Source organism: Lepisosteus platostomus, chromosome 12 (assembly GCF_059453375.1).
Source record: "Lepisosteus platostomus isolate fLepPlt1 chromosome 12, fLepPlt1.hap1, whole genome shotgun sequence".
In the NCBI taxonomy this organism is placed as follows: Eukaryota; Metazoa; Chordata; class Actinopteri; order Semionotiformes; family Lepisosteidae; genus Lepisosteus; species Lepisosteus platostomus.
The window spans coordinates 8,267,680-8,386,772 of NC_142622.1; the positions used below are offsets into that span (position 1 = coordinate 8,267,680).

Consider the following 119,093-nt stretch of genomic DNA (forward strand, 5'->3'; position numbering starts at 1 on the left):
AGATGAGATGGGTGTGAGGAGTCAGGAGTCCAAGCACACACCCTGGGGATGAGCGAGAGTGGGGCGTTCCACGAGGAAACTGAGCCTGCCAGCAATGATAGATAAGAGAGCAATCCAGGGAGAGACATCTAGTCTGGGCCTGGACTAGAGCAAGGTGGAAACTGGCCAACAGCAGGCACCAGCGCTGGAGGAGAGAGGCAGTGCACCTTCGCAACAGCTCGTGATGAAGAGAAGCTGCAGGCAGACAGACAGAGGGAGGGAGGTACTTTGAGAGGGAAAGCGAGAGAGAGAGACAGCTGGGCGTCAGTGTCTGGCTCAGCGTGAGGTATTCCAGGGAAAAGCCAAAGGTGTAAAACCGATTGAGAGTGTGAGGAGTTTTGCTTGGTGCGAGAGGAAGAAAATGGCTGAGAGGTGTAAAAGGATGGCTCTACGCCTGAAAGTGGAACCAACTGTTCCGATCTTGGAAGGGAACACGGGGCTTAGAGAAAGCAGCAGCTCTGGGAAAACAGTAAGTGAAAATAAAAGCTGCAGTCCAGCACCAGGACACTAAAAAAAGTCAAAAAGTCATGTGACAAGGGTAGCGTGTGTCATGGAATGTGTGGTTACAATAGGCCGAGGGATAGCACTGTCACATGTGCTATCACATTTAAGTTTTAAATTTACAGGCAGGACAGCACTACCTCGGCTTTGGAGACCTGGATTTGATTCCTGGGGGTGCTATCTGTGTGGAGTTTGTAGGTTTTCTCCATGTTCGTGTGAGTTTCCTCGGGGGTGCTCTGCCAAACACATTTAATCACGACCCAATATCTGTATGGTTTCTAAAAAAACATACACCCTAACAGGGCGAAGATTCTTTTGACGCTCAATATATAAGATTTGTTTTCTGGCTTTTTTCGTGCTATCAGAACACCTCAAGACAAGGGCTGCAAGGGCTTATTTTATTCATCTTTCCCTGGATTTCTGTTTCAGAACACAGACTGCTGGTGATGTTTTGACAAACAGAGCATTCGCGTCTCACGATATCAGTGTACTGGTGCATCAGGAGAAGGGCACTGAGAGATTAAAAGCAGGCCCAATGACACTTAAGGGATGATCCCTCTGATTACAGAGAACTCCTGGAACCGCTGCTTTCGTTTGTGAAGATGAACGTGCATCATATCCCTGACGGTTTTGTGGGGAGCAGCTCGCAAGCCTGTCTTGTGAGGAAAAGCAGTCTTGCAAATTTGAAACACTACTGAATGCGTTTAAAGAGATTCGGACGAGCCAAAAAACAACACAAATAGCTATGGTTATTGCCTTCAGTTCTGGAAAGGCGAACTCCAGACACGATTTCCTGTTGGAACGGACGGCGTAGCCAAGCCCCCAGAAGCCAAGCTGTGACCTGCTGCAGTTTCATGAGTGCTGTCTGCCACGCAAACTGCAGCTTCGCACATACAGAAGAGGGCTGACTGGATTCACTGCCTGCCTCCAGCTCCAGTCTGTCACAGGGATAATACGTGGCTGTTTTTTAACCGGAGCCTCTGGGCTCAGCAGGCCTTCCCTGTCAGCTGATATGCTTAGTGGAATTGGACTACACAGGGACATGCGGTATGTGACTGCATTTTTGACCTTTGCTTTCTGTGTCAAGGGGCGTCTCTGGCTGATTGTTCTGCCCGGTGAAAAGGGATGCAGTCATTCACAATGATGTCACCAGGCAGGTGTTGCGAACTTGTTCAGGAAAGCTGTGAAGAACACTTATCTGCACAATTCACTGACCCCACTAGGGACACAGAGAAGACCACAGGACAGAAAAGAACTTTCACCCAGTTTTGTTTCAAGCTGGGGACAAATGTTGAATGCATACAGGTGGTATGGTTGTCTTTGCCATGAAAATGGCTAATAAAAATATGATTTGTTTAATGCTGTGGATTGCAGTTGGCAGATATTTCCTGTTGTGAAAGATTGCTGAAATGCAGAGATTAAAGAACAATAACAGAAAGTCATGTACTCTAAAATGTCCACGTTCCATAGACTTTACAATAACAGGTTTTCTGGAAAGTCACAGAGACATATGTACAGTGGGGAAACAGCTGAACAGGATATGAAAGTGAGACATAGAACAATTTTGATTTTTGAACTTGGAAACTGGCCTGAAACATCTTGAGTAGAAGTAAATGCATTTAATGCTTGATCAAAAGATTCTTTTCACCAAAAGGAACACTGACGCAATCATACTTGTGATGTCTTGTTTTAAAATGACTCAGAACAAGAAGAATTCAATACGACAGCAGTAACCAGTACTACATTTGGCCATAACTAAATTCATGAACATGCTTTGGTTGTTGAGAATCGCCTCAGTCGAACTTCAGTCTCATCCCTGAGTGGGATTCTTTTCCTCGAAAGTGGGATGGATTATCGATTATAATTTTAACACAGTTGGAGAAACTCCTAAGTGTTGTACAATATCACTCACAACAGAAGCAAAAAGGAATTCAATTCAATGAATGAAAAATTGACTTTGTAAGACCATTACACATTTAAAGCTTTAGATGTCTAACCAGATAGTTAAACAAGACTTTACTATTCCAGACTATCTACTAGGTTCTTACTTACAGAAAGTTTCGCATGGAACAGCGCCAACACACAAGACCAAGGTGACAAAGTGAAACGGCAGTGGCGTAGAGCCATTAAGTATTGGTCACTGGAGGTGCCGAACCCTGCTATGACCCATTCTGGAGGAGTCTCGTACCCTCAGGCCACTTCATGCTGGGAACGCTGGGATGAGCTCTCACCCGACGAGCCATCAGACTGCAGTGTGGGCTTGCACACTTCCCCTGCACACAGAACAAGGAGGGCTGTCTCCCCCTGACTGGCCACAGGAAGAGCTCTGACGCCGGGCCATCCAGGCCATTGAAATGTGAAATGATAAAAGGATCCCAATAACGACTCTCACAACAGGTGGCTCAGTGACGCTGTGGTTAGCATTGCTGCCTTGTAGTGTTGGGGCACTGGATTCAAGTCTGGTCCTGGAGTGCTCTCTGTGTGGAGTTTGTGCATTCTTCCTGTGTTCATGTGGGATACATGAAGCAGAAAGCAGATGTATGGACTTTCAGAACATGAATAAATATAATGATTGCGGACCCATTCAATGAAAGCGTCAGGAGACTAGAGATGAAAAAGCAACTGATATGAGCTTTAGTTGTCCACATGTAATCCATACTGACTGTCCAGTCTTCTTGCTCTTAGACGTAACTTCTCAAAATAAAAAAAACAAGTCAGAGCAGGAACCTTCTCAAGAACGGTGCCTGTCGGGATTCATCCCCAATTTGGTCATTTTAATGGACTTAGCGGTGCTATTCCCGAGTGGTTTTAAATTTGGCAATGCAATTCACCCGACAGCCGTCTGTAGGCACATGGGGCTTAAATTTGAAATAAAAATATAATTTGAAAATAAGATAGATAAAAACACAGAAATAGATTTCAGCAATGATAGTGTTCACTGTGAATTTCAGCCTTCAGTGCAGCTGTACAGCTTGTGTATTCGTCCTTGAACAGTGTAATCCAAAAGCAACCGTTCGGAATGCCGTGCCAATCAGCTTTAACACTACGAGAGTGGGTGCTGACAAGGAAACATCCTGCAACTTTTTCAAGGCAGTGACTTTGTGCAGAGCATGCATAGTAGACATCTCAATAATGCCTAGCCCGGTTATTTGAATTCAGACTTTTTTTTTTAACAGGTTCTTTAGAGTGCACATTTCTGCTTCCTTTTTAACCAAGTATACATCTTTAGAGAAGCCCAGTGCCACCATCTAGAGTTGCTGTAAGGATAACAGATTTGCAAAGCTACTTAAGAGACTGTCACGGTGTTCAACGCAAGATCCACTTGCTCAGTATAAGTAACACAATCCCAGCGTGGACTGAAACCACTTCCAAGAAAACATATCAAGAATTAACCAAACCTAATCATGTTGTATGTATATCAGTTGATATTAGCATTTGGGTAAAGTCAGTGGTTATCAAAAACATGTAGTGTTTGGCCCCTGTATTTTCTGGTTTCCAGACGAGCCCTTAATTACAGGGGCTTACTGATCTCTTTCACTGAGCTTGTTGTTTGTTCTTAATGAGACAGAAGCTCATTTTAAACTCATTCTGAACTCAGTCTTTGGTTTCAGAAGATCTCTGTGCAGGTGCATGGTTGCAAAGAAATTACGCAGAAACACAACTCTGTCCATTCTGCCTTGCACGCACTTAGGAGGCAGTTGTGGACTTATTTTGGTCTGAGTAATATGGTGGCCAGTTACTGACGTCCAGACACAGGTGGGCATGAGTCCCCCATCAGCCAGTCCCACCACTCTCCCTCTGTGGGACCCTCTTGGTCTTGTGTGTTGGCGCTGTTCCATGCGAAACTCGGCCTGCTCGCTGCCTCGTGGATTCGACTACTGAAGTCTTCTGACACATGACCGCGCTGTACTGGCTGGTCTGGCTCCTGTTTGACTTCGTGACTTGTTGATCTTGGCTCTCACTCCACTTACCTTTCCCCAGGGTGTTCCACAGGGCTACGTGCTTGAAAGCTTTTACTTTTTGTGCCTTTATGTAAGAACCTAGTAGTCAGTAGGGTTCTGGATGAGTTAAGTCTTGTTTAATTTGATAGACATTTAAAGCTTATATTATGCAACTGTCTCAATCTCTGTTTTACTAAATCAATTTTTCTGCAATTATTTCAACAATGCTAACCACTGCACCACCATGCTGCCCTAATTAGAACCCATCAGATACAAATACAGACTGCAAACAATGTAATCATTCACTTATTTGTTGAGTGACTACTGAGGCTAATTTTTTCATTCCTATCATCGTTTCAAATTAAATCTTGTGACATTCCCTATCAATTCAAAAGAAACCAAATTTCTGTTAATTATAAAATGCCTTTATTAATTTTGTAAACAATATGTGAAAAGACAAACATTGTGCAAAATGCGTAGGAGTAAAAAAAAATAATTGCCAAATACAGTATATCTCTCGTCTTCAAGGTGAAACACTGTTGGCTTTCTTAGGCACTCCTTTGGTCACACCACAACGATTAACATAACAAAAATGTTGTGCTCAATCCTCTCATGTGTTTGTATCCAAAAGAAATTTCAAAAGCTACTCCACTGAGAATATGAAACCACAGAATATCTCTTACATTTCCAACACATTTCTTTAGGATAAGCAACAACACAAAAAAAGAATAGTGCAGACCCAGTAGGGAACCTTATCTAGACTATCTACTGTTTACTTTGAATGGTTACAGCAACGCCAGACAAGGCTGAAAGGACTGACAATAAATACAGCTTAAATAAAAATGGTCGCAAAATTGCAAATACTCTCTTTTCCTTTGAACAGACTTCCACTACAACTCATCTTACAAAGATACCGGACGAAAATAAATAACAAGACAGAAAGGAAGGTGCAAAAAATCATTCTGAATTGAGGAAAAACGCTATACAGTATACTCCCGTCTCTAGAAGAGTGTAAAATCCTCTTCAAATAGCCCCTATCTTCACTGTGCATATAGGGCACGTTCTGGTCTCATCTGGACCTGTTTCCACTCCTCAGCAGGCTCATACTCGGACACCCAGGCCAGTGAATGCTGGGTGGTTTGGCGTTCTGCCTCTGTCCATCTCTCTCTCTGCAGGTGGGAGGCAGGGCAATCCGGAAGAACACAGGGCACGGGGCTGCCCTCTCTTCCAGACCTTCACCGCAGCAGCTCTGGGCACTGGCCTCCCCGCGGAGGAAGTTTACAGGAGTCACAGACAAGGCAGGTCACCGTCACACCCCGGGCGTCTGGTGCAGTACAGCTGCTTGCATCGCCGAGGTGCAAGAGCCCACCTCTCCCTGCTCACCTTTGAACGGGCAAGATCCAGTCGGTGCTCCGACCAGCCGAGACACGCCATAGGGCGGCCCGGATTCGTGTTTCTACCTTGATGGCTAGCCTGCTTTTATCAACAGACCTGTTAAATGCACAGTTTAACAAAAAAACACACAACTGAGCCCAGTGCAAAGAGGCCCAGCAGTAAAGAGCTATAATCTCCGTGTTCTCCAAGCACAGCAGACCCCGGCCCCTAGTATGTCTGGAAACAGCGCAGCAGGCGCTCCTGTTCTGAGGAAATCCCCCACCGCGGTGCCTCAGGGGGTGGACCGGGGGACCGGAGCTGCGGCGAAGTCCTTCAGCTGGCCAACCTCAACCTGCCAGCCGGGCAGCTTCCGGCTGGCCAGGTGGCGGCGGGCGTGCTTGGTGAGGTGGTCGCTCCGCATGAAGCGGCTGTCGCACAGGGGGCAGGCGAAGCGCTTCTCGCCCGTGTGGGTGCGGCGGTGGCGCGAGAGCTCGTCTGAGCGCGCGAACCTCCTCTCGCAGCCCTCCCAGCTGCAGCAGAACGGCTTCTCACCTGCGCCGGGGGGAGGGGGGGGGGGGAGAGCGGTGAGCGGCAATTCCCACAATCCCGTGCACCAGCCAAGCGTCACATGTTAGAACCGGCGTGCCGACTGCATAATCACATTAGGACTGACGTGCCGATTATCTTATCTCGCACGAGCTCTGAGGATGCTGTTCAGCGACATAAACCCACAGATGCAAAGCCCCCCCCCTCCCTGTCACACACCAGGGTTCAGCCGGTTCATGTGTGTGCTGTCAAGTGGACTTTGGCTGACAAGATGCACCTGTACCGCGTGGTCAAGATAACGGCAGATTGGAGGAAGTGCCGTTACCCTTCCCTGTGGCTGTGAACCGCGAGTGACGGTGCCCATGCCCGGTTAACCCCCCCCGCGGACCCCCCCCGGAGCGCGGCCCTACCTGTGTGGGTCCTCATGTGGGCCTTCAGGTGCGAGCTCTTGAAGTAGGTCTTCCCACAGCCGGGGTGGCAGCAGCTGTGGCTGCGCACCCGGGGCGCGTCTGCCTGCGGGGCGGCCCGGTGCACCGCGGGGGCGAAGCCCGGGGCCGGGGCGATGGGGGCCAGCCTGGCGCCGCCGGGGGAGCCTCTCGCGGGCGGCCTGGCGGGGGCGGCGGGGCGCGGGACCAGGAGCATCACCGGGCCCTTGGGCGCCTGGGTTCCCATGAAGACCAGGGGCTGGCACACCGCTGTGGGCCGCGCCACCGGAGAGGAGGCGGCGGCGGCGGCGGGCACGATAGTGGCGACCAGGGGGCTAGCCGGGGAGGGGACGGGGAGCACCTGGCAGACGACGGGCACTGGCGAGACGCCAACAGCCGCCACGGCGGGGGCAGCCCCCAGCCCAGAACCCTGCGGCGGGCCGGCGGGGGCCGCGTTCTCCGACAGCAGGGGCGTAGCCGGGGAGGGGGGGGCGCGAGGCTGGACGTCCGCGGTGTGGCGGATCACGCTGGTGGCCCGAGACCTCGGCTGCCCCGCGGGGACGACGCCGGCGCGCGGCTCTTCCGCCGGGCTCTTGCCGGGCTCCGGCACGGGCGACGCACGGGCAGGCGGCGGGGCCACGTCGAAGGTGGGGGGGCTGTAAGGGGGCGTCATGCACTGGAGGACAAGAGGAGAAAGAGGGTCACACCCCGGGCGAGGGCCTTTCAACCCCCGAGGCGGGAAGCGTCAAGGACGGGGAAGGAGCTACTTACAAACGGCGAGGTCTGGCTGTCGTCCACCGGGCTGGCCAGCAGGGGGTCTTCGGCTTCCTCCCACACGTCCGAGGAGGGCGTGAGGGGCCTGACGTCCGCGCACCTCCTCCCGGCGGCCTTCCACCGGCAGCTCATGGACATGAGGGCCTCCGCCGCGTCCATGTCGCCCCTCTCCGCCGCCGAGAGGCCCCGCCAGCATCTCCCCGCCGCGACCTGTGGGGTTTCCCGGAGAGCACTGGGTCACAACTACCCCTGCGGGCTTCCGGCTTCCTGCCTCCCCCTCACGGCCCCCGAGCCAGGCTCCCACCACGGTTCTGAGACGCCCGCCCACCCCCCTGGTCTGCTGGAGGCACAGTGACAGGGGTAACTTTCCACTTGTGAAGCTGCCCTATTTTTACCCCGGCCTGCCTCCATCCCCCTGCCAGACGAAGCCTCGGTGTGGATTTCAACGAGGGCAGCGCCACCGCCTCAGGGCGGGCGCCTTGCCTGCTGGGCTGCGGAGGGCAAGATTTGGTGAGATGGCATAAAGGCATCAGAAAAACCTGATTGCGTGTGAGCGAGGGCTATCGCACTGAGCGGCTATGCGCCTAAAATTAGACCCAGGGCCACATGCATGGTCGTGTCGCGTCGAGAAGGACCCCACCCCACATCCAGAGACAGAAATAACCGGGGCGAGAGGGTGTCCCTGCTCTGTCTTGGCCGCAGAGCACTCTCTCCGGCACATTCCGACCTGCACGCACGCAGCGGCCCCGCCCCTCGCAGTCCCCGGGCCCCGGCGCCGTCTGATTGGCCCGCGGCTCCCCGCTGCGCGCCTGCCATTGGCCCGTCGGCCAGGAGGGTGGGCATGTGAACAGTGCGTGATCGGCCGCTGTTCTTCAGCACTGGGAGAACGTGAACCCGGGGGAACTGCAGTATCGTAACCTTTCCCCTACTTCTCGGCTACTGCCGGTCCAGCGCTGGAGACTGGCAAGGGTTTCTCTCATGCCGAGAAAACAACAACCCAGACATGGAGCTGCTACTGTTTCAAATACGAGCGACACGGCTTTCTGCAACACAAAGCCGGACAGTATCCTCATCAGCCTCTTTAGACCACTTCATCACCTCTCTTTTAGTTTTCGGCATTTTACACTCCAAAAAACAAAAACAAATAACCCAGGAAAACAAAACAGATCCACATTTTTGCAACGAAGAATCGTTTTATGCCCGTGGTTTCATGTTTTTATCAGCTGTAGCCCTTCATACTGGTAATATTTACGATGACTGCTCAATTACTTTAGCTATAGATATTAGCGCTGTCATTTTTATCACGCCTCGCTATATTTGTTTTCTCTCTCAAATACCTTTACATAAGGTGACGGGTGAATTCACAACAGTGAAGCGAGCTTTAAATGCACCGTTTAAAAAAAAAAAGACTACATTAAGCAAACGTTACTTACATCATTCTGCGGCTGGGGACGCAGGGTCTGACAGTTCAGCATCCTCTCTGGCTTTCAGCTAGAAATGCGTCGCCTATCAGTCCGTTAGCGATCCTTTGTTGCCGACAGCGGAAAGAAACCGCCTCTGCTGCTTTCTCAGGCTGAAATACAGCTCGTCATGTTTCTCCCGCAGCTCCATTCAGCCGACGCTTCGACTGCGGAGCGCCCACGGGGGCGGGCACCACCCGGCAGCCAATCAGAGGCAAAGGTGTGTGGGGCGCCGGCCAATCAGGGGGGGGGAGACGCGTGATCAGGGGCTGATGCGCGGCATGGAAGGCCTCGGTAGTGGCGTGGCCCGCGAGCGGCGGCCGGCATGTGCGCGCGGTGACGAGTGCGGGAAGTCCTCCCCGCCTCAGTCAGTGTCACGTAGTCTCCTCTCGCCGGCATGAGTAATCGTGTCGAAGAAGAGGTGGAAGAGGCGGGCGTCTGTCTGGGGGCGAGGAAGTACGAAGACGTGTGTCGCTCTTGATACTGGCAGGGGGGGAAGAGTGTGCGTCACCGTCGTGTTTTTGAACACTGGGGAGCTCCTGTCTGAAACGGCGCAGCGCACCGCCTGGAGATCTAAAGGATTCGGTGCTGAAGACTGCAGGAACGCAAAACGGGAGAAAAATAAACAGTTTAAAAGCGTCAGTTGATTATACAAGGGAAATAAAGCAGTGCAACAATTCCTACAGTTGATGATGATAATAATCATTTGAATAAGGCGTCGATTTGAGTTGTTCTGTATGTTAAGCTAGTGTCTGAAGACGTCGTGCACCAAACCACGACTTGATGAAGGGCTTCGCAGAAACTAAAGTAACAGTGATATGAAAATCATTATATGAAATTGCTGATTATTTTCTCAACGTCGTTTTGGACAAGTTCTCAGTCTGATCATACCTGAATGAGAATGGAGTGCATGTTCAGCAATAGGCTGATCCAACCACGGTGCGACAGGGAGCGCTACAGGGGGTTATTCTTGCTTTCTGCCATAAGACTGTCCAGCCCATCTACTGTGTGTCTGGGCAGAGGCAACATTGACATTGATCTGTTTTTGGACTAAACATTAAACTCCCTGCTTACATCTGTTTTTCCCTGTTTACAACTGTTTTTCGTGCAATATATGCTAGGGACTAGTGCATTATATTTTTATATTTATAATGTGAAATACAACTTTTTGTGTACTGTTCTGTTTTTTTGTATATTCTGTACTGTGAGCAACATTTTTTAGCGTACTTCTCACTGGCTGTGCTGACTGTATTGCCTTGTTGTATTATTTTGTTACACTGTGCTGTGTTGACTGTGCTAAGCTGCTGTTGCACTGCAATTTCCCTCACGGGATCAATAAAGTATCTTTTCTTAATGTTTTAACAATAAAGTTTTAAAACGACGATAGGCCATTGGGCTACGGCTCATCTGGTAGTTAGTAGCTGTTTGATTTGGATCTCTCATTCTTGGAAGAAACTGTTCATGTTTCAACAAGGCTTGCTAGCATGTCCCAGTCTCTCAAAACCTACCGTGTGAACAGGTGACCCTTCCCTTCAGGTTTAAACGAATTTCTGCGCAATTTCCCCTTGTCTCCTCTGCTTGGTGTTACACCGTCGACGCCGAAAAAGTCCACTGGGTTGACTGCGTTAATGCCTTTGAGGAATTGAGCGTACTTGTTTCAGGTCCTCTTGTACATGAGCAGATCACTGCTGAAACTCAGCTACGAAACAGGTAAAAATGCCTGTTTCAGCAAGTAGGCCAATAAAAGGGATCATTTAGGCTCGGAACAAAAGCCAGTAGACACAGGGGGCCGCCAGGGGCAGGGTGGAGATCAACTGCTGTGGAGCACTTTTGTGATTCCAGGTATTCAAGTCTTGACACTTGACAGCGCATTTAAAAAGCCTGTTTTGCCTAACTACTTTGGTGTCTCTTGCCTGTCTCCTGAATGTCTTGAGATTTTTTTCAGATGTGGTCTAAAAACCCCAATACACATCACTGTGACACAAAACACATCAATGAGGCCACGTCCTGTCATCTACAAAGGCCGGTGGCTTCGTCTCTTATTGTTCTGTCCAGACCACGGGCAGAAATTTGGCTGGAGGCCCAAAACGAAGGTGGTGTAATGAGCTTAATGCTTATAACCTGCCAGGAACACACGGTGACAGACATCTAACCGTGAGCAATCTGATGGGGAGTTCATTAGTTTATTTTATTTTTTCGTGGAGGAGTCCCACAGCTCTTACAGTCTGAAGCGGCTACATTTTTCCCCCCCGGGCATCTATTTTGTGCTGGAGACAGAGACGGGCCCAGTTACCGCTCTTGAGCTGCTGCCCAGCCGAGAGCTTTTGGGATTTGTCTGCAGACTGGAGGGGGAAAAAAAAATGCAGGAACCTTGCGGCTTGTCATGTCCGCTGGGTAGGCCAGTGTCAGCCTTCAATTATACGGATTAGATAAGTGGCAGCTGTCTGGGCGCTCATAGGCCTGCCCAGAATATCTGAACAAGGGGCCTCTGTAAACCGAGGCACTGACAGAATGTGCATGCCAGCAGCTTCGTATCCTTCTCATTAGAGCAGGCCTCCGCCATCGCTGTCACATACAGTAAATCAAGAGATTTATAGAGGCCGTAAATACATAGTCATCAACAGATATTATTTACTCAGTTCAAAAAATATAACGCTCATCCATTAAGCCATTAACAGATGTGATGATTTAGGGGGGAAAAAGTAATGAAATATTGGTGATACACTTTCCCAATGTATTATAATACTGCTGGTGATCATTTACTATTTACTGCCATGAGCTGGTCCTAGGTAGTGCTGACATGGCTTCTGTGAAATCGCCGTTCAGTAGCGTGTTCATATGTGGTTGCTCCGATTCTGTGTGACACAAACTGTCTCCTCTTTTTATACACCTCTTCTTGAATACCTTTGCCTTTTGTTGTGGCACCCTGATGGCTCAGTTTCGGTGATGCAGTGTCTTTGTTGAATAGTTTGTCTTAAAGTCCTGATTTTGTTTCATGCCAGTCAATCTCCCTTACTGCAGTGTGGGATATTTTGAATAGGTCTTACCTTTAGGGAAAATGGGTCCCTGCTAGTTTTAAGGAAAATTTTTAAATAAGAACCATTTGTTTTGGGAGAGTGAGGTTCTAGAAAGAAAAGTCACCTGTCGGAAAGAAAATTACTGAAGCCCGAAGGAGCTTTTGAAGTGCTGAAGTCAAACTGAGTATCCAAGCATAGAATTTCGTGGAACATTTATTGGACACATCTGACTCCTCAACACCTTATGTGCGAGCCCGTTCAGACAGGTGGGCAGTTCGTGGAAGCAGTCTGGGCGAAGTGCCTTGCTCAAGGGTCTCACAGCAGCCACCTCCAGAGGTTAAACTCTCCATGCACAAGTCTTCCCACTGTTCTCAGTGCAGGAACGCAGATTTCAAAAGCAAAGTTAGCGAGTGCAGGTTGGATAAAGTCTATCCAGACAAAAATCAATTTAGTCTCATATCTCAAAGAAAGTCCCACCCAATATTTTGGACTTTTTTTCTATAAATGGTTACAAACATTTTCTTTATTATTATCTGGGACCAAGAGAATATTACCACCTTTACACTCTTTTTGTTTTGTCTCAGCTTCCTATGGCCAGGAGCTGTGGGAGCTCAGACAGCGAGGGCGTCTAGCTCCTGACTGGAAGGTCCCGGGTTCAATCCCAGGCAGGGGCAAACGACAGAGCTCTAATTCCTTCCAGATGGCTCCCACGTCCACTCAACCTGCTTTCCAAATGAGCACTGGGGGTTAATCCTTCCGGGGAGGGGTAAAAGGCATGCCGGAGCATGGTGCTGACCACATCACCTCCACCTCCAGTGTCGGATGGTCAAGAAAAATGCAGCCCCTTGCCCCCACCCCCATTCCCCATGGGCCTTTGTGGCCTGAAAGGGAGACCTAACATACCTACCTTAATATGGCCAGTTCATACTGAGTCTTACCCCAGTGTCTGAGTCATGGCCAGAGGGATGAGCGCAGTCTGCAGGAGTCTCAGAGGAATTGTGGTTCTCGCTGGTGGGGTGGGGAGGAGGAGCTGAGGTGGCAGAGCGACGCCACTCATTCCTGGCTGAGTTCGCTGTCTTAAATTCCAGGGGTGAGACATCAGTGTCAACCCTCTGAATGTCCCTCTCTGGCAGAATATATTGTTCTAGGATGGTATGGTACTGATTCGAGGACTTCAGCTCACTTTTGATGTGGCTCAAATGCACATTAAAGCCACTTAAAATTGATTTAACATGCCAACATCGCTTGGCGGGTGATCTGTTTTTGACCAGTTTTTATCCAGCCGCTGTATCGCCCTGCAACTCACAGCTGGCAGCCCCACTGAAGCTCAGCAGGCGTGAATCTGTGCAGCACCTGGATAGGAGACCTGCTGCAAAGGCTACATTTGTTCCTAGAAGCAGTGCTAGCGGGGGCAGTAGGGGACCACTTGTGCTTACCCTGCATAAGTGGTCTTTATGCTCCAGTATAGTGACGGAGACACTATACTGTAAAAAAGGCGCTATCCTTTGGATGAGACGTAAAACGGAGGTCCTGTCTCTCCGCTGCCTTAAAAATCCCAGGGCATTTCTCGAAAAGAGTAGGGGTGTTACACCGGTCTCCTGGCCAAATTTCCCCCTGGCCTTTACAAATCATGGCCTCCTAATAACCCCATCTGTGAACTGGCTTCATCACTCTGCATCACAAGAGGCAGGCCTAGAAAGAGATGGATAGATTGTGTGAGAAAAGATATGGAGGTATGTGAAGTGAGTGAGGAAGATGTGCTCGACAGAGACAAATGGAGAAGAGCAACCAAAGCAGCTGACCCCAGGACAGTCTGGGACTAAGGCTGTGAAAAAGAAGAAGAAGAAGAAGAAGTGTAAAGGTTTAGTGGAGAAAGCATGTCTCTGAAGGAATAAACAAAAGCTAATGAATGACCAGTACTGGCACGTGTCTGTCTTTTGGTTTCACACAGAACTTAGCAAAAACCATTTCCGCAACGAATTAGGTGAAAGGTAATCAGAACATAATATTTGGCAAAGGAAGGAGCCCTTGTGACATTTTTGTTCTATGTAATCTTGATTAAGCTTTGGCTTTTCAAAGTAGAACTACTGGAAGACTTTAAGGTCTGAAACCTGTCAGTACAGATTATGGTGAGTTGGTCTCCAGATATCTACTGGACCAAGGTCTCAGGTACGTGTAATCAGTAGGGCTCTCATACTGTACATCTGTAAATGTCATTGGTAAATATTATTTAAAACATGTTAATGCGTATATTTAATAATACCCGTTTTTGATAATTATACATAATTAATGTATTTACATTTAGAAATATAGTTAAGAAAGATGCTGAGGTATACTGTATGTTAATGCTGGTCTATAAAACGGAACTTTAATGGAACTAAATATATCTTAAATATACATATATCACGTACTGGCTATTTTTCCAGTATTCCGCAATGTATTTAATTTCCTTACGGGATTTTTTCGCGTTATCTCCAACCTTTTTAACGTTTTAGACGGTTATTTGTTTACATCAGCCTGTGATGAGTTTATTACATTAGTTTCTAAAGCCAGTCGAAGCTCTGGTTAAAAATTAACGATCAAGGCTTTGCCGGAGACTGCGATCAAAAGTAAAGTGTTAACGGTACTGGATCGGAGAAAATGTTCCACTCGGAGAGGCTGTAGTGCTGATCAGGTTCAGTGCTAGCAAAAATGCAACCGACGTGCTTCTAAGCTGTAGTGTCGCCAATTGGTTTGGCTGGCAACAACATAAAACCCATAGAAAACACAGATGAGGACCATAAACTGTATAATTAAATTTTGAAAATGATTTTAAAACGGTAGTACTTTTTTCCCTCGAAGAAACCAGTTTTACATCCTCCGGAAGTTAAAAAACAACTGAATTTCCAGTGTTTCTAGTCTTCTGTTTGCGTGTTGTACGTGGTTACGAGAAAACCCCAACCAGGTCCCAACCTGCGCACCGTAAATGCACCGTGACAAGCGCTCCACATTCCCAGCCCGCTTAGCGCGCTTCGGTTTGGGGTTCGGGCTGTGGCTGGCGTCGTCTTCCTCGTAACCCCGCCTGCATTGTTTTCGTCAGTGTGGAGAGCAGGAAAGTCCCTCCTCGCCGTGGTGTGTCCGTCATCCGCGGGCAGGACTGGGGCAGGAGCTCCGCAGTCCTGGGGTGAAGTCCAATCCCGTCTCTCTGAGGTGTGTGTGCATGATAAAGCAGCTACTAAAAATGGAGGGACGGAGTCTGTCTTGCTTTGCTTTTGTCACAGACCAGAAGCAGTCTCTGTCTTCTGCACTAAATGTGCTTGCAAAGCCCTTCGGGCGACTCAGAATGGCTCTATATAGGGTGAGGTGTGAATGCATCCCTGCTGATTGTGAACATCTGAGCAGGAATGGAGTGTGAATGGACGTTAGGAGCTCAAGGTTTGGAACAGTACTGCATGACCGAAACAAAAAATGTATTTTGTACACGTTTATACTGAGGATTTGAAGAACCTTATCTCTAATAAATAAAAAATACTATCAAACTAAAGATTTGTAGAAGCTTGCGCAGACGTTTTATTGAACAGGCATGACAGTTAAAATAATTATGCTGTTTAGTGTTTGTCATCAACAGGGATGGTCCACAGGGGTCTACTGTGAACTTCACAGGCTGGCTTCTGTTGGAAGCAGGACAAGCTACTTATCAGACTCGCATGGTCTGTGTCTGAGTGCTGATGCTGTCTGGTGCGGTCCTGTCTTATTCTCCCGAGCCTGATCGCCGGTCTCTGACCCCAGGATGCCAGACATCACCGCCAGCTCATTCCTCAGATATTTCAAGAGCTCGATGCTGGGGAGCAGGACATAACTGTCACATTCTCATGTAATATTTCAAGATACACTCCTCACAGCCACCTGTAGAAGGCTCCACAGTGAAAACACTACTTTTTCTCTTTACTTCTCAGTGTGGAGTTAACCTCTACATGCTCTTTTGACACAAAATATCCTTTTTTTTTTAAAGGACAGCAGTGGACCAAAATACTGATGTTTTTAAGCTTTTGAGAAATACAGTATTATTGTATGATGGAACAAGTAATAGGTTTATTCCCCGCTGAAAAGAGAAGAAAAGAAACACAATGTTTCGTCTGTGGAGCCTTCTTCGGGTGTCACACCACCTTCACACTTGAAAAAGGCTCCACAGCCGAAACGTTGTGTTTCTTTTCTTCTCTTTTCAGCAGGGAATAAACCTTTACTTGTTCCTTTGCAGCCTACGCATGCTGACACAGCTAGCCTATTCAAACTATTTTTGCATGATGCCTAACATTAACTATACTATAGCTAATTCTTCTATATACTATGGTCGATGTTACTATAGCATTGACTATAGTAGCCCTTTAGTAGTGTAAGAGTGTTATGGTAATTGATATAATGAATGTATTGTGCTCTAACTAGACAATAGAAATGCTTTTTTTACACTGGTAATTGGTAATTGAGAAATCAAGCCTTTATTATGTCTGCTTGCTGCTAAATGTACTGCCCTTTTGGTAACACCTAGTACGTACTGCCTGTGGGAGCCCTGCACCATCTGAGCCAGGAAGTGACACACAGGCTGTTTCCTGAGATTACAGGCCTCTCTCCTGCTTAACGTCATAGTCTTGAAAGTTAGAGGAGCCCCAGGACACCTCACGGCCTTCCAGTGAATTCCATGGAATGCAGATATTTTATCCAGCCTCTTCTCTGACACTATTTCCAGAGATCCTTTCTCCAGGAAGGAGGAGTGGAATCGGGGGGCTTGCTGTGTGGAAGCACGTGATCAGTGCAAGTCTTGCCTATCTGCCAGTGACAGGGGAGGTGATTTTAGGAGACGGCTGATCTATTACTAATCATGTTACTGGGTCAAACCTTATTGTGAAATGTTTTCCCACCTGATTAGAAGAGACTTTAATCTCGTTACGGCTGGGCTAGTGCTGTTCCAAGCAGTCATTGAGCTAGAACATTTTAGGTTTAGTTTTGCATGGGGTTGGCAAAAATCTGGGGGTGTTTTGCCCTCTCCCTGTCATGTGCCACCACTGTAAAAATATCTCTAGGCCGACTCTTCCATTTTTAGAAAATATTGATAAAAATGATCATGGTTATGATTGGATTTGTAACTTGGAAATGCTGAACAGTTACTTGCAGATTGAATTCAATTGAAGTAGTTACCTGAAGAAGCAAGCTGGCTAGGCTATATATCCTATATGCTGTATTAGAGGAACAACACTAGGAAGGGGAAGTAACTCACTTTGTGACAGCTTGAACCTGATACCCCTTTATAGTATGGACTGTTAGCCCTTCATTTGCTCATCTATGGACAGCATGTTGCTCCATTATACTTTTGGACAATCAATCTGTATAAACCTATACACATTTTGCACATATTCTATTGTTTTTACAGTGACTATGATCATCATATTTTGCACACACCTATGTATTTATTTTTATTTATTTATTTTGTATAATTTTTCATCTATTCTGATGTCTGTTTTTGCTTGTCTTGGGCTGGCCTGCTGTAACACATCAATTTCCCTACAGGATCAATAAAGTCTTATCTATCTATCTTTATCTCTTGCTTGTTCTACCAACAGAAAGTAATGTACTGTTTGTGAATTTAGTCACTCTGTAACACAACATAGGAGCTGAGTGGTGCAGTGTTTAGGGTTATAGACTCAAAGCTGTACACTTGTGGGTTTGAATCCCAGGTGAGATATTGCTATATTGTACCCTTATGCATGGAACTTCTGCTGACTTGTTCCAGTAAAATACCCAGTTGTATAAATAGGTGCAAATGTTAATAGCTTTGGATAAAGGTGTCAGACAAATAGCTGGGTGCTTCTCCAGAGTCTGTCTGGTCTGCCTGAGCTTTTGTGAGCATGGCACGGGAATCGAAACAACAGCAGAAAACCCGGCAGCACGATCCCTTTAGCAAAATTTGGATTTAAGTTTTTAGATTAATGGGTAGAATTACAAACCTATGCAGGAATGGACTACATATACAGTAGTTCAGGTGGGTAGCTGTGTCAGCATGCGTAGGCTGCAAAGGAACAAGTAATAGGTTTATTCCATGCTGAAAAAAACTAATTCTGTTACTGTACATATACAGTAACAGAATTCGCAAACACATAGCTCTAGAGCAACATGAAAGCCTGTTTCTACCCTGCTGTTCTGGGTTTCCATATCAAAGCCAGGACCTCTGTGTCCAGCTGTCCCTGAATGTGATTTGTTCTTGCTCACGCTAACCTCTGTTGAAAAAAAAAACCTCCCTCTGAAAAATCAGCAAACGAAGATTCACAATTTACATCTAAAACCATAGCGGGAGCCTCCGATGTTGATTGAAGACGAAATGAAAGGCTCATTGGTTATGGTTATGTGTGGCTGGTTATATGTCCTGGGTCTGTGATCTTATCCACCCCTTTCTCCACTGGCCCTTGCTGACCAGTCTGTGGCCAGCTAACAGCCCGATGCTTGTGAAACGCCATATCCTGATTTCCCACTGGGGATAAGGCTATATCAGGTTTTCCTGCTGAGGATAGATGAGGAAACAGTAGTTAAGTATTCCTTTACTTTGTATCAAACAGAGCTGCTGGTGGACAAGACCCTTACAATAGTTGTTCCAAAACTGAAATAATCAAAAGGCCCTGAAAAAAGACCCTGAAATAATCAAAGTGTACCATATAGCCGTTCAAGTAGGGAGCTGCGTCAGCATGCGCAGGCTGCAAAGGAACAGGTAAAGGTTTATTCCGTGCTAAAAAGAGAGGAAAAGAAACACAATGTTTCGGCTGTGGTGCCTTCTTTGGGTCACCTCCTTCACCCAAAGAAGGCTCCACAGACGAAACATTGTGTTTCTTTTCTTCTCTTTTCAAAGTGTACCATACTTTAGTTGCAGTGAAAAGCTTGCCTTTATGTTTTAAAGAATTAATGCAGGAACGGTAAATCTGCTTTGAACTACAAATGATCCCATCCTTCTTAAATAAACTTACAGAGGGTTTGATACTTATTTCTACAAAATGTGTAAGAAAATATTTCTGTACAGAGGGTGGCACAGTGTATACATAGCTTTGCTGCCTTGTAGCAGTGGGCTCTGGGTTCAATTCCTGCGGTGTTATCTATGTGAAGCTTGTATGCTCTCACTGGGTTTGTGTGGGTTTCTTCAAGGTGCTCTGTTTTCCTACCAAAGTCCAAAGACAAGTGTGAGTGTAGTAGTTCAGGTGGGTAGCTGCGTCAGCATGCGTAGGCTGCAAAGGAACAAGTAATAGGTTTATTCCATGCTGAAAAAAAGAAGAAAGAGAACACAACGTTTCGGCCGTGGAGCCTTCTTCAGGTGTGACACCTGAAGAAGGCTCCACGGCCGAAACGTTGTGTTCTCTTTCTTCTTTTTTTCAGCATGGAATAAACCTATTAAGTGTGAGTGTATATCTGCGTGTGCCCTGTGATGGACTTGCAACCCGTCCGGGGTGTATCCTATCTTGTCATATCACCCTGCAGCTCACAGCTGGCAGCCCCACTGCAGCTCAGCAGGTGTGAGCCTGGCCAGTACCTGGATGGGAGACTCCTGGGAAAAACTAAGGTTGCTTGTGGAAGAGATATTAGTGGGGCCAGTAGGGGGCGCTCCCCCTGTGGTCTGTGTGGGTCCTTATGCCCCACTATACTGACGGGGATACTGTAAAAGACCGCCGTCCTTTGGATGAGACATAAAACCGAGGTCCTGACTCTCTGTGGTCAATAAAAATCCCAGGGCATATCCAAAAAGAGTAGGGGTGTTACACTGGTGTCCTGGCCTAATTTCCCCCTGGCCTTCACCAATCATGGCCTCCTAATAATTCCCATCTATGAATTGTCTTTATCACTCTGTTCTCCTCCCCACTGAGAGCTGGTGTGTGAGGAGCGTACTGGTGCATCACGTAGCTGGGGGCTGCACACTGGTGATGGTGGAGGGGTCCCCATTACCTGTAAAGCGCATTGAGTGGAGTGTCCAGAAAAGCACGACATACAGTAAGTGTAAGGAATCATTATTATTGTGCCTTTTACTTGCTGGGTTAGCTCCCCTACAACACTGTACTTGATACGGCAGTCCAGAAAATGGGTGAATGGATGCATATTGCTGCAGATTTCATTTTCTGCATGGCCATTATTAATTGTGTTGACCTGTATTCAATTAATACAACAAGCATACTGCATAACAGCTCAGAAAGTAGTGTTAATATGCGTTGCATAGTATCCTAATTCTTATGTAGAGATGACTCAGGTTGTACAGGAACTAAAATCAATGTGCAGCTCTTATTTCTCAACCCTGCTGGGAAACGAGGTCCAATGGGGTGCCAGCTTGTGGACATCAAAACAAGAACCCGGCCAAGGTCACCACTGGAAGCTGTGTATAAGTCTGCCACCTGCTGGTGACGTCGTGAAACAACACTTCTTTCCTTCAAGGATATGGATTGAATTTCAGACCATGACTTTGTAAAGGATGCACACACGTTTGTTAATGCTTCGTTTTGCATTAGTTATAAACACAGCTACATTTTAACCTGTATGGAAAATCTGTAATAATTAAAGTCAACATAATTCCTTAATGTTCTCAAAACTTTTCACTGTGAAAACTGAAAAAAAAAACTTTAAAGGATTTTGAAGGAGGATAATAATAATAATAATAATAATTGCTTACACTTATATAAAGCTTTTCTGGACACTCCACTCAAAGCGCTTTACAGGTAATGGGGACTCCCCTCCACCACCACCACCACCAATGTGCAGCCTCACCTGGATGATGCGACGGCAGCCATAGTGCGCCAGAACGCTCACCACACATCAGCTATCAGGGAGGAGAGCAGAGTAATGAAGCCAATTCATAGAGGGGGATTATTAGGAGGCCATGATTGGTAAGGGCCAACGGGAAATTTGGCCAGGACGCCGGGGTTACACCCCTACTCTTTTCGAGAAACGCCCTGGGATTTTTAATGACCACAGAGAGTCAGGACCTCGGTTTTACATCTCATCCGAAGGACGGCGCCTGTTTACAGTATAGTGTCCCCGTCACTACACTGGGGCATTAGGACCCACATGGACTGCAGGGTGAGCGCCCCCTACTGGCCCCACTAACACCTCTTCCAGCAGCAACCTTAGTTTTTCCCAGGAGGTCTCCCATCCAGGTACTGACCAGGCTGCTATATGACCAGGATGCTATATGGCCAATGTTGTGTAATCATTCATAGCTCACATTCTGCACTTGATAACCAGCTATAATAGTGTTCTTTCTGCCATTTCTTTATCTGTCTTCCTATGCTTTCATAATTCACAATGTACTTAAATGTTGTGTTATACAGGCATTTAAATGCATAAGAGACACACAAGTAATGCTAAAAATGCTCTTTGTGAGGAACCGTTGAGGCATTTATGAATGACGTCCCAAAATGACATCACTGAGTGACACAATCATGGCACCTCAGCTACAAAGGTCATGTCAGGCTGTGTAGCAGAACGATATCTTCGCACGCGTGTGGCAGACAAGGGACAACAGGGTAAGGCTTCCTGGGCAATAGAAAATAATGTATGAATCTACTAAGCCCAGAATCCACATCGCTGGCAGTGTCTCCAGGCATTGACTACAATACCAGTCTAGGCAAGCACTGGGAATTGGACCAGTGTGCACTAAGATGAGCTTGGCGCCACAGAAGAAACCTACTGTTCAACAGGGGCATGTAGGAAACTGTGGTAGCAGCAACGGGCTGAAATATCTAATCAGCAGGCCGGCTCCCTTTTCAACTACCTCTTGGAAAAGCGTGTCAGGGGCATTGATCGGTAAATTAACGAGCTGTACTGTGAATGTGTTTTGGGGGAAAAAGATGTAGTCTGGGTCTTAACTGGAGTAATGCTCAGGTATGTCACAGGGTGCACAGAAGAGGCAGTAGCATAGCTCTTAGCACCAGGCCTGCTCTGGAAGGGCTGCACTGCAACTTCTATTACTGCAGAGTGGATTCTAAGTTTATTATTAAATTAGAGCCCAGCCTGATATATTTAGTTTAACACCCACATACTGCAGTGATACTAATAAATGTAGCCAAGAAAAGATGACTTCTGTACACATTCCAGTCATATTTGGAGAATTCATTCCATTTTACGAGATGAAATGGCTTGGCCTTGTTCTCTCCTGACACAGACGAGGGACGAGTCGATAATCTCTTCCTGGGATTAAAGAGGGAGCACAGGAGGGAGATGCCTGGATGGCCTTGACCCTCCAGACTTCCATGTTGGCACTTTCCTGATGTTCGATAGCTGGAGACGGTAAGAAATGAAGGTTATGACAGGGAGATTGCTGAATTGCAAGCCTTCAACAAACTTCAAAGCAATTTACACCCTTAAAGAAATCCTAACAGTTCACGTTTGAAGCAATAAAGCCATAATTATAATGAAACATAGTTAAAACGTTTTGAAAAATGTGACACCATTGTTTGCAACTGTCTGCCAAAGAGTAATTTAATTATGGGTAACTGATCATCAGGCCCTCTCCTATAATTTACTAAGACAAGATGAAATTACCCAGAGGGTTAGCGCCATGCCTGTTAGCACAATGGATCAAAATTGATTTTCAATTAGGCGGCAAAATGCTTCATGCATATTAAATGACTGAAACACGTTGCAAAATATCGGCTAGAAAAACCATTATGCCCCTTCATGTAAAATTGCAAAGTGTTTGTTTCTAATAATGTTGTGGCAAAGAGCGATTAAGGGATGAGGTGATGATTTTGATGTGCAAAAATGTAATGTCTCTCTGTGTGATCAAAGTAAAACTTCCCACTTAATGAATTATAATGGTATTTGATTCATATTTAAAATGCATATAAACACAGTCAGTGTTTTTTTAGTGTTAACCTTTCAGAATGCGGTTTGATAAAAATGGATTATTTTTATGATGACATCTACGAAACAAGAGTATTGCATTTGTCGTGTTGACCTAGATTTCCTGCTGTTGAGACTGCAACTGCACTCCTTGACTCTTAAATCCTCACTGAGCCCCGAGCGTGTAAAAGATTATCTCACACCTCCTAGGATTTGTTTCAAAAATCTCTCCTCGTGTTTGTGGCTTGGGGCAGGTTACATTGAAAAAAGCCACCAAAATGATGTCTGACCCCACTCACCACAGTCATGACTTGTTTGTCCCCCTGCCATCTGGTAGAAGGTTCCGGACCGCTCCAGTCGCACACAACAAGACTCCGAAATAGCTTCTTCCCCAGAGCCGTCAAGCTGGTGATGCCCCCACTCCCTCCCATCATACTCTGATCTCTCCTCACTTCTTCCTGTACCCACAATGACTGTACTCCAACACCACTACATACACGAGAACTGAATGTAAGCCGAAATCGTACTTAAAACTGTACTAGTTGTTCTATTTATTAATCGCCATATTATTTTTGCACTGTTTGCGGAATTACTTTTGCACTGTTTTTGTCCTGTTTGTATACTTTTCTCTGTTTGCGTATTTGCACAGTTTTTGACAATTTTGCACTGGCACCATACTGTTGTCTACACTCTTATTGTTATTTTATTACTGTCTATTGTCTTGTCTCTTGTTCTAATTATGTACTGCACCCGAGAGACTAATGAGAAACACTTTTCACTATACTCTGCACCCGTGTAAGTATAATGACAAATAAAGTTGAATTTGAATTTGAATCATTCTGTTCTGAGAACCAACCTTTCAACAGCAGCAATGGCAATGGTTCCTTGATTCCTGGGCTCAGCTTTGGGCTGGGGGTAACGTCTGTGTGGAGTTTGCATGTTCTCCTCTGTTCCAAGTGTTGTTGTTTTTTTTTGTCCTGGTGCTCCTGTTTCCTCCCAGCTTACAAAAACATGCTGGTCAGGTTACTTGGTGCCTCTTAATGTGTGAAGGACTGGGGATCACATGCAGGATGTAGTCCCTCTCACTGTGCTCACTTATGTTTCTGCCATAAACTCCAGGGTGCTGTGACCCTCACCAGCAGGAATATCTGGATTTCTGATGACGGATGGATGAATGCAGCCACCTGCATGGGTTTTGTGTCTTTAACACTACAGATGGGATCCTGCATGCAGGACTGTTGTCTGTAATATATTTTGTTATCTATACGGTAAATTAGACAATTGAGTTGTTTGCGAATTCAGTAATAATAGAAGATAAAGCATCACAAAAAAGATGAAGCAAAAGTATTACTCTCAAATATGACCATACCTATAGGTGATAATGAAGAGTGAGAAGTACAATCGTTTTTGGAGGTGGGTAGCAGTTATATTTGGTGATCGTATATGATCTGGGACCAGGAGGGAGCACTTACCTTGCGGTCTGAGTAGGTCCCAATGCCCCAGTATATTGATGGGGACAGACACTATACTGTCAGGAAAGACATAAAACCGAGGTCCTGACTCTCCGTGGTCATTAAAAATCCCAGGGTTTTTCTCAAAAAGGGTAGGGGTGTAACACTGGTGTCCTGGCCACATTTCCCCCTGACGTTTACCAGTAATGGCCTCCTAATAATCCCCATCTCTGAGTTGGCTTCATCAGTCTGTTCTCCTCCCCACTAAGAGCTTAGTATAGTGGCGCACAATGGCTGCCGTCGCATTATCCAGGTGGGGGCTGCACATTGATAGCGGTGGAGGAGAGTCCCCATTGCCTAGTGTCCAGAAAAGCGTTATATAATTGAAAGGAATTATTGTTGCATATTTCTATTGAGACATGTTCAATAACATTTACAAAAGTGATATATATATATCGGAGCCAGACATACATAGAGGAAGAAGACATAATGCAAAGAACATCTCTTTATATGGGAACTATACGCAGTAATTCGCCATCTTTGTGTAAATCACGTGAGGGCGAGGTCCGCTGTCTGCCGGGCGGCGCTATATTACGCGTTGAAGGAGGGCGGCTGTGAACAGGGTCGTTAAAAAGGGATTTTGCACGAATTGATTATTTCATATCCGGTGCAAGAGAAGGTCGTGGCAGGACTGTGATGCTCAGGGAGTTTTGTGTTGCTAGGAAATGAGGCACAGTCGGCAATAAACAGCACCTTATTTGGATCGCAGAGGGCAGGCGTGGAGAGTCTCGAGCCTCACTGCCTCACTGGGAAACTGCGGTTAACTGAGCCGAAGCTGCAATTTCTCCCCAGTTAACTAAACGTGACAGCAAGAGCGAGCAATTACAATGATACTCGTGTCTGTGGGAGATGGTTATTAGTTATTTCCTACAGTATCAGTAACCGTCGACAATACACGCAAATTCCTGTTTTTCACCTCAAGTTACAGCCAGAGTGAAAGAGAACAGCCGAGCGTTTCCCTGTGCTGGCGGACTAATTGAGCTGTAAAGTTTTCGGTGGCGGCAATATCTGCTTGTTATTTGGGTGTTTTTTTTGTATCGTTTTGGTTATTAGTTTAGTTTCATTCTGGTACTTTGTTGAGAATGACAATATGTCTAAAGATCGTGACTGTTCTTTTCTTATCCTCTTGGTCTCTATGATATATTTTTAAATTATTTTTTAAGGATTTACAAACTGCTTCTGAAATAAATACCATAATTATCTGATTCAGGAGCAGCATACTTAGGTATAGTACGTACTAGTATGAACAACTAATGTCTAAAGGAATCTGCAGTTTGACGTATTATGATTTTTAAAAATACGTTGAATTAAATCAATTCGTTTAAAAGAACATGAGAAACCTAAAGATGGTTACGAACGATAGGGGGCCATTCTGTCCATCTTGCCTCTTTGATAGAAGCTAATTGATTCCAGGTTGTACCGCAGTATTTTCTTAGAAGAACCCGGGGTGTCATCTTAAAATGCATGTCTGGGAAACTTGTTCCAGACTCCCGCAACTATCTGGGTAAAGAAAAGCCTCTTGCTGTCGGTTTCGCCCCTGCCTGTGGTTGGTGTGTTGCCACAGTGGCCTTGCTGGCCCTCAGCCCTGAGGCTCTGGGTTCAGCTGTGGAGCCAGGGTGCAGCCCGATTGGAGTTTGCATGCTCTCCCTGTGTTCACCTGGGTCTCCTCCCACTGCCCAAACACAGGGTGGGCAGGTTAATCGGTCTGTGGGGAAATCGGCCCTGGCGTGAGTGGGTGTGTGTCCTGTGGCGGGCTGGCACCCTCCCTCTGGGGTGTACCCTGCCCCGCGCCCTTCGCTTGCCAGCACCCCCCCAAAACCCCCAAACCCTGAATTGGATGAGGCGGTAAAAAGAAGACAAAAAAAAAAGAAGGATTGACCTTGCCTGTTTAGGGCCTGCTCACGAAAACATAAGCACTTCAGACTGCTTTGAAAGACAAGAAAGGTCAGCGCCGTGTAGTAAATGTATTCATGAACTTGGTTACAAACAGACTTTCAGTTCTTTTGCTGTATATCTTACAACAACAGTGTTACCAGGACACGCAGCAGCAGTTTATTCAAAATTACATTCGACACCAAAGAAATTGTTATGAGCCAGGGGGTGGCAGTTTGCAGTGTACATCTTGACGGCACTACCCAAGGCCGTCCTCAGAAGGCCTAAATCAATGGGCATAAGATCAGATCACTTTATTGGCCACATACAATTTCTTGCATTAGGAATTAATCTTTTCACAGACCCCAGCTTGCTCTCCATGAGACACACAGACAGGGAGAGAAGCTTGGGGTCAGAGCACAGTGTCAGCCATTTTACAGTGCCCCTGGAGCAGCTGGGGTTAAGGGCCTTGCTCAGGGGCCCAACAGAGTAGGATTCCTTTGCTGGCTGCAGGATTTGAACTGGCAACCTTCTGGCCACAGGCACAGATCCTTAGCCACAGAGCCACCACTCTGCACATCATGTAAGGTGTTTGGAACAAGTAATAGGTTTATTCCATGCTGAAAAAAAGAAGAAAGAGAACACAACGTTTCGGCCGTGGAGCCTTCTTCAGGTGTCGACACCTGAAGAAGGCTCCACGGCCGAAACGTTGTGTTCTCTTTCTTCCTTTTTTCAGCATGGAATAAACCTATTACTTGTTCCTTTGCAGCCTACGCATGCTGACGCAGCTACCCACCTGAACATGTAAGGTGTTTGCCTATCGACAGGTGAGCTAAGAGGCAGGTGCACACAGGAGGTTTCTGGTGGTTTATTCTGGTTAATTAACTTTGTGGTTAATCAACAGAATCATAATACAGGATAAAACATTCAACAGCAGCGGAGCACGCCGTTAATACAGAGGCAAGGAAAAAAGGATGACAGGGGGAGAGAGAGAGAAACAGTGGAGAAGACACAGGCAGAACAACAAACATCACCATCACCTGTTCTATTCCGTTTTTTGGAGAACAAAACTGAACGGACTACAAAATGTTCAGATTACTCAGTCAGCGTAAACTGAACATTTTTACAGTTTGTTGTCTTATGTATTTTAGGGCATTCAGATTTCCTGTATTGGCTAATGCTCAGACTATAAACAGCCTCTTCTAATTGGTGATGCATTTTTAGAATAGGAGATTTCACTCCAAGTATTATCCCTTTAACTCAAGGAAGGGTTTTCCTGTTTTAAGCCTGTTGAGGTGTTGTGTAGTGCTCTGATGACAGGGATAGAATTCTGTCTTTCTGGAACTGTAGGATGCAAGCATCTGGAATATGCAGACCTGTGTGTTTGCTTTAAGGCATTTTATATTATATTATATATTGCAACATAATATGGAATAATGATTATTTTGTTAGTAATCACATATTCGTAAAACCAAAATATTAAAATACAATTGTTTCATTTATTTTCCTCTTGCTCTGTACTACCCTCTGGCTTTTTTTTTTCACTGGCCTTTTTGTTTGGATCCCTTTTCTCTCGCAGGTGAATTTCATTTAACATTGTGTGTGGAATAATTGTATTTCTGTATTGTCAATAAATATTTGCTTATCCAGGTTTGACTCTTCATTAATTGCTCTTCATTAATCACCAGAGACTATAAAGAGGTCGTGGCCCATTTCTCACATGCCTCCTATTTACAGTACCTTATTTTGGGGTTTTTGTCCTGACCCCACTAGTTTGTGAAAATACTATTTAATCATATATATGTAAAATTCTGTTTTTATCCATAGAAGCAAACCGCCAACTGCGTAATCACAATTCACATATGTAAAATATGTATGAATTTCTGTATCTTTGCACTCCCTTTTATTCATCATATCTTTAAGTCACCCACAGATATTTACGTGTTTTATACAGGACTATGGAAATAGTATTAGAATTTAAACTGTTACCTTTATCGAATCAATCAGGTCTACAAACCCTCAAAAACTGGCTACCCTTTGGCTCCAGTTCATTTCTGCACTGGAGCTTACGTTTAACTGTAAAAAAACACAGCTCAGACGCTAAGATGCATCACTAAATATCAGCGGACTTCAACACGATCACATTGCATTTTCACAACGACTGAAATCTGATCCGGTCCCTACGGATTAGCCCTAAAAGGTTTCAAAAATATGAGACTCTTTGTTCGCGTGAGATGTGTGCTGTTTTTTACCCCTCCCCCCCGGCTTCCAGCCTGACGTTGTACAACATGTCGTTTCCAATAACTTGCCTCGTCCCCCCCATGCTGGAGTCCTGCCTGTAGGAACAATCAGCCTTCTATGGCTCAACACACAGGCATGCAGCATCTACATGAACCATCTAGACTACGAACCAGGCTACTCCAGATCGCATCATGTATAATCAATCAAAACGGCAGGAAGTGAAGCATGAGTATTAACTAGTAGAGTGTGGTGGAGAAGGTTTTAGGAGCTGCATTTTCAAATAACAGGAGACCTCTGCCTCAGCTTGTTGGGCGGACAGACTACTGGGAGTTTATGTTGCACGTGCACAGGAAGTCTTGTGCATCTGACCAATCAGCTCACTGATCACCTGATCCCACGGTCATGTTCATCAGACAAGTTCTTGGTATAAATCCAAACGTCTTGCTGCTGTTATTGTGATATTTGTTTTGAGGTTTTGCTAAGGTGTATCGACTCTTCTCTTCTGTTCCTTGTTGAGACTTGAGAACTTCTCCCTAGTGCAGTCTTGAAAATGTTTTCTTCAGTTTGATTCCTTCAGTGCTTCGACACTAGGGACACTTCTCAGTCTCAGTGGAACCACTAGCAATTAAAAACTTTTGGCAATAGAACCGATGGCATTTCCAGGAAATTGATTCAAAGCATCCGATTCTGAAAAATAAGATGTTGGTAAGGACGAGTCCACGCACTGCTCACTTGATAATGAGACAAATGCAAATGCCATCGGTTCGATTGCCAAAGGTTTTTAATTGCTAGTGGTTCCACTGAGACTGAGAAGTCATTTAACTTTGGAGCTGCCATCTCCAAAGACAATAAATCTATAGTGTTTTGGGATTCCACAAACAATGCGATCTGAATCTAGAGCTGTAGCATGTGCAGAAATTAAGTTAGGATTTAGGTTCCCTGCTCATTTGAGAGGAAGAGTTCTAAGGTGCTCACTGATTCCAGAAAGTAATCCATGAAGGCAGTCAATGTTTTCATTCTTGATGGCAAATCTTACTCCTTGTGTCCAACATTCTTCCTTGACTTTTCTGTCAGGAAGAAGGTGCTGTATTTCCTGTGATGGCCTTGTGCCTGCTGCTTGCCAGGGTAGGCTCTGGCTCCCCTATGACCCTGAATTGGATGGAGACGTTAGAAGAAGCCTGAAGAAGAAGGCTCCACGGCTGAAACATTGTGTTTTCTCTCTTCTTTTTTTCAGCTTAGATAAAACCTATTACTTGATCTCATTTTAAGGCAGCTTGTGCCCAAGATTGCTTTACAAAACTGGATTTTTTTTTTCCATTTTTACTGTGGAGAGGAAGTTCACTACAAGAACCGGAGTTCAAATGTCAAACAATCTTGCCCATCGTGTTACAGAGTCATTTTTAAACTGTATCCCTAATAGTTTCTCCCACATCCAGAACAGTTAACAGCTGTTTTCCTGGGACAGCAACAATAATAGTGACTTAAAGCTTGCTCAAGATATTGGCACATGTAAGCTCACTTACAGTGCCTTGCAAAAGAACTCACCCCCTTCCAACGATGTTGTAATATCTGTGTGCGTCAGCAGTGAAACTGCATGCTGATTGGTGGAGGGCTGAGTGGGAATAACGGTTGTTTAGGGTCACAGGTCATAGGAATGTAGGAGCTAACGGGTTCAGAGTTACAGGTTAAATAATAAAGAGTTTGTTCGAGTGTCACATCGTCGTCCTGGGTTGTTAATTTCTACACTTTATGTGTACGAGAAACGAGACATGGTGTCAGCAGTGGGATTTAGATGCATAACTAATGGGCTTGCCTTCTTGTAGCAGAACAGCACCCAAGCCATGCTGTGATGCTGTGATGCGTCAACTTGAAGTTGGAGATCTTTGCTGGGGTCAAAGTATGCCAGAACTGGACCTGGTTCCCTTGTGGTAAGGTCCTTCATCTTCTGGAAAGCCTTTTCCTGCTGCGCATCCCAAACAAACTCACTGGATTCTTTTAGGAGGTGATGCAGTGGGACGTTAATGTCAGACAGGCTAGGGGCAAATTTTGCTAGTAGTTGTAGTTTGCCATGCCTAGTATTGTTTCAAGCTCTCCTTTGTCTTTGGGAGGTTGAATTCAATCTGTCTCTATAAAGGCCCCTGAATCCGGTAGTGAACTTCAAGCAAAAACCTCATCATGAAGCCCAAGGGCCTCCAAAATCAGTTTTAAAAATACTGCATAGATTGATTTTTTAAAAGTAGACTTAAATCCACACTTTTTTGTCTTGTAAAATAATTGTTGCGCTCTCATAAAGACTTGATCAAATGACTGAGTCAAAAATAAATATTTTGATGTTGCTGTGTTATCAAGTACACCTGACCAAAGTTCCATATATCCCAGGTCGTTTCTCAAAAAGAGTAGGGGTGTAACCCCGGCTTCCTGGGCAAATTCCCCATTGGCCCTTACCAATCATGGCCTCCTTATAATCCCCCTCTATGAATTGGCTTCATTACTCTGCTCTCCTCCCCACTGACGGCTGATGTGTGGTGAGCGTTCGGGCGCACTATGGCTGCCGTCGCATCATCCAGGTGGGGCTGCACATTGGTGGTGGTGGAGGGGAGTCCCCATTACCTGTAAAGCGCTTTGAGTGGAGTGTCCAGAAAAGCGCTATATAAGTGTAAGCAATTATTATTATTATTATTATTATATAGCCTACAGAATGTTGAGCATGAGCTCTTATCAATCTTACATTAAAGCAAAATATACAGGTACCTAATAAACGTGGTTATGTTTGCAAATCATTGCATTTCATGAAGTTCTTGTGTTTTACTAACCTCTGTCATTATCTGTTTTAATCTGTGTTTAAAAATATTTGAATCATAACAAGGTACAACCAGTGTTGAGTGTGTAAGTGGTCCTTACTGCACCAACTCAAGGCTTAATATCTCCTGCTCAAGGTTTACTTATTCCCTAAGACTTTTGATATGTTACACAGCAGATTGGACAAAAAGCACAGACATGCTGATGCCGGAAGGCCTTCATCAGTGTTGATCACAACTTGTCTCAGTTTCTCAACCTAATGGACAAAACAGGCAGCACTAGCAAACTTGAGTTGACAGCACATGGCTGCGCCTTCTCACATGATAAACTCCACCCCTCCCAGTCCCCGTGACTGTCTTTATTCTCGACGGCCAATCCGGTCCGCGCTTACATTGTGTCAGGTGACCTGCCGTGGTCCAATCAGCGTCGCGCTTGTATTTCTGCTGATCATCACAGAGCGAAGGAGCTGGTAGAGTTAAGATGGCGGAGTGTGGATGAGGGGGTAGCAAATCAAGGCTCTGCTTTTCTTTCGTTATAATTCCGAGTTGTATGAACGCCCGACATTACAGCTAACGCGGAAACACTATTTCCCTACCATATCTTTTGCATTTATTCGTCTTATGTTGGATTGAAGTCATGACGTCTATACACTTCGTGGTTCACCCGTTGCCTGGGACCGAAGACCAGCTCAATGACAGGTATTTCTTGCGCGCCGGGGTGGTGGTGCTGTATGTGAGGGGGGGAGCAAGGGTTTCAAATCAATATTAATGTGCAGGGTGTGGTGCAAGACCCCGCGTTTCGTGTTATTGCGGTGTAGGTGATGCCGTTTCGTCGATCTCGGGCGAGTAAGTGTAGCATTTGCGGGGAAGTACTTCGAGGCCCGGCAGATCGCCCAGTCTTTTCGGCGCAGGGTGATTGGCGGAGGTTTCCGTATTAGTCAAAGTTGAACTGAGACGGACAATGCGGGCTGGGGGGATGGGAAAAGAGCGAAAAAAAAAAAGAGAGGGAACATCAAAGGGAATAATATTATTTGTTTTGTGCCATCGGAGAAGCCTTTGTGTGTTATGCGGCACTTGTTGGGGGGTGCTCGATCCGATGTAGTCCCGTGCATTTATTTCAAGGCCGGGCTTTAGGGATCCAAAATAAATCGCTTGGAAGAGCCACGCTGCCAAAGCGTCGATTTCCGTGACCGATTAGCAGCCCAAAACACAACTCGGAACATTTCCCCCACCCCCGTTGTCATTTCTGATGAAAATGTTAAACGCGTGAACGCGGCTTTTCGAGATGTGATGCGTTTTTAATCTGGGCTCCGAGATTCAAGGCAAGCTCCGTGTGCTTTGGATATATTTTTTTTTTCATGGGGGTAGCGGGCGTTGTGTGAACAACACATCAGCGCTTTATTTAAACACTCGTTTGGGAGCCCGCAGCGTAACGTTTTATCTTCGTTGAGCCTGGTCGGTTTCATTTCTGTGCGTGCGATTGTGTTTTTTTTCCCGATTAGGCCTCTGGAGTTCACTGACTGTACGCGTTACACACGGAAACCCTGCAAACTGTAGCTTTATGTCGACCTAAAGGAAAAGCTTTGCAAAAATGGATTGGGATTTTATCAAGTAACTTTGAGATAAACCCGCCGAGCGACCGCGACATTAATTCAGAAGTGTAACGTGACCCCATTTTAATGGCTTCGATCACTAGCAGGAAAAAAGTTTATCTAAATGTAAACGACTTTTTCAGAAAAATTTTACGCGAGTGCAGTGTGTAATATTGTTCCAAGCATTGTGCGTGTCTAGCTGTTTGTTTAGCATTCGCTTAAAAATTAGCTTCGTAATGGTCGTATTTCCAGTTGGATTCTGTTGCTTAACGGACACCTTAATTAAATCGGTAATGTAATGGACATTTTAAGTTTTCTTTTTCCAAAACTTTGATTTTCAGGTTACTCACACGTTCACCGGTAGATTCGCTGAATGCCTTGATGAACTGTCAAAAATGTTTTTCATGAGCTAATTGGTAAATTCTTAAGGCCGAGATTCAATTAAACATCCCGATGACTGAGATGGGGAGTCGTGGACTTTTGAGTATTGAGTATTATTAATATTAATAAATACTTTGAGGCCTTCATGAGGAAAGGAAAGCAAAACCGCGTTCCATCCCACGGAGGGAGATTAATTGCCAGCAAAGTATCTAGAAATGATATGCCAGGAAAAAGAGAGAGACAGAGCTGTAAAGATACAGACAGGAAACGTCTTTCTGCTCTTAAGAGACATAATTCAGAATGAATGTTAGCAAGCAGCCATCACATCTGTGTAAATAGAGATTTCTTAGCCCTGGCAGTTGTGCCCTGTATTTTAAAGTTACAAGTGCTTTATGGCAACACTATTTATATCATTGCTTTTGCCGCAGTCCTTCTATGCCTTGATTAATGGGTCATAATTCTACCCTTGAATTCCTGCCTATAAAGAGGTGAAGTTAAAAATGCTTGGAGCTGCTGTTTCTGGGGGAAAAAAACTATCTTCAGAACTCGGATTATTTTCGTTTGGAGTTTTTTTTTAGCAGAGAACCTTACTATGAGATTCTCATTTTGTGTATTTTTTCTCAGGGTTGGTTTTCCAGTACTTTGGGGATTTCAGAAATGTGTGAAAGGCACATTTGATGAAAACAGCCAACAGCAAGGTCCAAGTAAACGTTCTTATGCCATTCAGGAAACATCTCATCTTGGTTTATCAGCACATGCTTTTAACAGATATGACTCTCTTTCAGGATGTGTTATGTCTCTCATGGGTCATAAACTGGCAGTTCACAGATATGGGAGTCCTTGCCTCCTGATTTAACCAACAAATACTACTGGAGTGAGCACCTTGAAACCTTTACCCATGCTTGACTGATAATTGTATGATTTAAATCTATCATTAATTTTGTGTTTAGCAGTTCCAAAATATTAAATACCAAGTCAGCCATGAACATAACTAAATGTTTCATTACTTCTTCAATCTTTTTGTTAGCACATGCTTAATCATTTAAGCAACTGATTTAACTTGGCCTCTAGAGGTGCTGGGGAAAAGAGATTTTGTATTCTGAATTGTTTTAGTCTGTGTACCTAGCAGGCCAGACTGTTTTCTACATTTTAATTACGTTCAGCAGGTTTCACTTCAGGGTGTGCCTAGACATTTGGCACGGTCCCTTATTGAGCCCAGTTCATGGTTTTAAAGTTCTTTCTCGTATATTGGAATTTTACGGTGCTCACATGAGAACCTCATATGTTGTGGAAGATTAAGGGGTGGCCTTCTTGATTTTGGTAGGCTGCTGTGGCGGAACGTATTGAAATGAAAAATGCAGATGCACTCATGTAGGCAAAACAAAATCTAAAATCTTATTCCCACCTGTCATGGTCAATGAATCAATGCATAGCTGAAAATTCTCTTATCTGAAGTTAAAAAAATGTATCGTGATTTGACCATTACTCTCCATGCATTTGGAAATTAAGTTCATTTTTGTTGTAAGCACAGAAATCGGCACAAAGATGAAGCTAACACAGAAGCAGTGCAATTGTAGTTTTGACATTTTGATGTAGTGTAAAGCATTATAGATGTTGGTAAGCCTGTGATAAGGTGCCAGTTGAATGAAAATGCTTGGATTGGTTGTTTTCCCAGGTCTGGAAATGAGAAGCAGTGATGGTACTGCTCTAAATCCTAGCGATTTGGTTGACCAATCTTAGGTTGCACTGGGTCCTGCAAGGAGCTGAAACATAACTGACCAATATGAGGCATGCTTACTGATCTCTGGAGTCTACATTCACATAAAATAAGGTCCACTAACCATGGGCCGGGAGAGCCCCAACTCAATCTGCCAGATAGGTCTCTTGATTCGAAAGTGTAGTTAACACCTCTGTTATTAATTAAATAAATTGAGTTTTAAGATTTTGGTCATAGGTGATCTCTAAATTGGTGTGGCACAGCAGCATATAGGTCAGCATTCCTTCCGTGCAGGGTTGGTATCCTGGATTCAGTTCAGTGGGTGCTGTCTGTGTGGAGCTTGTATGTCCTCTCTGTTCGAATGGTGGGTTAACTGGCCATGGTTTGGTTTGAATGTTGTGTGAACTTGGCTTCTGTTGCTTGCTGGGATAGGCTGTGGCACCCCCATGACCCTGTTTTGAATAAAGAGGTAAGGAGATGATCTCTAAATCATGACAATTGTTTCATATCTTCAGAAGTTGATAATTTAATGGAGACTTAAAATGTTCTACATTGAGGCTCTTTTAGCATCATTGTAGGAGATGCCCTGACACAAAGGAAAGAGCGAGTTGGATTTTTTTCTTGTAGCAATGACTGCTTGCACCCAGTGATGCTTATTGTGCACTCTGCTGAGATAGATTCCACTCAGCGTATTCTGCCAAGGGGGTAAGAAGGAAATAAGATGTAATTGGTTGCTGGCATTTATAGGTTCTGTGTCATAAAGACAGAGTGCTGCCTGTATTGTTAAAAATGGTAACTTTGGCATTTTATACATTTAAAAAAAATTCTCAAATGTACAGATCAAAGGTACTCGGATAGTTGTGATTCTAGAGGATATCTACAGTACTTACATGTGCTTTGTTAGAGATGTATTTGGAAACTGGATGTTAGCCTCGCAGTGGGGGAAAAAAAGCAGTTCCCTTCTTGTGCACTGTATACTTTTACCTTATACAACATCCTTTATGTACTCTTCTTTTGTTATTCCCTGTGACATGCATTCTGAGGGGCAAAAACAAAATTGATTTTGTAAGTTATGAAATTGCTTAAATAGTTCTGTGAATTTTAATCATCCTAAGGGATGAAAGCTCTGGTTGGCAGCATGTAATTAGTGCAGTGCCCTTTAGGATCACTAATTCACTAGATTCTGGTAAAGTCAAGTTTGCATTATACAACAGTAAGAGGATTAGCAAGCAGTGTATAAGTTGCAAATTAAATCTAAAAAGATTTAGAACCCAGGACTGGACAGTTACCTGGAAAATGTTTAATTTCCACAAGTGGAGATTGAATTCCAGGATTAAAATCCTCTAGGGCATTTATCGAGTTAACTTGGCTGATTCTGAAGAAGTCGGTAATGAAACTTGAGATAGAGAACACAAATGAAAACTAAGTAGAAGTGCATTAATAAGTGAAAACGGGAACCTTTAACACATAGGTTTGTGAGTATGAAACAACTATTCCCTGCCATCTTGTTGAAGCCAACACGATCTTTCAAGAAATGGCTGGATGAGATCCTTGTAGCAGCTAGTTGCTGTCATTGCCAAAGATGGGCCTCTCGTCAGCCCTGAATTGATTTTAATTTCTTAATTATAACTAGCATGCCAATTCAGATCTCAGCTCAAAATACACTGTACCTATCCTAAGGTCCTTTCATTAAGATTTCATGCTTATGAATAATAATTAGCTTTTAAATACACAAATTGCCTTTTTTAAGCAATTAATTACTTTTTAAGGAAGTAATTGCTTTCTCTTAATTGTAGTATCAAGCAGGGGCCGTATTCTTGAAACAGTCATGCTGATGAGAGGATTTACATAACGCAATAAACTAGCCTGTATTTGTGATGTAAGTTTCTCCTGAGGCCATTGATTCTGGAACATATGGTGGAGTTGAGACGCATTTTTGTTGATTCATTTTTCTTATTTTGTATATTGTTAGTTTTCTTCTTTCATAACTTAAAATCTTCACAGCTTGGGCTGCATAAGTACATATAGAAATGTGTGACATCCCTCTCCATCATACAGAAAATATACTGCTTGCTTCTACAAGAGATTTCAGTTTTTCCATAATCCCTAGTGTCATCAATAGATCAGACTTTTTTTTGCTGCAACTTTTTTTTGGGACAACATTACATTATTTTTAATGTTAGTAACAATCTGTTCAGTTAAAGACGACAATGTGACTTGAACAGAAATAAGAACTATTAATTTCTGCAGTGTTTATTTAATAGGCCTCTGTGACCTGTAGTGAAAAGATCACTTCTTATGTGCTTTTCTCAGTTTAGGCTTAATGTTTTGTGGTCTTTTCACTCTGCTATTTTTTACACTTCTCAGCAGAGTTTTTAATGCAGGTCTTTATGCGAATGTTTTGGTTAAAGGCATAAGCTGAAATATTTTAAATAATGCTAGTGGTAGCTCAGTGTGGAAAGTTCTCTAAATTAAGTTTAACCTCTACTTTAAAAGGTTATCTAAGGAGAGAGAGTTATATTAAGCATCTTATTTGCACTTTAATAAAACAGTACCCCATGTTTATGTTAAGCTGTGATACTCTTTTTTTTAAATGTCTTTTAAAAACATGGAAACATTACTTTTCAGTAACGTTTATGACAAAAACTTGATGGCACAGCAAAAAAATGAATTTAACTGTGTTATGTAATCTTCATTTTTAATATTTTCAGCTGCAACAAGAGGAAGTCTTGGGGCACAGGACTGACTTCTGTTTATTAACCTAATCTCATTGCAAATAGCATTTGGTTTTCTTACTGGTATACTATTTACTTGACACCATAGTCATGGCGATACAGGACGGGGTTGCTTGTTCAAGATGTTTCAGTAGTTGTTTGGTGAACTTCACCACACTTCGATTGGGAATGCCAATATTTAATAACATTTAATATGCGTGGTCTTAATTTATGAAGTGTTTGACTTTGAAACACTGTTATACTCAATTTAAATAAACTGACTATTCTAACCCTGTGTTAAACACTGCCGAAGGAGAAGTTACAGGTGACAGAGGTTTATAACTGCACGTCTTGATGGCTGGAATCTTGTTTTGAAATATTGACATTTGGACACGTTCAGATCTTTCAACCACCGGCCTTTGGTAAATTTTGCCACATCGTATGCTCCCTTATGACATTATGCCTTAATTTATTTTAACCCTGTGTTCGCCAGCCTCTACTCTGAAGTATGGTGTCCCATTAAGTCCAATCTGTGCGGGTGCATTTTATATCATGAGCCCACCTCGGTTGCATTGTGTATAACCATATGCCCTAAACTCATCTTTCACACGTGTGAAGCTATACATTTGGATGCTTCACCTATCCCATCCTTATCTTTGACAAACTAGGCATAGTGAATGTCTAGAAGAAGCCCAGGGTGTGACTGTGTTCCACAGCTGCGAGTTTCCTTCAGTTCATTTACTACTGTTTTCACAACCCAACTGTCTGCAGCAACTGCAGCAACATATGGGCTTCAGATTTCAGCAGGCTGAACTGTCATGTCTGCCATGGCTGTGTAATAAGGCTTGTATTAAGAACCCAGCTGAAGTTTTATGTACCTGTTCAATGACGTATAGGGTTTAAGTTCTGCAGGTCTTTACATAACCTGGCTTGCACAAATCGGAAGCAACGCTTTCTTAGTTGTTTGCATGGAAACACTTATAAAGATCCTGAGTGGTATTTCTCTATAACATTTTGCTTAATGAAGAAGCATTTTAAAACCCTATTTAGAATAAAGATCAAATGTTGAATACATTTAAAATGTAACATTGGAGAGAGACCTGCCTTTTGCCAAATTTAAACGCTGTTGCATTTTATTGCCCTACACTGTACTGTTCAGGAATTAAACAGATGATTACAATACACAGAAAATGATATTCACTTGGGTGCTTCTCTGATATGAGTGCACTGCGGGTGAGTCAGTTTTCAGCAAAAGAGTGAGATGTGTAGAGGAGGTCATGTGCTCAAAAACGGAGCAGGGATGAATGTGAAACAGCGCCCTGCTGGATGCTGGTGTCCGCATTAGATTAAATAAGATCACTTTATTGGCCATATACAATTTCTTGCATTAGGAATTTGTCTTTTCGCGCACCCCAGCTTGCTCTCCCTGAGATACACAGATGGGGAGAGAGAAGCTTGGGGTCAGAGCGCAGGGAAAGGCATTTATATGGCGCCCCTGGAGCAGCTGGGGTTGCTCGGGGGCCCAACGGAGTAGGATTCCTCTGCCGGCTGCGGGATACGAACCGGCAACCTCTCAGCCACAGGCGCAGATCCTGAGCCATCGCAGGGCCCCTGAGCTTAAGCTTAGTCCGCGCGGTTCATTCGCACTCCTTGCTCTAGTTTCTAATGTGAACTTGTCCTAACCTTGAAAATTTTAACTTGGGTTGTGGTCCCTGGAAGTTTTTTACATGGTCACATTTGCATATGTTGAGTCTTGAAGAGCCTAGGGAGAGAGTCCTGTATTTCAAGATTTTGTGTCCGAACTTATTTTATTAAAGGGTAAGCAATGACAGTACTGTGATGGTTTCCAGTACTATAAGCTATTTTTCTGTTGTGTTCCGTTAGTGCTTGTGAACCCTGTGCACGCTAATGAGATAACCCATTTTCTGGCCCAATTCATAAGTTGAACCACTCGCGTGGCAGATAAATTGATAAAGAAATCTGATGGTTAGTGAATACCGATACATATCACAAGTATGAATGTGAATGTTTCCTGAGAGTCATGGTGTTTTCCAGAGACCCAGTTAAAACCACATGTAACAGTTTTCTTTAGTATATCTAGGTACAACCTAGAAATCTGGGACTTTACGGGCACAGTGCTCAACACGAATATATGCTGCATTATAAAAATGTTTAGCTGTGAGATAATCGCATCTAAGAAGTGAAACAAGTGCTACAATTACATTTAAACAATCTGAGATACAGTCAACCCTTGTTTTAACTGCCTAATAGGGGGAAGAGGTCTGTTATTGACATTTTTCAGCCCCAAAGCAGTATCACATAGGAAAAAATATACTATATATGCTTTCTGAATCTTTTCATGGATTTTTTTAACAATAGGACTCAACTCAATGATGGCTACGCCTAGACTTTATCATAAATATACAAGATTTTTATTTCAGGTGTTGCAAATAAACTAAAGTTAGACGAACACCCATAGTAAGCACTACGCCTACCCCTGTGTTTCAAGCAGTGTTAGTTCTGCAATAATGACTACCTGACTTGCAGGGGTTAACTTTATCTGACCTGTCTGTGGTACAAATGGTGGGCAGCAAATAGAACTGACTGACACACTCACACCATGTTATTCCCTCTCAACCCATGAGGAAACAAAACACTCAATGTAGTTTCTGCCTTAATTTCTACACCCTATACAATTTGCCCTACCCTGTAGGGCACCAATGATATTTGTGCCTTATAGACCCTTTTTAATGTATGTTGTACAGAAGATGTTATTGCTTCCTTATTTTTTGCATTTTACTATTCTTGTAAGGAAAGTCTGCCGTTTCTGATTTGACAGATTTTGTCCGTTAAATCTGTAATCTCTTAATTCAGGGGTTTCCTGTATTAATGAAGGCTGAATCCAACAGGTTTAAAGAGGTGAAACGGTGAAATGATTAATATCGCATTAGAAAACATTTTAAAATTCGGTTTCTGACTAAAAAAGGTTTTATTTTCTATGCACTTGAAGTATTTGTAAATAAAAGGTTGTCAACTGCAGCAAGTATTCATGCTCATTATTCACCATCACTATGTGACATAAAATAAAGATCATTTAATGTTATTGATAAATCTGTTCATCATTTATCACTGGGTCACCTTGTTAGACCGTGTACTTAAGTACATAATTTAAGATGGAAACCCTTTACATATTTTAAGAAGATCATGGTTTCTGGCCTGTAGAGAATCCTGTTCTGCCAGGAACCATGTTTATTATAGGGAAAGCTGAAATGAAAAACCTTGACTCATTTATGGTTTTCAGTAAGAGTTGACTCATTAATGGCAGATTGTAACTCTTAATAAACTGAAATTTTGAATATTATTTTCCTCTCAAAGAAATAGTTTTTATCACCCAAAAATTAAATCACATGGTATGCTGTGACTTAACCATCTGTTGCTTCCATACATGCAACAGAAATCTTAAAGAAATTTAAATCTAGAAAACTCTTGATTATCAGTGACCACTCCCACACAGCTTTTCCCTGCTTCCCTGGGGTACAAGGCTAAGATGTATCAAATCTAGAACAGAGCAGCTCTGGAAGACCACCTATCCTGACACTATTCAGTCTTGTTACTCAGCATTGTTATAAAAGAAAAGGTAAAGGTTTCTTCCACGCTGAAAGGAAAAGAAACGCAACGTTTCAGAAATCTTTCTTTTCTACATTTCAGAATGCTACCCAGTTCCCTACTTAACCTTTATAAAATGATTTATTGCTAAATTTGTGAATTTTAGCCCGAGTGTAATGTAGCTTGATAGTTTTCTGTATATGTGATTGTTAGGTAAGAAGATCACTTCATTAGCCATATACGATTTCTTGCATATGGAATTTATTTTTGCATACCCCAGCTTGCTCTCCATGAGACACAGACACACAGACAGGGAGAGAGAATCTTGGGGTCAAAGCGCAGGGTCAGCCATTTATACGGTGCCCCAGGAGCAGTAAGGGTTAAGGGCTCAGGGGCCTGACGGAGTAGGATTCCTCTGCTGGCCGCGGGATTTGAACCGGCAACCTTCCAGCCACAGGCGCAGATCCTAAGCCACAGAGCCACAGCTCCGCCCAATTATGTATATTCTCTTGTATCTCTTTTTTTGCATCTTATTTGGAGCACAACAAAAAACAAAGGGTGGGTTTGTAAATGCATTTGACTTTGACAACGCTTTGCCCCTAACCTGTCGATGAAATTTGTTTGTTAATTTTGACCCTGCTGAAATTAATTTGATGTATAGCCACTACGCATACTGCACTACGTACGTAATACCATAATCTTGTACTGGATTAGGGAGAGTAAAAAATGTTGTTCCTCCCCCATTCTCACCCCCCCTTAATGTGTATGGTTATAGTTGCTTCTCTTTTTTTAGCAGCCATTAAAAAAAGACAGACCAAGATTGCCACAAAGAGCTCCTCCCACTTACTTAAAGCATATTCTTCAGCAGGTTAATTTTGTGTGCACATTTCTAAACCGTTCTGTCCTTTCACACTTGGTTTGTGGAGCCAAGTTGGATTAAGTACGGAAATAATATCCCTTTAACTTTTTGGACACCAGGCATCTAGCCAAGCAACAGTGCTTTTCCACTCATTCACGAAGCTGTTCCTTGTTGCAGCATGGGCAGGCATCTGGCAAATTGCTGGTTGTACTACTGTGATAAATTGTGTTTTGTGTTCAACCACATTTTTGTCGTGACATCTGCGTGTAATGTGTTGAGGATTAATGAAATGATTGTAGTTAAAAAGTTCGATGTTTCTTGTAAACAAGATTCTGGTTTACCGTTAATTCCACCTGAAGAGGGTGCTTGTGAAAACCCGTTGTGCCTGGACTGAATAAGTGTCTGTAGACAAGAACAGTTGATTGGTCTGTAATTGCCTGCATATGTTTTTTTTAAATAAGACATTTTAGTTTGGAAATGAATTTATTACTGCGTGATATTGTTGGCACTCTTTAGAACCTTCTGCTGAGGCTGCTATCTGACTGGACCATCAGAAACCGTCATTTTTTACATTTAGTAGATTCCCCGAGTTACACACACCTTGTAAATCGGGTTCCTAACCCTGAAATAGTCAACAATTGGCAAAATCTGAAAATGATGCAATGCTACATAATGTTTCATTATGCAGAAGAAAAGCTGAATGCTTATGATTTTTTAAAGCAGTAATTCTGGATCAAGGACATATCCACTCTTCTTAACTCATCCAGTCATTTTGCCCAAATTTCCCTTCATTTTTACTATGCAGATTGACTTCCAGTTCAGGCATTTTTTTCACTATTTTTTTGCCCCTTTTCTGAAGTAAATCCAGTCTTCACCCCTCAGGTATGGTCTTCGTGTTTCATGATCAAAGAATAAAATAAAGCACCATTTGAAATCATGAGTGCGTGAAAGTAAGGAGTTTTGCTTAATGTGATTGTAAACCATCCTTACTAAAATATTGATGTAATATGTACTAGTCCTTATAATAGACTATCCACAATTCAGGTTCCCTGTTTTTATTGTATTATTGGGTATTTTTACTGGCTGAGTGAAATGTCTGCGTTTTGTCTTTTACTGGCTGGTTTTGGGGTTGAATTCCATATCCTTTAAAACTATTAAATACTATTATTTATACTATTAAACTACTGTTACTATGAAGTTTTAGTTTTAAAGGATAAGTTTGTCATGCTGTCAGCAGTTTTTCATACATCGTTTTCCTTACAGTATGTAAATACTGGTACTGAAATACAGATTTTATGGTTCTACATCTGTACCTTGTGTAATCATTTTCCCTACAATCATGAGGAAAAGGCGGCAGTGCTACCTCTTTAACATATCTATTTTTACTTCTCAGCTGTGTTCTTCAGTGTGGCAGGCATCTGACCCCAGTGCAGAACTACAACTGATGATGGGCATTGTTTTCTGTTAAGTTTCTTGTTCGGAGCTCTGTAGTTTTGTGCGCCCCTCTGACAAGCATAAGATGCAGATCAGACTTGAAAAGCAACCGTGTGCAACTACAATGCTCTTTTCCCCTCAGATATTTCACAGTGCTGACAGCAAAATAAGTTTGTCCTAAAGGATATGTGGCTCTTTTTTTAATAGTGTCTTGAGCAAAGAACTGGTAGCCAATGACTTACTTCTGTTCTAAAAATGAAGACCCTGCATGGCAGAAATTAACTGGAAGCCATCTGCAAACCAGTAGGAAAAGCCTTCATACATTGTACAATGGAAAGTTCTGTTCTAGCAGCTGTTCTAGCTACAACAGCAGTTTCTGTTCTAGAATGTCTTTTAACTATACTGTTTTCTCTAAAGTAGTGTTGAATCTCATTTTATAGTATCTCCGTTATAGTAGTGGTTGTGCAGCACTGCGTGTCCAGCAAAATAGTTCATTGAAGACAGAACAGAATCTGGTGAGAAAGGTGGCTTTTTCCTGTTTTGGCACTAATAGGAGTTTCTTCCATTTCTTACAGGTCTCTAGCAGTGCCCTTGCATAATTGTTCTTTCAGAATAAAGTACTGTGCTATAAAGCAATATTAAAACTAGGGGCGGAAGGATCGACCGGCTATAGATCATAATGGGCTGATTTCCATTCTAAATACGTGATTTGCGATTGGCTGACGTTCCTTACATTTGACCGATTACTGAGACAAAATATTTCAGCCAAAATTTCGCCTTGTGCCTTGGAATGAAAACATGTCATCTGTCTGGCAGTTTTTTAAAAAATATTTGTTCCAGATCAAGCCAATGTTAATTGCAATGTTTGTAAAACTAACTTGTCTCTGGGGGTGGGAGCGACACAAAGAATTTTAATACAGCTAACCTGATACAACGCTTGAGAGCACATCCCACGACCCAGTTCTGATACTCACTTTGACTACCAGAGCTAGCAAAGATGGGTAAAGCTACACTGACATTAAGACAACTGTCAGTGCAGGCGACATTTGAGAGATGCCAAACGTACAGCAGATAAAAGAACTGTTAGAGCACAGCTTGTGAGTTGGTTGCAATAATCGTTGTCTTACTTGTTAATAAAAGAATTTTAGCTTACCAACCTCCTCTTTGTGGTTTTAGTATTAGCACCATCCAGTGGAATTAATTGTTAATTACTGGTTTTCTGTTTTGCCTTTTGCTACAGTTCTGCTGCCATCGGCCATATTAATGGAAATGTCTGTGACTGCAGTTTATAAATAATACGTTATGACTGCAGATTTGTGGCCTAGGGGGCTTTTTTTAAGAAATGTTTCAACAACCTATGGCTACAATGATTCTCAGCCCTTGTTAGCTCTCGCACAGAAAAACACTTTTAGGGTCTCTATTTAGATGACTCTTATATTGAAGAATTTTAATTTCTTTGTGAGAGGTTAGCTGATGGAGAGTCCCAAGTTGGGGCAAAATACAGACCGTGCTCTTGGAATGTGTAGTGGGTGCGATGCTGTGTGCTGCTGGGTAGTTTATTGCAGGAGATGAGTGGCAAAGAATTTAGTGGAAATACAATACCCAGCAGATGTGATCCTTCTGTAAAGGAAGAGGAGACTGTCAAAAGGACGGTGAGGGACAAACTGCTGCGTGGGTGATCAGAGGGCATCTGGGATGCAGCATGACTGACTGGTTTTATTAATAATCGCATTAGAGAGGTTTACAAAAAAGTTTGTCCTTCTGCATCTCAGCCATTGTTGTTTACTGCATTTGGATCATTGCTGTCATCAGACCTCTGGCTCGTGGGCCTGGCATGCTCTTGTAATTCGGACACAACCACTGCAATTAATTCGTGTAAACGGAATACGCAACAGAGGTGTCTTCACCTGTTTTTTCAAAACGGACAGATTTATAATCTGATTAGCTGTTTTGTAGACTGGGCATACAGGGAAATTCATTAGAGACAAGAAAACTGGAAATCATTCTAATGCTTTTTCTGTGTACACACCTACATCCTTTCCATGGTGTATGCCCTTTTCCATTTTACAGGTTTAAAGTAAAGATTGCTAAGTGGAGGATAACAGTTGTGTGGTTAAATGTATGGTTGTATGGCGATTGTGGGCTTTTCACCTTTCTTTGTGAATGTGTTCCTGTTTTTATAAGTTATTTCTTAGTTTCCTTTTGGCTTTTGTTGCAACTAGTCTCATGTGGTGCTCCGGAGGAACTTCATGGTAAACAAAGTCTCCAGCAGGTCGAAGTGTTTCTCACCATCGGCTCTGTGTACATGAAAAAAGATCCGGATTCCATACTGTTCTGAAGGAAAATGAAAAGCGTAAGACAGGTGTGCTCAGATGTAAGCGTAAGACAGATGTAAAGACCTAGCAGGTCTGTATAGCATTTAATGTTTGGTAATTAATTCTTCAGGTTAATTTTAAGTTGTAGGGTAAAATTTACAAATCCATTGATAATTTTGGCTTTTTAGATTCTTTTCGAGCTTATCGTACCTTCAGGTTTGGAGCTCAGAAAATGGTTTGTGAGGGTACTTTGTTTAAAAGTATTTTTAATGTTTATTAGGGTGTAGCAAAGGGGAAGCATTTGTTTGTTACATTGATCTCGAAAAATTTTCTGCGTCAATACTGAAAATCCATCCTTTACCTCAGACAGGAAATGCTAGGTTTGGTGATGGTTTTTGTACCACAAACACATTTTAACAGATTGTGGCTATTTGTAGCTCTGGAATGAGTAAAGGTTAATTACACGCTGAAAGGAGATGGAGAAGGCACAATGTTTTAGAGGTGTCGCCTGAAGAAGGCTTAACAGACGAAACTCTCCTCTTTCTAGTTTTCAGCATGGAATTAACCTTTGCTCGTTCCTCTGGAGCCGATGGACTCAGACACCGCTCCTTATTCAGTCCTCTGTTTGTAGCTTTGGCAGTTCGAAATTATCCGGGATAAAAGCACTTTTCCTCTTTTGTGTTGAATCAATGGACAGGACCGCGAGGTTTTGACGTGATCAGAATAGCTTTTTTTTTTTTACTTGTTCCGTTTTTTAAGTGAATTTTAAATGCCTTGTCTCTGTTCTGTTTTCCTGCTCGAGTTTCTTGACTGCGTTTCAGATTTTAATTAAAGGAAGTTATGTGCGCCTTCTCATATTTGCAGTTTTAGCATTTGCGCTCAGTTAAAGAGCAGTCAGATTGGTTTATAGTTATAATCCTGGCTTTGCTGTTGAATTTGTCAGAGGTTTTCCTGGGTTTTATATTTTTGTAGTGGCCGTTGCCTTTTTTTTTCTCCTAGTGATTTGAACAAGTAATTGGGTGTTAAGAACTATTTTTAGGTTTTTAATATTTTTTATTTTTTCCAAGTATGTGAAGAAAATGAACAATAATAGCTGAGAATTGTAGGTATCTACGAGCTTAAAGAATCAGAACGAGCACCAAATGTAGCGTGTTAAAAAAATAAACAGTACGGTAAATTAGGGAGTTACCCTTTACAGAACTTCTCTGTACTGTACTTACTGACTTGCTCTGTCCTGTTCAGTAATTAAATACAAAGAGCAGAACATCGAATAAGATCACTGTGGTGGTTTCCCGACATGATTGCCATATGCATAACTCAAAGTTTTCAACCAGTTTGAAGAAATGAGCGAGAGGCTGCCACACCTGCCTGAAAGCACCTCCAGACTGAAGGAGAAAGTGGGTGGCTGTGGTGGTGGCTGCACTGCGCTTGCTCCTCACTATTGACCCTGGGAATAAAGTGCTGTGCTACTTACTCCTCATGCATGTGACATCAGCTTTGTCTGACTGGATTATTTTGTTATAATGAGACCCATGGGAGCTTTTTGCATAGTTGAATTTAGGTAAGCTGAGTCTTGGCTAACCAGGGGAGGGGATGCAACACAAGTTTCATATCATGAAATGCAAAAGAGAAATCTACTGCATAAAGCATTATTATTGGTATACTTTCTAAATATCCCTTTTCTCCTGTCTTTATTGTTGTGGGATTTGTCGGTTCTTTGTGCTGTCCGTGGAGATGTGTTCTGTGAGTCCACGGTCCCCATGCTGCAGCTTTGCCTGAGCTCTCGTTACTGAAGGGCCGTGGTCTTTCCTCTGGACCCTGATGAGCTGGTCAGGCTGGGATGAGAATCTGCTGTGCTGGGGTGGATCAAATAAGGAATGCACTAAAGAGCTTGGCAGAGAAGTCCTGTTTCTCAAGAGTGAGCAATTGACTTAAGCTGGGCTATCTTGAGGTTTATAATTTTCCGTCCGTTGGATGAGAAGTAAAACTGAGGTACTGACTCCCCGAGGTCGTTAAAAATCCCAGAGCCTTTATCATTAACCCCCATATCCTGTCCCAGTTTCCCCCTGGCCCTTCCCAATCTTGGCCTCCTAATAATAATCTATTAATAGGCTTCCTTACTTCATCACTCTGTTCTCCTCCTCACTGAGAGCTGGTGTGTGGGGAGCGTACTGGCACACTTTGGTTACCAATCACATCATCCAGGTGGGGCTGCACACTGGTGGTGACAGTGGGGTTGTCCAGAAACGTGCTATATAAGTGTATTCTTATAACGTAAATCATTTCGTAAACACTTTTTAAGTAAGACTCGATTCGACTTCAGTGTCAGTCCCAAAATTCAAATAAAAAATCTCATTTATACTCAAGTTTAGAGATTGAGATTCGAATACTTTTAAATTGCGAAAGTGAAAATCATTTGATAACTGATGAGATAATTTTAAGAGTGGCATGAAAATATATCTTCTGATCAGCACATTTCACTTCCTATGGCTGATGTAGGCCGATGCAGTAACTATGTTGCAAAGGGCGAAATAGCAGGTTTCATATAAACCAGTTAGGTCCTCTTAAAAAAAAAAAAAACTCGATGACAAGCCAACTGCTATGGCAACCTTGTTTGGCTCGGAATTATATGTGGAGACTCCCTCATGGCAAACAGAACGTGATGATTACACACTTGACGTGTGTACTTCACTTTATTAAGGGCCACTTAGGAGGAGTGTGAATGAAAATAACTAGAGAAATATAGCACCTTTAGCAAAGCCAAAGATTTGTGCATCCTTACCCCCTCTGTTGCATTAGGATTTGTTTAGTGAGGTGTACACTTGTGAAATAAGTGTACTGTTTTTTTTTGTTCTGCTCATTTTGATAATGGTAAACTATTTTTTTTATTCTGAATCGGTAATTGCATTTCTATGCTCTGTTATCTTTAAGGAGCGAACGTTTTGTGCAGTATTAAAAATGGTTGTTGCATTAAGTTGAGATGTTTTTGATTTCCCTTTATTTTCGTTCTATATCTTGCATGTTGTGTTTTCGCAAAGGTGTTGCTCTATTAAAGACCTGGAATTCTCATTAATGGTCTAATATTTGAATGCCTGAAATGTTTAGAAAGAATAACTGGAGTTGCCATTTGAATTATGGATGTTATCTTTCATTTGATTGTCATGTTTATATTTTGTCAAGAAAAAGGAGTTTTTACTGTAGGTCTTTTATTATGTGAACCGGCTGAAACCATTTATCCTAATCCACCTGTGAATATTGATCTTGGTGAAACTGAGAGCTGAAAATATCCTGTGTCTATCTGAAACAGGCCCAGTATGCTATTATTTTTTTTTGTATTAATTGTAGTTTGTTCAAGCTTAGTTTGTAATATTACCATTTAGGTTTATTTTTCAGTAGATTTTAAAGGTCTTGGTCCTTGTCGCCTCTAGGGATCCCTGTAGTCTTACCAGTTTGTCATAGTTGCCTCAAAAGGGACTGACCGCTTTCTCCAACCCATCTGCCTTTTCTTCCAACAGGCTGCGGGAGGTCTCAGAGAAACTTAACAAATACAACTTCAGCAGGTAAGCTTTTGATCCACAGAACATTGATCAATTACAACATTTTGGCCTGTGACGGAGAGCTGCTATTTGCCAATGAAAACCTAATTGTACAGTTCTAAAACCTAAACCTTAAGTCCTTGCTTAGTGATTAGGTGCACACCTGCAGCCTTCAGGCTATAGGACTCTAGCGTTTCTGGCAGAGGGCTTTACTAAATGACTGAAGTTAGTACTGTGTTCTAGAAGTATATTGTGAAGGTTCTTTAAAAATGTCTGATTTACCTCCATTTTTTTGTAGGTAACTTCAGAAACCAGGGTGACTAGTGAATGGATGTGCATGCTTATTTTCTAATCGGGATGGGAATTCTGATCTGGCTGGAAATATTTATGCTTCCCAAATTCTAATTGTAAATGTGAAGTTGACTTGTAAATGCATACACGTATGACGTGCTTACATATATAAATTAAAGCATGGATGGGCTTTTCATGTCCGTGGCTGTTTAGATTGATTTTCTCCCTTAATTCCCCAACCTAATTGTTTTGTTAGTTGGAGTTTGCCAGCATCAAACATACTTTCTCATGCTTTTCCAGTACGTGTTAGTTTTTCTATCCTCAGAAAGTGGTCTAGCTGGCTGTTTGGAATGCATTTACTGACAAGGTGATTAGCTGCTGCTGATTTAGCATCTTCTGGACTGCTGGGTACTGGCTGGATTGCAGCACCAGCGTTAGTGTTAACATCGCTTACATCTAGCAAACCTATGTCCTTTGAGGAATTTTGGAGACTGTGCTGTATATTTTAATATTTGACTGTTATGTCCTGAAGCAGTTTTGTCTTATTTTTTGTCTTCCCTTCAGCCATCCTCCTCTAAATGTGTTGGAACAGGCCACAATTAAACAGTGTGTAGTGGGACCAAATCATGCTGCTTTTCTTCTGGAGGTAATTCTTAATCATTCTTAAGTTTATTTTAATTTCACATTTCACATGGTTAAAGGACAAACACTTTGGTACATTGGTCCTCAGTACAGGACACAATCATTCATGTTCCATCTGCAGTACTAGTAATTAACTAAATCTGATAGTCAACACATTAAATATGTCCAGTGCAAATTTCAAGAAATGATCACTGACAAAGTAGTTGGGCAAAAACTTCTGTAGAACTGTCTTACCTCATGCTTCAATATGACGAATTGTCTGTTTTTAAGATGCATGTAATAATAACCCTACTTTTGAATGCATGCTAAGGTTTCAAAAATCCTTACAAGCAATGGATAATGCACATTGTATCTAAAGGGAGGATGCCTGTATTCAAAAGAAATATTACATTATCATTAGATATTGAGTGGCAGTGGCTCTCTTCTTAGATTGAGAATTATTACCATGAATTCAGATAATGTATGTAAGCTTATACAGTTCAGAAGAAAACTGTTAAAACTGATTAGATATCTCTTCAGAGTTAAAAAAGCAAAAGATCACCCATATAGTATTTCATGCAATAAAATTAAAATAAACTATTAATAACTTACTTTTTATTGAAATTTTATAAATATCGGTATTTATGTTCTTGTTCAGACCTCATAAGATGTCCATGATAACTTAGGACCCTTCAGTCAAAGCATACCCGGAAACAGTTGTTAAAAGAGCAATAGGTGCTCTACTAATCTTTTCTGAGTGTTCCTAAAACACACTCCTGGGTCATAATCATCTGGACTGAGGATTTATTGTGAATTGTGACATAAATGTGCGTTTGTATTAAATGTATTTCATTAGCTTATTTCTGTCCACTGTGTAATGTTTTTTTGCTTTTATTTTAGGATGGTCGTGTTTGTAGAATTGGTTTTGCTGTGCAGCCTGATAGGTTGGAGTTGGGTAAACCAGATGGCAGTGATGGGTGAGATTATTTTTATTCTCTTGCACTAAAGAATAGAAAACAAAGGATAAGGTGGCAAGCTCAGCATTCCTGATTGCAGTCTGCAGTTTAGTTATTTGCCCCTTTTTGTGAACTATACTTTCAGTGTTTGATACTGCCTCTTTAGTAGGCTTCAAATGAAAATGAGCTGAAAAACTAAATCTTAAGATGATCATGTAAACCTACTTCTCTAAGGAAGAATTCTTGACACTTTCTCTGCTTTAATTTAGCTATATTTTGCTTTGTATTTTACCTTTAATATAGGGCAAATATAGTAGGTCTACCATCTAATATAATTTTGACATGTATTGATATTAAAGATGGAATTAGTGAGCAACTTATTATTATCAGAGATGCATGTTTTTATCTTTTTGTGAAACTAGATTTTTTGCAGTTGTAGGATGTTTTTAGACTTGGTGGTTTTGTTAATAATCATTGTACCTCGGTGTTTATCTGATGTTAAGTTTCTCAGGATACCAGCTTATAGTATTGTTAAAAGCAGAGAACTAGTGGATATTAAGAGATGGATATTTAAGGTTAAATTACAGATCTTCATAGTTTGTCATAAGAACGGTTATCCCTTTTGTCTTGAGAAAGTAATTTCCTTTAAAAAGTAGTGCTTGGTGAGATTTTTTTTGTGCTGGCACGGTGGTACCCCTATGGTCTTTGGGCTATTCATGAATGAATAATTGAATGAAAAATCCAAGCATGAATGTTGTAGCAAGTGGCAATCATTGACTTGAAGGATAGATATTGGTTTTGTTTTCTCTCCAAATCGGAGGCTTCGGTGAAGTTCTTGGGAGGATGTTCCGTGAAATAGGAAGAAGTTGTAGTGAATTAGTGCTCATGAGTTTGTATGGCTCCACTTTAAATGTGCTTTTGTACAAAAGCTTTGAGAAACTGTCTGGGATGTGAGTGTGTTGAATGAGGGTTTAGAGGTCTGTTTCAGGAATACAGTTTGTTGCTACTCCTGCCACGACTTTATCTGCAAAAGAACATTGTGTAACATGGCAATAGCAGATTTTGCTTTAAAATCCGTTAAAGTTTACAAAGTCTAGTTCTTTTCCTGCAGAGTGTGTAAACTTCAGTTTTAACATGGTGTATATTCATCATGCATTTTCTGAAAAACGGGATGTTTAATGCCCAGATTATCATTTATATACTTCAGTGCCCAGATTATCTATTGAAGTGCATATTTTGACAATGCATTGGAACTGTAATGAACAACACAGGGTTTGACCACTAATATCATGGCTTTTTAATGTGCCATTTTGTCGTTAAAATATTCATTTGAATTAAAACTGAAAAGTTCTGATTTTGCTGCCTTCCATCGGTGTTTGCCTGAAAAAAGGACCCAAATTGCACGCAGGTTTGAGCTTCTACAACTTGCCATTTCTTGTCGCTTGATTGCTGTGCACCAAGGACGTTCCTATAAAATCAGCACTTGGAAGATAATGGGGCCAGGTGATACAAAGAGTAGAATTTGGGATTAAGGGTTGATACTTTCTCTGCCTCATTTTCGTGACAGACAACAGGATAATTCTTTAAAGATAAAGGAGAAAGTAATGTAGTTCATAAAAGGCACTCAGCTACCATAAACTAAGTTCTCTCAAATTCAGATAATCCCTAGGAAACATTGTGGTCAGAACTGTTTATCCCAATATTCAGTACATGCTTAAGAATGTAATATTTTTTAAATGTGCATTAAGTAGAAATACTTAAATATTATGTGTGTGCCTCATAAAATGTACCACACCCTGGATGTCGCCTTACATGTGTTGTATATTTTGATTGGTGGAGTAAGATTAGTGCAAGACTGAACAGTTCTAACTGCACATTATCCAGCTGTCCTGCTGGGATTTACCTTGCCCTGTGAAGTTCCGTAACTTTAATGGAGTCTGTTTTATGAAGCGTTTTATCACAATCATACTTTTAAAATGACTGATAAAATGGGCAATCAAGCAGTCAGATCTGAGGAATGTAAAGAATTTTAAGATGAGGCCCCTGTAAGCTGCTTTGTTCTCATTTCGTTAGGTGCTCAATGTTAAGTTTTCTTCAAATCTCCTTCCATCTGTGCTATTATGTAAATGAAAACATTCATTCTTATGCTATGTCAGTAATTAAATTTAAATTGTGTTGTAATGGTTTTATTCCCCAAATCTCTGGACACCTTTGGTTTGTGCGTATGATCTGTTTTGAGTTGATAAAATAAATGTAACTGTGTGGATTACATATATCTTATATGCAATGATCTTTTTTTTTTATTCTGTGTAAGGTTGCTCACTTTAAAACCTCACTGTAAATTATTATTCTATAGTTTTTCACCAGCTGTTTAAATTTAAATATGCCTTAAATCTAGAGGGTGTTTGGCGATGACAGAAAATTCTTCCCACTTCCTTCTGGAAGTAAAGCACAAAGGAGCTGCATCTGCAGCAGCCAGAGCCAGTCCCCAAGGGTGTTGCCAAGGCTAGTTGCTCTCAATCCCATGGGCTGTAAGACCTGGGACTTCCAGGTTGTTCTCAGTGACCCCATGTGGGACACTAGGTTTGTAACTGATCTCCCATCTTTTGTTTTCAGTTCAAAGTTGAGCAGTGGTTCAGGGACAGGAAGGACCTCCAGGCCAGGCAGGACTAGTGATCCGCCCTGGTTTCTGTCTGGTTCTGACACACTGGGCAGACTGGCAGGCAACACCCTTGGGTAAGTTTTGGCAGGGTCATCATTAATGTAGACACCAGGTGAAAACCTACCAGTACTACAAGGCCAAATCCTCTATTAAGACTTAAAGAACTATTATGCAGTTTTGGATTTGTAATAAACCCTCATTCGAGGTATTAAACAGTAGAATGGACTCAAGAATGGAGACGTGTATGTTTTAAGTTTGTAAACATTTTAGCCCTACGTTTCAGGAGTTTCAAAGCTTTATTTACTCTGCCGCTACTGGCGCTTATTGGTTTCACTCTCCTTCCAGTGCTTTACATGGGGTAAATGTCAAAGCACAGTGCAGTTAAGGGACTTCCACCCAAGTGTGTAGTTGGTGGCTCTGCTGAAATGCAGCCTCTGCACCAAACTGCAGGTTTCCGTATCAGTGCCGTCACATCACCTTCTGCGTTTACTTGTGTGGACATTATCCTCTCTTCCCATCCCTGCATTTTTATTTTTTTAATGAAATGTGGAAGGAATACCATATGTACATGATCATATGGCAGTAAATTCCTCTGCTCTGCTCTAAAACTGTGTTTTTGGAGGACTATGAAAAATGTTTCAATACAGATTTTTCAAAAGCTCTTTTTTCAATGAATTTTTAGTTGATGGGAAGCCAGCGAGAGACAATGTAGGAGTTTACGGTTTCGTGTTTTTTTTACTCACAACTTACATGTTGGCTAAACACAAATGTACAGTTATAGCGGCCTCCCCATTTCTTCTTTTGCAATGTCTTTGATGTCTGCTTGACTGCTGTGCTCAGCCTCCCTGACCCGTGAGCTCTGTGTGACAGGAACCGCTGGAGTTCTGGTGTGAACGGTGGTGGTGGAGGAGGAGGAGGGGGTGGCGGAGGCGGCGGGGGCAGTGGCGGCGGCGGCGGCGGCTCGTCGGGCAGGTCCTCCACCGCGGCCAGGGACTCCAGGAGGCAGACCAGGGTCATCCGCACCGGACGGGACAGGGGCTCGGGGCTTCTGGGTAGCCAGCCTCAGCCCGTCATTCCAGCCTCGGTCATCCCTGAGGAGCTCATCTCTCAGGTCAGTCCCCACAGCTGCCAGCCGCCCACGTGAACAAAACTGTTTTTAAGATTCAACCCGGCTGAGCTGCTGCCACACAAGTCACAATAGTTGCAAGAAAAGGCAATTTTGAAACGGGACACGAGGGTCCAGGCCAGATGGAGCTTTCTATCATACTCTTGATTAAAATACAAGTTTCTAATGTTCAAAGGACCTACTGATGTGTTAGTACAAATTCTGCAAAGAGCAGAAACCTACATTATTGATATAAATAAGGAAAACGAGTCCAAGTACAGATCCTTGTTGTACTCCAATACTCCTATGACTCCAGTTTGAGAGTTAATTTGAGATAAGGTAAGACAGCCTTGTGGTCAGAAATGCTTCGTACAAATGCTTGTACGTTGGACATGCTTAAACCGACTCCAAAATTGATCGTCCAATTCATGGAGGTGTTGATTCATCATACCTTTACAGTAGAATCCCCATATATATATATATTGAAATTGCCAAGAAGTAAAATACTTGCAAATGCAAGACGGATATAATTTCAGTAACACTTTTAGTAATGTGGGAGTATAGAATATGATACCCAGAAATGTTGCCGAAGAAAATATCCTGATTTCTTTCAAGAAACAAGTGGATGAGATCCTTCGATCAATAAGCTACAAAAAATGGGTTAAATGGGCCAAATGGCCTCATGTCATTTGCAACTGTTCTAATACTAGAATATTATGCACAAGTAAAGAGCAGTATTAAATGATGTATCCATTTGGCCTTTTTATTTTTTATAACAGTACATTTACTGTTTAGGAACAAGTAATATGTTTATTCCATGCTGAAAAGAGAAGAAAGAAAACGCAAGTTTCGGCCGTGGGTCCTTCTTCATGTGTGAGCAACCTGAAGAAGGAACCTCACACCCGAAGAAGGCTCCACGACTGAAACGTTGTTTTCTTTCTTCTCTTTTCAGCAGGGAATGGCCTTATTGTTCCTTTGCAGCCTACGCATGCTGATGCAGCCACCCACCTGAACTATTTACTACTTATTGGAATTATGTGACTGAGAAATTTGAATTGTTACAGCAATAGAGTGGATTGTTGTAAGGCTTTTTTCCCCCGTTGATTAGGCACAGGTAGTTCTTCAAGGGAAGTCCAGGAGCGTTATCATCCGAGAACTCCAGCGGACTAACCTGGATGTTAATTTGGCTGTCAACAATTTGCTGAGTCGTGATGATGAGGATGGTGATGATGGTGATGACACTGCAAGTGAATCTTACTTACCAGGAGGTAGGTGTTGGGCTACTGCTCTTACTAGACTTTTCCTGCTGCTTTTCTTTTTGTCCTTAGGCGGCTGAAGATTACTTGTAGTTCTGTGTAATGTACAAGTATCTACATTTTTTTAATTTAAACTCTTAATAGCTCTTCAGTTGTCCCAGTTAACTGAAGGTAGGAATATTCTGCTTGTATCTCCAAACTTATGAGAGTAATACAGATGGAGGTTACACCGAGCAGTGTTTGTCACCATATCATGATAGTTATTTCAGTAGGCCTTATAAGCACTTTGTATTTTAAAGTGGGATAACAGGTTTTTTTTTTCTAACACTGGTTCTGCAGAAAATCTTTGCTGCACTCAAGCTTCCCCTACAGTGTACCTAGATTCTCCTGGATACAAACCCTGTTAAATGCTGTTCTGTCCTTTCTGATGTTTTCAGAGGACTTAATGTCTCTGCTGGATGCCGATATCCACTCGGCCCACCCCAGTGTCATAATTGATGCGGACGCCATGTTCTCGGAAGACATCAGTTATTTTGGATATCCCTCCTTTCGCCGTTCTTCTCTCTCAAGACTTGGATCCTCACGAGGTAATTCAGTACCTTTTATCTTTTAAATAATGGATAAGAGGTGTAGATGAGTGAGCAAAGCATGATTCTCTATGTGGGCACATATTCATTCTATACGGAGAAATTAAAGAAAGCAAATGAATGTAAGATGTGTATCAAGATTTTTTTTATTGCAAGTAAGTGCTTTCCAGTGTAGAAAAGCCTACTTGTGAAGGTGGTAGATAAACATATTAAAGATTTTCCTACCAAGAGGGGAGACAAACATCTAGATGTTTTAGAGGATGGATAGAGCCATTCACAGTTAATTTGAACTCTTTCCAGTTCATAATTATTAACTACTAATTAAATTACACTAGTACATATTTATCCAGGCTTACTGTGTTATGAGGTCTTTCCTGGAATGTATTCTTAACCCTTTAAGGCTGTTCTCTGGCTCTGTGTGTATTTGTTCACCTCTTAGAAAATAGAAAGACGGTAGGTATGAGATAAATGAACACGTATATTTTAATTTATTGGCTCATTTTTACGTTTGTGTTGCTATTTGTGTGTTCATTCTTAAGAAGCTTGAGCACATTGGATAAAATAAAAGCAGTGAGCCCTCTGAGAAAGGCCCAGTAGTACCATCTGGTTTGTGTATTGGGTTAGGATGTCCAAGACCCTTGACTGCAGAGTACACTGGAAAGTGTGAATCACCTGTTTTTTTTTTTGTCTGTGTTTATTTTTAACCTCTGTTCATTTGTGGGTGGACATTTTTTTTATTATTTTGCGATTTTTTTTTTGTGGAGGGTCTTTCCCAGAGAGTGGCTTACTTTTATTCCACTGGTGTGACCCCATTGCATACCAGTTCTCCTTCTTCCCTTAGAGAGAGACTCGGAGCTGTTGCGTGAGCGCGAGTCTGTGTTACGTTTGCGTGAGCGGAGGTGGCTTGATGGAGCCTCCTTTGATACCGAGCGAGGCTCCACAAGCAGGGAAGGGGAGCCGAGCATGGACAAGAAGAATATCCCAGTGCAGAGCCCCGTGTCCCTGGGGGAGGAGCTTCAGTGGTGGCCTGATAAGGTTTGCCGTAATAGTTCATTCTGCATTTCGTCTGCACTGTTTATCGATTTGCATGTTCCCGTTTATTCCGTGCTGAGTGCATCTTGCTTTTTTTTTGTAGTTTTAATTTGAAGCCTGCCCTTAGACTACAATAGTTAGTTTGGGGGCAGCTGGAAACAAAATACTGAGTGTTGTTGAAAATTTTGAAAAACATTTTAAGATTATTAGAACAAATCTAACTTTTCGATGCCACAACTACAGTTAATGCTGTTACTATGTTTTTCAAAGATATTTGGAGTAGGAGTTAAGACATTAACAAAGCAGTGCCAAATGCCTGCACTCCTGTATGTCCAGCCTTTGAATACAAACCTGGATAAAATCGGGGGGGGGGGGAATAAATGCTGTGGAAATTGTTTCCTCCCATCATTTCCTGTGTCTCAGAGGGTTATATATATATTGGGTACATATACCAGAGCGGCCATTAAATACCATCGGTGCAATGCTGTTCTGAATGATTCTTGCCAAGACAGCCAGAAGAATTAGTGTTCCAGTGATGGATGATTTCTCTGGATTGATGGCACTTCCTATTGAAATCCATAGATTTGTGAAGAAGGCAGTAGTTCAGGACCTTGATAGCATGGACCATGACATGAATAGAAGTGTTAATTGTTGAATTAGACGATAAAAACTTTAACAAGTAAAGATGCCAAGCTCAGGCTTAGGTGTGGACCAGCGTGTGACCAGGACTCATGGCTCAATGCTGTTGAGAGAAGGGTTGGGTTTAGTCAACTCTTGTCAGCTCCTGGCAGCAGTGACCCCTGTAACCATCCAAGCACCTACAGACCTGTGGTGCCGTAGGTTTGGGGCATGTCTCCTCCAGTTAGCGCGGAGTTAAACCTGTCGCATATAGCTGCGTAGCCTGTCGTAGGTTAAAATTGATCAGTCAGTAGCTTGAACGTGGGCTAGTTGGAGCAGTCTGCCTACTCTTCTTCGTTCTTCCCTGTGTGTGGCTGCAAAGTTTCTGGCCATGCACTAAGTCTTATCATAATTGACAGCTTGAAATTGGGTGGGCCCATAGCAAAATAATTGTACATTATAACTTTATAAAAAATCTAATTGTGTAGATTTGAAAATTGAGGATTTAGGTTTACTTTTAAGTAATCATTTGTGCATACTTTCTTTAGTTTGTATATGCTTATAGTATAGTAATGTTTTTCTGTATGAATGCAGAACCACAGATTCCCCTGGTCTGCACCAAAGAGTCTCAAATTCTGTATTTTCAGCAATGTCTGTAAAACCCTCGAAAGATACTGTGCTCCTCAAAGTAATACATGGGAGGCAAGCCTAATGTCTAAAGTGAAGATATAACGGCAAGCAGGGATATTTGTTCTTGTCACGCAAAAAGGTAGCATTTCTGACCAGGATGTTTTGAGCATTGGCAGTGACAGATGTGTTTTTCCATTGAAGGGTGTTTCCAGAAACAGTGATACACAAATGTGATGCAACTGGGTGTTTGGAACTTTATGGCTGTGAAATTTCCTTCTTAAAGCAAAATGGGACAACTGAGCACATTTGTGGATGTTCTTTTCAAGATGTCCTTGGATTCCTGTCAGTATTGTACACATTGCACGTTTACCGTAGGCATGTTTACAGTCTTGAAAGCAGAGGCTCGTACTTGATACAGTTGATTCCTTGAAATAATGGATATAAAACTATTTTTATTTTTTCCCTATAAAGGATGGTACGAAGTTTCTCAGCATTGGGGCCTTGTACTCTGAACTGGTGGCAGTGAGTTCAAAAGGAGAACTCTATCAGTGGAAGTGGAGTGACACTGAACCATATAGAAACGCACAGGTATTGTCATGCCGTAGACTGTGATTATAGATGTTTCACACTTTTTACAGCTGAGAATCTTAAAACAAAATTCCAATCTGCAGAACCCTGCTGTGCATCACCCAAGAGCCAGTTTTCTGGGACTGATCAACGAAAAAATCACCCTCTTGTCTGCCAATAGTATAAGAGCTACTGTTGCTACCGAGAGCAATAAGGTCAGTGTGCCAGCCGTTCTATTACCTTTCTTAAATTAACAAAATATTAAATATAGGGACACTTAAGCATTTGTATTTTTGTTCATCTTGTATTTGGGTTCAGAGCATCTTTGCCGCATTAGACATGTTAAAGTTTGACGATGCATTGTTTGCTTTATCGTATTCATTGCACAGGACATATTAAACTTGATTACTTTTTTTTTAGTTGTAAGGTATGTCTAAATCTTTTTTTTCCTCACAAGGTTGCCACATGGGTGGATGATACACTTAGTACTGTAGCATCAAAGCTGGAGCACAGCACACAGACCTTCACTGAACTGCAAGGAGAGCGCATTGTGTCCCTGCATTGCTGTGCTCTTTACACCTGTGCACAGCTAGAGAATAGCCTGTATTGGTGGTAAGTACTGTTTTGTGCTTCCAAATGTCTGGAATAGTACCATTGTAAATTATAACTTAAATCATATCCCTCTAATGTGTCTGGTGTTGCCAGAAGAGACCCATCAAGCAATTGAAATCTGTAGTAGTTTCTAACCTTTTAGTGTTATGAATAAATACCTTCTATTTGCAAACAACTTGTAAAAATGAATGGGTACATTGTAGTTTAAGAAATAAAACCACTTCTTTTTTTGTTCTTTAGGGGCGTCGTTCCTTTTAGTCAACGGAAAAAGATGCTAGAAAAGGCCAGAGCCAAGAATAAAAAGCCAAAGTCCAGCGCTGGCATCTCCTCTATGCCCAACATTATTGTGGGCACACAGGTGAGAAGATTGTGGATTTGTCATTTTTTAATGTCGCGTGGATTTGTCATTTTTTAATGTCGCGTGGCTTCTCTTTAAAATGTGACCATTCCTGTTGGTATATTAAATTGTTGTAAACATTCTCCTATTTTGCCATCATTAGGTCTGCCTGAGGAACAACCCTCTTTACCATGCAGGGGCAGTTGCCTTTTCCGTCAATGCTGGGATTCCTAAAGTGGGGGTCTTGATGGAATCCGTATGGAACATGAATGACAGTTGCAGGTTTCAGCTCAGGTCACCAGAGAGCTTGAAAAACATGGAGAAGACTAGCAAGACGGCAGAAACAAAGTAAGTGCAGTGGATGCAGATTTTGTTGTGCAGAATTGCTGCCTCGGTTGATTTTCTAAGCTCTGGCTCTGTGATGCTCTCCTCTTTATAGTGTCTTTCATCTTATTAAAAAACACTTTGAACTTCACAGCAGAATCCACACGTATAACTTGATGTCATATCAGGATCTAGAATTAGTCCAGCTCAATTTCTTCTGTAGTATTCTTAAAATTCCCTTGTTTAAATATACTGTTAACCAGTTTAACAGATTCATTTCTAACTTCTGTCCTTAGAACGGAGAACAAACCTGAGTCTGTGAAGACTGAGATGGGACCACCTCCTTCTCCAGCATCTACTTGTAGTGACACATCCTCTATCGCAAGCAGTGCATCGCTGCCCTACAGTATGTCTATTAATTGCAATGTTAACTATTATGTGTTCCTTTATTTCAAAGTTTTTTCCAGTTGTGTACTGTCTCTAGCATTTCAGCTAGAATCAGGATTAAATTTAAGTCGGAGTGATAATGTGAAGGTTATCACACGTACACAAATGCAAAGCGAGTCTGAAGTGTATAACAGCCCTGCTGGATGCTGTTGGTGATTGCATTGTGCTTCCTCCCTGCTATTCATTCACAGACAGAACTGCTGCAACACTTGTCATTACCCATGTAATATAAACTTTCCCTCAATGAAGCATTTTCTGATGGGACCCATCAACCCATGTTGCAGAAAATCAAATCGTGAGTCTTGTGTAACCTGAAGAGTCTGTGTATAGCAGAGAAGGTTTCCTCAGATTCATTCAAATTTGCTTTTAGTATATTGCAGTCATCTTCCTTGCCAAATACCCTGGACTGCATAAACGGGTACCTATCGTTCTTAATATTGCGCTAATGTGAAATGACAAAGTCTTCGATGAAAATCTGCACTTTGTATTGACGACCGTGTGCCTTTTTACAGAGCGGCGGCGCTCAACTCCAGCCCCAAAAGAGGAGGAGAAAGTGAATGAAGAGCAGTGGCCTCTGAGAGAAGTGGTATTTGTGGAAGATGTTAAAAATGTCCCTGTTGGAAAGGTGGGTTTGAACTGACTTTGGAGATACCTTTCTGTATAAACCTTCTATGTACTGAAATTCGGTAGCTAGTGGTAATCTGTGATTTGCTTTTGTGTGTTTTATTATTTTTTCCATCAAGTTAAAAGTGGGATGAGTTGTTGGGATTTGGCAAAGGACAGTAAGCACCCCCTAAGGTTGCCAGATTAACTATTGACGATTGTAACATTTCTTAAACGTAGTGTTACCACACTAAAGAACAGAAATTTAAGAAAGAATATTCAATTTCTTGTGTCTCTAAAAATCCAGTCTTCGTATGTACTCTGCTAAGTAAATATTTTATATTTTAAGGTACTTGATTAAACTTAGTTGCCTATTATTAGTAATCTATCATCTTCCTAAGAAGTCCATTCTGTCTTGTGCAACGTTTGTATTGCCAGTTTGTTTTTCCATAAATTGTGATTTTTGTCTAATGCAGTTTGATACAACATTTGCAACAGCTCTTTTTTTTAACTCAAGGTGCTAAAAGTCGATGGTGCATATGTTGCTGTGAAATTTCCAGGAACATCCAGCAGTATGAGCAACCAAAGCACAGCTCCTTCTGACTCTGATCCCTCATCACTGCTGCAGGACTGTAGACTACTAAGAATAGATGAGCTACAGGTATAGAGAGCAATCCCACTATATTCAAGATCCTTGTTGAACATTTTTCTTAAAAGGCTTTGCGCATTACTTTACAAGCATTTTACTGAAAGCATTTGGCTATTTTTCTACCCACAGCATGTCACATGGATTTAAGTTCTTGTTGAGACCTATTACAATATTTGATAAAATACTGTTTATAATTAAGTCTCCAATGTTCTAATCTTTTACCTTACATTTGTGAGTACTTTTGATGGTTGTTGGGTATGCTCCGTTTAAAATGTACGGTGAAACATATGAGGATAAAATACCTCCTAAAGTTTTTTTTGTCTTAAAGGGTAAAAGGTAGCTACTGTAATTAAGTGCAAAACTCTTGCTACACAATGGAATTTGTATTTTATTCCCAAACTGGGAAAGATAGCTTTAATTCCCTGGAAAATCATTTACTCTGCCCAAGAATATTATCCTGAGTTGTATTTCCTTGAACATATAATCTTAATAAACAATTCAATTAAGAAATGCATGTAAAAATAAAAAACAAACCTAAACACTCTTTATTGGGTATTTACTTCATGAATACTCCACCCTGAGATCATAATTAAGGTATTCTGTCCTTAATTAATTGCCAAAAAAGGCAATGGTAGTATGCTTTGAAATTTTGTAAATGTTTTGGGAAATTTGTAAGCATCTATGCATTCCTTTTATAAACCATTCCTTCCATGATTTCTTGACTTCCCATCATGTTTTCCAATAGGTTGTAAAAACTGGTGGCACTCCAAAGGTTCCGGATTGCTTCCAGCGCACACCTAAGAAACTTTGCATCCCTGAAAAAGCTGAAATACTGGCCGTAAATGTGGATTCGAAAGGTTAGTTTAACTGATGCACTGCGGAGAAGTTCAACCTGAGTGTTCAATACTTTCTCCTATCAGACTCGGGTCTTGCTCAGTCTGGCATACCTAAATGTCACAAGTAATAGGTTTATTCCATGCTGGAAAAAAAAGGAAGAAAGAAAACGCAACGTTTCGGCCGTGGAACCTTCTTCAGCTTATTCACACCTGAAGAAGGCTCCATGGCCGAAACGTTATGTTTTCTTTCTTCCTTTTTTTTTCAGCATGGAATAAACCTATTACTTGTTCCTTTGCAGCCTACGCATGCTGACGCAGCTACCTGCCTGAACTACTACATACCTAAATGTCTCCTTACTTCTGTTAGACACCTTCTCACTTTAATGGTGCTGCTGGTGCATAATGGCTAAAAAGTACAATGCATTGGAGTTCAGGTTCTCTCTGGCTATGTAGTACCAAAATACTATATAAATATACGAGACGTATACACCCGTACCACTTTTTACAACACATAATCCGTTCCCAGAAACCCTTTCGAAGAGTGAAAATATGTGACAGGAAAGCCTATTCGGTTATTTCTTATGGGGCAAAATTATCATCGGTTTCCAACCTCAATGTCACCCCTGCCTTTTTCAACAAAAAAATCATTCATACTGTGGTTTGTTTTTAGTAATAAAAACACCGCTTAGCTAGGAAGGCATCATTAATCACAACTAAGTACAGTACAGCACTGTATTGTACAGTAACCACTTCATTTGCTTTTTGTGTAATTACACACCCAATTTTCATTTTCTCAATACCTTTAGTCCATGATAAAGTCTAAACCACATACTCTTACAAAAAGTAAAAGTGCACACACTAGCAAAAAATGCATGAAGCAAGACTCGGCTAACCCTATCACACACGTCTCTCCTGCCACTCTGTAGGCTCTGTGCTAGCCCACACCCTTACTGGTTAGTGGACTGTGATGCGAACACTCAATACGAGGCGAGTCGTATGAGATCTTCCTCTTCACTCTGCGTTTGGTGGAGGTTTCAAAATTTCTTCCTACTGCTTCTTCATATTTTGGAAGTTGGTTTTCATTGTTCGAGATGTGGGTAACAATTCTCCCGCTTCGTAATATTGAATTTTCGTATAAACATTCGTAAAAAGAGGTCTGGGTTTGTGTATATATATATAAAAATACATAAAACAAAATATTCCTTGAGTAGGGCATGTGATGTCTGGCCTAGGGGTTAGCAGGTATAGCTTGAATGTGCTTGCACCAGAGTCGGAATAAAACTAAAATCATTGAAATGTCGGTTTACAGTTTTTAAAAATGTGGATGTTTCTTTTCATTGCGTTGGCTCCCACCACGATTTTCATACAGAGATTTCTTACTCTTGGAGATGTGTAAATGTTGTTAATTGTTTTTGCTCTTTAGGAGTACATGCTGTATTGAAGACCGGCAGCTGGGTGCGATACTGCATCTTTGACCTGGCAACAGGCAAAGCAGAACAGGAAAATAACTTTCCCACCAGCAGTCTTGCCTTTCTGGGACAGAATGAACGGAATGTGGCAATTTTCACAGCGGGGCAGGTGAGGGGAAAAAAGTGTTGCTCTCTTGGAGCACAGAGTTAAAAGTTGTGCTGAGATATAGCCCACCCCACCTCCTTGTAAGTTAAACACTGGTGGTTGTTAATGTGAAACAGAACACTGGATGCAGAAGCAGTATAGTAACTTATTTCTGTTATGACTCTGAATCTTTATAAACAGGAATCGCCTATCATTCTAAGAGATGGAAATGGAACTATCTACCCAATGGCTAAAGACTGCATGGGTGGCATACGAGACCCTGACTGGTTAGATTTGCCACCCATCTCGAGTCTTGGTATGGGAGTGCATTCCTTAACTAATCTTCCTGCCAACTCCACTATTAAGAAGAAAGCTGCTGTTATAATAATGGCTGTTGAGGTAAGTGTGCCAAGTGGTGTGAATTGAAAGGCCTGGTCATTTTAGTCACTGTCATTTTAATACAGTCTGTGTCTGAGGACTTAAATTGATTAAATCTAAATGAAAGCCTTGTAGAAAAATGGAAAATCAAGTTAAATTTGTTATATACTTTTTTTTTAAAATAGAACTTTGGCTTATCTCTATAAAGTAGGTGCCACCAATTCAAAAACCTCTGCAGTTTTTCTACAGAATTCCGCTTCACTGATTTAGATTTTAAAGGGTGAAATTTATGGAATGGGAGTTGTCATGACTAATTTCATTTTTGAGGCTTCACTGAAAGTTGATTACAGGCCATTTCTCATGACTTCTGTCTTGCAGAAGCAAACCCTGATGCAGCACATCTTAAGATGTGATTATGAAGCATGCAGGCAGTATTTGATAAATCTGGAGCAAGCCGTTTTGCTAGAGCAAACGCCTCAAGCACTGCATGCACTCCTTGGCCACAGGTGTGATGGGAACCGCAACATCTTGCACACATGCGTTTCTGTGTGCTTCCCTGTCAGCAACAAAGAAACTAAAGAGGAAGAAGGTAAGGTAGCATTTTAAAGAATTTTGCCTAATAACAGAGGCATCTATGGATGCACAATGGTAGAATGGTCAGCCGGTAATGGTACAGTAGGTAACAACTGTCTCGATACCTTGCATTGGTATGTCTCCAGGAGCTGTCTACAAACAAAGACATGGGGAATCTGAAAGAAGATTGCAATATAGAGGTAAAAGTTGATGTAATCATAAGGAAGTTTGCCAGTAAAGATCAATATGCTCTGAATGACATTTAAAAAAGTCTTTCAAGTGCCATGGCCTATATGTACGGTACTTGCAATGCTTGTATTGCCTTACCTCTTTTAGTGAGGCACAGAGATTGGAATTGCATTTTTTTGATAAATGCTTAGTGAGCCCAGTTCTAAATTGTACTAAATGTAGTATATTGTTTTGTTTTTTGTATTTGCTATCCTCCCAGCAATTAAAAAAAAATGCTTTTCTCACTTGTTCCTATATCCCGATGGTTTTCCAAAATGCTGTTGAGACCCTGAAGGTGCTGTGTTTAGTTTGATAAAATGTTCTGTTTGATAATTTTTTGTTGTTGTTGTTCATGAACCATTCAAAAACATACATCTGAACAAAATATCCTACAAAAGCAGTATGGTGTATGAAAACCAATAAGAAAACATCTGTAAGTATTTTTTTGGGAGGGTTCCAATAAGACCTTTGACCTTCATCTCATCTTCAGACATTATAATTGTACCTCCTAAACATTGCGGACTTACTTTTTCCACTGGGGAATATGCTGTACTTTTCTCATTTTCCTTTGGCCTTTTACTCAGTATTATGTCATTGGTGTTTTCCAGAAGCTGAGCGGTCAGAGAGGAACACGTTTGCAGAGAGACTGTCTGCGGTCGAAGCCATAGCCAATGCGATCTCTGTGGTTTCTAGCAACAGCTCTGGAAATAGAACAGGGTCTTCAAGCAGCAGAGGGTGGGCTCCCCATCTTTCGGACTCGACTTACTCATTGAAATTTTCACAATCTGTTAAAATGGACTGAAAAATTAACGTACATTGACATGGACACTTGAAGTTTGAAAATTCTCAAGCAGGACTCGTGCTGAGCCATTAAAAAGAATACTGCCTGATAATGGGAGGAATACTGCCATGGATAGAGTTACTATATGCGTTTTGGGCTGTGTAGTACAAATATCTATTGAGGAAACTACTAGTATGCTATTGTGCAGCCTCATGTTTGTGCCTTTATGGTATTATGATATAATTCTGTCTAGGAGTTGTAAAAGTTGTTGTTTAGAATTTGCCATTTCAGAATATTTGTGCATTTCTTACACTGCTTAAGTATAGGGGAACGTTCTTTCTTTGCAGTTTTTCCTCACAGAATAGTGAAATTCAGGGAAATCTCTTGGTCTTTTAGGTTGCACCTCTGACTGGAGTTGTGCTGTGTCTCTGCATTTCTGCCCATGTGTCTTACTGCTGGTGGTCCTATAGTGAGTTCTAGCCCTGTATCCTAACGCGGGGTTATTATTTCCCTAGTCTGCGGCTGCGAGAGATGATGAGGCGCTCTCTGAGAGCCGCTGGTCTGGGACGACACGAGTCCGGCCCTTCGTCCAGTGACCACCAGGATCCAGTGTCCCCTCCCATCGCTCCACCCAGCTGGGTACCAGACCCGCCCCCCATGGACCCAGGTGACTCATTGTCTTTGAGCAGCTTCTAGTGTTTGAAGGCTTCCCTTTTCTCTTTTTTGTATATAAGGTTAAAATACGTCCTTTACATAAGCTTCATGAATGGTTTTAGCTGATAGCATCATAGAATAATTTGCCTTTGGTTTGCCTGTGTTGTATTGTCAGTTGTCGTCTTGTAACTTAGTAACGTGTTCATGAGGGTGAGATGTTTATATCTTTCATGGTATGTATCAACCCCAGTTCGATACAACTTTTTGGTTAGAGGATTGTTCAAAATACATAGAATTTCTTTTTTTGCGCCATCTCATGCGCAGTAGAATAAACAAAAATTGAGTCTCCAGGTTTTTAGTAACCTGGAAGCTATGTTAACTGCTGTTTGCTATGGAGAACTTTACTAATTGGGAACATTTCTGGTTGAATCCAGCTTGCTTTCTTTGTTGCTGCCCCAGGGAGCCAGATAGTAAATCTTTTACTGTGCTGTTGCTAAAGTCCAGAATGAACATGTTAAAGTTGACCCAATTAAAGTTTTTCCTGTGGTGATCAGAGTGTTTGCACATCATAAACTTGTTTTGCCTTGAAGTGTGGTTTCATGATCACTGGGGTGTCTTAATATGTCCGCTCTTTGTTTTTCTTCAAGATGGCGATATTGATTTTATACTGGCTCCAGCTGTGGGTTCTCTCACCACCACATCAGCGGGCACTGGCCAGGGACCCAGCACCTCCACCATACCAGGTGAGCTGAGAGCAGAACACAGGAGCACTGCTGTTTCTTCAGTGAAGACCTTCTCTATACAGATGTGGCAGTGCAAACCATTTGCTTTAGTACTTTAGAAAAACCTGTATTCCCGTGTTTCTTTCCCCCTACAAATTAAGAGATTTTGGCCTCCCAGTTCTTCACTCTTAGAGTTAAGGGAATGTTTCTTTGGTGTATATAAAAGTGATCTTTGATATATATATATATTTCATATAATTGCAGTATTTATAAGCTATCAGAACATCTGGTATGTGTGAAGCAGCTTGAATATGGACTGTTGTGTATTGCGTAGTGATTACATTTTTTTCTGTTCCATGACATGCTTTTTTGCTCCTTTAAAAAAAACACCTTTTTTTTCTTACCAGGCCCTTCATCTGAGCCATCAGTGGTGGAGTCCAAAGATCGGAAAGCCAATGCCCACTTGATACTGAAATTGATGTGTGACAGTGTTGTTCTTCGTCCCTATCTCCGGGATTTGCTTTCTGCAAAGTACGTGGCCTTGCCTGAACACAAGTGTAAATTGTAATCACCCGGGAGTTTTAGGACAAACTTCGGTTTTGCGGCAGTGAAGAAATTTGCCCATACTATTCAGTTTCATTTTTAAGCACTCATTATTTTTTATGTTTTTAAAGTTATGATGATAAATGATATGAGTTTAGTGCATCACTGGTCTGTTGCGCCTGATTAATGATTTTTAATTTTGGAAATGCACAGGGATGCGAGGGGAATGACTCCGTTCATGCTTGCTGTTAGTGGGAGAGCATATCCAGCTGCTATTACCATTCTTGAAGCTGCTCAGAAAATAGCCAAAGGTTAGTAGTTCTTCTCTTTTGATTTCTACAGCTTGAAACTATAACACAGGGTTAGTTTTTTATTGCTTTCACAGAACCAAGCGAAGAAACCTTACTTGTTTCACGGTGTCAGTCTGCTGCTGTGTTTATTTTGGCATTTCTATACTGTCAGTATTTGAAGTATTAATTGTGACTTGTATTAATTGTGTCAGTGGTCCGTTTTGTCTAACACATCTAGGAGATTTTTGTGCACTGTCCGCTTTATCACTGAAGCGATATAACCCTGCACTGTAGGTGATCCTGCCTCGAGTGAAAAGGAGGATGCTGTGTTCATGGAAATGATCTGTCCATCTGGAACCAACCCGGATGACTCTCCTCTCTATGTCCTCTGTTGTAATGACACTTGCAGCTTCACGTGGACTGGAGCAGAGCACATCAATCAGGTGGGCTGTTCACATTCCAGTGGGCTTATCGGATGTGGGTGGCACAGTTTTGTAGTTCTGTAAGAGATTGCTGAAGAAGACGAAGCTCAGCAGGGTCTTTCTGACTCGGATATTCATCTTGGCATTTCAGGATATTTTTGAGTGCAGGACGTGTGGCCTGTTGGAGTCTCTCTGCTGCTGCACGGAATGCGCCAGGGTGTGCCACAAAGGACATGACTGCAAGTGAGTGTGTTTCATAAAGATACATGGCTGTTTTGCTATATGTTTATGGAGTATTAGGATGTCATATCTGTGTATCTTTCTATGCAGAGTCTGAGATTAAATTACATAACATGAGGAAGCATTTTTTAAATGGAAATGTAAAGAAAAGGACATGTCAGCTGCTATGAGTGCATTGTTACTGTTTTGGTTCATAAACCTTAAATGAGGATGAATACATCACCAAGCTGTCTTTTGTTTTATAACTATTCTGATGTCTGTTTTGGTTGTCTTGGGCTGGACTGCTGTAACACATCAATTTCCCTACAGGATTAATAAAGTCTTATCTATCTATCAGTGACTATATGCATTACCATTGTTTGCAAAGCCTCTTGATGACAGTAACTTGTGTACCTTATTCAACAGGTGACTTGAATGTCATGTGAGTTATGTTTTTGTGGTTTACACGCAGGCTCAAGAGAACATCACCTACAGCATACTGTGACTGCTGGGAGAAATGCAAGTGTAAAACCTTGATTGCAGGACAGAAATCTGCCCGACTTGACCTGCTGTACCGACTGCTCACCACCACTAACCTTGTCACCATGCCAAACAGCAGGCAAGTATATGCCAGTTGTCTTTCGGGGGACAATCTGTTGATCGCTCTTTGCAGTGTGTGTAACAGAATGTTCTGTCTCGCCACAGGGGAGAGCATCTCTTGCTGTTCTTGGTCCAGACTGTGGCCAGGCAGACAGTAGAGCACTGCCAGTATCGACCACCACGCATCCGAGAGGACAGAAACCGAAAGGCAGCTAATGCTGAAGGTCTGTTGCGCCTGATTAATGATTGTCTAGGTGCTTGCAAGCTTTTCACTGTTGGAAACATGGTAGCTCATTATAACCACAGATTTGCTGCTGACAGATGTTGTGGGAAGGGCTGGAGGATGCATCGTTCTGCTTTATATGTCAGTTTGTTCCTGTTACAGGATGTTTGTAAACATTAAGAGCCAAGTAAGCAATGTTGCTGAAGCCCTGGAGATTGAAATATTTTGTCTGGATTGTAGTGAACTGTGCGAAAATTGTGAGGAAATATATTTTGTAAATCAAATTTCAAGTGTTTGAGAAGCCAGTCACCTGACATTTTTGTGATTGGCTGTGTAATATAACTGGTCGATGGGTGTTTTTTGCCCTGGAAGATTCGGACATGCCAGATCACGACCTGGAGCCACCCCGCTTTGCTCAGCTGGCTCTGGAGCGTGTGCTGCAGGATTGGAATGCCCTGAAGTCCATGATCATGTTTGGATCACAGGAGAACAAAGATCCGTGAGTACCGCTGTTGACTGTGGACCTTCAGTTCTTTCTAAATAAGAGTTCTAGCTCAGCTGACACGATGTCCTTGATTTTCCTTTGCAGACTGAGTGCAAGCAGCAGAATAGGTCACCTTCTTCCAGAAGAGCAAGTATATCTCAACCAGCAGAGTGGAACCATTCGGCTTGACTGCTTTACCCATTGTCTCATTGTTAAATGCACTGCGGACATTACAGTAAGTACTGCCTTAATTTGCCTTGGATGAGGAAAGACAAAAAAATCCAAGAGCAGTTGTCAAATTAAAAAAAAAAAAACCTGTGTAATACTTATCTTGTTTTGTCCTTCAAGCTTTTAGACACCCTGCTGGGAACTTTGGTGAAAGAACTTCAAAACAAGTACACTCCGGGTCGAAGGGAGGAAGCCATCAATGTCACCATGAGATTCCTGCGCTCTGTGGCCAGGGTCTTTGTCATTCTCAGTGTGGAGATGGCCTCGTCAAAGAAGAAAAAGTATGTGTACACGCGTGTTCAGCAGTTAGAATATCTATAAAGTGTGAAATGTTTAATGACGTCCTGAAAACTGATTTTATTTGTCTAAGCCTTCAGTGTTATGCAACACGTTGGCCTGGTGTCTGGAAGGACTTTGCAAGTCATGATTGTTTTGTTTTTTTTCCCCCAGTAACTTCATCCCCCAGCCCATAGGGAAGTGCAAGCGCGTCTTCCAAGCTCTGCTGCCGTATGCCGTGGAGGAGCTGTGCAATGTGGCCGAGTCCTTGATCGTTCCCGTGCGCATGGGCATTGCCCGTCCCACTGCGCCCTTCACCCTGGCCAGCACCAGCATTGATGCCATGCAGGGAAGTGAGGAACTCTTCTCCGTGGAGCCTCTGCCGCCTCGACCCTCACCAGACCAGTCCAGCAGGTATGCTGCAGTGCTGGATATTGGGGCTGTCGCTATGAAGCGTATATGATCTCAGCAGAATTCGTACATGCGGAGGCTTTTGTGGGAACTCGCCGTTTGCATTTGGAGCTCAGGGTTACAACTCTTACACGTTTCCCAAATTTAATTTTAAAAAATGGAAGGATTCCCAGATTTAGTACATGCTTTCTTTGGTAGGACTTTCTGCCGTGTTTAATAAGCTTAGCCTTGAAGCTGTGGTTCTCTTTTGTATGCAGAATGTGCAGTGGGCTGCCAGTCACAGCCGAGGTGTATCTCTCTATCTGCAGCTCTAGCCAGTCTCAGTCTTCGTACATCATGAGGAATCCTCAGCAGAGGCGCATCAGCCAGTCCCAGCCAGTCCGGGGGAGAGATGAGGAGCAGGATGATATCGTGTCTGCTGATGTAGAGGAGGTAACAAAGCGTTTTTCCAAATGTATGCATCTGTAAAAAGACCCTTATTATGTTGCATTGCTAATTTGTGAAGGGTAATGTAAAATGTCGTCTGAATGGTGGCAGTTTTTCCCCCCCAGATTGAATGGTTATTATAGTCCAACAAGGAATGACACCTTTCACTTATTTAAATGTCTTATAAATTATTGGCAGAGGAAGTCTTAACATCTAACGGCAAATACAGAAGAGGTCAGTGGCCACTTCTGTGCAGCTTTGTTCCACAGTTCATTTATGGAGTAAGTTTATTTGAGACTGAAGGTTTGTCATTGAGGATTTTGTTTAAAATTAGAATGAAAAAATGTTTTTTGTCCTGTGCTTTCTTCGTCGCGCTTGTGCCCCGCATGCGCTGGGGGAGACGTGGCCCTGAGCAGTGTGTGTGTTCTGCAGGTGGAGGTTGTGGAGGGGGTGGCTGGGGAGGAGGACCACCACGATGAGCAGGAGGAGCAGGGCGAGGAAAACGCCGAGGCCGAGGGACAGCACGATGAGCACGATGAAGACGGTAAACACTGCCAAAGCAGGGAGGCCGCTGCCCCCACCACCTGCAATCCGCACAGCCCCAGTGTGAATGATCCTCCCCTCCATTTTAAAACTGGGGACACCTGATATGTTTTTGTGTCTCGGTATTGGTGTGATTTATCAATATTTCTTTTTACCATGTATTTGGACATTTGCATTTCATTTGTTATCTACTACCTAAACGCAGGAGGTATGTACATACAAACTCGAGAAGAAAAGGACTACAAGTGAGACTAGATCAAGTCACCTCCCAAAAGCGGTTTCAAAAACGTTTTTGTGAGGTGTACAGATTGACCCATTTCTTTTCCTCTGTTAATAAGAATCCTGTTACTTTTTCCTCCCCATTCAGGCAGCGACATGGAGCTTGATCTGTTAGCTGCTGCAGAAACCGAAAGTGACAGTGAAAGTAACCATAGCAACCAGGACAATGCCAGCGGTCGAAGGAGTGTTGTCACAGCAGCTACTGCTGGCTCTGAAGCAGGTACATTTTCTCGTGAAGTGCTGTTCCTTGCTTCTGCATCAAGATAAAATAGATCCTGGCATAATAGAAATTCTTCCCTTGAGGAACTTTACATTTTTTTCAGTTATGCGATTTCCAAGGTAAAGAAAAGTGCCCTTTGATGAAGGACATCCTTAGTTATTCCCTGATGTTGGTGTTGGTTTCCTCTGTGAAAACAGAACTTGTGATTGGCTATAAAAGGATATACAGGTAGTGAACAAAAAAGGAGACACCTGGGGAAATAAGGGACAACAAATAAATTTAAAGCAAGGACTTCCCCAAAGCAAGGGCTAAGCATGTCAGGTCCCAGTGTGCTTAGGGTCATGAAGAAAAATGAGGGACCATGGAGGATTGTAATTGTCTACCATAGCTGCAACAGGAGACCGTGGTGACTTTGAAAGAGGGTTGATTGTTTGGCAGGAGCTTACCTGACCAAGACAGCTCAACTTGCTGAGTTTATGAGTGGCTATGTCTACGATAGTCAGCATGGACCTGCGAGGAAAAGGCATTGGGCAGCAGTGGGAGGCGCCATTCCACGTTCATGATGCCCAGTTTTATCAAAAACGGTGCACTGAGATCCTCACAGAGCGGGATGCACCACAGTTGAGGTGTTGTGCACATCACAGTGCACTGGCACTGTGGACACGTGTGTGCCTCCTGGTGTAGAGAACACAGACTATGGAGAAATGGTCAGACAGAGAGTGGACTTGTGGTACCACCCAAAAGATCTCTGATAAAGGGTTCTGGTGGGTCTGTAATGTTGTGGGGTGTGTTTTCCTGGCATGGTTTGGGTGCAGTGTTTCCCATAGAAAGCGAGGTCAGTGCTAACCCCTTCTTAAGGGTACTGAGTGATCATCTTCACCCAGTGTTGCAGCATTTCTTTCCCACCTGTGGGGTATCTGCCAGGATGACAAGGCCCCACACAGCCCATGTGGTCGCCCAGTGGTTTGATGAGCACGGCACTGGCCTTAACAGTAACCAGAACTGAAACCAATCAAGAAATGATGGGCTGTTCTGGGATGACGCTGTTTGGTTGATTAACTTCCTCATGGGAGAATGATGTCATACTGCCACATGTGGTGACCCATTGCATTGTTACATTACCTTACCTTGGTGTTTCCATTTTTTGTCCACTCCCAGTATAGTACTGTGCAACTTAGATGAAGGTCTTGCAAACTTTTTGCTGTACATGTATAGATGCATTAGGATCGATATAGTATAAAATTGCTCATTCGTTACTCCCTCAATCAATCATGGTCTTGTTTACCTCGTCAAATACACTAATTTAAAGCAGACTTACCACAGCCCATCATCTGTCCAAATATTCTGGTTTTAAAATGAATTTTGTGTAAGTTAGTGCAGTTGCATCAGATATTTTGTAATTTCCTCAGGAAAGTTTTTTTTTTAAAGCAGTCAATTAGAATACCCACACGGCTTTAGGATCTTATTTCCATGGCTTTAGTGATATTTCCAAAGTAGACAAAAGTAAATCCATCTGTAATACATTTCAATACTATTGAAATTAGTCTCTGGTTGAACACACAATTTTTCATTTGCAGGAAGTAGGGCCTCCCTGGCATTTCCTTTGTTTGGTATGGGCTCCTCTTTATTTATACATATATCAGGATAAGAGTGACCTTGATTTTTTACACCAGGTTTATCTGAAGACATTTCCCCAAGTTAGCCTTGTTCTAGTGTCTTTATCGTTTGTTAACCTACTGTGCTAACAATATAAACTGCCTTTGTTTTTGTAGTAATTAACAAACTAAAAAATATGGCTTATCCTGCTAACTGGTGTGTGTATTGATCTTTAAAAAAAGTTAGATGTGCTTCTGGATTCTGTTTCACTTTTCGTTCCTTTGATGTGATTCTGGCTTACCCACTAGTGATGAAGGTTTAACAGTTAACTGATAAATTGTAAGTTTGGGATTGCATGATGGCAAAAAAGGAAAACATGCCATTTTTTACAGTAAAAAAAATCCTAGTCGAGCTACTATTTATCTGAGACTGTGAAGTTTTAATATAGCTGCTTTTCCAATTCATATTTTTCACGGTGAACCCTAGTGATTTGTGTCTAGTAGTGGTGGCATGTGTCTTGCGGTGGCTTTGAGAACTAACGAGTGTTTCCTGCATCTCAGTAGGGGGAGCGGCCAGCCCCTGTTCTGCCCACACTGAACTGTCTTTGTTTTGAATCCCTCCTCCTGAAGGTGCCAGCAGTGTCCCTGCCTTCTTTTCAGAGGACGACTCCCAGTCGAATGACTCGAGCGACTCGGACAGCAGCAGCAGCCAGAGCGATGACGTGGACCAGGAGACGTTCATGGTGGACGAGCCCCTGGAGAGGACCACCAGCAGCTCGCATGCCAACAGCGCAGCCCAGGCACCGCGGTCAATGCAATGGGCAGTACGCAACACCCAGAGCCAAAGAGCCACCAACAGCGCCCCGTCCAGCACCTCCACGCCTGCAGGTAAAAACACTGGGCACCATCAGCTGAGCATCACTCCCTCTGCTGCTAAGTTTACATCTGCATTTTCATATTAGCCTCATACTGAATGGTAACTAACTCAGTGTTACTGTTTCCATAACTACTTGTCTCAGTATCTTAGGAGAATAAGATTTCACAGCCCAGTTGTGTGATAGCCTGAGTGAGCAATTTATCTAGAGGTCTGAATCCCATAAGCGTAATGCCTGTGCTGTACCCACATTTTTCTATTTGGTCCTGTGCATGGTAGACAATATAGTAACAACGTCAATTTTTTAAAAAATTGCACATATCACTGCAAAGGAAGCAGCAGGGCTGGCAAGATAAAATGAAACATTTCTCAGACACACAGGTCTTAATCTACAGTTCTTGGGGCCATGTTTTAAATTCAGTTTATTTAAAAATTTGATTTTTAGTCTGTGCATATCAGTGTGGTGTAACCATTTCAAAGGAAATGTTCATTTCACTTTGTTCATAATGGTGTATGTTCTTTCTTAAGTTTATTTATGTAGTTGGATTGAGTAAAAGGACACCAAGTGCTCAAGCCTCTCAGACAAACATGCATTCACTGGTTGCTTTACAACAAACCCCTGTCATCTGACTTTGTTCTTGCAGCCAGCTCAACGGGACTCATCTACATAGACCCATCTAACTTACGAAGAAGTGGTGCCATCAGTACCAGTGCAGCTGCTGCAGCTGCTGCTCTTGAGGCCAGCAACTCCAGCAGCTACCTGACATCAGCCAGCAGCTTAGCCAGAGCCTACAGCATCGTCATCCGACAGATCTCCGACCTCATGGGCCTCATCCCCAAGTACAACCACCTGGTGTACTCTCAGATACCTGCGGCTGTCAAACTCACCTACCAGGATGCTGTCAATTTACAGGTGTGATACTGGGCTACAGGCCTCTCACTGTGGAAGGCTAACCTTCTGAACAGAGGCTCACTACCACAAGGTGTGAGGCGTGGAAATGTATTAATTAATAAAAGCAGAGTTAGGAATTGGATATGAAAGGTTACGTATGTAGAAGTGTGTTTTAGAGACAGAGGTGTTTACTTGGGTAAGTTTGTGAAGACCGTGAAAGTTAGGCAACTTTGTAAACAGATGTTTACAAACATTAAGAAACACAAATTTAATATTTCACTAATATAAAATATAATATAAAAATGCAACTGTATTGAGTCTGTCCACTCTTGGTTGGAATTCAGAACTATGTGGAAGAGAAGCTGATCCCGACATGGAACTGGATGGTGAGCATCATGGACTCCACAGAGGCCCAGCTGCGCTACGGCTCTGCGCTGTCCTCTGCAGGCGACCCCGGGCACCCCAGCCACCCCCTGCACGCCTCGCAGCACTCCGGCCGCAGGGAGCGCATGACTGCGCGGGAGGAGGCCAGCCTGCGCACGCTGGAGGGCCGCAGGTACCGTTCCGCTAGCCGTTTCCCTTCTGCACGCTGCTGCACGGCCAGTCCAGGAAGTGTGCGCTTTTTTTACTGTCAGTAGGGTTTGGTTATTGGCTGAATTTATATCAGACAAGAAGTTTGGCATAGGTACCTAAGTCTGAATTGACAAAAACGAATAGAATCTTTTTTTTTTTTCTCCCATGGCAAAAGAGTGGTTTACACTCAGATTAAACTTTAGAGTAAAACATACTGATTCTTAAAACATTTTCTTTCCCACCAGATAAGATTTGTAAAGAGTTCACATTTGCTACTTATTTGAGCGTTGAAACCCTGGTTGTTGGTATTGCTTGGGGTATGTAAGTTACGAACTGAAAAAGAATTGCTGTAGTTCAGTGAGAAATTTCTGGAGTAGGTATGTTTCAGTCTGCACAGGTGTAGCTTTTGTGTTTATGTTGCGACAGTGGCAGTGCTGTAGAGTTTGAGGGTTTTGTGTCCGATTTAATAAATCTTAATTTGGCAATAACCAATTCTTTTCCTTTCACGATTCATTCCATATTGCTATTTCCAAAGTTGGCTTAAATTTTTGAATGCGGACAGTGTCACTTAAAATTAAGAATCTTAGTAAAACATTAATTGCAAGAAAACGTCTGGCTAACTATTGCATTCATAAACTTTTTTTCCTTGTCAAGTGATGCTGTGATTATCGGTCTGAGTAAATGACTGCACCTTTTGTTTATCTGGTAATCGAATCTCTCAAATTGATTTTTTGTAAATCACGTGTGATGTACTTGCCTCATTACTGAAAGCATGAGCAGCAATTGAAAGGATGAAATTAGTTTACGTTGGTGCAGTTTTTCCTTTTTCAAAACAAATATAAGATTGATTTAAAAGTCTATGAAGCTCATAGGCATTGCTTGATGGTAGACCTGTGTAGCGTGCAGTACCTTGTCAGGCAGGAGGGGAAGCGACCAGGTCACACTCTTCTGAAATGCTGGTGGGCTTTTGCCTGGGCAGGCAGAACAGTGACAGTGTTCCAAACCAGCCGGGCAGCAGAAGAGTTAAGCTAGACAGACGGCATTGCAATGGTCTAGTTTTATTAGGCTTCCTTATCGCAGCCGCAGGAGAATTGAGGCTAAGCAGCTCATTGAACAAGAGCCCTGTGTTTGTTTTAGACGTGCTGCTACGTTGCTCAGCGCTCGGCAGGGAATGATGTCGGCGAGAGGAGACTTCCTGAACTACGCCCTGTCTTTAATGCGCTCTCACAATGATGAGCACTCTGATGTCCTGCCTGTCCTGGATGTTTGCTCGCTCAAACACGTGGCATATGTGTTTCAAGCACTTATTTATTGGATCAAGGCGATGAACCAGCAGACCACCTTGGACACACCTCAGCTGGAGAGAAAGAGGTAATGTACAACTGTTTTTTTTAAAAAGCTGCAGTATATGAAGATGGGAAGTTGCTTTTTAGAAATGGGGCAGTGTGTTTTTTAAGTAATCATCCGATAGAAGCATCTGTATTTTTTTTCTTTTATGGGGAGGGGAAAGTGGTGGAGGCCACGCACTGGACTCAGTTCTCGAGATCATGTGTCCAAAGCAATGTCACTCTTAATTAAAATGTTTTACTTTATCAAGTTAGGTTTATGGCAAGCTTGGCAGGTACTGCTGTCCTCTTCAGTTGGGATGCTGGTTCTTCTGTAATGTGCAATTCCATTTTGTTTTTAGAACCCGTGAGCTTTTAGAGTTGGGACTGGACAATGAAGACTCTGAACATGAAAATGACGAAGACACTAATCAGAGTAAGTTGCCTGAGGGTAGGAATGCTCTAGCCATTCAGTGTTGAAGCTCCCCAAGAAAAACGGCACATTATTAGAACATTTCTTAAAGTACATGTGTAATGTCAAGAATGCTAAGGTGTTGAAACCTTTAATACCTGGTAGAGTTAAATCATGTGACGTTTCCACGTTTTAACAGTATACTTGGTGTTTCGAGTAGGTTCTCTTTCAGTGGAAGACAGGCACAGAAAGATCACTTTAAGGCAAAAAAGAGGCAGGAGGAGGATATCACATTGGAAAGGTAGAGTCAGATTAGGAATTGGGAAACCTAAAATGCCTTAGTTAAACAGCCTATTGAAGCAATGTTGAATATTGAATATAACTCTTGTATCATTTCTTCTTAATATTTTAAAAACTCTGGGGCTTTAACTTTTGCTGAAGATGAAATGGTTTGGAGTAAAATTTGAGTTCTTGCAAGTTCGCATTTTCAAGATTTTAAAAAACATTATGGATAAGCATTTCTGAAAGTGATTTTATTCCATGCTTAAAATGTAAGTTCTAACTCAAATTGCTGCAGTTACCGATACAATTTTTCTCTACGCTATTAAAGGAGAAGTGTCACCTGATTTTCAGCTATGAGCCATGCTGATTATTTTTTGTCGTTACTCTTCTTTTCTAGACAATTTTTTGGCTGCAGGCAGCAAGCTATAGGGGTTAAACATTTTCTAATATTTTTGCCTTTGGAAAACGAATGGTCCTGCCTTGTAAATAGCAGTAGAGAGAAATTGACATTGCAGCTGTTTTGAGTACCCAGGTGAGGCCATTTGCACAACTCCTATAAGGCTGACGCTTAACCATTCTTTAGGCTCTGCCCTCCACGACAAGGATGAGGAACCCCTCCCAGCAGAAACGGGCCAGAACCACCCCTTCTTCCGCCGCTCTGACTCGATGACCTTTCTGGGCTGCATCCCTCCCAACCCGTTCGAGGTGCCCCTGGCGGAAGCCATTCCCCTGGCTGACCAGCCTCACCTGTTACAGGTAAAGGTCCCAACTCTGCAGGCAGGAAGGCCAGCTCCATTCAACCACTTCTTCCCATTGCTCTTGTGTGTAAGTGTCCCACCACCACATTCTGGCCTTCGGCTTCGTTTTGCTTTGCTTTTCACAATGCACTGTCAGTATTTCACTGTGCCCAGGTTGACGGAAATAGTATTAATACATGCTGCTCATTTTCTCAGTTGAGTCGGCATTACGCTTTTTGTGGTAACTTATAGCCCCTAGGAAATGAACCAAACTTTATTTCAAGGTAGTGAAAGCCATCTCACTTTGGTCCGGGAATATGATTGTGGTGGTCTTGCATACCTGAATAAGGTCTGTCCAGTCCAGGAGGATAACAAATTGGAAAATTGTTTCGAGTTTGGATATGATGCTTGGATCCGTGTTCCAGAAAATATATTGACGGAGATATCACTCCATCATAAAGAAGTGTTTGCCTTGTGTTCGGTAGAAGGTAATTTACAGCTAGATGCTGTGGCATTGTGGGACAGTGTCCCCTTTTTCTAAAGCAATCCATCTCTTATTGAGTGTTGCTCGTTTACTTATCACAGTGGTGATGCATTCCTGTCAAATGCAGCATGATTGAAAAAAGTAAATTAGGATTCCCCATAGGAATGAATGTAACTGGGGTGGGGGGTCCTTCCCAACCAGAGGTTTTTACCTCTAAATGGGGGAAAAAAAACACATCTTTCATGCAAGGTGTTCATATAGTTATTCCAGAAGTAATTTTTAATCTGTTAATGTTTGAGTTAGTTGTACTGCACAACTGTCCGTTTTGTGTTGTCAGTGCTCCCTTTAAATGGCATTGATTTAAAGTGCAGTGAGTAATCTTAGTGTTTTTCCCTTTTGGGGGCTTTAGCTGATTCTTAGTTGATTGTTCAATATCATCCTTTTATTTATTGAATGTTAAACATGCGTATCTTTTAGAATTATTGTGTGGCTTAAAACATTCACATTAACATCCTTTCTTTCCCTGCCTTGGCACCTTAAAAAATAAAAATAAAGACCTTTTTGCTGTTACTGTTTGCTTATGGAGTAGTGAAATGCATTTCCTTTTTTCTCAGCAGAGCTGATGTAGTTACTTGTTACTTTGTGGTGACACTGTTCGTTTTAGAAAATTATCACATGATGAGATTGGTCAAATGGCTTTTTTAAAAACATTAAAATGTTTTATTTACATGTTCTTTGCTTCGAGTTGCATTTTGGCCCAAAAACTATAGTTGAGCTTTAATTTATATTTATAAACATAACGCATTCTTAAGTTCCAGTGCTGAAAGCTGTTTTCTCTTCAGCCAAATGCAAGAAAAGAAGATCTTTTCGGACGTCCTAGCCAGGGTCTGTACTCCTCCTCGTACAACACAGGCAAAGGGCTGACTGAGGTGACTGTGGACAGAAATTGTCTGGAGGTAAAGATGTGTATTTTTATGTATTTTATCAGTACCCTTCATGATAAACTGTTAAACCTGCACTGTACAGAATAGATCTTATTTCATAAAACTTTAAAGGGTGTGAAAGGTTTATACAAACCTTTCATATCCTTTATAGTAGTTCATTTGACTCCTCTCACTAATTGACTTTCTGAATTTAGAAGTGTTTAATGAGTAATAAAGTACCGTAGTCTCTCGTGGCATCATCCTATGCATTATCATAAACTAATTTGCTCAAGCATTAGACTCCTGTGAATGTCATATTAAAAGCTTCTTGTGATGATTCCGTAATTTGAATTTGGAATTAATCATTTCAATCAAAGGAGTCCTTTAAATTAAATAAAAAATAAGTGTATTTTCCAGTGGGTTTATTCATTAGGTGTCATCTTGAACTCTTTATCGCTCGGCCAGTAGGTTGTGCCATGGGTAAACAAACTAACATTTCTTCATGTCTGGTAGAACAACTGTTTGCACTACCTTTAAATATTTACAGAGCGGTGGTCCCCTATCCTTGTTCTTTAGCTTTATAGGGCTCTTTACAGCAACTCTGTAAGGGCTGGGAGAAGCTGTTACAATAGTCCATTTAAGCCAGTTGTGAGCTGATCTATGGCATTAAAGGGCACAGATGGAAACCTGTAGAGACACTGCCCCTTCAGTACCAGGACTGCAGTCCCTGCAATAGAAGTTACTATTCACACAGAACTGGCATGCTTGTTCTCTTGGTCTTAGTTCGCCATTTATTACAACCCCAATTAATTCTGTATGCTCTCATAATATTTTGCGATTGTAGATTAGTTCTGATGGACATTTCCATGTTTCACCAAGACAGTTTATATTTGAAAACCACTTTGAATTAGTCTTGTTCTGCTTGGGAGTTTTTTTCCCAGTTTTTCTGGTTGGAATGAAACTGTAGTTCCACGTATGATAACTGGAATGCTGCAGTCAAGTCCATTCAGAACCTTAAAAGGGAACTGTAAAAGCCCACATTAGTGAAACATTCAAAGTGAAATGCAATATTGTGGCATATGTATCTGTTAAACCCTCAAAAATTGAAGTACATGGTCTTAATGTGAATTCCCCTTGGAATGACTCCATTATACAGTATAGTCTTTTGTGTATGATTTACAAAAATATGCAATCTAAGTGACTGAAATGTAAATACAACTGTAATTGTTTTGACCAGCTTGCAGGTGTTTTTTAAGGATGTGCCAAATCAAGCTTTTTGCCTCATTCCTATAGGTGCTGCCAACTAAAATGTCTTACTCTGCGAATATGAAGAATGTCATGAGCATGCAGTCTCGTCAGAAGACAAGTGAGGAGCAGGCTCTGCCTGAAGAAGAGCCCGAGGGCACGAAACCTGGCCCCTCTGCCCATGACCTGGCCGCACAGCTCAAGAGCAGCCTGCTGGCGGAGATCGGGTTGACGGAGAGCGAGGGGCCGCCTCTCACCTCCTTCAGGTGTGCTTTCGCTTTCTTCACCTCATCCGTCGCAGCAGGCTCAGTAACAGTCCTCCGCTGGAGACAGCCAGGAAAGATGCACAAATAGATCTGTTTAGAGGGATTTCCATGAGCTCCCACGACCCTTTTCTCCAAACGTAAAGAACAAGAATGAAAGTTTTCCGTCACCGTCAAGTTGTAATATTGTGTCCATGCCATCTGCCTTAAGAATGCTGGTGCAGATGTTGTTTGACTTCTCAGTGTTTGTACTTATGAAGGACTTCCCTGTAAAGTATTTACTACTTAATCTTGCAAACATTTGGTCATGGTTGCAAACCTTGAAGGATTGGATGTTCTCAGCATTGGCAAACAGTAGTTTGGCACCATTTTATGTCCACACAACTTCAGTGTGTTCAGTGTGTGAATTGGTGACCTATTTGTGCTTTCTTTCACATTCATAATAGCAAATGTATGCAATAGCAAAAGTGCAAACATGGTGTCATCCAGTAACTGATTTTTTTTTTTAAGATTTAGAGCATTTAGATAGAAGTAATTAAAACTGCAAATATTGACGCACTTCTTTCTCTGAGATACATATTCAGCTTATTTAAATTTACTGTAATTGTTTAAAATTCTTTACTCGCATAACCTGATATCCCTTATCATTCAATATAAGCCATGACGTAAATTCTGTACACGGAATGTGGCTCCTGCTGTTTCAAGGGGTGAACATCATTTTTGAGTTCTGGACATTTGGACAGAACAGCAGGATTCAGGAACATAATCACTGGACACCAGTCTGAATTAATGCCCTTACTCTTAATTTTTAGCCCCTATTTTTCCCTTTGATCTTGATATTTTGTGCCTCCTTTGCCAGGTGCTGTTTGACTCCACAATTTAGTTTACATTTTAATGTTTACACCATTACAATTTAAAGTTTATCACTGTAGTGACTGTTTTTCCACAAAAATAAAACCTGGAATCCTGAACTGTTTTTCTCCCTTCCCTAACAGACCTCATTGCAGTTTCATGGGAATGGTAATATCTCATGACATGCTTCTGGGGCGATGGCGTCTGTCTTTAGAGCTTTTTGGACGGGTGTTCATGGAAGATGTTGGAGCTGAACCTGGATCAGTGAGTGTTTTTTTGTTTTTAAGAGGAGGGGGTGAAGTGTTTTAAGAAATCCACAGTATGTAGTGGTGTGCACTACAAGACTAAAGTCAATACATCAAAAACCATAAAAGAGTTGGTAAAAGCCCACATTAGGTATAAATTTAAAGTGAAGTGAAATTTTGTGGCAAATGCACACAAACTTTTTACTTGACGGGCTTCAACAGCAAGACGTAGCTTCAGTTGTCTGACCAGGTTGTCATCAACAATGCATCACTTTAGTTTTTGTGCTTTTGACTGCAAGATCTAATATGATAACGATTCACAGCAAACTTCCATTTTTTAAAAAAAGACCTGTAATTTGTAGTAGAACTGAGTCTGGTTAAGCTGCGTCCCTTAGCAGTTCCTGCTTCGGCCTGGTAGAGGTAGGGGGAGGGCCTTGGCAGTATGGCCGCTATATCAAAGCATGGCTTTGTCGTGGGCGCAGATTCTGACAGAGCTGGGCGGCTTCGAGGTGAAGGAGTCGAAGTTCCGGCGCGAGATGGAGAAGCTGCGGAACCAGCAGTCCAGAGACCTGGCCCTGGAGGTGGACCGGGACCGGGACCAGCTTATCCAGCAGACCATGAGGCAGCTGAACACGCACTTCGGTCGGCGCTGCACAACCACCCCCATGGCCGTCCACCGAGTCAAAGTCACCTTCAAGGACGAGCCGGGGGAGGGCAGCGGGGTGGCGCGCAGCTTTTACACCGCGGTCGCCCAGGCCTTCCTGTCCAACGAGAAGCTGCCCAACCTAGACTTCGTGCAGAACACCAACAAAGGCATGCAGGCCAGCAGTAAGTATGAGTGATGAAGGAGCAAATCAAAGAGTCGAATGTTATATCTAAGGAACCTACACAACCTTCAGATGTTTTGGTATTCACTTGACCATTTGTGACAGGTAAATGATTTCTGATTTATACATGTACATAGACTCCGTGTTTGCCCTTATTCAGGCTTTGTGGTTATTCATAGTTTCATTATTAGTTCGACACTTTTGTCCACGTTAATTTGAAGGAGAAAAATCAAAATTTAAATACAACTTAAATATTAATGAGGGACAAGTAATGGGTTTATTCCATGTTGCAAAGAGAAGAAAGAAAACGCAACGTTTTGGGTGTGGTTTCTTGACACCGTGACACCCGAAGAAGGCTACACGGCCAAAACATTGTTGTCTTTCTTCTTTTCTCAGCATGGAATAAACCTATTACTTGTTCCTTTGCAGCCTATGCATTCTGCCGCAGCTACCCACCTGAACTGCTTAAATATTAATATGCATATTGTAGAAATGTAATGCGTTATCATACATTTTCTATATATATGCGTTAAAAATGCACTACTGGTGGTCTTGCAGTGCAGAATAATTACAGTGAATGAAGAGCATCATATAGTAGCTGGTAGTATTAGCAGTATGGGAGCCAGCAGTGGCAGAGCAAGCCGAAGTGTCGGCCGGTGACTTCTGAGGAAGCGCCAGAAGATCGGGAGACATGGAGGAGATGGAGTGGGATGTAGGGAGTAACGAGAGACTGGAGGCAGGAGGGAGAGGAGCAGTAGAAGGCACATTAAGCCTGGACAGAGACGTGGAGCTGCAGTGAAAAAAAGAGAAAACTACTCCTGTTCTGAGCCAAAGGCCAGGACCATGTTTTATGACAGAGCTGGGGTTTTTTCCCAACTTTTCCTTTCCAAAGCTCTTTTTACCTTTTAAATGTATTTTAATGGTCTAAATGAAAGTACTTTTTATCAGTCGCGCATGAAGAACTAGGTCCAGAGAAAATCAGTCTGGTCAAAATATTTACAAATAGTGGGTATGCATATAGGCCATAGAAAAGTAGCGGATTTAAATTAACTTTTGGCTTGTATAGACTTTGACTTGAGCCTCAGTGAAAACGACAGTGTTGCAGAAATAGTGCCCCTTTTTTCCGTCTTAATTACATCTTATTTGATGTGTTCAGATCTAATGCAGCGTCTGAGGAACAGAGACCGGGAGCGAGAGAGGAGGAGTGGGGGATTACGAGCAGGTTCTCGTAGAGATAGAGATCGGTAAGTGTACCCCCTGTACACTATTTTTCCTATTTTGACTTTTCATTTACAGATGTCCGACTCAAGTCCTCGATGACCTGGTGTCTTCTGGGTTTTGCTATACCCGCAGTCCAGAGTTACATATTTGGCCTAATAAACTTCCTGTATTTAAAACTTTTAAATACTTCTGGGGGTGGGGTTTATGGGTCGCTGTACCATTCATTACATGAATATCTGCTGCAATCAACTTTAAAAGACTTTTAAGACCTATATAAAATGTATAGTTAAGAAAATTAGGTTTAAGTTTCTAATTGACAACTGGCATTAGAGGAAACTCCCAAAGAGACAAGGTGCCCCAGGCACTAGTGGTCTCAGGAGTGGCTGTTGTATGGAAAGCCAGACTTTCTTGTTTCTTGTCCAATTCAGCATCACTGTTATGGGATGTCCTCGTTGCAGTTGGCTAAAGACAGGGGTGAGGGATAAGCCAATGACGTTTGGGTCATGGGGCTCAACCTGTACCCTGAAAAAGCACCTTGACTGGTTGAATCCGTTACAGTCCAAGAATTGAGCACATGCTTAAATCACGTTTTAATCCCCCCCCCCAATTTAAAGCATCTGTGCTCCACATCTGTAATTGATTTTTATTAATAGCTCAAGTTAATTTACCATTTATCTTTAGAATTATTAGAATGCTTCTGGGAGAAAAGGATGACACCAGATACAAATTTCAAGATCTCTGGCTTTTGTTTCTTCCCATACACCTTTGTGCATTGGCAGTCACCCGCCCATATGTGCGTAACGCGTGTTATTTTTTAAGGGATTCTAGGAGGCAGCTCTCGGTTGACACCCGGCCCTTCAGACCAGCTTCTGAAGGCAACCCCAGCGATGAGCCCGACCCCCTGCCAGCACACCGGCAGGCCCTGGGGGAGAGGCTGTATCCACGCGTGCAGGCAATGCAGCCGGTAAGCCTTTTCTGATTGATCAGATAAACACGCGCGCTGTGGGTATGCTGCTGAAACCCGCTGGTTGTGCTTCTCTGTCATTTTCCCTGCATTGTTTCTTCCAGACCTGGGATTATCCAGTAGTCCGTTCCTCAAACGCAATAAATATAATAGAGGCTTGGTACCTTTTCATGAAGTGCCACCAGGAAATGTTGATTTACAATCCATTATAGATTGAGACCTGTGGGCTTTGTTGCTGGCATTAGCAACAGAAAATTAAAAGTAAACATTGGGTACCATAAATAGCTGATCGACAACTGAGCAATGAAAATATTGGGTACAACATGGAGATGCCAGATCAGCTTATCATACATTATTTCCTGAGACGTCTTCCATTCCTGATTTCTAAATCCATCTGAAACAGGACAGTATGTAGAAGGCAGGCATCCAGCAGAAGATTTCAGTTTACATGTGTCAATCAGCTTGAGTGTTAGATTTAGGTATTTCCTTGGGCACAGCAGCTCGTGAGTTACAATGCATCAGTGTTACCCCATTGTAGAACAGGCTATAATGCCATGATTGATTGTATCAAAATCGGCATTCATTGACTGTTGGAGAAATGGTAGAGTTGCATGCTAGGAAATCATTAAAGATCTATTCATCTTTTAAATGTTTTTAGAAAAACTTTTTAATACGATTATTTTACTGACTGCGATTTCTTTTAGGCTTTTGCCAGCAAAATCACAGGAATGCTTTTAGAACTTTCCCCTGCACAGCTGTTGCTGCTCCTTGCCAGTGAAGATTCACTACGTGCACGAGTGGAAGAGGCCATGGAGCTCATCATTGCTCACGGAAGGTAAGGACGAAAGACCATTCTGGTGTTTTAAATGAGGTGCTTGTGGAGCCGGTTCTCATTCAAATCATTTATTTCCACAGAGAAAATGGGGCTGACAGTATATTGGATCTTGGATTGTTAGATTCCTCAGAAAAGTCACAGGTAAGACTCCGAGCTTCGTCAGTATCTTTTTAGTTATATGCAAACTGAGTGCTGCAGTAGTGGTGTTTTTTGTGTATGCTTTACAGCTTTGCTGAAGCCTTTTTCTCCAAAGCTTCTATTAAGCATACAGACGTACATCAAACCCATTGATAGAGCCTACCTAAACCTGTTGAAACCCTTTCCGATGTACCTGACCACATTTGGCATGGAGTTGAGGGCTGTTAGAAACAGAGGGTGGGTGTTTGAAAAATATCTAGCCCTGAGAGCTGGCCGCGTTGCGAGGGCCTGCTGTCCGGACCGGGCCCGACTGTGAAGCGAGCTTGGGGGAGGAGGGCAGAGTCCAGGGGGCTGAGGGCTGTGTTCGCTGTCGGCAGCAGGAGAACCGGAAGAGGCACGGCTCCAGCCGCAGCGTGGTGGACATGGAGCTGGACGACCCCGACGATGGGGACGACAACGCTCCTCTTTTCTACCAGCCCGGGAAGAGGGGCTTCTACTCCCCCAGACCAGGCAAGAGCAGCGAGACGCGGCTCAACTGTTTCCGAAACATTGGCAGGTATGGGTTAGCATCGGTGCCATTAAATATAAAACAGAGAAGAAAGTCCAGTCTGACAATTCCAGGTAGAGAGATTCATGAAGGTTATTTGAATTTTCTGTGCGGTTTCTTCCTTTTACAGAATACTTGGACTGTGCCTTCTGCAGAATGAGCTATGCCCTATTACATTGAACAGACATGTCATCAAGGTCTTGCTTGGAAGAAAGGTAAGACTGTCAATTCTTGTTTACTTTTATTTTCCAGTGCTGGTGGCCTTTATTTTATTTATGAGATATCATTTTTATTTAGGTGAACTGGCATGACTTTGCATTCTTTGATCCTGTGATGTACGAGAGTTTGCGACAACTGATCCTGGCCTCTCAGAGTGGCGATGCTGAGGCTGTCTTTGCAGCTATGGATCTGGCATTTGCAATTGACCTCTGTAAAGAGGAAGGAGGAGGACAGGTAGGAAACACTTAATACTTATTTTAATTAGTCCTGTACAGATTTTTAATGAAGCACAATAGATAAAATATTCCCAATAAAGTTGTGGAGCAAACATGTTCAGACTAAAGACAGACGCGACCATAAACTATACACATTCATGTGGTCCTGTTTCTTTCTGAAGTCTCTGAAGGCACAGAAAACTCGCGTGACTTAACCAATTCTTTATTTTAGGTGGAGCTTGTGTCCGGTGGTGTAAATATACCAGTCACTCCTCTGAATGTATACGAGTACGTGAGGAAATATGCAGAGCACCGGATGTTAGTGGTGGCAGAGCCATCGTTACATGTGAGTATTAGTGGCTTGGCATAAACTCTCCGGACAAATTCGGTTCACTTGATTGTGCCTTGAGGGATAGGCGCCGACCTGTCAGTAATGGCAGTTCAGGTGATGTCTGTTTTGTCTTTGCCAAGTAAGAAGCTATTTCACTTTGCTCTGGATAAATCGGAGGGGGTTCAGTTTTGAATAACTTTAGAAAAAGAAAATGTTTAGTATAGCAGCTATGAACAATACAACATTTTCCGTTCAGGCAATGAGGAAAGGCCTTTTGGATGTGCTTCCCAAGAACTCTCTTGAAGACCTTACCGCCGAGGATTTCCGCCTTCTTGTCAACGGCTGTGGAGAAGTCAATGTACAGATGCTGATTAGCTTCACCTCGTTCAATGATGAATCGGGTATGGAATATTTTTCTATGGCTATTCTGTTTACCTAACTAATCAAGACAATGAATTGATCAAGGTTTCTTCAAAATAATTTTTGGACTTCTCTCTGGATACCGCAGGAGTAAGCTCGAGTAGCTGACATTTTCACAAAATTGATCTTAATGTGCACGTCTGATGACAAATAAGAAGGGTTCCAAGCAGTTGGAAGGAGATCTTGGTTATAGCTTGGGGTTTCAAGCAGCAGAATTCCCAGATGTCATGTGGGCGTGGTATCTTGAGAGTAAAAACTGAAGCTGTATCTATCGATAGCATGAAACATAACCTTGGATTTTTCACCTTGAGGAAAGTATGTTATTGTTCATTAACATGTTTTCACTTCTTATTAACAGGGGAAAACGCAGAGAAGCTGTTGCAGTTCAAGCGCTGGTTTTGGTCAATCGTGGAGAAAATGAGCATGACCGAGAGACAGGATCTAGTAAGGGATTATTCTTGTCTGATATGTATAATCGTGGTTTTATATCTATAATATTTTATAGTGAATTCTGGAGTGAAGAGGCTTCCTTGGCCACAGTACATTCCTTGTGGCTTAAAATGTATAAGGTGGTTTTAAACTTGGAGCTGGAAAGTTCAGGGAGAGGGAGTGATGATTTTTTTGTTTTTGTCCTTTCATGCAGGTTTACTTCTGGACATCCAGCCCATCTTTGCCTGCAAGCGAAGAGGGATTCCAGCCTATGCCATCCATCACCATACGCCCCCCGGACGACCAGCACCTCCCCACGGCCAACACCTGCATCTCCCGCCTCTACGTGCCACTCTACTCCTCCAAACAGATTCTCAAGCAAAAACTCTTACTAGCCATCAAGACCAAGAACTTTGGTTTCGTGTAGAATTTAACGGAAAAAGAAGTGTTTGTTGTGTAATATTACTAGTTGCAGTTTTGTAGATTTATTTTTTAATTGTCTATACTATTTTATGAAATTAAATGCTGTCACATCCCTGGCGGTCACATTTTTTTTTTTCCTGAGTTCTGAATAAACATACATTCCTGCATTGGGTCTGTAAAGTTAAACGCCCACAGCTCTTGGCTCTACCAGCTTTGACTGAAACCTCCTGGGTATCTGGCTAGCCATTGAACTGTTAGACTAGCCCCAGCCAAAGATGACAGCAGAAATTTGTAATTGTTACACTGTGATTATGATTTTTTTTTGCCCAGAACAGAATACTTAAATATCACTGGAATTTCACTGCTGCCTTTGTGGAAAGTCTCAATTTTTTCTTGTATAGAGGGAGTAGGGAATTTCAAAATAAACTTGAGGATGGAAACATTTTTTTTTTGGTTTGTTCTCTCGGGTTTCAATAGCTATACGTTTCATGCACAACACATGCACAGAATTTTCTGAAGGTGGTGACTACATTCTTATGACATTCTGATCAGTGACAGTACAAAAATAAGTTGATTCTTCCAAACCCCACTAGAATTGTAAGTTCATTTGATTAAATTCTGCTTATTAGAAAAAATGATGGTGGTGACTATTTCTTATAAAAAATAAAATATTTATACAATACATTACAATGAAATATTACAATTTCTAGCTTGTCTTTCCAAATGTCTGCTATAAAACTTGGATCGTGAAATGATGAGATAGGAAAACTGCAGTAGGCATACTTCTGAACACAGAGGAGTACCAATGAAAATTAGGGGTAATATAGTCTTCAAAATGTATTGATATGTGGACTTAGTAGATAACATTGATTTTCTTAGAATACTTTCTACTTTATATTTTTATCCTTGAATACTTTGTTCACCTTTTCCTTTAGTCTTTTGTCCTGGTTTTTCATTAGATGTTGAGTTGTTGCCCACACATTCATGTTTCAATGTGCCTCGATTCAATTTAGCAAACAAATTAATCTATTTTTTTGATGATCAAATATGCTTAGCCAGGGAGACAAAATATGCAATAATAAATCATTAAAACATGGAAAAAAATACATAATTATGAATTAATGTTCTGTGGTTGAGATGTCACTTTGCAGGATATAACTGGTCTTAGGAAACCATTATACGTATTTACTTGCAGTATTAGTACTTCACCCCCTAAATAGTGAAGTAGAGATTTAGTGAATTATTTAGAGCTCAGTTTTCCTTTGCTAACCAAGCCATCTGCTTAGTGTTCTAATTTAATACTGAACTGAATGGCATGAGACTGTCATGGGGCTTGTCCTGCATGAGAAATTTTGAATTGTTTTAAATCTTGCATTTTCTGTTTTCTTGGGGCCATGGGTTCTAAAGCTTTCTTAAGATCTTTGCTGTGAAACCTCATTCTTCATTCTACCAGATACCTCGCTGTATATTAAAGTGTATGCGAGTTATGTCCCAAAGAGCATTGTCCGCATTCAACCTATCTGTTTAGTGACAGTCTTGTATGACTCTGGATGGCTGGACTGGCTTACCTGCTGTAGTGAACCTAGTCAACAACTGCAACACTAATAGGATCATAAACCATAAATATTTATACATCTATCTAATTAAAATGTGTGAACAACTACAGATTTCAGAGGGGTAAAGGAAAATCTTGGGTATGGAGCTGATGTAGAGGTGCCCAGCAAAGCACCAGTTTTAACTATGTTAAATTTAATCAAGCTGTTGATTAAAACTTTTTTTTTTTATGTTTTGAGGATGATGTGATTTCCTCGAACTTGATTTGGCTACAAGATCTGAAAGCATAAGGATTCTTTTCCCCATCTGGTTCAGAGTATTTCTCATTTTCTACAGTACAGCTGTACAGGTACCCAACATTGTACATCATAGCAGTCTCCACAGTGTCAAGGCTGTATTTTGGCCAGTGTTCATCCACTCAATTAATTGAACTCTGGACACATGAACAATAGTGAACAGGAAACCTACTTAAAGGTTATATTATGGTACAGAAACTATCATTTCAAATCTTCATAGGTTATCGGTCTCAAGGGACTTTGACCTCTTCTTATTTTACTTGGTTGCATTTCTAAAGGAGCAGGATTATACAGCAGGAATGTCCACACAGATCTTAGGAGGGCTGGCCTGTTTGCAAGTTTTTAAGTACTCTTAAATGCAGTAGCACGCAATAATTAATCATTCCTTACACTTCTATAAACGTGATAAATGAGGAAGATCTTATCTATCTAGACACTTCACTCAAAGTGCTTTACAGGTAATGGGGATCCCCTCCACCACCACCAATGTGCAGCCCCACCTGGATGATGTGCCAGCAGCCATAGTGCACCAGTACACTCCCCACACACCAGCTCTCAGTGGGGAGGAAGAACAGAGTGATGAAGCCAGTTCAGAGAGGGGGGTTATTAGGAGGCCATGATTGGTAAAGGTCAGTGGGGGAAATTTGGCCAGGACCAGGTTAACACCCCTACTCTTTTCAAGAAACACCCCGTAATTTTTAATGACCACAAAGAGTCAGGGTTTTCCGTTTCATTCGAAGGACGGCACCTTTGTACCGTATTGTGCTTCCGTTACTATCCTGGGGTACTGACCAGGCTCACACCTGCTTAGCTTCAGTAGGCTGCCAGTTGTGAGTTGCAGCATGATATGGGTGAGCTGTGAGATGCAGTTCAATTGATCTATTTAGAACAGTAACCATCTGGTTTAGGTCTCTTAATAGATGTATTGGCATGAAAACCCACAGAAACACCGGCCCTCTAGGACCAAGATTGGACAGCCCCCTGCTGTACAGTACAGGAAAACAAAAGCTTGTGTAATGTCACCGAAATGCAGTGCAGGCAAGCAAGAGAGGCGCTGTCTCGCATATTTTGAGCATTAGTGCACGTTTCACTGTAGTGTTTCTACAAGACAGGTTGTAACAAATGCTGATCCAGCTTTAGTTGTTTCTGTTGGAACCCGATCTTGCGATGGACTATCTGAATTCACAGTCTGGTCTCCAAAAAAGCGAGGTAAAAACAGGCTATTCATCAAATAAAAGTATTTTTGGGGCTAATAAAGAATGAATGCAGAGACCGAGAGCAGTACGTTGATGGTTTAAGATATTACAGTTCATCAAGTCTTCAATCTGAGTCTATGTTATGTAAATATTTAACATGGACATTTAGATTAAAAAAATAGAAATACGTTGGAAAAGGCGTGTTAGTTACGTATACCTTGCTTTACAGAATAAATGTAGTTAGTAAGATGTCGGTATGTTTGTTTATCATAAAAAACGAAACAAACCCGTTTAATATGCGTAGTCTATATTAGAACCAAAACGGTATTTAAAAAACGAGTTAAACTGGCAACGGCGTACTTCAGCAGATATGACGAATTTAAATGCCTTCGACATCCATGGCAAATCGTCCATTGTATTTAGCGTAATCATAATGTAGACGTCATCAAAATGCTCTGGTAGTGCTCACGTTCGTCTTAGGTGTAGACGAAAAGTCATTAGAACAGATTGCCAAACATCTCATGAAAGAAAAAAAAGATAAATGTCTGCGTAAAGTATTAGAATTTGTCTTCTTTCATAAATAAACTGCCTGAATATTGAAATGATGAAATCAGAAAAAAATACCTTTTTTCCCATTAAGTGTTACTGTGGTCTTGAACGCAAGGTGATGATGATGATTATTATTATAATTATTGGTGATAATAAAAATTAAAAATATATTTAATTAATTATGGTCATTTTCCTAGAATGGGTTCGCAGAGACGACGGAAGAGGACAGGTCAGGAGCCGAATGCGAACCTCTTCTCAGAGAGAACCCGCTCCGGTTTGTCATTTTCCCCATTCAGTACCCTGACATTTGGAAGATGTATAAACAGGCACAGGCGTCATTCTGGACTGTCGAAGAGGTCAGTTCTGTCGTGGCTATAAATAACATGATGGTGAATTGACATATTCTTACACAAATATTGGGGTTGTTGTTTTTTCTCGAAATTGTTGCGTTTGTTGTGAAATAGGAAAGGTCCTTTGGACATTGGGGATTTTTTGGCATGTTAGTGAGGAAAAGGGGGTCTAGTACACATACCTCTGTCATACCTACTGTAGATGTTCAATCCTCCAATTTCTAAACCTCTTTATCCAGCACAGACTGGAGAGTGAGCTGGAGCCTGTCCCGACAAGTAACAGGCGCCATTGCAACACAAACACACACACACACACACACACCCACCCACCCACCAGGGCCAGTTTTTCCAGACGACATTTAACCTACCAGGATGTCTTGGAGAAGAAACCCATGCGAACATGGGGAGAACATACAAATGTCACACAGATGTGTGGAGTGGAGTGTCACACAGATGACACTCCAGGAATTGCACCCAGGGCCCCAGTACTGGAGGCTGCAATGCTGTACCTCCCGTGCCTGAATCTGAACTCTGTTATTCTGGGCCCTGGAGTTCAGTTAGTTGGTGAGCAAGGCCATGCAGAGTGGAATAATTTGTTCTGTGTGCAATTCCAGAAGGCTTGGAGCTGAGTGTTTCCAATCACTGGTTCAGGCTGGGGCAAAGGACCTCTGTACAGCTGGAGTAAATGACAGAGTGTAAACATTACTTTGCGATCCTTTGGCGAATGTGTTAACGAGGCCGGCTTGTGATCAATCTGTGCAGGTTGATTTGTCGAAGGACCTGGCTCACTGGGACAGACTGAAGCCCGAAGAAAGGCACTTCATCTCCCACGTCTTAGCTTTCTTTGCTGCTAGCGATGGAATCGTCAACGAGAACCTTGTAAGCAGAGCCTCCGTTTTGGGACTGCTGGTCCAGTTAAGGCCTTGTTGACAGGGGGTCCATTGTGTTAGACATATCTTATGGGTCTTTAGGTAGAAGTATTTAGGGGAGTCCCACAGATGGGGATGGGAGGGAAAAATGATCACAAGAAGTAACATTTCTCTTGTCTCTTTTACACAGATGTGTACATCCAAAAGTAAACACTGTGATGTAAAATGTTATTCTATCCCAGAATGTATGGAACTATCACGTCATCACAAAACTGGGATTCCCATTCAGATGTTATTGCTCTTGGAGAAATTTTTCCCCGCTTCCCCTTAAAAGACAGTCAGGAGTCCATCTCAGAAGTGAAAAGAAGTTTTTATTTCATGCACATAGGAGCAAAACACACAGAACTGCTCGGTGTAATTTTCTCAAAGTAATCAAACTAGAACAGTCCTTAAATAGTTTTCTATTATCTATCACGCTTCCCTCTGCTTACAGGATTGGCAGTGTTCCAAAATCACGCACATCTTCCTCCTTCCCTATTTGCTGAAGATATCTTCTTTTAATACAATTGGTTACTTAGGTTCCTAGCAGGCATTCCTAAATGACGGTATAGAATTACATAGCAGCCCTTGTGTCCAGCAGTCTTCCAATCCAGTTCAAACCAGTTCTAAATGTCCACCTTCTAAAACATTGAATCTTTCGCAGGGAAAGTGTGTACAAAGTTCACAGAGAACAACCAACACTCTCAACAACCTTGTGTGTGGAGGTTTAGTGCAAATAATGAAGTGAAACCTGGTTTGCGGTGTTTCTCAGGTCCAGCGATTCAGCCAGGAGGTGCAGGTCCCCGAGGCCCGATGTTTTTACGGTTTCCAGATCCTCATCGAGAACGTGCACTCTGAGATGTACGGCATGCTCATTAACACCTACATCCGGGACCTGAAGGAGAGGTAAGCATCAGGCTGGGCCCTGTTGGCTCACTCTCCTGAAGCCGCCAACACATGTGAGGTGTGGGGATGGACTTGAGCAATCAGCCGGTCTCAGATGCTGGAATGTAACGGTTCTCAGTACTTTCCCAAAAGACTTTACTGGATTGTCCCAGAACCATGCTCCTTAGCACGAGACCCTGCTGGTGAGTATTTAAGCAGAGACCTCTTGTCTTGATGAGGCGAAGAGAGTAACAGGGCGTGGGCTGGTATTCAGAGTCACTTGTAAGAACGGACTTATAAAAGACACATCTGTGTTTGAGAGCGCCTCCCACAGGGGTGTGTCTCTGTAGATTATATTATAATCTGTAATATAGTTATATATATAGATTATATTATTTTCTAGATTTTACTACATCATCATTTTTTTACCATTTGCACAGCCATGCTGGTCAGATAGCCTGCCGTTTCCACCAAGAGACTGTAAGTCTGTCTTATGCACAGGGCAGGCAGCTCACAGGGCTTTTCATCAGCAGGACAAGGGCTTGTGCCCAATTCACTGCAAAAGGACAAATCTGTGTGGTCAGTTTAAAACGAACAATTGCAGTCACATGTACCTGATAGCCTGCTATCATGGTAGGTCTGCATATATATTTACATCGGACTTGACAAGACTACAGTAGGTCCGTTTGTTTGTCTATGCTTTTTCTTAAAGTCTGTTTACTCTGAAATAAATGCGTATTTTCTCTGTTTTTAGGGAATATCTGTTTAACGCAATTCAAACTATGCCCAGCATAAAAAGGAAGGCAGACTGGGCTTTACAGTGGATATCTGACACAAAAGCTACTTTTGGTAAGGTCTGTTTAATGCATGGCTGGCAACAATTCAAGTGATAGTTTTGGTAAGTTGACAGTAATGTTTAAGAGGTAGACACTTCTATAATCAAGTCAACACTTACAGCTCTCATTGGCTTCTAAAGAAGTAGCATGAAGAGCTCAGACAGCGACAGAATCGTATGAAGAAAAGCGTATTCCAACTTTAGGAGGACATCACAGTGAAGGGTCAATGATTCTGCACTGAGTGACATCATTACACAGAGTAAATACTGGAATCAGATGACAGTTGCAAAAGCAATCCAGCTGTCCAGTTCTACATTTCATTGTGCCTCATCTGAGGAGCAGTGCATCTTGCAGTACCTGCTCGTTAGAATTAGCTGCAGTGCCACAGTTCCCACTTCAGTGAGGAGAAGCAATGGCAAACAATATCCCACAAACTGCACCTCCGTGACGTGATTTTTCCCCCCTTAGTTTCCAAACCTAAACATTGAACATTTATGCAGCATTTTCTTCTCTGCAGGAGAGAGGATTGTGGCCTTTGCTGCAGTAGAAGGTATCTTTTTCTCCGGCTCTTTCGCTGCTATTTACTGGCTGAAGAAGAGGGGTCTCATGCCAGGACTGACCTATTCCAATGAGCTTATCAGCAGAGATGAGGTAAAACCCAAAAGCAATGATAAGAAAAGAGTCGTGTGTGTTTTGGGATTACACATTAGCCACAGGAGCCAGCAAGCAACTTCAGCTATGATGCACAAAGCTAAAAACAGTGTCCAATCCCCCATGGTGTTCTAGCAGGTAGTCTGCCAGCACAGAGAGAGACTGCTGTAATCACATTGGTGGACAAAGGTCCTGAGGGTGTTGAGTTCACACTACAAACTGAAAATATTTTGTTTCAAAATATATCCTGGCGGTGTGTGGGAGGAGAAATACTTCGAGAGCTGTCTTGCAGTCATTTTCTGATCTGTCCGTCTCTCTGCGATGCATGAGCAAGTGAACATTTCACTAATTTCCAACCAGGGGCTGCACTGTAATTTTGCCTGTCTGATGTACAGCTACCTTGTGAGGAAGCCTTCAGAAGAGAGGGTGAGGGATATCATCGCCACCGCAGTCAGTATTGAGCAGGTAAACAGACAATCTGCCAGCAGCACAGTGCTGAAATGAACTAATCACCCCCTTTCAAGCACCACATCAACATGCACGTCAAACGCAAAAAGGAGAAGAAATTGGAGAACACAGCTGTTGACTCAGTTACATTGATAGAATTAAAAATATACCTCAGGCATAAGTGCTATTACAAGAGAGGTGTAACTGATTACAATGTGATTTCAGAGCTACAATATTTCATTTGAAACAAATTCACAAACCACTCTTTTCCAGTGTCAAGCAGCTATGTTTGATATATTCAAAAACCATGATGTAACATAATCACCATACGCTTGAGCTTTAAAGAGCTTAGTGCTACAGTACAGTACGTTTTCTGTCTTTGAAGGAGTTTCTGACAGAGGCTTTACCAGTGAAGCTCATTGGAATGAACTGCACCTTAATGAAGCAGTATATTGAGTTTGTGGCTGACAGGTTACTGACAGATCTGGGGCTGTCCAAGGTAAGACTGTATGAGTGTAGTATGAAAGTGCAAGTTACCCTTTACAGTGAACATGTCTTTCTTTTAATTATTCTAACACTGTCAGATTTGTTTTAAAAATGATACAAAAATGTCTTTAGTTTTTTTATGTGTGATATGTTTTTGAACTGCGATTTTGTCCGAAATGTCTCAAATTTAAAGAAAAAATATATCAAATTTACTGGGAAGCAGTTGGTCCTGTTCAACCCCAGACTCATAGTTTGCGTTTTTAATCTCAGCATATAGGCATGAGGAAAATGAAGTAGATATGTTGACATGTAGGAAAGACAAGGTTTAAAAAGATAAAATTGATGCTCTTTCCATATCTTATGTTTTGTATGTTGTGTCTGATTCTTTTAGATATATGAAGCAGAAAACCCATTTGATTTTATGGAGTCCATCTCCCTGGAGGGGAAAACCAATTTCTTTGAGAAACGAGTGGCAGAGTACCAGAGGCTGGGCGTCATGTCAAACACAGTGGACTGCAGCTTTACTCTGGATGCAGACTTTTAAAATTACTTTGGGGTCGTTTAGTTATTTTGATCACTTTCATTTTGCATTTGAGTTTTGCGTTCATCTTAAGAAAATAATTTTAAACATAAAGGTCATTGGCCAGATAAAGAACTTGTCTGTTTGGTCTTTGCTGGGCGGGCGACCCAAAAGGAGTGTTGCATAATAAAGCCTTTTATGTAACCTTCGCACGTTCATGCAGGAAAGCAGAAATATTTTTTTAGCAGGTATTTTCTCTCTTGACCAGTGTTCCGTTGATACCAGTCATGAATGACACCTCGTACTGACAGTGTTGCAGTATAGCTTTCAAACAGCTGAATGCAGAGGCTGTGAAGTAATCCCCTTTCCCTACATGTAAGCTAAGCTCTGAGGTACAATATCGGTCTCGACTCCACAGCCACATTTTATAGAAGTGCCAGATATTGGTAATGGTAACCATTTGCTGATATTTGGCCATCTGTTTTGAAAATGTGGATTCTTATCTGATTAACAGTATTGTATTTCTCCTTATAACCCTGGAGCTATGATGAACCACAAATGTTCAATATACTTCAGTGAGTTTGCAGTCATACAGTATACAGTGTGCATAGTATACAGAAGTATTTTGTCATATGCAAGACGTTTTCAGTAGTGAACTGTCCCCTGTACTACTGATCAATCAATAAATTTGCTAAAATATCTTAATCGGCTGTTTGACATTTTTCCTAGCCTTAAAAGTTTCAATATCAAAAATATTTGTAAGAGAGAGGTCTAAGAAATATATTCATTTAAAAAAAATCTAAACAAATAATTGATCAAAAGATTAATTTTATGTCTTAAAGTTAAAGGTCTATGAAAACATTTGGAAATTGTAATGTGGGAAACTGTTCATGGTTCCTGGTAAATTGTTAGTTTCTGCACTACCATCATTGAGGAAATCCAGTATTAGTGTAAGCCGATGTCTTTTTTGCTTTAAAGAAGATATCTTATTATGCAGTAGCTTCTCTGCTCTGGCCACCAGAAGAAAAGTCAAATTGGTCAGTAGCTCTGATTTTGTTTTACTAATGGCCACTGATACAACAAAAGAACATACTGATAATAAAGTGTAAAAAATGATTTGTCAAAACTATAACATTGAGATCAGGATATATATATATATCTTTAGCTTATATAGCTTGAATATGCATCCATTTTCAATTCAGTAATCACTTTATCCTTATAGGGCTGCAGAGAGCTAGACCCTGAGCTTAACCCTGCATCAGTCTGAATTGTTTTGCAAGTCTGCACAGACCTCTCATCGACTGTCACAAAATATAGGAAAACAATAAAGCTAATGCTTTTTTTTATATATGTGACCTAAAATACTGTGTCTTGTGTACTGCACTTATCACTGTCATGTCATGTAAAAATATCAGTACAGGAGGAAAATGACATGACATCCACTACTGGGTCATGGTTTATACTGAGGGGTCTGAATTTAGTCCACTAAAAAATGAAAAAACTGCATTCTTACTTTCGGGCTGGAGTCAATATTGACATTACAGTAGGCTGATATGCCTTGTTTATATCGTCTTGTAACATTAGGAAATGCTTCCAGTAACTGTTAAACAGTTCGTCTTTAGATCCTGGTTACTGTTAAAATCTTCATTCCAATGCGAAGACCAAGGCAAACCGTCTATAAACGAAACAATCGTTTACTGTTAAAAGTTAGCTTAAACTTAACCTGTCGCTTTAAAGACCACTGTCGTCTGACTCTGGACATTTGCAGACGGCTGGAAAAATAAATATGTAATGACGGGCATCGTGTAGCACCGGGGCTTCCGCCGGGTAATAACGCCTTATCATTTATTTGACGCAATTAGACGCGTTCATTTTCTTCGCTTCGGTATTTGAAGGTTACACACGAACTATTTTTAAACACGTTTTGATTTTTTTTTTAAAAAAAACTATTATTATTACCATCTTGGTTTCGTTTTACCACGCAGGAAATCTCGCCACACTCTCTCCAGCGTGTCCGTCTCTTATCTCTTTTTCCTGCAGGCGAGTCCGGGCAATTTCCCCCTCAGAGACCAGCTCACCCGAAACCTACCCAGGATCCCCCCTCCACCTCCTTTTTTTTTTTAAATCGCATCCCTTCCATTTTAATGGTGACGTTGCACTAATCTGCAGGAGGGAGTCCGGGCCTCGCTGGGGCTTTGGACTGACACGGAGCAACTTTCGCTTCATCGCCAGATCCTGGGAGTCGCGAAAGGGAGGGAGCGCCGCGTACGGGAACCGTAATAACACCGTCACCGCCGTCGCTAAGAACAACGAAAAGCCGGTGATGAAACTTTAAATCGTTAAAGAATCAGGGAGCTGACGGTTAGGTACGGTCTCGGTGGTTTTTCTGTTGCCTTCGGTAAAGGGGGATGCTGTCAAACTGAACCCCTCCCCCCCCGTCGCTGGTCTCTGCCCCACGACTGTCTGTCAGTGTTCAGTGTAAAAGATGGCAGCGAGCTGGCAGGAGGTGGCGACTAGGCAGGCCGAGGAGATATCCAGCCGCCTGCGGGAGTTGCTGTCCTCCGGCCTGGGCCTGCTCCGCTCCGAGCTCGGGGTGGACCTGGGTCTGAAGCCGGAGCTGTACCCGTCGTGGGTGCTACTGCTGCTCACGGCCTTCCTCGGGCTGCTGGGGGTCGCGGCCGTGTGGGCCGCGGCCTGCGCCGGGCTCGTCGGGGGCAGGAAGCGAGGGGCCAGAGCGGCCGAGCCGACCAGCCAGGGCGCAAAGGCCGCGGCGGCCAAGGCGGGCAAGCCCGAGGAGCAGAAGAAGAGGAACAAAAAGAAACCTGTTGATAAGGTAACGAGATCGCCTTCGGTACAGCCTGCGCTTGGGCACGACGTCACGATCGTTCTTGCACGGACAACTGAGCCGAAGTTGTCGGCGCTGAAATGTGACTGTGCAACTTTTTATAGCGTTTTGCTCAAAACGAGAATCCAAGGAGCGTGCACGGCGGAATAGGTGCATATATGTGTGCATTTTATATCAGTTGGGGAATAGTTTATGGCAGGCCATTTCTTGTTTGAATGAAAAATGGCGAAGGGACAGTTTCTGGCGACCTCTCCGTGAGGCCGAAAGTAGGTGGAAATGTTTTGCATACATAGATTGTTGTAGGTAAACGAATGCATTTGTTTAGCTGTAAATGGGGTTTGCATTGCATCCCAATAACAGTTGGGGAAAAACGAACTTTAGCACAAAAAACCACGTAATAATAAACTTGATTTTATTTTACGTTGTGTTACGCACTTGTGTCTGTTTTACAGACACGTTTTTAAAAGGCTTTATTAAAAAGGCACCGGACTTCGCTGGGCACATTGTAGCTCTGTGAAGTACAAAGATTACGCTCTATTACGTCAGTGCTCTCTCGAAATCCACGTAATCCTTCTCGCAAGTATCTCTTAACTTCCTGCCCCCTTTTACCGTTTGCTACGTGTTAATCGGATGTGATTGTAAACGGGGAGGTTGAATATTTTATCAAGGATGTTGTGTGGAATTGCTAAACGCAAAAATACAAAAGAGCTGCACCTTATAAATGCAGCGACACCTAATATAAATCCGCTGATCCTTCTGTACTGACGTGTTCACTAGAAAATTAAAGCGGTGCTGCTTTCTGCGTACTTATGTACTTGTACTGCCATACATGTGGCAGTAAATGTGCACTTTCTTGTCGCCCATGCTGAGAGTTCGTCTGCGTGTGTTTCCTGTGTCCCGCAGAAAGCCCAGCCGAACGGACGCACAGTTGTTGAGCTGCAGGAAGACGATGTCAAAGCCGCGGCAGAAGACGTCTTGAAACAGGCGGCAGAGGTGAAGACCGAAAAGGTGTGTTTGCGGTGCCGTCGAGGTCGCTTTCTAGACTGGCAGCCCAAGTCCGCAGACTTTCTAAGCGGCAGCAGTCCTGCCGTGCTGCGAGCGCAAGGGTCGGTTTTCTCCTTCCCTTCTGGAATAAAGCAAGGAAAAACGCGACCTGCTGATTTGTCGATATTTTAGGCGTTGACAACTGTGGGTGTAGGGGTGGTGGTGGTGGGGGGGTGCCTGCCCCTGATCTCATGGAAAGGGCCTGGCGGCGCCAGCTGGCCGTGTCAGGTTGCGGACTGGACGTGCGCGTGAAGCCAGTCCCCTCCCGAGCTGTCCGAGCGACCAGCGGACAGGGAACGGACCCCGTAGTGCCTTTCACGAGCTGATGAGGAGACAGAGGGCGCTTTTGTTCTGGGAAAAGCTGAAACCCCTCTCGCTGACCGGTTTCTGACGAAAAGAGAGTCGGCACGTTTTTCCACCCTGGACAGAATGTGGCTCTGCATCTGCATCCCGACGGTCATTTGATGTGCAAAGCAGTGCGTTTAGTGGCTCTTGTGCGTTTCCGTCGCTCATATCTCGGAGACCCGCTCTTTCTTGCTTTCTAGACGAAGAAGAACAAGAAGAAGCCAAAAGCTGAAGCAAAGCAGGCGCAGAATGCTTCTTCGGCGGATGGAAAAGAACCGGATGAAGGTATCGTTTCACCTTTGTGAATTCAGAGGCTGTTGAATATGAGCAGGTGTGTGGTAAATGGAAAGGGAAAAAAAAAAGCACATGATCCTTATTGCTCCAGGTAAAGGAGTAATGGTAAAGTACTGGCTTTTTCCCTAGCATCAATCCAAGTGCCGCAGTTCCTCCTTAAAGGCTTGAAGAGCCGAACCATTTTAGTCTCAGACAAGGACTCATCCTCATAGCCTCGGACAGAGTCCGCCCAGAGGACGTCTTTTAGAATGAACAGTGAAACACAAGTTGGAGGTCACACGCAGGAGCTATGAGGACGAGAGGCGGTTCTTTGTATAAAGAGTTGCGGTAGTGTGGAAAAAGCTTAGTGCCCCGCCTTATTGTTGAAGCTTAAACCCTGACTCCCGTTAAGGAAGGACTGAATGAGATCCTCGGCTCGGATAAGATCACTTTATTGGCCATTTACAATCTCGTGCGTTAGGAATTTCTTTCCGCATACCCCAGCTTGCTCTCACAGGCACACAGACGGGGAGAGAGAAGCTTGTGGGTCAGAGCGCAGGGTCAGCCATTTATAAGGCGCCCCCGGAGCAGGTGGGGTTAAGGGCCTTGCTCCGGGGCTGAACGGAGTAGGATTAATCTGCCGGCCGCGGGAGACGAACTGGCAACCTTCCAGCCACAGGCGCAGATCCTTAGCCACAGTGTCACCGCTCCGCCCTAACTACCGCTCCGTAGTTAGCTGCTAACGACCCAACCAGCTGGATATGCTGGATTCCCTCCTCTCGTTTGTAATCTTTCCTGTGGTCACGGTGATGCTCCTGTGACTGTAAGCGGGCCGCAGAGAGACCCCCTCTGCCCCGTTCCTTCAGGGAAGGATGGTCTCCTCGCCTGGGGGGCTGCTTGTCCGCTCCGGTTCCCCCGAGACGGGAGCCGAGAGCTTGGGCCCCCCCTCCCCGTCTCCGATCTGCCCCCTCGCTCTCGTTCAGGCACCTGGGAGACCAAAGTGAGTAACCGGGAGAAGAGGCAGCAGCGCCGGAGGGACAAGGGGCTGACCGAGGACTCCGGCAGCCCCGGGGAGGCGGCCCCCGCCAGCGCGCCCGCGGAGCAGCCCGCCGCCCTCGCCCCCGCTCCGCCCGCCGCCAGGAAGAGCAAAGGTAGGGGGTCCGGCTGGGGGGGGGGGGCACGTCAGCGCTTCTGGTCCCGTAGCTCAGAGGAAAGGCAGCTTGGTAGAGTCTGGGCTTGGTATGTCCTAAAGAGGGGTGGGGTGGTAGTGGCTCAATTCCTGGGGTGCTGTCTGTGGGGAGTTTGTATGTTTGCCCGGGTCTCCTCCGGATGCTCCGGTTTCCTCCCACGTTCCAAAGACAAGCTGGTGTGAGCGTGTGTGTCCCGCTGTGGACTTCCCTCCTGTCCAGGGTGTATCCGGCCTCGTGCCTGGGGCTTGCAGGACCAGACTCCAGCTCAGCCTGAACGGGATAAAGCAGTGAGAAAATGGGTGGGTGGACACGTACTAAAACGAGCAGCTGCCGCCAAGGGCTGGAGATTTTCATTAAGAATGCAGCATAGATTGTGAGACTATTATTTCATACTCGCGATTTGGACATCCACTAAAATGCACAGATGTTTGCATGGTGCGGACTGTGGATGCTAAGAGGCTGGTGAAATGGACTGGGGTCAGGTTTGATGAGACGTGCCGGAAACGCTGCTCCAGTTCATGTGATACTGGTGCTTGTAGCTGTATAACTCACTTGTGGGGATTGGAAGCCTTATAGTTTCTTGCCCACCTGAGACAAGTTGTTTTTCTTTGTGGTCACTCACCAGGGAGTATAAGATTCCCATGGGAAAATGCTCTGCTACTTGGGGATAGGAGGAACTATTAAATGCAGTAAGTCACTCAGTATATCCTCTGAGTGCCTAAATGGGTGCTTGTGCTTTGTGAGTTACATTTACCGCTGTGTAGAGGTGTGTATAAATATTTCAAGCAAAAATGCTATGTATAGAATATAGAAAGATTGTGGGAGTATGGACCAAGAGTTCCTTTCTAGACACAGCTAGCTGAGATCCGTGGATGAATGACTAACTGCCGAATGGGCCAGATGGGACGAATGTCCTCTTCTCACTTGTAACCCTTCTTAGGTTCTTAAACGAGTAATCCTAAATACCCTGTGATCAGGGTCTTTGTTCTTGTCAAATGCTCTTCATCTGGTCACTTGTGTTTTGAGAGAGAGGGCCTGTGTCTGGGCTTCTGCAGCTGCGTTTGTCGAACGGTCTGTGAAATGAGCCGAATTGCAGCACGGCCGCTGGGAGGCGTTCGATTCTCCGTCGGAGACTTGTGCGGAGCAGCACATGGCCCCATGTGTTTTCCGAGCCACCCTGGGGCTTCTGTAAATAAAGCCACCTGTGTACCAGGGGTGCGCTGCTGTCTCATGCCAGCATATGTTTACTTCTGCCCCCCCAAATCGGCATCAAAGGACGTTCAAATGTTGGAAAATGCTTTTTAATACCGTAGATAGACAATGAAACACAACCGGTATGTGGTAGAATTTCTTTCCCAGTAGTTTAAAACGCTTGGTACCTCAGGTTTTGATGTGTGCTTGTTGAAGAAGCTTGGTCCAAGCACACAAGTAATGAATCTGTGTTAACTGAGCTGTTGGGTTCCTCACCACCTCTGTTTCTGATTGGAGGGTGGATGGACCGCTAAGAGGAAGTGTTGCTCAGATATACCGGTGGCTTAAAACTGTTATTTAGCCCATGTGAAGAACTGTGCGTGATAAACAGGCACTGCCGAGCGGTGAGACTGGTGCTCGTCGCACACAACAGGGAACATGGGGACACCTGAGTGGATAACAGCAGCGTCCCCGTGTGCTTGTTTTTGCTCCAAGCGTGGAAGCGGTCCCCTGGGTTGAGCCTGTTTCTGCCCATAGTTTTTTACACTTGGCTCTCCTTCCTTGTACACTGAAGAGTTTTAGTTCCTCTAACCTGTCTTTAAATGTCAGGCTCTTGAGACCAGGAATCGTTTTTGATGTTCTTCCTTGAACGTTTTCTATGGCTATAATGTGCATTTTGTAATATGGTAACCAAACTGGAACACAGTCTTGTTGAGGTCCTACTAGTGCATAGTGGTTGAGTATAGTTTCCCTGGATCCTGGATTGAAATTCTTCCCTTTGAACTCTAACTTTGTTTGCTCTTTTTATTTCTTCCTTACTGTGTCTTGATGAGGACGTGGAAGATCCCACATAAACACACAGACCCCCCCCCAAGACTGAACCCCAACTGCTAAATTTGACACCTGGCCTTTGTAAAGGCAGAAATGAACTGTAAAAAAATGCCATAGAAAAAAAATCTGCTTGCTAGTTGATTTCAGCTTTTTGGTTAGGAGAACCCTTTTTCACTTGGAGTCATTTTAAATAGAATAATATGTGTATTTGTGTGAAAGGAATGTAACCGTTTGACGACATGTCATTTAATCCATTTAATATTACATCTCCAACATTCACACCTGACTGCCTCCCTACAGTCATTTTTTTGTAATATCACCTCTTTTCTCAGGTGATCTGCATCGTAACAAGCCCGGGAAAGATGCTGTCATATCTCAGGGTAAGGAACTTTCTACTAAATGTAGAAATTGTTGCTACTGTAGAGGGGGGGTGCATTTTAATTTTAAGATGTAGGTCGTGTTCACAAGCATGTTCATAGAATGCTGTTTTAATGTTCATTGATCCAGCTGCCTTTAATGTATCTTTAAGATTAAATGGGGAAATGAAAGTCTCTTCACTGGTATATTCAGTAGAGGCTGTATAAAGTAGTGAAGAGACTTTCATTTCCCCATTTAATCTTAAAGATACATTAAAGGCAGCTGTCCTGTGGAGTCCCAGTCCGGCAGGTTATGTAGGTCAGTATTAAATGATCAATTTCTAAAGGTATGGAATAATTCTGTTGCCAATTTTCAAGGTTAGCATTGCTGTCCCGCAGTGCTGGAGCCCTGGGTTCAAATCCAGCCCTGGGGTGCTATCTGTGTGGAGTTTGTATGTTCTCCTGTGTTTGCATGGGTTTCCTTTGGATGGGCTGGTTTCCTCACACAATCCCAAAACTTACTGGTAGGATAATTGGCTTCTGGGAAAAACTGGCTGCGGTATGAGCATGTGTTTGTGTGTGTCCTGCACAAGGTGTATCCCGCCTTCACCCGTTGCTTCCTGGGATAGGCTTTGGCTCCCTGTGATCCTCAATTGCAAGAAGCAGTTAGAAAGTGGATGGATGGAAATGTTAAGTAATTTAGACATTATTTAGGACTTAGTACCAGAGTTCTCCTAATGGAACGCATTCCTAGATTGAATTATCAGTAGCTTAGGTGTCAGTCCTTAAGAACCGGTGACCTACAGTATAACACTCACTGGACTGGGGCCCTCTGGGATCGGGGATGGAGAACCCTGCTCTCGTTTCAGCTATGCACTTGCTCAGCCCCGAATATCGAGTCAAGCCAATACGCGTCGGGGAAGACTGCGGCGCAGTGTTTAACGAGCTCGCGCGGTGTCTGTCGCGCAGTGTCGGCCAGCTGGACCGAGGCGCCGGCGGTCAACGGGGGCGGCTGGAATGACATGGCCATGAAGCTGCCGGCTCAGCTGTCGGGCGTCAACGGGGAGACCTGGAGCAGCGCCTCGGAAGCACCTCCCAGGAGGAGCCTGGAGCCCGCGGCGTGGGGCCAGGGCACAGAAGGTACCTCTGCGGCTCAGGCGCGTTCTTCTGGCCTGTGTCTGAAGTTTCCGAGTACAGTACTGGAAGATTTTGTACAAAATAAAGAAAATACTAGGTTTAGCTGAGAAGTTTTCCCCAACATAAACACAGTTCACTAGAAATAGCAATGTAATGCGCATTGTTCGCTCCTTGTTCTGGCTGCCCGCACGCAGATACATCCTCAAATGCTGTAATAATCTTTTGCAGGTTCATGGACCACAGTAGATGCAAGAATGAAGAAGCCAGATCTGAATCCCTCGTCTTTCACCGCTCTTGGCTTAACTCCTGCTGTTACTGGTATGAAAAGTCTCCCAGTTTCCAATATCACTTCCTATTTTGGAAAAGTACCCTTCCGGTGTGAATCTGTATCGAATCCGAGTCCATAGTCTGCCTGCCTTCACTACAGGAAGAGCTTGCAGTGCCAAAAATAAAGTTTCTGCAGATGTCTGCGATGCCAAGCATCGACTTAATCGACTGATAATAAGACAAATTTAAATGTACACATTGAAATAGATGTTTTGCATCTCAGATGAATATTATTTTCTTAAATGTAGCGCTATTTGAATTTTGACTCCATAATGGCAAAAACTGAATTCTTAAACTAAAAGCTGTTGGTTTTTTTTACCTGAGCTAAGAGCAAATGCTCAGGACAGACAGAAAAGGGGGTACACCAGATTTTTCTACTTTACTTTGCTCTTTTGCACACCCTCCTGGTGATGGAGGGCCACAGCCCACCTGCAGTTACGGGTAATTTTTCATTCTCAATCACTGCTAACTTGTAAACATGGGCAATAGAGAACTCGGTGAACAGTTCATTTGAATGAAGCCATTCAGCGTCCGGGGTGACCTGCACCTAGACACAGTGCTCTAATGGACCAGGAGTGAAAAATTGTGAAATAGATGATAAACCTAGGAAAATGCACATTTTAAGTCTCTGTTTTAATGCACATTTCAGTGCATGTTCAGCATCTGTTGTCATCCCACCACCTTCTGTAATAATATACGTGTTTGAATTAATCTTGCTTCATTGATCTGTGTTCAGTGTAGCAGAATATAATCCATACATAACAGTTCACACACGTTTTTTGCATGGCAAATGTTTTTCTTAGCAGGTTACAGATTAAGTAGTTTTGTGGAATTACTGGATTTGAAACTCAGTAGTTTCTGTTCTGCTTAGTGGTATCGCACCATATTATACCGCTGCTGTGAAGTGTTTCATTCTCTTCAAAAGAAAAATAGTCCATGGATTAGTTTGGTCACTTCAAACTGCATAGTGTAATTCCACCTGTGCACCAGTAGATGGTGTTGTTCACTCGTTCACATGAGTCTGCCTGCTTGTGGATACGTCATTGCAGGAAACTTGTGGTACTCGTGAGGATTTCATGTGACTTGTGAGTTTAGTCTTTATAATGCATTGCTAATTACATTAATTGATTGCAATTTAATTGATAAAGGGGTAGCATCCATTTGAAATGCAGTTTTTGAGATGGAGAAACTTCCGTTGTCATGCAAGACAATGTGCTCTCTTTTGTTTTATAGGTGCAGAACCAGGATCCCAGACTAACGCTGACCTGCAGTGGGATGGTGGCCAACATAAAGTGGCGGATGAGTGGTCTGGCTTAAGTAAGAGATGTCAAATGACACAAAATATAACGCTGTGTTGAAACGTGTCATTAATTTCATTTCTTTTTCAAATATCTGGTGTCTCAACTTTTTAATGTGCTGTTTGATTGTGTTGCATTTGTGGATGCAAATTGTCTTTTGAGCTCTTTTTTCGCGAAGGTCTTCTAACCGACTTGCGCCACGCGTTCAGCAGGTTCTGGTGCGCGCAAGCGAGCAAGTCGTCATCGATGTTGAGACAGTTCTGTAATTGTGATGCAGCCTGGCGTGTTGGTATTCACGTGTTTCTAGAACACCCGCCGTCTCGATCGCTGCAGGAATCCACGGCAGAAATAGTTTCCCTTATCTAGCCCATGCCAGCTTATCCACGAAGGAGGAAGAAAAGCTGTTATGTGAAGCGAAGGGAGAGAAACTTGGGAATACAGCCTTTGTCAGCTGGGTGAAACACCCATCCGCACCTGCTGCTGAAACCGCTGTGTGGTTGCTCTGTAGATGGGCTTTCCTCGGTGGACCCCACCTCAGACTGGAACGCTCCCGCGGAGCTCTGGGGGAACTATGAGGAGGAGCCGGAGGCCCAGACTCCTGCCCAGCCCCAGGAGCCGGAGACCGAGCTGCAGAAGGTCAGTGGCTTAGCCATGCGTGTGTGTAGAAGTGTTGAGCTCACACTGTCGCACACCAGGATGTCAAGTCTGAGTAAATCTGCATCATTGCCTGATAGGATTAATTAACCAGTTTAGAGTTATTTTTGTTGCGAATGAAGTGGCAGGATCGTCGCCTCTCCTCTGGAAGCTCTTGCCTCTTAGCTGCTGTTCTCAATATATCTTTCTTTAAAGTTCAGCTGAGCTCAGGGAGCTCAGAATTGCCATGCTTTCTTACTTTTGCCTTCCTAAACCGTACTGAACTTTCAACTCTTAATTATCTGCCAGTTTCGGGACTGTTATGAATGAAAATCCTTATGAATGGCAGAAGTTCTGTAATAGCTCAAGCAGAAGTTCTTGAATGTAAGGTTAAAGGGACACAAGTATTGTACAGTATTTGAGGGCGCATTACGATTCGGTTGTTTGCTTTTTTTCCTAAGTCAGGATAATACGCTGCATGTACATGTATCGGTGGACTTATTTTTGCAGATACTTCATCTTTTCTCAGTGATTCTCTGACAGAAATGTCGTTTCTGAAGCTCGGTCTTTAGGCTGGCTTGTGCTTTATAGCGCATGTTGCAGAAGATCGCCCTGTGCTTACAGAGCCTTTTGACTTTGCTGCTGTGTGTTAGGTATCAGATGAGGAGAAGGAGAAGGTGGACTCTGCTGCTGCTGGTGGTGGCAAGTCGAAGAAGAAAAAGAAGAAGAAGAAGAAACAAGGAGAAGAAGCCAACGCTGCCCTTCAAGTATTGTTGAAAAGTTACCGTATAAGAATCTGTAGTTTTGTAAGATTTTGTGCTTTAGGTGTGCACGTTTTAAGGCCAGAGTGATCAGTGTGACACGCCTCTCTGATGCCTTGTAAAACCTCAGCAGGGTCCCAGTCTGACTCTGTGACTTTAGCCAGGGTGTCATGTGCAGCCGTTTCCCAGCATTCTCTGCACACAGGCGTGTATATTGCCGAGCAACTGTAGCAAAGCTGAGTTTTAAAAAGTCCTTCCTGTTGCATTTTCTGAATTGGAAGGAAACGGAAGAGCAAGAAAAGGAATCCTGGGCCGAAAGCGAGGCTGGTGCCAAGCCTGCCCGACGCGAACAGGAGAGTGACCCGTCTGCCAAAACGGCATCGAGCAAGCCTGCGGAGGTCAGTGCGGCCGCCGTCCGCGTGCAGGAGAGAGACCAGGCGTGCTGAGCACCAAAAGAAACGCCACATGTACAACTACAGCGTATTCACACGGGCTCATTGGGGAAAATGGGCACTTTCTTATAGCAGGTGCACTGATATCGTATTGCACAAACGTGACACAGGTAAATATAAGCTGTATATTAAAATTCTCATCAGCAGGGGGTTTGCTGTGAAAATCATTAGGCTAGTTATAATAATAATAATTGCTTACACTTATATAGCGCTTTTCTGGACACTCCACTCAAAGCGCTTTACAGGTAATGGGGACTCCCCTCCACCACCACCAATGTGCAGCATCCACCTGGCTGATGCGACGGCAGCCATAGTGCGCCAGAACACTCACCACACATCAGATATCAGTGGGGAGGAGAGCAGAGTAATGTAGCCAGTTCATAGAGGGGGATTATTAGGAGGCCATGATTGATAAAGGCCAATGGGGAAATTTGGCCAGGACGCCGGGGTTACACCCCTACTCTTTTCGAGAAACGCCCTGGGATTTTTAATGGCCACAGAGGGTCAGGACCTCGGTTTCATGTCTCATCCGAAGGACGGCGCCTGTTTTACAGTATAATGTCCCCGTCACTATACTGGGGCATTTGGACCCACATGGACCACAGTTGTGTGTGGTCACAGCAGTACCAACTGTACATCTGTGGCTCATGCGTAGCACCAGGCTACAGACGCTGTCCTGTGTGAGTTCTGTACTTCTTTCTTCTCAAAGAGCCAGGACCAGCATGTCTCCGTTTGCTGCTCTCTGAGCCCTAGATGCAACATTTCATCCCATAAACGTTCAATAAGGCTCAAGCCTCGCAAGTAAGGGCATCCTCAGCATAACTGTCCCATTCTTGAACAGCTTCGTTCTAGACATTTAGACATCTGTTGTCCACAACAGTTATGTGCAGAGCCAGACGCTCTAGACCTGGATGTGGGCCACCAGGGTGGTCTACACAAAACCCTTGTTCGTCTCTAAAGAGCACTTGGTTCTACTGCTGGTCAGTTCACCTGAGGTGCTGTTCCAACTTAGTGAAGGCAGGGAGCTATTGTTCTTATTTGATAAATGGGGCACATTGGTACTTTTTTTTTCTTCATTGATTTTCGCCAGGCCTTACAATCAACAGGTTGAGCCACTTCATCTCCTGTGTGGCGAGATATATCCCTGCAGCGGTATCTCACGCGCATCATGGTCAGTCAGGAATGGTTAATCAACATGACGTCTGAAACTTCCAGCCCCTTTCCAATTTCAGTTTAGCATCATAACTCAGAACAAAGAGACATGGTGAAAAGTTTATTTTGATTTTTTTTTTCTGCACCTTTAAGATTTTAATCCAGCCAGAGTAACACGTTTCTGGAAGTTAAACTTCGGCAGGCTTATATGGTTAAAACAAAAATGCTGTGTGATGTATTAAGACAAGTAAGCGAAAGGTTTGTAAAGAGATGGTGAGGGGCTGGAATTTAAAACGGGCGGAAGAGCAGCTCTGGTGAAAAGGCTGACACTATAGCCATGGTGCTGTGGGATATATGAACGGGTGACGATGACGCTGTGCCGTTGTGCTCTTCAGGTCCGGGCGGAGCGGGCTGTTCCCGCAGTGACCCCGCTGTCTGCTCCCGTGCAGGAGAGGGTTTCCCAGAAGACCCCTTCACAAGTGCCACAGAGGCCGTCGGGCCCAGAGCCTGCAGTTCCCACTGCGAAACAGAACAGCGTGCCTCCACCTTCACAGAGTGAGTCGCCCGGGCACCTGCTGCGCCGGCTGTTGGTTTAGGGTTTTTTCTTTAAGTGGGGCGGGGGGGGGAGTGTGACCGGAGCCCTTTATCGTCAGAAGCTGGCCATTTAAAAACAGACAATAGACCTGCCTTTAGAACCCGGGTTGACGCATCGCTTTGGAAAAGGGGGGTTGCTTCTGTTTCTTGAATGTTATGTTGCGGCTGGAGATGAGGTTTCAGCAGGGCCTTCCTCCTCACTCCAGATGATATTTCTTCCCCATGCTGAGTGTCGTTAAGCAGACAGGTTATGTTTTAGTGATTTATAGGTGTGGAGGAAGTGGCCTGAAGCCTGGTGATTATTCACAGATGTTTCCTTGGTTTGGATGAATGGCAAATCAAGTTTTTGAGTGAACATGCCTTAATGGATCAAACACACTCCTTCAGTGCCTTCTCATCCAGATGGGCTTTTGCCTCTGCTGTGTTGTGACTTGCAGCCAGAAGCTGTGATAATAGTTTTTTTTTAACTTTTACTGTCTTGCGACTAATTGGAGGAAATCTGAGTGACTGCAGTCGCGGTTTCAAAATTAAACAGGATTTAATTTGTTTGAGTTGGTTTCACATAGTCTTTTATGAAAAGAATGATTGTTGTCGTATTAAACACAGCTGGCCTTGGCTTTCCATAGACCGTTGCAGTGCCTGAAAAGGTATTACTCTGTGGATGTGACTGCCAGTTATATTCCAGAAAACTGCAAGGGTCCATTCTTGAGTCTGAAATTAGTTGTAACCTTCCCTCGATTGTCTTTTTTTAAGAAAAAGTCTCATCATTTACAACTCATTTTAAGAATAGTTTGAAAGATGGCTTGCGGTCCAATTATTTTTTTCCTCAATGCTGTCCATCCAGTTTTTTTCTCCTCTTCTACGTATCATTGTAAGGAGGCATCTTACATGGTACAACAGACAGCGGACTGTAGAAACATTCTGTGGATGAGGAGGGGAGGAATATTTGCTCTATTAAGCAGCGAACCACAGACTATACCAAGACAATACTGTCTACCAGACCTCATTAAGGTGCTGCAGATCATGAAGAAATGCTTTTGTTTTGCTTGCGGTCTCTCCATATTTTCAGTGCTGTTACATCTTATGAGGCTGACCTGAAGTGTTCGTAGGAAGAAGATGCTTCTATAGTTTTTGTTGTCAAGTGGTACTATGGATTAAAATTTTGTAGCTCAGTTTGAATTGAGGTGTCATGTGATGGTATTTGAGGTTCTTCCATTTAAATAAAAATAGGTATCTTAGAAGCCTTTCAAATAATATTTTAAATATTTAAGCAAAAATATTTGCTTGCTTTACAGATAGCCATGTATTCATAAGAGGTTAGGATGCATCTCACAGGGTACATATTAAATTATAATAAATAGTGTTATTAAAGGATGTGAAATGAAAACAGTTTCTCAAAGAGAAATTTCTTTAATGTCTTTCATTAATATTTGTTGCAAGTTGCTTCTTAAAAAGCGATGTTGACATTTTTGGATTTATATTACACACACCTGTAACTCATGACTTAAGATGTACAGTAGGGCAGTGATTTATTTTACAGAAGAGGAAAGCAGGCAGTTGTATCTGTTTGGGATTCACAGGATTAACGACTAAATTCTGTGCTCAATAAGAGGACCATAAGAGTACAGTTTGTGTATTTTACTTTTTTTTTATTTAGCACATCATTGGTCATAAAAACTAGGGAAAGTTATGATATGTTGATTTTCCTTTTTTTGAGTAATATCTTTATAATGGCAGATTTAATTTGCATTGTCAAATAGTGTTTTCTGGTATTTACAGAAATGATGCATAGTAGCAAAAAGCATCTTGTTGAGTAAGTAATTTCAGTTCTAGTGAAAGGCAGTACTTTTCAAATTGCTTTACTTGTTTCTGAAACAGCTTTTATGCTTTTAAAGCAAAGCTGTCTGTCAAACCGATCACACAGGGGACAGTAATTGGCCACATTAAGATGGTCGACAATAGTGCTGCTGATCTTCTATCTTAACACTTCTCCCGGTTTCCTTTCAGAAAAACCGGAAGAGAACTGGGAGTCACCAAAGCAAGTCAAGAAGAAGAAGAAGGCGAGACGGGAAACATGAGTTGGAACCTGAGTAGAGATGAATAATATGCAAAATGATTTTGAAGAAATTCATGTTTATGCAATAATTTGAAAGTGTACAGAATTTTCTACAAATTTTGACTGTACTTTTATAACATTCAGAATTGAACTGTAGTCCTGACCAGCTTTGTCCTGAGCCAACCAGGACTCATGAATTGCATCTAACATCTGTGTGCTGCAAGCAATGCTGCAGGTGAGGATTTCCAGGAGGTGTAAACCATTAAAAATGATATCTGGTTGGGCACAAGGTCAATTTTTTTTTTTAATTTACATTAAAATAGTTTTGGGTGATGTACGTCCATTAACCCTAAAAAATTACGTTATTGTACGACTAGTATTTGCAGTGAAATAAAGACTACAAAGGAGAACAAATCCTCAAGTTGCTACCATAGGCCTACCCTTTTTTTTTACACTTCACATATTGCACATGATAAGGCGATAAGTTCTAGTCAAGCAACTCGGACATAAAAGCAGTCAAAATGTGAAGTTCCTCACTTAGGAAATAGAAGGCAAAGAAATGTGTATCCAGCATGTAGCTGGCTAATTCTAATCAATGCCTGCGATTAAGGAATATCTCTTTCTGGGGATGTTTCTTAGTGTATTACACTAAGATATTTGATTAGTGTGTTTTTCTGCCTATTTTCCATACTGTACTGCATTGTGCCCCAACCTCTTAATGTTATCATTTCTGATGCTACCATTATATTGTCTTCAGTTTTCTTTTTCTTGTAACCTCTTTGCCATAGAAAAAGCCAAGCCATTTGTAAAGTAATATAGGCCTTTTCTACAAATTGAGATTACTGTGAGTGCGCTGTGCTGCAGGTTAATGTACCTTTAAGTGTTTTTATTCTTATTCTTAGAAGAATATTCTAGAATGTATGTCTTTCATTCCCTTTTTTTTTACTGCTTGAAGGAAGCAACATATCGAGTGCAATATGTGATGTAACATAGGCAGACAGGAAGGAGGTCTTTAGGGACAGCTTTAACAGTATCAGGAATGAAATTCTATTGCCTTAAGCTGTAGTATGTAGGATGTACCTTTAGATCTGTTCACTGCAAGTAGGATTTTTGTTTCATCAGGTCTTTTCAGGGCTGAGGGGGTGGGGGGTGGTCTAATCCTAAACTGTATTTTTTAAAACAAAATGTGTTTTTGGACCTGATTGCCATTGATGGACACTGTGTGATATACAAATTTAGATTGGCAGGTTTTCTTTTCATTTTTTTTTAATACTAGTTCATGCTGTGACATGTACACTGTAAATAGCCTTTACCAAACTTACTAGCTTTTGAAAAGGACCACATATGCCAATGCCAACCTAAGGTTACGGCTGTCACCGAAACAAAGCTCCGGGATGGTTTTGTTTCTGACGCTTTGAAGAGAACGAGAAAGGATGGTGTGTCGCTATACGGTACTGACCTGTGGCACTGTCTGGTAACTACCTTTATGCATATTTGTCACAGTGTATAGCAGTGGAAAAATACTGGTATAGCTGCAGAAAACCTGCCTTATTAATGATATCATTCTGTTGTTTTCCTAACCAATAATGATGACTAAATTTAAGCAGATGTGTTTCTACCTGTTCCCAGATCATGGAAAACAAGTATGTTTACGTGTTTCAAGCGTTTGTTAAATGCAATGACATTTCTAAGTTGATTTGTTTAAATAAATTGATAAACTTCATATCTGCACGGTGTTTAATGTTATCGTCTTCACAGGTCTCGGTGTATTAATTTGTGAATTGTTAACTGTGCAAATATAACATTTGTGCAGAAAGTTGACCCCGAAAAGGATCTCTGAATTGCGGTATGAGCCTGTATCTGAGCTCAAGCATTTATTCAAAATGTTTTTGAAGGTCCCATGGCAAGAAAAATGTTAAACCTGATCATATTTATCTACACAATGCACATTTAGTATTAATAAGAAATGTAAATAATTTGCTTTGGCACTTCCTGCAATTCTGTGAATGCGTGTTGTTGTAGGGGGTTTTAGTGGTTAAACATTTAGCCATCCCTTTTCTAACTGCTTCATCCAGTTCGGGGCTACAGGGGAGCTGGATCCTGTCCTGGACAGGTCTCCAGTCAATAGCAGGGCACACACTCACACCAGGGTCGACGTTGCCAGACGTGTGGGAGGAAACTGGGGGACCAACGTGAAATTGAAATCCACATGAACATGGGGAGACCATACCAGCTCTGCACGGGGCCCCAGTGCTGTGAGGCAGTACAGTGGCGCTGTGGTTGGCATCGTTGCCCAGTTAAACATTTCATTAATATTGCTGCCAGCCTGGGTACAAACTGTTGGTAAAAGTCCAATCTTGCACCCCCACCAGTCAGGTAATAATGAAGACAGATGCAACACACGCTTACAAGAGGCTTATTGAGTAAAAGAGCAGACAAAACTGTCTTCAGGCTAATATTTACAATGGGAGGGGCTAGCAGAGCATGTACATCCTGCTCCCACTAGGTCCCTCACATTGACCGTCACAGTGCACTCGGAAATGAACCCAGATCTTCTCGGGGGGCGGGACACTGCTTTTCTGAAACCGATCCTTCACAAGGGTTCCCGTCTTTTAAGCCAAAAAGGTGACACCAGTTTCTGACGCATTGCTATTTTGTTGGGATTCCCTTTCTCGCATTGTTGGCACCCAGAAGCAATCGGGAACAAGGGTCAAGCCAAAACCAGGTCTGAAGAACAAAACAAGAGACCAAGGCAGAAAACCAACACCGAGACTGCGGCACTCACAAAGGCAGGAGGGGAACTCTGCGTTAGAATGAGGGGTAGCATCTTTCGCGAGACTCGAATAACCACTGGTGAACCAGGCAAGTGCTAGATAAGTTACGTTCAGGTAGTATTGATCCCCAATTCCACTCTTGTTACAGTGCTAAGTGGTGGAGTACCAGGCTGAGCAGGTGGTTGCCTGGAAATGGGGGAATCACT

General features: G+C 42.7%; 4 protein-coding genes across 20 annotated transcripts; 3 read left to right on the plus strand and 1 right to left on the minus strand.

Moving 5' to 3' along the window:
* Positions 1–4,884: 4,884 nt before the first annotated feature.
* Positions 4,885–9,242, minus strand: LOC148651006 (Krueppel-like factor 10). Its single transcript, XM_088600752.1, has 4 exons — positions 9,034–9,242; positions 7,598–7,810; positions 6,812–7,502; positions 4,885–6,407 (listed from the first exon to the last, which is right to left on the minus strand). The coding sequence occupies exons 1-4, from the start codon at positions 9,073–9,075 to the stop codon at positions 6,148–6,150; spliced, it is 1,206 nt and encodes a 401-aa protein (XP_088456878.1). The 5' UTR covers positions 9,076–9,242; the 3' UTR covers positions 4,885–6,147.
* Positions 9,243–31,776: 22,534 nt separating this feature from the next.
* ubr5 (ubiquitin protein ligase E3 component n-recognin 5) lies at positions 31,777–91,390 on the plus strand. 17 transcript variants are annotated; one of them, XM_088600753.1, is made up of 61 exons: positions 31,777–32,037; positions 49,472–49,516; positions 50,348–50,429; positions 51,305–51,381; positions 53,977–54,096; positions 54,893–55,133; positions 56,236–56,395; positions 56,821–56,970; positions 57,794–58,005; positions 59,722–59,838; positions 59,922–60,032; positions 60,275–60,429; positions 60,670–60,787; positions 60,930–61,114; positions 61,387–61,496; positions 62,050–62,162; positions 62,658–62,801; positions 63,535–63,646; positions 65,049–65,203; positions 65,381–65,578; positions 65,936–66,146; positions 66,277–66,330; positions 66,967–67,093; positions 67,655–67,806; positions 68,441–68,536; positions 68,923–69,046; positions 69,272–69,369; positions 69,643–69,791; positions 69,922–70,013; positions 70,462–70,608; positions 70,695–70,813; positions 71,185–71,311; positions 71,402–71,531; positions 71,645–71,805; positions 71,975–72,214; positions 72,520–72,643; positions 73,070–73,181; positions 73,548–73,679; positions 75,257–75,289; positions 75,905–76,162; positions 76,793–77,061; positions 77,385–77,596; positions 78,751–78,984; positions 79,301–79,374; positions 79,571–79,651; positions 80,216–80,457; positions 81,696–81,809; positions 83,070–83,287; positions 84,280–84,400; positions 84,864–85,209; positions 86,365–86,452; positions 87,249–87,393; positions 88,098–88,228; positions 88,309–88,369; positions 88,744–88,922; positions 89,044–89,128; positions 89,211–89,366; positions 89,580–89,693; positions 89,935–90,079; positions 90,457–90,542; positions 90,742–91,390. In XM_088600753.1, the coding sequence occupies exons 1-61, from the start codon at positions 31,976–31,978 to the stop codon at positions 90,952–90,954; spliced, it is 8,667 nt and encodes a 2,888-aa protein (XP_088456879.1). In that variant the 5' UTR covers positions 31,777–31,975; the 3' UTR covers positions 90,955–91,390. The 17 variants fall into 17 exon arrangements, with proteins under 17 accessions (XP_088456879.1, XP_088456880.1, XP_088456882.1 ...); XM_088600754.1 differs by having other exon boundaries at positions 88,747–88,922; XM_088600756.1 differs by having other exon boundaries at positions 75,935–76,162.
* A 2,462-nt stretch (positions 91,391–93,852) lies between these two features.
* rrm2b (ribonucleotide reductase M2 b) lies at positions 93,853–100,333 on the plus strand. The gene is made up of 9 exons (XM_088600773.1): positions 93,853–94,009; positions 94,743–94,901; positions 95,658–95,774; positions 96,576–96,709; positions 97,443–97,537; positions 98,042–98,175; positions 98,536–98,640; positions 99,008–99,121; positions 99,500–100,333. Exons 1-9 carry the CDS (start codon positions 93,968–93,970, stop codon positions 99,650–99,652), a joined length of 1,053 nt encoding a protein of 350 aa, XP_088456899.1. The 5' UTR covers positions 93,853–93,967; the 3' UTR covers positions 99,653–100,333.
* Positions 100,334–101,420: 1,087 nt separating this feature from the next.
* On the plus strand, positions 101,421–117,836 carry mtdha (metadherin a). Its single transcript, XM_088600771.1, has 13 exons — positions 101,421–102,461; positions 103,377–103,481; positions 104,063–104,147; positions 105,119–105,286; positions 107,680–107,727; positions 108,673–108,843; positions 109,069–109,158; positions 110,401–110,484; positions 110,974–111,101; positions 111,752–111,865; positions 112,141–112,257; positions 113,859–114,018; positions 116,065–117,836. The coding sequence occupies exons 1-13, from the start codon at positions 102,114–102,116 to the stop codon at positions 116,133–116,135; spliced, it is 1,689 nt and encodes a 562-aa protein (XP_088456897.1). The 5' UTR covers positions 101,421–102,113; the 3' UTR covers positions 116,136–117,836.
* The last annotated feature ends 1,257 nt before the right edge of the window (positions 117,837–119,093 follow it).

Coding starts and splice junctions, on each gene's coding strand:
- ubr5 (XM_088600753.1), top strand. CDS start 31,976: ATGACGTCTATACACTTCGTGGTTCACCCGTTGCCTGGGACCGAAGAC. Junction 58,006..59,721: donor TTCAGTGGTGGCCTGATAAG/GTTTGCCGTAAT, acceptor TTCCCTATAAAG/GATGGTACGAAGTTTCTCAG. Junction 62,163..62,657: donor AAAATGTCCCTGTTGGAAAG/GTGGGTTTGAAC, acceptor TTTTAACTCAAG/GTGCTAAAAGTCGATGGTGC.
- rrm2b (XM_088600773.1), top strand. CDS start 93,968: ATGGACTATCTGAATTCACAGTCTGGTCTCCAAAAAAGCGAG. Junction 94,010..94,742: donor CTGGTCTCCAAAAAAGCGAG/GTAAAAACAGGC, acceptor TCATTTTCCTAG/AATGGGTTCGCAGAGACGAC. Junction 96,710..97,442: donor ATCCGGGACCTGAAGGAGAG/GTAAGCATCAGG, acceptor CTCTGTTTTTAG/GGAATATCTGTTTAACGCAA.
- mtdha (XM_088600771.1), top strand. CDS start 102,114: ATGGCAGCGAGCTGGCAGGAGGTGGCGACTAGGCAGGCCGAGGAGATA. Junction 103,482..104,062: donor CAGAGGTGAAGACCGAAAAG/GTGTGTTTGCGG, acceptor CTTGCTTTCTAG/ACGAAGAAGAACAAGAAGAA. Junction 109,159..110,400: donor CTTAACTCCTGCTGTTACTG/GTATGAAAAGTC, acceptor TTTGTTTTATAG/GTGCAGAACCAGGATCCCAG.
- LOC148651006 (XM_088600752.1), bottom strand. CDS start 9,075: ATGCTGAACTGTCAGACCCTGCGTCCCCAGCCGCAGAATGAT. Junction 7,503..7,597: donor ACAGCCAGACCTCGCCGTTT/GTAAGTAGCTCC, acceptor CTTGTCCTCCAG/TGCATGACGCCCCCTTACAG. Junction 6,408..6,811: donor CCACATGAGGACCCACACAG/GTAGGGCCGCGC, acceptor CCCCCGGCGCAG/GTGAGAAGCCGTTCTGCTGC.